The 144179-nt window shown below is 37.8% G+C and overlaps 1 long non-coding RNA gene across 2 annotated transcripts; it reads left to right on the forward strand.

The window, feature by feature from the left end:
• Positions 1–20597: 20597 nt before the first annotated feature.
• Positions 20598–94953, forward strand: LOC140524043 (uncharacterized). Of its 2 annotated transcripts, none has more exons than XR_011973548.1 (4): positions 20598–20734; positions 57440–57563; positions 59943–60102; positions 69421–70330. It is a non-coding gene; the product is annotated as an uncharacterized lncRNA (long non-coding RNA). The 2 variants fall into 2 exon arrangements; XR_011973547.1 differs by lacking the exon at positions 69421–70330 and adding an exon at positions 94774–94953 and having other exon boundaries at positions 20599–20734.
• Positions 94954–144179: the final 49226 nt, after the last annotated feature.

A 144179-nucleotide genomic window follows, 5' to 3' on the forward strand; every position in this document is an offset into this window, starting at 1 on the left:
CTGTCATGGAAACAACAAACATGAACTTGGACAGACTTTGAGAGATAGTGGAGGATAGAAGGACCTGGGGTGCTATGGCCCATGGGGTCAGGAAGAGTCAGACATGACTGAATGACTGAACAACAACAACAAAAATAGCTAAGTTGAGGACAACCCAAATTCAATATGGCTAAAACAGAACCAATTATTCTAAATCCAAAACTCACCCCTTGATTTTCTAGATGGGGAAACAGTCCCAGAAAAGGTTAAGTGACTTGCTCAAGATCACAAAAGTAATAAATAGTCTGGATTTGAACCAAGCTACTCAAAGTACTAATCTAGGGTTCTTTCTACCACACTGCACTTCCTCAACTACAATAAGGTGATAAATTATGTAGTCCAGGCTGTAGGTGCTAAAGAAGGAACCTAAGAGAGAGAAAGATCAGCAAAGCTAACCAGCAGCAAGATCTGGAGTAGCTGTCAGAGACTCCATGGAGCAAGTAGAATGTGACCTGGGCCTTGAAAGATGGGTAGAATCTGGGTGAAATGGAAGGAAGGGGGAAAAACATGCTGAAGAGGGAAAGAACAACTTGAGTGAAGGCAAAATGATGGGATTGAGCATGACCCAGTAGTGGATCATTAGTAGAGTAGAGTGGATCATTAGTAGTAGAGATCAGGCTGCCTAGAACACAGGGTGTATTGGGAAGGAGTGAAAATAATAAAGGTAAAGAAGGTGGGGAAAACCAGAGGAAAGGCATTTACTCATTTCTCTTCTTTAGGGTCAAGTTTGGTAATTATAATAATTATATAGCATTTAGTTGAATTGTTTTGTTGGCTAGGTGATCTGAGCCAGGTTACAAATCGTTTTACACGTCAAGGAATGAGTTTAGAATTGATAAAGCAGAAAAAAATGATTTATTGGAAGTATTGACACAAGAGTGGAGAAAAGAAAGAGGGCATCTCTAAAGTAGTATTTTAGGAAGCTACATAGAGGCAAAGGATGTGGTTGGAGTAGGGACAGTGAGGAGTCTGAAAGAAGAGCTAAGATCATAAATTTAGAGATAAAAGAGAGGTCATCTAACTCAATGTTTCCTTTATAACTAATGAAAATGAAGTCCAGAGATGTTAAAGTCTGGACATATTAAGTGAGGCATGCAGGTACCAGATACTAAATGGGAAAGCCAGAATCTGAAATAGTTCTTCCAACTATAGATCCAGCCTTCTATCTATTACATCACATCGTCTGATGTAGCAGTCCATGCATGAAGAAGTGAGAGCCTATGCCACGATGATGTCCCTTGTAGAAGACTCTGGAACATTGCTCTTTTATTGCCCCTACAGAGTATCTAGAACTTAGTAAATAACATAAACTTTCCGCACATACCTTAACTGAAATCAGTTTTCAGTTAATTATTGCTGACACCTTTTTAAAATATCCTTTACATTTCTTAATATAGCCTTTGTATTAAAGTCAGGCTCAGCTCTCTTCTGGAAGGGGTACCTACCCCTCATTTAGTTTGTATTCTCTGGGGTCCTGATGCTGTCTTTTTCAGGCATTGAATGTTGTGGTCTTCAAGAATGTGAGGGGTAACTAAAGCTGGGGGTCTGCAACCTTTCACTGCACTCAGTGTTATCTATTCTAAGGTGAAGTCTGAATATTGCCCATCTGATTGAAGCTTTGCAAGTTACTAATTCTTTTTTGGGGCTGAGAGACACGACCATAAACTTGTCTTTAATTAGAGCTCCAGTAAACCGCTGCTGGCCTCACTGCCCCCTCTCGCCAACAAACTCCTCCGTCCCTATTTTCAGTTAGCCAGATGGCTCTATAAGTCCATGGAGACAGAACTGCAGGATTCCTCCCTGATTACTCAGTTGTAAATTAGGATCAGACTTGACTCAGATCAGATGAGGGGTTGAATGGCTTTTCATAATTTGGCTAGGCCCATTACAGTGCCCATAGACCTCTGTGTGTCTCCTTTGTTCACCTGAGGTGGAGTCATGGGGGTGGGGGTAGGGTAGGAGAAGGAAAGTCCCCTAGGTTTTTCCCTTGGATTTCTTGGTCATTGTTCTTTCTAAGTCTTTGTTGGAGTAGTTATGGGGAGAGCTAGACTGTATGGCTTCTTCCTTCCCCACCATTCATGCTGGTTTCATCCGAATTTCACTTTGCAGCAACTCATATAAGTCTTCCGTATTCCTCTGCATTCATCGTATCCACCATTTATTACAATATAGTAACATCCTTTTACTTCCATCATACCACAACTTGTTTAGTCATTCTCTACCTTTCCATTTCTTTGCTACTTAAAGAATTGCTACTATAAATATTGTAGTGTATATGAGGCTTTATTTTTATCTTTGATCTCCTTGGGGAACATGACCATCAATGAGATTTGAGGGATCAAAAGTTATATCAATTTTAGTTTTAGTCACTTTCTTAGCATTATTCCAAATTGTTTTCCAAAAGTGTTGGACCAGTTCACAAATTCCACCAACAAGGTGTCACTGTTCTGTGACCTTGATGTAAAGCCTTCTTTATTTCTGAACACAATTTAAGGCTAAACAGAATGAATCAAATAGATTTATAGGTGCTCAACGAATATGCGCATTTTCAATGATAACAATCATATTTCTTTGACACAATGAAGGGACTTCATTGCAAAAGCTCCCATTTATATATGTAAGTACCCTCCCCCCACACTCACAAAGCAAAAAACAAAAAAAGGCCTCTTTTTTATTTGGAGGAGGTGGGAGGAACTAACCACTGGAAGGAGGAGAAAGAACAGACTTCATAAAGGAGAAGGCACTAAATTGAGAGTTGAAAGAGACTAGGGATTCTAAGAATATGAAACAAGACAGGCCGTGAGACATCAGAACCAGAAATAAAGCCAATAAGACAGAGCAATTAACCACTCTGAGTCCTGAAAGGGAAAGCTGAAGTCAGATTTCAGGATGCTAAACCAGACTAAGAACAAGGTTCATAATCCAAGTGGGTTAACCAGGGTCAACATTCAGACTACTAAGCCTGGCAGAAGGTCAGAATCAAGTGTACAAGGCAAAACTGAGAAAAGTGTCTGGCAGCAGAATTTGCACTGGGATACTGAGAACAACGCCTTAAGATATGCAGTTATTAAACTGGTCCTCACAACAGAATAAACCTCCATTCTGCTAATCCCAAGATGGGATCTATCTATCATCATCCCCAGTTTTATGTATGATTAGTTTTTAGCATAGGCAAGTAAGGGTTAGTATAAATAAATAAATAAATGAATGAATGAATAAATAAATGAATGAATAGATAGATAGATAGATAAATAAATAAATGAATGAATAAATAAATAAATGAATGAATGAATGAATAAATAAATAAATAGATAGATAGATAAATAGATAGATAAATAAATGAATGAATAAATAGATAGATAAATGAATGAATGAATGAATAAATAAATGAATGAATAGATAGATAGATAGATAAATGAATGAATGAATGAATAAATAAATGAATGAATGAATAGATAGATAGATAGATAGATAGATAGATAGATAGATAGATAGATAGATAGATAAATATATAAATGCTGTCCCAGAGCTAAAAAGTATTTTACAAGGCTGAGGATAATAGTGTATCTGGGAAACCCTCAAACTCTCAAAATTCTGAGGATGTATCCAGTGTGAAACCTTGAAAATTCAGAAAAAAAGCTGTGGCAAGGAGAAAGGAAAAGAAGGAATCAAGATTCTACCAAAATTCTACTATCAGGCATTCTACATATTTTACAAATACTATTTCATTTAGAAAAAAAAAGGATTCAGAGATTTGTCGAGTCACATGAAGGACTAGAAGGGCCAGGGCTGGAAGCATTTTTTTTCCTGTACGATATCGGCTTCACTTGAAGTTACAGCTCTTTTTGCCCAACTGACAGAATGGGAACTGTCTGAAAATGGACAGAACATTCAAAAGGTTTCAATAAATTCTAACAGATCCCAAAGTTTCTCTGTTAACCAGAATCCCCGTCATTCCAGAGAAAGAGGTGAAAAGTACCTAAGTGACTGTCAGATATCAAATACTTTTTATCATTATCTTTATTTCAAAAAGAACTATTTGGGGGCAGCTAGGTGGTGCAGTGCCTAGAGCACCAGCTGTGGAGTCAAGAGGACCTGAGTTCAAATCCAACCTCAGACACTTACTAGCTATGTGACCCAAGGCAAATCACTTCACCCTCATTGCCTCCAAAAAAAAAAAGAGAGAGAGAGAGAGACCTTCATTACCAAGTTATGAGGAATTAGATTTCAGAAAATACATCAAAAGCTATATTTGCCTTCCAAATGAAATCGTAAGGCTAGGGACTGGACTTGTGATTCTATTTATTTAGAGAGCTCCCTAATAAGGAAACTCTGTCTACAGATGTAGGTCAGCACCTTCTCAGAAATATGAAGTCTCAGACAATTGCTGACTTCCTGACTCACTATTACTGGCCCAGAGTCATGCAACTAGTATGTGTAAGAGAGTGAACTAGAATAGAGGAACCAAGAAATTATGTAATATTTTAATACTGTCAGTACAAACCACTCTGTACTTTGATTCACCAACAAAGTACCTTTTTGAGGTTACCCTTTTTTCCTCTTTTAGCTCTACATGAAAAGTTTTCAGGACAAAAGCTGCTAAAAATCACATTCTGATGTCCTAAGGATATTCAGTCTTATTGCTGAGAGTAAGAACCCAGCCAGAGCTGGGCGGACGTTTCAGTAATATTTTCTTCAATTAAGACAGAGGTGACTGTAGCCTGAAGCAGAAGCTGCTTCAGAGGAGAGAAAAGTGTGCTCCTTTGGGATGCGGCTGAGGGGTGAATTTTTGGGTCTTAGAAATCATAAAGTCACATATTTAATACCAAGGAGGATCTCAGAGGAAACTGAGGTAAACAAGATTAAGTGACTTGTCCAAGGTCACACAACTAGTAAAGTGTCTGAGGCAGGATTTGAACTCAAGAAGATAAGTCTTCTTGACTCCAGCCCTGGAACTCTATCCACTGTGCCATTTTATAGATGAGGCTAAATGAGTTGCCCAGGGTCCTATACATAGTAAATGCCAAAGCAGAAAGTCAGAGGAGTCAGTGAATCTAGGTTCAAATACCCCCTCTGCCATTTACTACTTTTATGATCTTCCAGTATGTCACTTAACATTCCAGAGCTTTAGTTTCTTCATCTATGAAATGATCGTATGAGCTGATGAACTTATCATGTTCTAATTCGAACTGATTGATGCTCTGACTCTGTTCAATGTATGGCTGAGCTATAAACACAGTGGAGAAGTTTGTGACCTTTGATTGCTTGATTTGATTGACCTTTGACCTGTGATCTTAGACCTTCGATTGATACTACTAATATACAGAGTACTAAGGAAGATCAGCTACGGATGGTCTGAAAGGCTTAAAGCTAGGAAATAACATTATCTCTAAAGTCCCTTCCAATTCTAGATCTTTGAGCTAAAGGAAATTATATGGCTGCATAAATTTTCTAATAAGCTCATATTTTTGAAGTAAACATACAAAAGTAGGAAGGGCGATACAATGGAGTAGCATGAGCCCTATAAGTATACTGTCAGAAGGCTAGAGCTCAAGATAGAGTAAACAGACCATGCCAAATGATGAGAAGGATCTAAGAACCATTGAATCAGATCATCGTGGAATCTCAGAGTAGGAATGTACCTGGTAGGTCATCATTTCCAACGTCTGTTTGACATAAGTCCCCATTACAGCGTTAAAGTAGTGGTAAGAAGCTCATCTCCTCAAAGTGTTCATTCAACTTTTATTTGCTATCTAACTTTATTTTACATATTGCTATTTAACATTTAACTTTTAATAGCTATGAATTTCCTCCTTATACTGAGACAAAATCTGGGCAAGTCACTTAATCCTGTTGGCCTCAATTTCCTCTCAAGTAAAATGAGCTGGAGAAGGAAATGGCAATCCGCTCTAGTATCTTTGCCAAGAAAACCCCAAATGGGATCACAAAGAGTTGGACATATCTGAAATGACTGAACACAACATAAAATGGGGCTTGGGGATGGACAGTGGATGAGGTAACCTCTGAGGTCCTCCCCAGTCTTGAGAGGATGTCAGTTGAGGTGAGAGTAACTTAAGAGGAATGGTAGACTCTCAAAAACAAAATTTTGAAAATATAGTCCCAAGGGATCATGGCAATGAAAACAAGAATGATGCAATATGGTGCAAAGAGTGCTAAATTTGATGACAGAAAATCTGGATTAAAATCCTTGATCTGCTATTATTATCTGTGCAACTGTCAGCAAGTCACCTCTCTGGAATCTGGTTTCCTCATTTGTAAATGGGGAAGTTGTTCCTAAGGTTCCTTCTAATTCTAGACCCTTTGAACTAAAGAAAATTATTTGACTTCATTAGTAGCTTTCCTGTAGCTCATATTTTAAAAATAGGCTTACAAAGGTGGATGAACAAATGAAAAATTGTAGCAAGAAACCCATAACAATAGTGTCAGGAGGCTAAAGCCCAGAATAAGCCAAGTGCTGTGGGAAGAAAATGCTAATGGTATGTTTGAAATAAGAAAAAAAGTCAGGTGTCAGATAGTTCAATGGCAACAGATAAAGAAATAGTTCCTAATTTACTTCCATTTTATCATTTAAGGGAAATGAAACATCATCTCCTCCATGAACTCTTCCGTGATTTCCCCTTCTAAACTTTCCCTGATTACTTTGTGTTTCTCTAGTTGAGCTTCTTCAGGAGTATAAGCTGAAGTGATAGTTTCTGTTTATTACTTATTAGCACCTTTTAGTAACCAGTTATCCTTCCTCCTTGTGCTAAAAGAAAATTTAGAAATGTTTAGTTCCTTACTCTGACTAGCATCTACTTAATTTATCAGTTAAATCACGCACTTTGTGCCAGACACTGGGCTAGGTGCTAGGGATACAAAGAATGAAATATATGTGTATGTATGTATGCATGTAAGTATGTGTGTATGTTTGTGTATATATGTATGCAACCATGTATGTATATACATATATACACATATATGCAGCATAACTATAAAATTAATAAGTTCAATTGTATAAAATACAGCTAAATAGAACGTAGTGTGGAAGGAAGGGTACTCACAGCTAGGAAGGTTTCATACAGAAGATAGTACCCAAACTGCATCTGAAAGGAAGAGGGAGACACCATGAGGTTAAGATAAGGAGTACATTCTAAAAATGGGGGACAGCCAATATGAAAGCATGGAGAGAAGAAGAAAAATTTGGCTGGATCATCAAGTGTGGAGCAGGGAGTAATATTTAATGAGGCTGGAAAGGTAGCTGAAGGCCAGGTTGTATAGGGATTTAAAACCTAAGCAGAGGAGTTTACATTTTACCCCAGAAACCTACTAAAGTTGCTTGAGTAGGTTAGTGTTCTGATTAGATCTGTGCTTAAAAACTACTCTGGCAGTGATGTGAAGATGAATTGAAAAGGGAAGGTTATGAAGCATGGTGGTCATTTAGGAGGCTGTTTCTGTAATCCAGGTGAGAAATGATAAGGTCTTGTCAGATATGAGAGATGCTGTAAAGGTAGAAATGGTAAGATTTAGCAATTGATTGGATATGTGCAATGAATGAGAGTAAGGAATTCAGGAAAAGGACAAGATTAAGAACCCGGATAAAGGGAAGGGAAGGGATGGGAAGTTTTAGAAGAAGAAGGGGTTTCAGGGAAGAAATAATGGATTCAGTATTACATGTGTTGAGTTTCAAATGTCTTTGGGTCATTCAGGTTGAAATGTCTAATAGGCAATTGATAATGTAGGACTAAAGTTAAGGAAAAAGGAAGCATCTATGTGGAGACAGAAGATATAGGCAGAAACTGGGAAGGAGAGGAACATGGTGAGTCAAAGAGGGAGAGAGAAAAGAGGGAGATACACCTGGGAGATCGCATACTACAGTTGCCATAGTTTTAAGTAGAAAATTTTGATTGTGTGGGTTTTAAAGGAGGAAAGGTTTCTGAGAGATGTAGGCAAAGGAAGTCTGGAATTGGCAATAGAGAGTAAGAAGTATTCTGATCCCCCTGGCTCCAGGACTTCAGTGACTAGGGTATTAAAGGAGGTGTAGCCAATGCTAAAGATTACCTGGGATGCAGTGCCATCAGAACAGAATCAGGACTCAGTTAATGGAGGGAAAGAGAGTGAAAAAAGTAGATCCTGGATGAAAGGGACTTTGTTTATCGTGGAACTGGAATAGGAGAAAGCAAAAGATGGAAGGAAAACAATATAAAGGATAGTGGAAGGAATAGGAAGGGTTAGTTTGGGACAAGGGTGGAGTAGGATTGAGAGAAACAAGGATGAGAGAACAGGAGGTGGAGGTTGGGAACAATATTCTCCTAAAATGCCAGTGATTTGTTGTCATAGGGAGGAGAGAAACGGGTCATGGTAGTAGGTGGTAGATGGATATTAAAGCTTATATTCTCCAAATTATACTATTGCTTCACTTGAGTGGCAGGCAGAGAGGGGATTGAGGAAGGGACCAGCTGTGACTCCCCCAAGGTATCAGAGGGTCACTGGACCTGGTCTGGTTCTGGCCTCAAGCACATATGGTCCAATCCAATTTACTTATCAGATAGAGTATAAATAATATCTTTATGATGGAGAAAATCATTCTAGGTTAGTGGTGAAATGCCATAGGATCTAAGTTTTTTTTTTCCTCTTCCTTAAAAAATAGTCTGACTGATGGGCCCAGATGGAAGCAGTATGAATGGGCTGAACACCTAATCAAACAATTCCTGTTCAGTTATAGTTGAAGTCACTTTAATAACATACCATATGGAGGGCAAGAGAGAGCTGAAATTTTTACTTTCCTTTCTTCCTCAAAGCTTCATTTTAAAGTCTCTTTCAAGGGCACAATGGGATTGACTTTCTGGATATAGAATGTCTAGAGAAGTCAAAAGAAAACTTGCTAATATTGAAGGGAAGCTTTGACAAAGCCACTTGAGGAAAAAGCATTTTGCTGAAATTCTAGTCCTCCCTTAACTTTCTGTGTCACACACACACACACACTCACACATACATACACACACACATACACACACTCACACACATATACACACTTGCACACACATACACACATATACAGACACACTCGCACACATACACACACTCACACACACATACACACACTCACACACTCACACACATATACATACACACACACTCACACACACTCACACACACGCACACATACATACATGCACACACACATACATACATGCTCACACACTCACACACACACACATACTGCCTACCTCTTCTGAGTCTATCACAACTAGAGGTTAAAAAATTAAAAACTGAATCAAATGACTCAATTTCTTTGTTTGAGGTTAACTTGGAGGAACACAATATAGAGGACTTCTCTCCCCATACTCTTTTGTCCCTTTTTGACTTTAATTTTGTTCCTATTATAAAAACCTTCATTAAAGTAGGTAGAGTGGAGGTTATTAGGGTACTGAAAATTCTCCCTGGATATTCTCACTCAATAGCAGAGACAGAAAAGGCCTCCGAATCCCACTTTCAGAACATGAATATACTGTTCACACAAACACCACCTTGTTGCAGGCCCACATCACCTCACACTTGGACTATTGAAATCACCGTCTGTTTGGTCTCCCTGCATCAAGCCTCTTCCCGCTCCAGTAAATCCCCCCTTCAGTTTCCAAAGCAATTTTCCTAAAGTATAAGTCTGACCGTGTCGGTGGTCAGATTTAATAAATTCCACTGGTTTCCTGTTATAACCTCCAGAATCAGATATAAAATCCTCTGTTTGGCATTTAAACCCCTTCACAATCAGATCCCTTCCCACCTTTTCAGTCTTCTTGTACTTTCCTGCCCTCCACATAGTCTATGATGCAACAACATCGACCCTCTTGCTGTCCCTTACACAAGAAATTCTGTCCCCAAATTCACTGATTTTTCAGTGTTTCTATACCTGTAATGTTCTCTTTCCCCATCCCCTCCTCTCAGCTTCTCTGAATTTCTTTAAAAGTCAGCTCAAATCTGACCATCTGCAGGAGGCCTTTCTGAGTCCAACCCCTTCTCCAGATCTCTAGCGGATTTCCTCTGAGATTACCTTCCATTTATACATCTTGCTTTCTAAGTATATATCTTGTTTTTACATCATCATTGGTCTAACGTCTCCCCTATTATAGTATGAACTCCTTGAGAGGAGGGATTGTGTTTTAACCCTTTTTGTATCCCCAGTGCTTAGCATAGTGACAAGGAGATAGTAAGTACTTAGTAATTTGCTGGTTGGCTGACTAGACAAAAATGGGGCCAGTTCTCATCTGTATCTCCTACCCCCTATAACATAGCCAACTTTAACCTACACACGCGCGCACACACACATCAACGCAAATAATCATTTATCCCCATTTCCCTGGACATATGAAAACTGAGATATGCTGCCTCCTCTGAAACAATGTATAAGACTCTGACCCAGAAGGAAACACACAAAACACCATGATAGCACCGGGTCACTGCCAGACACTCTGAGTGAGAGAGGAAATCAGGATGTTTCTCTCAACGTGTCAGATCCTGCCCAAGCTCCCTTACTCTATACACACTCCAAGTAAGTATCTTGCTACTAGGAAAGTTAGGCAGAGATCATCATAATCACCAGTCCAAGGAATTCCCCTGAACGTGGTTATATGTAGCAATTCCCTATGGTGGGAAGCTGCAGTTCATTTACCGGTGTGCCCCCAGCTGGGAAGCATGGGTTGTTGTTACCATCTTCTGTAGATTCATATCAGAGCCCGAGGGCCTGTCTGCTGAGGAATTCTAGTCACTTGGCCTCTGGGAAAGCTATAAGCAGGGACAGATGCTAACCTTGCCTCCTAACAGGCATACACAGCTTCCTCAGAGATGTCTCTTTGGAAAAAGGTAGGTTGCGATCTATTGTCTCCTTCTAGGAATAACCCAGGGCAGTATTTATGGAAAGATAAAGAATTCCCTCCAGACCTTCACCCTGGTATCAGGTTTAGTCCTGGGGCTCAACAGTATTTAATCCTTTCTCCTACAGACATGAATGCTATTTAAAGACTTCAGCCTTATCCCACTTGCTTAAAAAAGGAAGGTTTGAGTGCCTTGCACAAAAGGCACTAACCTATATACATGACACTTTCCTTGCCATTTGTTGCTGTTAGTCATTTTCCAGTCATGTGCAACTCTATGCGACCCTTTTTTGGAGTTTTCTTGGCAAAGGTACTAAAGTGGCTTCCTGTTTCCTTCCCCAGCTCATTTTAATTTAATATTTTTCCCAATTACATGGAAAAGCAATTTTAACATTCTTTCTTCAAATTTTAAGTTCCAAATTCTCTTCCTTCATTAATAAAGCAAGCAATTTGACATAGGTTATACATGTGTATTCATGCAAAACACATTTCCAAGTAAGTCATTCCAGCTCATTTTACAAACGAGAAATTGAGGTAAACAAGGTTAAGTGACTTGTCCAGGGTCACACAACTAGTAAGGATCTGACCCCACTGCGCCACCAAGTTGCCCTTTTCTTCACCCAGGATGTAACAAATTGAATACTGAGACAGTGGAATGAACCAAACATTTCTTTTTTAAACTAGGACCCTGTATTTAGCACCATAAGATCAGAAATTAAAAGATGGGAAGAACTTTAGAGATCCTATCTCCCCATTTTAGAGATGAAGAATCAGAGACCCAGAGAAGGTGATTTGCTCAAGGTGTCATAGGTAAAACTATGTTATGGAAATGCTTGTTTTATTTCACAAATTAATTTTTAAATAACTGACAAAATCAAGATTCAAACCCAGGTCCTATGACTCCAGATTTATATTCTCTCCACTACACCACTTGTTAGCTCAATGATGCAGAAATATTATCCATTCTGTTTTTGCTCATTCTTTTGACATGATGGAGCTCTCCATGGCTCCCTGGTTCTGCAAACTATTCCCGTCCCTTATAAGGCCCTTTTTTATTCACAGGTCAGCTGAACACTAATTCATTTGATTAGGCATATTCAGGCATTCTGTTTCATTTCTTTTCCACATAAGCAAGCGAGGTGATTACATAAAGGACTATTATAGGGTAACATGCATCTATTTAAGGACCATGATTTACTGTGGAAAGGAGAGAATACACTGCGTGCACACTCCGAGTTGGATTCTGACAGACTGTAAAGTACTTGAAAAGTACAGAGTGACCTTATGTAATTTGGCTGGACTAAGCATCTCTTTTTCTATCCTGGGGTAAAAGCTGGTTCCAATATTTCTGGTTCACAGACACTGCCCATACTTTCCCTGTGCATAAAGATATAATTGTTAGCACTTTCATTTGTTCATTTGTTTTGGGGGGTGGGGGTGGGAGTGGTATTTATTTTATTTTTAACTTACGGAATAAAACAAACAGTTCTGTAACATAGTATAATAAAAAGATGATTGCACATGAAATTGCAAATATACTATGTACAATTTGCTATTTCTTTTAAATATATAATAAAGTTATCATGTAAATATGTTTTTTTTCTTCCCTCCACGTCCTGCCCTAGAGATGGTTATCATGAGGAGGTGGGCAAGATTCATGATGCTAAATACTTGGACTGATTTTTTTTCACTTCACTGGTTATTTGATAGAATTCAGCAAATAGGTTGTTTCTTTACCTGGGAGTTCCCTAGAAATCATAGGTCTAGTCCTTATCTCTGTCTATTTATCTATCTATTTATCTACCTAACACCTAGATATAGATATGTGAACATATATATGCATATGTTCAGTCATTTTTCAGTTGGGTCCAACTCTTCATGACCCCAATTAGAGTTTCTTGATGAAAATACTAAACTGGTTTGCCAATTCCTTCTCCAGCTCTTTTAAAGATGAGGAGACTGAGGCAAACAGGGTTAAGTATCTTGCCCAGGATCACGCAGCTAGTAAGTGTCTGAAGCCACATTTGAACCAGGCACTCTACTGTGCTATATGTCTATTGTGTGCATATGTGTGATACACCCAGGGAGGGTACAAATAGACAAAGAATTCCATATTAATAATGAGGTACTCTCAGTGCTTCTGTCTGTGGATAACTGTGCTGACCTCATCAAGCCCGGAACACCACATGTCTCCTCAGTAAGATCCATGGCTATGTGAAACAGTTAAGCCCAGCTATCCACACTGAGAAAATATCCTGGATGAAAAATACTCCCTCTGCTGTTATAAGTCAGTGCCTTCTTTTTGCAACTTATTACATTGGAAAGTTTGTTAGAACATTGAGAGATCAAATGACTCACCCAGGGTCACGAAGCCACTATGTAACAGAAGTGGGACATGAATTCATGTCTTCCTGGCTCCAAAGCCAATTCTTAATCTACCATTTCATGCTGTCTGTAAATAACCATCACCTATGGTTATTATCAGCAATATTGGTAGCAATATTTAAGCCATTAAATATTAAAAGTACCAGAAGAAGGTTACCAACTTGTTGGATAGATTCTCTATGAAAGACTTACGGCAAAAAATGGATGAATATTATATCAGATGAGGATTCAGGAGGGATTGTGATGGAGAAGACAGTAGTCACACTAACGACACCAGATATGTATAGTTACAGAAAAATACATAGAAATATGCTGTTAAAATATAAGAAATAAAGATGACTTTTTTTACTGCCAGGTGCAGAAAAATAGCTAAACCATCCCTAAAGGTTTTCCCCCAATGTAAGGGGTCTGGTAATTGGAGCTTTCAAATTTTCTCAAACTCTTTTGGAAAAAAAAACAGTGACCTGTGGCTTTCTGTCCTTTTCTCTCTCTTTCAAGCGAGAAAGCCAAAGACAGTCCCTCTGGACTTCTGCATCTTTAGTTTCCTTTCTCTGGGAGACATGAATCCCCCTGAGCTACAAAAGGAAATAAAAGGAGAAAGAAATATGTTATTTGAAAGGACACCATCAGGGTACTTCTGAAAAGTAATTTTAGAATAATTTCCTCTCATAAGCACCAGGAAGTCATAAAAATGTGGCCGAGACCAGCATATGGAGGAATGGGGGGGGGGGGGGGTAGGTGAGGGAACTAAATATGCCCTTAAAACTTAGAAAATAAAGTTTAAAATAGTGATTTTTGTCAAGGATCCATCCACTGCTGTCACTTAAAGGTCCCTCACAGTATGTCCTAATTCACTTTACAACATCATGTCCAGAAGTTAAGCCAATCAAACAGATCCCTACATCCAATATCCCTGCTGCTTCTCCAGTGTTTCTAAGAACATTTTTGTTTTCATATAAAAGGTTTGGTTTTCCTCTATTATGAATAGATGGGAAAATATTTGACTTCCTAAATGAATATTTTATCTATTCTGCTATTGTCTTCTTTTTTTCATTTAGATTTAATTTTTGGAGTGAGTAAGCTTTTATTTTCCCATTGTCCCATCTCCTCCCTACCCACATTGATGAAGCAAAAAAAAAGGATGTGCATACATAGTCCAGACAAAATTAATTTTTGCATTGTTCATGTCCAAAAATATGTGCCTCATTCTAGGTCTTTAATCCACTACTTCTCTGTAAGGAGGTGGGTGGCATGTTTCATCATTAGTCCTTTGGAATCATGGTTAGTCACTGAATTGATTGGAGGTAAGAAACTCCTATTGATGTAACCTGCTGTTACAGTATGACCCATGGTAGTTTTTTGCCCATTGGACACTATTGATTAATTCAGTGAAGAAAAGGGAAAAAAAAGATGAAATGAACTGTTGTTAATCCCATAGGCCAAGTAACTGATTGATTCATTTGTATGCTTTTCAGATAGGTGTTCCCTGTCAGTCAAATAAAGGTTTGGGTAAGGTTAATACTCTTTTCATCTCTTTTTACAAATTCTAGCCATTCCTTATAGTGCTCCTAACTCTGTGGTACTAATCATTTCTTACACATGAAAAAGGTCAAATCTCATCTTCCTGTGCCATCTCTTTCTTGAAAAGTTTATGGCAATCATTGATTAGGCAATAGCAAAGCAAATTTTGGCACACGAATGTGATCAAATGTTACTACTATGGCATAGGAAACAATGAACATGAAGAATGAAGGACTACATAGGAAGTATTGTGCATGTATTCATGCAAAATGAAGTCAGAAGAAAAAGAAAACAATATACACAAGGTATATAGAAAAGAGTGGCTACAAAAGCAACCACAAATTCAAATTCTATTCTGAACATGACGAAATGGTTATTATCAAATTTGACCTCAAAGAAGAAATATAAATAACGCACCTTCCCGCTTTCTTTGTAGCACTGGGGCACCATGGATGTAGAACACTTCATATATTATGAGGCTTGAATAATATGTTGGCTAGTTTTGCTGAACTGTTTTTTGTCCAGTTTTTTTTTCTCTTTGTTATAAGGATGGCTCTCCAGGTCAGGGAGGAGGAAAGGGAAGGCAATACATTGGGAAACTATGGTGTGAAAAACAGAATAAAGGAGAGAGACTGGACCTGTTGCTTCCTTTGTATAGACAAGTCCTAGACAAGAAAACTCCCTCTACCAGTGTGGTTTGGCCTTTTCTCTAGTAAACTATATTCTTAGATAATTGCCTAAAGCACAAAGAGGTTAAGTGCCATGGCCATGCAGCCAGTATGTATCAGTGATGAGATTTGACCCCATGTCTTTCTGTCCTCAAGGCTAACTCCCCATTTTCTTTATCAATATTTTTTTAAAGATGAAACAAAAACCCTACAGAAAGTTTCTGTCCTTCCTATTCACTATCACTCTCCTCCCACCAGCAGGTCTTTTCCTTCTTTCCTCTTCAGTCTTTTCCAGGTACCAATCTTACCCATCACTATGCAAACCTGGAGATGGACACTATTTTCACCAATGACTCAACTGGAGGTGAAGAAGTTAGAGTCCCATCATCTGCTACATACAAATTAAAAGGAGTATATGGTGCTATAAGAGCAGATGAAGGCCAGAGCATTTCAATTGTATCTGGAGGAATCTGAGGAAGTTTTCATGGTGAAAGTGATATGTGAGATAGATTTTGATCAAAAGTCAATGATTGGCAGGTGATATTCAATATTCAATGCCTAAGGAAAATCATGCGTAAAACCAAGAAAAAGTCCAAAATTTTTGGACAATATCACCTTTCTATGTGGCTTTTAATGGCTATTCTATTTCTTAAAACTCTGGGGCTGCCATTAACTTATTAATATCATGAGTTAAGAAGTTTCTAATTCTATTTCCAGTATCTCAAGTACTAAAAATGTACTTTTTGTCAAATTCTTTTCTGCCAGGCCTCATATACATCCTCTGTTGGGAAATCTTATTAAGATTACTCTACCTATTCAATGAATGACATACTGTGCTAAAGTTTTGACAAAGTAAGCATTAAGACTGTCACTCATTCATTCTGCCAGTTTGAATACACACCTCTGTTTCACTGTCTGAAACTTACTTTGACAGATCAAGCCTATTGAATAATGTCAATATCTAGCCTCTTAAACTTGACAATGTATGTACAGAATGTGTCAAAATGAAACAGAAGACAGGTTTTATCTTGACCAAGGTTGTTAAAGCTGGAGTATGGGAAATTGGGCATATCTAAAATGAAGGTGTCATGCATAGACAGTATAATACAGTATTTCTCTTTTCAAACCACATGGCTACATATTCTTCCAGTTCCTTCCCGTTTCTTTGTGTTACTAAAGACTTTGTGAATTTAATTTAATTAAGCCAAACAACTCTGTGAGAGAGGGAACAGGTTTATGACTCCAGCACCCAATTACTCTATTTCTGTTCTGCAGCACTCGACAAAGAATGCCCTAAAGGCTGTCCAAAAGAGAAATACCTCCTCTTGTCAATTGTGTTAAGGTACAAAAAAATGACAAATTATTTTTTACCTGGTAGACCAAATGAAGGTAACCCCAATACACCAGTTTATATCCTATCCTTCAATCAAATACTCAAATGTTCATATGAATTTGTACTTTTATAAATTTGAGCTTTATTGGAGTTCTTTCCAATAATGCAGCCCATCAATGCCTTCCCATTTCATGTAATTCTCACCCAGGTCCTCCCCAACGTTAGTCACAGGGGCCCCATCCTATATGATAGAGACCTCCCTTCCTTTTTCCCAACATCATATGAATACCAGTGGAGTACTCTGACTGTCTACCTGTTGCCACTCTTTCACCAGGTACACAGCCCTCCTCTTTATAACAGGAAGTTCTTTAATAATAATTTTTATTTACTCTTGTTCTTCAGAGTTCCTCATTTGAGATGCTTATCCTCCACAATACAACTTTTCTTAGGGCAAACATGATGCTCATGTTGTTGCTGTTTTAATGCAGTGGTATTCCAGATCTCTCAGCTATATATCAACACCAATAAAATGTTCATATTAAAAAGATGGTCCTTTGTTAGTATAAGAAGCTTGGATTCAGTAAAAGTGCTTTGCAGTTTCCTGAAAGCAATCAAATCCATTTTTCCCCATCATTTTAGCTCTAAGTTGAGTTCACTGTTCATCTATATTGTCTGTCTTTTCTATACACACTATTGGACAGTCTGGATAAGGTACCTGTCTAGAGTGTTGAAATCTGGACAAATAGTTTTCATCTACTTGGTCTTTCCTCTGTAGATGAGGTCAAATTATTTTGAGAGTGCATAGGTCTCCTCAAGGAGGAACTATAATATATTGGAGCTTAACTCATGCAATACAATGTCAGCTGCAAAAAGAAAAGTCTATTGGTATTATCTTGGTAACCCTTTTTTAATCAACAAGGTGTGAGATTTTATTTATGCCTTGGGTATCGTCTCCTTTAGATGCCTTTGGATAATTCCCAATAACTTCCATTTTTCTTTGGTTTGTTAGCCTTCTTTCCATTTTCATCCTTGAGATGATTTTGTTTAGTTAAACATCTTTTAAAATTTTCTTTAGACTGTTATTCTTTACTACTTCTCTCTGATTTATGAGGGAAAAAACTGTCCAGAATAGTTTTTCATTAGATTTTATAGATGAATTAATAATATTCTAATCCAGTGTTACCTTTCATAGCCATCTCTCCATTTAGCAAATAAGATATTTGCTGACTAAGGTAATTCTTGGACTCTTTTGGTCTCCTTGATGTAACAATTAGTTTGATATAGTTTTTGGATGAGATTATCATAGTCATCTCTATTGTCATCTCTATTGTCCATTCCTCTACCTTTTTTAAAAAAATTCAATAGCTTGTTTAAAAACTGCAGATTTAAATCTCAGTTGCATATGGTATCTTTTTCTCATTGCTCTCACACTGAGAGTACCAATGGTCAGATTAAAGTTGACAGTCTAAATACTGTGATTCTTAACACCCTTTTCCCCCTTTTCCACCTTTTCTGTGACCATCATTGTAGAAGTAGAAGGGGGTCACATTGGACTAGAGCACATTTCCTTCCTGTTTCATGGCTTAACATGGCCAAAAATGTTTCATTCCCTGGTGGCCAACATACTGGTGATATGTCTGTTTCAGGGCCATAGTCAAAGATTTACTGTCTTGGGAGGACTTGTTAGACATTCTCTACTGGTGTAGACATCACAAAACAGGAGTCACTTCAATACCACAAAGAAATAGATAAGGGAAGATTTTCAATCATAGTTCCAAGAATCAAAACTCTTACTAGGAGTGAATATCTGGACAAGAAGAAATAATAAACAGTAATGGGAACACAAGTCAAGCATCTAGGTCATCACTGGGTATTAAAATCCAGCTGTCGCTATAGGGAAACTTGACATTTGTTTATGTGTGTTTGTAGAATATGCTTTTAAAGTATGCTTCTACATTTTGATACCTAACCAAATTGATACAATGGGGATGAGCATGAGCATGAAGAAGAAAGAGGAGGAGGAGGAAAAGAGGAAGAGGAGGAAGAGGAAGAGAAGGAAGAAGAGGAGGAGGGAGAGAAGAAGAAGAAGGAGTAGGAGAAGAAGAAGGAGAAAGTAGCTCACATTTAATCAGTACTTTAAGGTTTATAAAGCATTTTTCAAATGTCATTTCATTTGATCCTTACAACCATAGGTAGGTACTATTACATATTCCCATTTTACAGATGGAAAAACTGAAACTGACAGAGGTTAAGTGACTTACTCAGAGTCACACATCTAATAAGGGTGTGAGGAACAATATGAACTTAGATCTTGTTGAATCCAGGTCTAACACTCTCTCCACCATGCCATTCCTCCACCAAAAATGACAAAAGTAGCATATCTGTCAGTACATATGTTATAATGTGGCATAGGGAAAAGAGTTCTAGAATTAGATTCAGATCACATAGCTTTAAAATGTCAGCTCTGTCATTTTCTGCCTGGGTGACTTTGAGTAAATCACTTAACCTCACTAGGCCTCAGTTTCTTCATCTATAAAATGAGAAAGTTGAACTAGTTGACCCCTCCTTTTAGGTCCCCTCCAAATCTAAACTGTGGTCCTATGGTCCTATGAACCTGTAGCCTAAAAGCAAGAATAAATCAGGTAATGAACACATATTAACAAGTCTAGATACAAATTCTCTTCCCTTTGACCTTATTATAAAATGTCTCACATCCTTCTCCATGACTAATTGCCTCTTAAAAGTGAAAAGGCACAAAGGAGCAAACACCTAGTCAGGTCGTCCAGTCACTACAACAGGAAAGGACCTGGATATAAGTTCATCTGATAAAATCCATATAAGCAGTACTGGATTAGATCTGACACTACCAGTATTGGCATGACTTGTTCCATGAATTGACTGTGTATGTATGGGTGTGGTGGCAACATATGAAACACAACCCAAGCCAACTCCAGTTCTGTGATATACCATCACTGTCCCCAACGTAGCACAATAACCACTCAAGGAGAAGAGACCAAAAGCCATACCACTAGGTCATTGACTCCAGTCTTCCCCAATTTCTTTTCCACAAGTATATGTCTCATCCTTCATATCATCTTCTCAGGCCAAGTAATGCACTCCTCGTCACACATCCACTGTCTTTTTCTCCAGTGTTCATTCTATCACTTTTCTCTCTTCTTTTTCTTCACCAAGGTCAACTTCTTTTAGCCACAAACATCTGCCAACTTCGCTGCCAATTTCATCTACCAATGGCACTCCTTAGCATCCTACTTAACTGCAATCAATTGCTCCCCTTCTCAGATGCTCCTGCAATGGTAAGGACAGTGGAGGGAAATTTTCTCCCAAACTGTAAATAGTTCTATCATTATTTGCTTCCACCTTCCAGAGTCCCAGTATCCTGAGACAGTTTGAGTTGAGTGTGATGATGGGCTCTGTATTGTATACTTTAAGTTTGTTTTGGAATTATGTAAATAGATGTAACTATAAAATAGCACATTTTATTGCATGTTCCTCAGCTACTAAGACTCAGTGCAACTCAAACTGTCTTCATCAGGATCCAAGAGGACTTGATAGTGAAGGTGGTGGGAATGGTTTGACATGACCAGCAGATGCTGCTTTTGTCTCTCTTACAGGTGTTTCACTACTTCTATTAGATCCCACTTCATTTGTCCTGCAAATGGCAATTAGTTGGCATTTGGCAGAGACGGCTGGCCCCTTTTCCAGAGGAGTGGCTTCCCTAGATGGTGGCTGTGAGGAATAATCTGAAAGCATTCTACTACTCATTCTACTGCTTAACTGCCTCTCAGGAATTCAGTTTCTACTGGGAGGAAAGAGCAAGTATGGAGGCAAATTAATACAAAGTATTAAGGGCAGGGTAGTGACCAACCACTGACAACTGGGGAATTCAGCATTCTCAAATGGTAGGTAGGAGAGGTTAATGAAACATTTTCTTGCTCTTGAAAATAATTGCTGTTTCCATGTGGATGGGTGCTAATATTAGGTGCTACTTACTGCTTGAAAATGTATATCTTTTTCCCCTCTTAAAACATGTTTGCAGGTAGTCTGATTTTTTAAAGAATGAAAAATATCAGGGCTTTTGAGAATACTGGAAAGGCTAAGAAATAAGTTAGAAATGCTTAACTTTAACAGTTAGAGGCATAAGGTTAAATACTATATTTCAATTTAATTCAGGAAGCATTTATTCTATGCCAACAATGTGCCATGTTACTCTGGGCTCCAGAGGAAAAAAAAAGACAAAAACAAAATCAGTCCCTACACTCAGGAAGTTATTATAATATTACCTTATTTTAAATGCAAAATGGATAATTTTGATTACATTAAATTGAAAAGTTTTTGCACAAACAAACCCAATGCAACCAAGATTAGGAGGGCAGAAGAAAACTGGGAAAGAATTTTTGCAACTAGTATCTGTGATAAAAGCCTCATTTCTAAAATATATAGAGAACTGAGTCAAATTTACAAGAATTCAAGTCATTCCCCAATTGATAAATGGTCAAAGGAGATGAGCAGGAAGTTTTCAGAGGAAGAAATTAAAGCTATCTATAGTCATATGAAAAAAATGCTCTAAATCACTATTGATTAGAGAGATGCAATTCAAAACAACTCTGAGATACCACATCACACCTATCAGATTGGCTGACATGACAAAACAGGAAGATGATACATGTTGGAGAAGATGTGGGAGAGTTGGAATACTAATTCAATGTTGGTGGAGCTGTGAGCTGATCCAACCATTCTGGACTATGCCCAAAGGGCTACAAAAATGTGCAAACCCTTTGATCCAGCAATATCTCTTTTAGGACTGTATCTCAAAGAGATCATAAAAATGGGAAAAGGTCCCACATGTACAAAAATATTTATAGCAGCTCTCTTTGTGGTGGCCAACAACTGGAAATTGAGGGGATGCCCATCAATTGGGGAATGGCTGAACAAGTTGTGGTATATGAATGTAATAAAATACTATTGTGTTATAAGAAATGATGAACAGGAAGACTTCAGAGAGGCCTGGAAGGACTTATATGAATTGATGCCTAGTGAAAAGGAGCAGAACCAGGAGAACGCTGTATACAATAACAGCCACATTGTGCGAGGATTGTTTCTGATAGACTTAGCCCTTCATAGCAATGCAAGGACCTAAAACATTCCCAAAGGACTTTTGAGGCAAAATGGCATCCACATCCAAAGAAAGAACTATAGAATTGGAATGAAGCAGGCTATTTTGTCTTGTGTTATGTTTTGTTTTGGCTTTTCTCATGGTTTCTCCCATTCATTTTAATTCTCCTATGCAACATAACTAATGTGAAAATGTGTTTAATAAGAGTGTATGTGTAGAACCCATATAAGATTGTATGCTGTCTTGGGAGGGAGGTGGGAGAGAGAAGGATAAAATTTAAGAATTAAGGAAATAATTGTTGCAAACTGAAAACAAATAAATTAATTTAAAAAATAAAATTTAAAAATCTAAAAAAGTTACATTAATAAATGTATATGTGTATGCATGTACATACATACATATGCTTGTGCATGTATGCATGTATGTAGGTATGAGTAGGGGGTTAAATTTAGAACACTTCCAACGACAGTAGGCATGTGCTTGGGCCACGTTCAATGAAATGTATCTCTGACTCCTTGCTAAAGGACATTTTCAAAGTGAAGCTCCTGGTTGGTCCCTTAGTTCCTGTGATAAAGGATTATATCTAAAATTATTGGAATCTGAGCCAAGAAGAGTCACTGAGCTGGTAGGCTGTAAGAGAATCTGAGGAGAGAATTCTTCCTTTCTCTTCTTCTTCTATGGAGCATGTCAGTTGGCCTTCAGGCAATAGTTTCTCCCTTGGATTTCTAGCAAGAAGGGGCAGGGATGGATGGGATTTCTTTCCCCCTCCCCCAAGCTCAGCAGCTATGGCAGCTTTATACATGTGGTAGTAAGGACATATGCTTGCTAAGGCTCCCTGACTGCCTCCTCTGTCTTGTGTTTCATTCTCTCATCACAGTTGCCCAAAAAGCAATTCTGAGATAGGTATTCCAAGCTCTGCCAACCACTTTGTGATCTGTGTAGAAAATAAATTAAAGGAAGCAAGGGGAAAAATAGAAGGCTAATGCTGCAAAGACATCAAGAAGGATGAGAATTGAGAAAAGGGTATTAGTTGGCATTTTGGTGATTATTGGTGATTGGAAAGAGGAGTTTTGTTTGAGTGATAAGGTCAGAAGCTAGAGTGTTGAGTTTAGGACACAGTGACAAGAAAGGAAGTGGGAGGACTGCTTCTGCAAGGACTTTGGCTGAGAAAGGAAGTAGAAATGTTTCAAAATGATTAATGAAATTGATGGGGTGTCCTGAATTTTGTCATTTTTGTAGGCAGCAGGGAAGGAACAAATAGGATAGTACTGAAGATTGAACAGAAGGGGCATTATGGTGATAACAAATTTCTGAAGAAGGAAGGAGGGCATAAGATCAAGGGTAAAGGGGTTGATCTTGGTGAGAAGAGCTATCTCTTTATCAGAGACTGGAGTGCATGAGGAAATAGTTGGGGATGAGGTCAGGAGGTTAAGAAATGAAGAGAAAAAGAGGAGGAACAAAGCTCCAAAAAGAGCTTCAATTTTCTCCATAAACTATGAGGCAATGTTGTAACCTTAGAGAGTAAAGGTGCTATAGGAAGCTTAAGGACAAAAGAGACAGTTTGGTACTGTGATGAATGGGACAGAACATCAATTAAAGAGTAAGGCCTTGCTCCAATGAAGACCCAGTTGAGATTAGATGACATACATTGTAGTAGGTCCAGTCACTTCTGCCAGCTCTGTCCAGTAACAAATGAATACTGGAAGAGAATGTATAGCCAAAGCCAACCCACTATGAACTATGTATGAGAAGGGCATGACATTCAGCTGAGGAACTTAAGACCCATAGATTTTGAGTTATTTCCTCCATAATCACATTCAGGTTCTGTAACATACCAGGATTTAAATCCATGTTCTCTAACTCCTAATCCAGCACTCTTACCACTGTACTATGACTAGAAAATGCTCTGTCTCCAGGGACAATATTTGGAACTTCTTAACAATCACTGAGTCAAGTGAATTCATTTGTTTTCCACCTCCAAAAAGCTTGGGGCTATCACACAAATATAGCCTAATTGCCTCCTGTGTGCTATAGTGAAAGCTATTAAAATTCATATCATTCCAAAGGACATTAAAAATAACAAAAGAACAACACAGTTGTGGAACTCAGAGCTGGAAGAAATGTTCAAAATCAGGTATTCCAAATACCTCATTTTATACATAAGGAAACTGAAATCAAATAATTTGCACAAAGGTCACACAGAAAGAAAACAGCAAAGGCATAATTTGAACCCTTATCCTGTGACACCAAATCCAGTGGTCTTTCCACTGTAACTTTTTATTTTTTTTTTCTAATGAAGCTAAAAAAGTTCCTGAGCTGTTGTTTTAAGACAAATGGAAAATTTTCTGGCAAGTGATACAGAATCAGGCAGCAGAGAGAAAGTCCCCAACACTAACCAGGCTTTCATAGTCAGAAGCTGAAACAGTTTAAAAATTGATTCTATCTTGAATTTTATGAGCTTGGGGTGATTTTCCTTCCCTTTTTTTCCCCATGAAATCAGACCTTTCCAAAGCAGCTACTGCACATACCTTTTAAATATTCAACATCATCACTCTCCAAACTTTCAAGCCTGCAGGGCCTGTTATGAAAAAGTCAAGACAAGAGAGGAGGAAAAAAATGTCCTGGAAACAAGAGCTTTAAGGTGCAGGAAAGCTTGAAAAAGGATATAGAAGCAAAGGAAAGGGAGTTAAGAGAATAGAGAACAGAGGGCCCAGGCTGAAACTACCCTGCAAATCAGAGGGAGTAAAAAGGAAGGTATTCTCAAACCACAGACATTCAAGGTAGAGAGAGAGTAGGTACTAAAGGCAAGTGTGTTAAGGTATGGTCCATATGTGTGCTGTGTGTGCTCTGTGTGTGTGTATGTGTGTGTGTGTGTTAGAGACAGAGACAGAGGGAGAGAGAAAAAGAGAGAACAGGATAGGGCAGGACAGAAGAAAGCAGTAAAGTAGAAATAAAATAGGTATATGTCTGAAAAGCGGTACCTAGACTGAATTCTTCCAGTCAAAAATGTCATAGATTTGTTTCTTTATTTTTAATTTTGGGTTTTTTTAAATGAAACTCAAGATAATTTAAAATGTTTAGACTTTAAATTTAACCTAACCTATGCAATGCAGCTGGGGGAAAATAGTTTCGTTGCTCTCTGGTAGCTCAATGAAGTCCCAAGTGGAATACACCAGGGATCTGTGTTGGACCCTGTGCAGGTGACTTGTATAGATGACATGCCTGTCAAATTTGGAGATTACATTGAGTTAGAAGGGATAAGTAATGTGATGAATGACAACCAAAATGCAGAGAGATCTCAACAAATTAGAACATTGAGTCACATCTATTAACACAAAACCTAATTGGGATGGATATATGTATATGATTTCTTATGCTGTAGACCTGCCAAATCAACTTCATTAATTGGTCTGGCTAGAGAACAATTTGCCTGGAAAAGCCCTAGGGGCTTTTAGTAGACTGTGAGTTCAATGTGAGTCAATGGTGTGACATGACAAGCCAAAAAACTAATAAAATCTCACACATTAAAAGAAGTATGGCAAGTAAGAGTAAGAAAGTGGTCAATTTGATGTACTCTGCTTTGGCAGAAGGAGACAGGTGGCACAGTGGATAGAGCATTGGACCTGGAGTCAGAAAGACCTGCCTCAGACACTTACTAACTCTGTGACTCCAGGAAATTCACTCAACCTCTGCCTGTCTTAGTTTTCTCAGCTGTAAAATGGCTGTTGGATTAGGAGTTAGGGAACCTGGGTTCAAATCCAGGTATGTTAGAGAACCCGAATATTATTATAGAGGAAATAATTCAAAATCTATGGGTCTCAAATTCCTCAGCTGAATGTCATACCCTTCTCATACATAGTTCATGGTGGACTGACTTTGGCTATACGTTCTCTTCCACTATTCATTTGCCACTGGACAGAGCTGGTAGAAGTGACTGGACCTACTACAATGTATGTCATCTAATCTCGACTGGGTCTTCACTGGAGCAAGGCAGTCCATTTACTCTTTAATTTAATAGCATCTACCACTTAGGGTTGTTACGAGGATAAAATTAAATGATTTTTATAGAGCACTAACTTAATAAATGTTTGTTTCCTTCCTCGTTAGTAAGATCACATCTGGAATAGTGTGTTTCGTTCAGGACATCACATTTTTAGGAAGGATTGGAGAGTACCCACAGGAGGGAAAGCAAGATGGTGAAGCACTTCTATAACATTCCATAGAAGGATTGCTTAAAGGAAATGAGTTAATTCAGCCTGGAGAACAGAAGAGTTAGGGGGAAATGGCATCTGCCTTCAAATGTTTATGAAAAGCCATACATGGAAGATGAATTCTATTTACTTTGCTTGACTCCGGAGGGCAGAACTAGAAGCAATGGAGAGAAGCAGGGGTGTTCAAATAAATGTTTTACAAGCAGCCCTCCTTTTCAAAATGCATTCTGATGCTTTCTTTTAAAAAAATGCATTCATGAAGCTTTTAAGTTTAATGACCTGCATTATTAAAATTTTCTCCATCATTTTCTTAAGTTTGGACAATCCACAGAACAACGAATTCAGCCGTGATTTGTAGCATTTGCTGATTTCTGAGATGTGAATGAAAACAGAAAAAAAATTAACAATCGACTCTCCTGAGCCATTTCAGATCAGCTCCAGTTCAGTCCTAAATGGAAGTTTCACAGAGGTGAAGCTTGAAGTTAGAAAAATCTTCCTAAAAATTAGAGCCTTGGTGATACATGGAATTTTTGCACCTGAGAAAGGGAAAGGGTGATTTGGCTTCAGAAAAAGCATTTCACCCGGGATGGAGGCACCAGGAAAGAAATGTACCTTGAAACACAATGTTCCTGGGAGGCCTTCAAGGCCAGTAATAGGGTGTGGCTGCTCTGAAGGAAAGGCTTCTGAACGTTGAGGGTGGAAGTAGGTGGGGAGGAACCCCTCAGAGGCAGGCATCTAAAGTAGAGAGGAAATGTTCTTCAGCATAGACTTTTGGTGCCTCCTCAATCTTAGCATCCTGGAACAAAGTTCTATTGCTACACCCTGCTTATGGTTCTCATGAGAGCTACCTAAAAGTAGCCCAAACTACCTTAGAGGTGGAGGGTTCATTCTCACTGGGGCCTTCAAACAAAGTTTGAATCCTCATTCTTTTTCTGTTGGTTTGTTTTTTACATTTTAATTTATTGCTTATTACTAACATTCTTTTCTTTTTAAATTTTTAGTTTCAAATTCTCTCTTTTCCTCCTACCCCCTGCCATGCTCACTGAGAAGGCAAGCAGTGTGATATTAATTAAACATGTGAAATCATGCAAAACATATTTACATATTCTTTTAAAAAGCAAGAAAGAGAGTGAAAAAATGATACCTCAGTTTGCACTCAGAATTCATCAGTTCTTTCTCTGGAGATGAATAGCATTTTTTCATCATGGGTCCTTGTCTTGAAATATCTTGTTGATCAGAGAAGCCAAATCCTTCATAATTAATAATCATTACAACATTACTGTTACCATGCGTAATGTTCTTCCTACTTCTCACTTCACTTTGTATCAGTTCATATAAATCTTGTCTCTTATATAGTACATTAATACTCCATCACAATCATATATCACAACTTGTTCAGCCATTCCCCAATTGATGAGCATCCCATCAATTTCCATTTCTTTATCACCACACAAAGAGTTGCTATAAATATTTTTGTACAAGCAGGTTCCTTTTCCTTTTTTCCTTTATCTCTTTGGTACAGACCCAGTAGTGGTATTGCTGAGTCAAAGGGTCTGCACAATTTTATAGCTCTTTGGGTATAGTTCCAAATTGTTCCCCAGTACTTATGGACCTGTTCATTACTCTACCAGTAGTTCATTAGTGTAACTATTTTTCCCTCATTCTTTCCAGCATTTGTCATTTCTGATGAGGTGGTACTTCAAAGTCATTTTAATTTGCCTTTCTCTAATCAATAGTGACTTAGGGCATTTGTTCATATGACTATAGATAACTTTGATTTCTTCTTCTGAAAACTATCTATATCCTCTGACCATTTATCAGTTGGGGAATGACTCATTCTATAAATTTTATTCAGTTCTATACTCAGTATATATTTGAGAAATAAGGCCCTTATCAAAGAAACTTGCTGTAAAATTTTTTGATATTATTTCATTGTCTATGGTATCTTTTAGCATAATTTAGTTCCCCTGATTATCTCTTATAATTAAGTCAAGTTTTGCTTCAGAGATCACTATTGCTACCCTGCCTTTTTTTACTTCAGCTGAAACATATTAAGTTCTGTTCCACTCCTTTATTTTAACTCTGTGTGTATGTCTTTCTACTTCAGGTGTGTCTCTTGTAAAAAAATTAAAAAGCATACAGTTGGATTCTGGTTTCTAATCCATTCTGCTATCTGCTTCCATTTACATTCTTAGTTATGATTACTAAATGTATATTTTCCCTCCTTCCTATTTTCTTCTTTTTCTCCCTCTCTCTTTCTCTTTTTATCCTGTCTCTCCTCAAAAATCTATATTGCTTCTAACCACTACCTCCCTTAATCTGCCCACCTTTTCATCATCTCTACCTTTCTCTTACCCCCTTCCCTTCCTAGTTCTTTTTGTATGTGTTACATTTCTATATGCAATTGAATGTGTATATACATTTCCCTTCTTTTAATAAATTCTGAGGAGAGTGAGGTTCAAGCATTGCCTCCCCATTTTCCCCTCCATTGTAAAAACTCTTCTTTGTATACCTCTTTATGGGATAAAATTTTCTCATTTTATCTCTCCTTTCCTTCTTCTCTCAGTGCATCCCTCTTTCTCACCCTTTTATTTATTTATTTATTTTTTGGAGAGCATTCCAACATAATCGACTCATACCTTCTGTTCATGTAAATTCCTTTTAACTGTCTTAATAATGATAAAGTTCTTAGGATTTACATGTATCATCTTCCAATATAGGAATGCAAATAGTTTAACTTTTTAGTCCCTTGTGATTACATTTTCATGTTTTTTTTATTCTTTTCTTGAGTCTTATGTTTGAATGTCAAATTTTCTATTCAGCTCTGTTCTTTTTATCAAGAATGTTTGAAATTCCTCTATTTCATTAAATATCCATTTTTTTCTCTGATGCATTTGACTCAGTTTTGTTGAGTAGGTGATTCTTGGTTGTAACCCTAGCTCTTTGCCTTCCAGAATATCCTATTTCAAGTCTTCTAACTCCTTTAACATGGAAGTCACTAAGTCTTGTATGATCCTGATTGTGGCTCCACAGTATTTGAATTGGTTCTTTCTGGTTGCTTACTGTATTTTCTCTTTGACCTGGGATCTCTGGAATTTGGCTTTAATATTACTGGGAGTTTTCATTTGGGGATCTCTTTCAGGAGGTGATTGATGGATTCTTTCAATTCATATTTTCCTCTCTGGATCAAAGATATTAAGGTAGTTTTCCTTGATAATTTCTTGAAATATGATGTTCAGGCTCTTTCTTTGATCATGTATTTCAAGTAGTCCAATGATTCTTAAATTATCTCTCCTCAATATATTTTCTATGTCAGTTGTTTTTCTGATTATCTGAATATATTTCATATTTTCTTTTTTTCATTTTTGACTTTGTTTTATTGCTTTTTGATATCTCCTAGAGTCATTAGCTTCCAATTCCTTGATTCTAATTTTTTAAGCAATTATTTTCTTCAATGAGACTTTGTACTTCCTTTTCCAATTCTACTTTTAAAGGAATTTTTCTCTTCAGTGGATTTTTGTGCCTCTTTTACCAAGCTGGTTTTCTCTTTTCAAATTTTCTTGCATCACTCTCATTTCTTTTCCCAATTTTCCTTTACCACTCGTATCTCTTTTTATTTTTAACCCTTTCAAGAATTCTTGTTGGTTTGGGGCCCCCCTTTGAGATTTTTTTTTGTTAGCTGTTTACACATTGTTGTCTTCTTTTGAATTTATATCTTGTCCTTCTCTGTCACTGTAGCTTCTTAGAGTCAAATTCCTTTGTTGTCTGCTCATTTTCCAGTCTATTTTTTTTTTATTTTGAACTTCATGTTAAAGTTGAGCTCTGCTCCTCTGGGAGTGGGATGGCACTCTTTCAAGCTTCAGGCTTTTTCTTTGTGCTGTTTTCATAGCTACTTCTGAGGGTCTGCAAGTTTTGGCTATTTCCAAGGTAGTATGACCCTAAGAGATGCGTAGTCACTGCTCTTCTGGTCTGCACTCTGATCTTTACCCAGGAAGGATCTCTGGTTCCCTGCAGTTAAAAGCACTAGCTTTCTTCTTTATTTGGAACTGTGACTAGGGCCTCTGCTCCCTTGTGACAAACCATCAATGCTTCTCTCCTCCCTAGAACTGTGACTTAGAATTGTGTATGGAAAATTGAGTTGCAATCAGCACCAGCTGGACCAAGGGCCAGAAATGGGTCCCTTATAATCTCTTTCTGACCAGTTGTCTAATTTCCTTACCAAATATGGGCTGAGAGGGCCTAAAGCTACTGATGCTGCCCCATGTTTGGGCTTTGGACAGACCTCTTACCCTGGTGCCACAGAATTCCCCTGATAACTTAAGTTTTCTTAGACCAGCAAAAGTGTCTCACTCTGATTTTTTGTTGGCTCAGCTGCTCCATAATCTGATTTGAGGTATTATTTTGAAGTTGTTTGGATGGTAATGTTGGGAGAATTCATCTGGGTGGCTGCCCCTAATCCTCCATCTTGGTTCTTCTGGTCACTTCTTAAAAATGTTGTATAGAAGAGATGTTTGGTCAGCTACAGGATGGACTGAAAAACCAATGAGGTGCCTTCTAACTAAAAATCTATGACTCTAGCTGAGTAGTTTTATTGACAATGTTTTATTGTTATTGTTTGTTTTACATTTAACAGAAAGAAATTCATTGTGAAGTACTACTTGTAGAATTAAAGCTAGGAGGCACCCTTATTTTATAGATGAGAAAATTTAGGCCTAGAGAGGCTGAATGATTTGCCCAAGGACACACAGCCATTCAGCAATTACTGTATCTGAGTGAGATTCAAACTGTGTCCAAAAGCAGCACTTCTATGTTCAAGCTTCCCCTCAGCTTACAGGTAGGCACAAGAGAAATAGCAGGAGCTCTATAGATAAAACCTTTTGAGGAAGCAAATAAATTATGACTTTAAGAATAATGGGATAAACCCTGAATAAAGGAAAAGGTGAATGTTTTCATTTGTGCAATGAAAGAGCTTGGATGAAGAGAGGAACTGAGGGAGGAAAGATGGAACTTTCTTCCAGGGGCTCATTAATTCCTCTTGTCAGACTCCCTCCCCCTCTTCCCTAAGAGGCATTGTATTTCTGGAAAGATGGTGGTTTTTTTCCTCTTACATATGCATGGTTGCACACACTTCAAGCAAGTTTAAGACAACAACTACACACTCACACACTGAGGGGAAAACAATGTGCTTGTCTGTAGAAACTGAAGGCTGCTTCAGAATACATTCCCTGAGAGAACCGCTGTGCTTTCTCCATTTCTGTTGTCTGGGTTAATGCCAGCCCTGCCAGAAGCTGAGTTGGTGCCTGACATTCTGGAGCAAGGAGTGCCAGGGGTTTGAATTTGATGGTAATAATGCTAGTGTCAACCTTGTAAGGCACTAACACTGCACAGAAAAATGTACCAGGTACTAATGCGGGTCACAGAGTAATTTTCTCATTGCTTTTGACTAGCACAAAAATAATTTCCTTAATCCCCAGGAAGCTTCTTGGGCTCTGCATTTATAAATTACCCTCCCCACATTCCCCTTGTTCCCCCAGGGAATCTCAGATCAAGCTTTCTTATTTTATTTTTTCACTAAACAAAACAATGTTATAATTCCTTACTCTATCTCTTTTTCTCATCCCCAGCAGAAGATAGCTCTGCCTTTGATTTAGCATCCCAGTGTAGTCAGAACTGCCCTACTGAAGGCAAGGATGATCAAATGGTTGGCCCTCCAGTAGTAGAGTCAGGAAGCCTTGTGACCCTAAGCAACTCACTTAACCTCTCCAACTTTGTTGAAGTCATCTATAAAATGAAAATAATGCTAATAATTACCTAACAGAATTATTATGAGAATTACAAGACTTAATATATACAAAATATTTTCCAAATTTTTAAAACTCCAGAAATTCTAGTTGTTATCATTCTGGTAATAGAGCTATCCACCCCAGAACTATCTTGCCTCTATTTCTAAACCTTGCTTCTGAAATGCTTAGTTGAATTCTGGGGGTAAGACCAATGTGTTTTTTTCAAATGACAAAAGACAGAAAACAAGTATGTAGGATTTAATTAACAAATAAACATTACTTTAGCACCTGGTGTGTTCCCTGGGCAGCTAAGTGGTGCATTGGATAGACTTATCTTCCTGAATTCAAACCTGACCTTAGACATTTACTAGCTTTGTGACCCTGTTTGCCTCAGTTTCCTCATCCACAAAATGAGCTGGAGAAAGAAATGACGAGCTACTCTAGAATCTTTGCCAAGAAAATTCAAATGGGGTCACACTAAGTGTTGGAAATTACTTAAAAACAACTGAACAACAAAAATGTTCCCTGTTCTATGCCAGTCATTGGGTTCAAAGAAATGAAAATAAAACAATCTCTTCCCTCAAAGAGTTAATATTCTATCCATATAAATAATAAGTGGCAAAAAAAGAAAAAAAAAACAGAACAAAAGCTTCCTGAAAAAAAAAAAAAGACTACATGAAGTAGGGGAAGAGGAAAGCACATTAGGTCTTGGCAGAAGTTCATCCCAATCCTTATCTATAAGCATCACGACATCCAAATATGAATTGATATTAACAAGCATAATATAAAATTTTAAATTTGGAAAACTGATCAGATGACAAAGTATTCTTCACTTTGAAAAATAGTAAGATTTCTTTATAATTACAAAACTCCTTAATTGTTATAAAATAATATTTGATTAACAATTCAGTTTATACACCCTTTTAATAAGTATATTTATTGTACACCTTAAAACAAACACAACCTGTACTGAACCAGATCAGTCTATTTCCCTTCACTAAGGAACAAAGGATAACCAATAAGAAAGTTATGAAAAATATTCACATTGGATTTAGAACTGGAGTAAAACCTTTACTTTTCTCATGATTTTTCCCACTACTGCTTTATCCCCTTAGATTCTTTTGTCCACTTATACTCTCCTTACTTTTTCAATATCATTCAGACGATAGGTAAGTTGTGTTGGAAAATAAAACAAGATACTCACCATATTAATGTGCTTATTTAATTCTAAGCTCATGAAAATAAACATTTAACTTCTTAGTCTTTCATTACTGTAAGAAGGTACTTGACTTCCTGCTATTTGGTGTGATTCTACATTGAATACCCAGCTCATTTCTGGCTATTGTGAAGAAATGATACTAATTTGTCTCATACCTAAAGTTCCAGTTACTTTCTTTGAAGCTCAAGCTCACTTTTGTAGGATATGTTATTTATGGGTGCCAATCTCCTTTGCTTTTCAGAATATCATATTCCAATATTTCATTTGATTTTTTTTGTAACAGTATAGTACTCCTAAGCTACTCTTATTGGTTCTCCTTGGAATATGAGGTTCTCTTTTTTCTTTATGCCTCCAAAAATTTGTACTTTTATTTTAAAGTTCTTAAACATGATTATAATGTTTCTTGGTGATTTAAACTTGCAGTTTCCATGGACGTTCTGTGGATTTTCTCAGTCTTTGTTTTGTTGTATGCTTCCAATATTTAGCAACTTATCTGAATGATTTCTTGGAGTGTGGTTCTCTAATTTTCTTTTTTATGGCATTTTTCTGGAAGGCCTATAATCCTTCAATTATTTCTTCATATCCTACTTTCAAGTGTAGTACTCTTGTTAAATAGATTTCTTATATATTCTCTTAATCTTCTTTAACATTTTTATTCCTTTATTTTTCCTTCTGCCTCTACATTTTTGCATTCCATTTCTATTTTCGTTTTAAGAGAATCCATTGTTATTGATAATGTCTTGCTGGGCTTTTTTTCCCCTAACTTTTCTTGTCTCTGTTTAGGATCATTAATTTTCTTTTTGGAGAACTCTAATTTTATATCCTTATGTCTGACATTTTGACTTAATTCTCTGAACCATTCTGGATATTCTTGGAGTCACTTTATTGTTGTTTCAAGGGGACTTTGCTGACTTTGTTGTACTATCTTCACCCATCTCAGACTTTGCCACTAAGTTAGATGTCTTCTTCAAATGCTTATTTATTTTTCCCTCTCAATCCCCATTTGTCTATATCGATCAATTGCTTTTCCAATTTTTCTTTGGTGCCCAGCCAAAATATGAACTTGCCACCAATCCTTTCCTTCCAAAATGCTGAGCACCGTTTTAAATACCATCTACCTCCTGCCAGATTCCCAGCTCATGCTGCCTCATCTCTTGTCTTTCGGACCCCCAGGGAATGATGGTAACCAGTTGGAACACTATTACAAGAAAAGTCTGAGTAGTCACTAAAATTGGAGCCACATCCTAACTTTAACAGTTCTACTCTCAAGCATTCTTAGAAAACTGAAGGAAGGAATGTTCCTAGAAGCCTCTGCAGTGGAGTCACTTTTCTATATTTCTCGCACTCTTTCTACTAACTGCTTGGTTCCTCCCTTGCCATGTTAGTTAATTTCATTCGTCATTTTGTTTCTGTTCTCCTCACTCTTCCAGTTGCTTGTCCCCCAGACTTCAGACTCATCCAAAGCCACCCCTCATGTCTTCTTTTCAGGCCTCAGAGTTGGTTTGATTCATGAACCACAAGTCATCCTGGTAATTTGACTCTCTCTGAGAAGCTGCAAAGGGATTGATTCCAAAAGTCCAGTGCTTAAAATTACAAGAACATCTAAGGACCCCAGAGATCCCTAGCCCAGATACAATGGGATCCAGAGATAAGAGGTCCTAGCAATATGGACCTCCATCTACCTTAGAAGAAGTGATTCTACGGTGGAGCCAAGATGGCGGAGTGAAAGCAACGACTCACCTAAGCTCCTGGACAAACTCCTCTGGATATCTCTTAAAGGAGAATCTGACCAGACTTTGGAGGTGTAGAATCCAGTGGGTGACAGACTTTGACAGATTCAGAGCCCAGGTTGGACTGGAAGGTCCACGGGAAGGATCTGATCCGCGGGGGTAAGGCCCCAGCGCACAGCGCAGCGCGGTCAGCACAGCAGGGCGGAAGGGACCTGAGAAGCCCGAGAGTGGCAGGTGAAACCAGCAGAGCAGGAGACAAGCCAAACCAAGCCAGTGAGAGCCGCTGAGCGCCAGATATCAGCGCAGCAGCCCTTGAAACCTTCAGCCTGAAGACTAAACTTCGGTAAGTCACCTACTTGAACTTCCGGGAGCCAGGACGGTGGAATGATCAGTAAATGCTCTCTCCTCCCCCCTGATGACCATGAAAGAACCATAAAATACTTCCCCAGATAAATCCTGGATCAGCGGGAACAGCAGAAGGGGGCAAATAGTCTCGTAACACCAGAGGCTAGAAAAATAGCAAAGGGAGATTCTTCCTACTGTGGCGGAGGCAATCTGGAAGGACAGACGACCCAGGGCAGAGAAAATTCGCACTGAGACCCAGGCAAGCCTCAGAGCCGGGAGACAAGCCCCAGGAGGGGCGGGAACACACATTAGCTTCTAGGCACGCCCCAGCCCTCCAGGGGAAAAGGGAAGACAATAGGGAAGCTGGGATCACCATCCCCTGACCTTGCCTTTGCCTCAGGTCAGCTGAGGAGATCTCCTGAGACCAGACCACCCCTCCCACACACCTAACAAGCTAACCCCAGGGTTGATCTGGGAAACAAAAAAAAAAGCCTGCTTTTAGCCTAGACACACATCAGCTCAACTTAAAGACCTGTACCTTCTGACTGAAAGAACCAGAAGCTACAACACTCAGCCAACATCATGAATCAGAAAAAGCAGACGAAAAGTGAAAAAACCATAGAATCTTTCTATGGGGATACGGACCAAAACACAAACACCAAAGAGGTCAGAGCTGAGACTGTACTTCCATCTGAAACCTCAGATGGGACTATGAATTTCTCGCAAGCACAACTAGATTACCTGGAACATCTGAAGAAGGAAATAAAAGAAAAACTGGCCAATGATTTTAAAATTATAAAAAAAGAATTCACTGATGAGAACATCACTCTGAAAAGGAAAATTGAACAAATGGAAAAGGAACTTCAAAAATTAACTGGAGAGAATAATTCCCTAAAAGGAAGAGTTAATCAAACGGAAAAGGAAACCCAAAACCTAATTGGGAAAATTGATCAGATGGAAAAGGAAACCCAAAACCTAACTGGGAAAATTGGTCGAATGGAAAAGAAGTACAAAAATTAAATGGAGAAAATAGCTCCTTAAAGGGAAAAATTGGTCAGATGGAAAAGGAGATGCAAAAGCTAACTGAAGAAAACAATACGATGAAGATTAGAATTGGGCAAGTAGAAACTAATGACTCAATGAGGCAACAAGAATCAGTCAAACAAAATCTAAAGAATGAAAAGATAGAAGAAAATCTAAAATATTTAATTGGAAAAACAACTGACCTGGAAAATAGATCCAAGAGAGAAAATTTAAGAATTATTGGCCTGCCAGAAACCCATGATGAAGAAAAGAGTCTGGACGATATCTTCCAGGAAATCATCAAGGAAAACTGTCCAGAAGTACTAGACTCAGAGGGCAAAATGGTCATCAAAAGAATCCACCGTTCCCCTTCCAAAAGGGATCCCAAACTCAAAACCCCAAGAAATATCGTTGCCAAATTCCAGAGCTATCAAGTGAAGGAGAAAATACTACAAGCAGCCAGAAAGAAACAATTCAAATATCAAGGACACACAGTCAGGATCACACAGGATCTTGCAGCTTCTACATTAAAAGATCGAAAGAACTGGAACCCAATATTCCGTAAGGCAAAGGAGTTGGGACTTCAACCAAGGATCAACTACCCAGCAAAGTTCAGCATAACATTTCAGGCAAGGAGAAAGTCATTCAACGAAATAAGGGATTTCCAGAGCTTCCTGACCAAAACACCAGAACTCAATAGACAATTTGATCTTCAAATGCAGGTCTCCAGAGAATCATAAAAAGGTAAACAGAGGGGAAAAAACAAAAACAAAAACTTGCCACTCAATTAGGGCAAACTGTTTACCTCCCTATAAGGGAAGATGATACCTGTTAATCTTGAGAACTGTGCAGCTATTGTGATAAAAGGGATATATGTAGAGGGAACGGGCATAAAGTAAATGATGTCATGTCAAAAATATGATTTAAGTATGAGAAGGGATTGTAATAGGAGGTGTGAAAAGGGGGAAGCAGAAAATGGCAAATTATATCACAGGAAGAAGTACAAAACTATAGTAGAGGGAAGGAGGGGAGGGAGATGAGCATTGTTTGAGAGGTACTCTCATCTGATTTGTTCAAAGGAGGGAACAATAATCTTAAGTAGATAATCCTAACTAGCTCTATAGGTAGTAGGAGGGGAAGGGGGAAGAAAGGGGAGGGTGGCTAAAAGGGAGGAAAGAAGCAATAAGAGTAAAGGGGAGTAAAAGGGAGGGGGGCTAAAAGAAGGAGGGGAAGGCTGCAGGAGGAGGGGGAGAAAAGTGAATACTATTGAGGAGGGGAAGGGAGACAGGAGAGCTAAAAGCACAAATGGTGGGAAAGAGGTTGGAGGGAAATACACAGATTGTAATCATAACTGTGAATGTGAATGGAATGAACTCTCCCATAAAACGGAGACGGATAGCAGAATGGATTAAAAGCCATAATCCAACAATATGCTGCTTACAAGAAACACATTTGAAACGGGGGGATACACATAGGATAAAGGTCAAAGGATGGAGCAGAATATATTGTGCTTCAGCTCATGTAAGAAAGGCAGGAGTAGCAATCCTAATCTCAGACAAAGCAAAAGCAGAAATAGATCTAATCAAAAGGGATAAGGATGGAAACTATATCCTACTAAAAGGCACCATAGACAATGAAGCAATATCATTACTAAACATGTATGCTCCAAGTGGTATAGCATCCAGATTCTTAGAGGAGAGGTTGGGGGAGTTGAAGGAAGAAATTGATAGCAAAACTATACTAGTGGGGGACCTCAACCTCCCCCTCTCTGAACTAGATAAATCCAACCTTAAAATAAACAAGAAAGAGGTTAAGGAGGTAAATAAAACTCTGGATAAGGTAGATATGATAGATCTTTGGAGAAAATTAAATGGGAATAGAAAGGAATATACCTTTTTCTCAGCGGTACATGGAACATTTACAAAAATTGACCATGTACTAGGACATAAAAATCTCACAATCCAGTGCAGAAAGGTAGAGATAATCAATGCATCCTTTTCAGATCATAATGCATTAAAAATTACATGTAATAAAAGGCCATGGAAAGAGAAACCAAAAATCAATTGGAAACTAAATAATCTAATTCTAAAGAAGGATTGGGTTAAAGAAGAAATCATAGAAACAATCAACAACTTCATTCAAGAGAATGACAATAGTGAGACAACGTACCAAAACTTATGGGACACTGCAAAAGCAGTTATTAGGGGAAGTTTTATATCTCTGAATGCTTACATAAATAAAATAGAGAAAGAGGAGATCAATGACTTAGGCTTGCAGTTGAAAAAGCTAGAAAAAGAACAAATTGAAAACCCCCAAGTAAATACCAAATTAGAAATACTGAAAACCAAAGGAGAGATTAATAAAATTGAAATAAAGAAAACTATTGAATTAATAAATAAAACCAATAGTTGGTTTTATGAAAAAACTAATAAAACTGATAAACCTTTGGTTAATCTGATCAAAAAAAAGAAAGAAGAAAACCAAATTACTAACATTAAAAATGAAAGGGGTGAACTCACCTCCAATGAGGAGGAAATTAAAACAATAATTAGAAACTACTTTGCCCAACTTTATGCCCACAAATTCGATAATCTAAACGAGATGGATGAATATTTTAAAAAATACAAATTGCCCAGATTAACAGAAGAGGAAGTTGAATACTTAAACAACCCCATCTCAGAAAAAGAAATTGAACAAGCCATCAATGAACTCCCTAGGAAAAAATCTCCAGGGCCAGATGGATTCACAAGTGAATTCTATCAAACATTTAAAGAACAGTTAATTCCAATACTACATACACTATTCTTGAAAATTGGGGAAGAAGGAGTCCTCCCAAATTCTTTCTATGATACAAATATGGTTTTGATACCCAAACCAGGAAGAGACAAAACAGAGAAAGAAAATTATAGACCAATTTCCCTAATGAATATAGATGCAAAAATTTTAATAAAGATTTTAGCAAAACGAATACAGCATCTTATCACGAGATTAATACATTATGATCAGGTAGGATTCACACCAGGACTACAGGGCTGGTTCAATATTAGGAAAACTATTAGCATTATCGACCACATCAACAACAAAGCTAACAAAAACCACATGATTATCTCAATAGATGCAGAAAAAGCTTTTGACAAAATACAACATCCATTCCTACTAAAAACATTGGAGAACGTAGGAATAAAGGGAACTTTCCATAAAATAATAAGCAGTATCTATCTAAAACCTTCAGCAAGCATTATATGCAATGGGGATAAGCTAGATGCATTCCCAATAAGATCAGGGGTGAAACAAGGTTGTCCATTATCACCACTATTATTCAATATGGTACTAGAAATGTTAGCTGTAGCAATTAGACAAGATAAAGATATTCAAGGAATTAGAATAGCCAAAGAAGAAACTAAGTTATCACTCTTTGCAGATGATATGATGATTTACCTAGAGAATCCCAGAGATTCAAGTAAAAAATTACTTGAATTAATAAACAACTTTGGCAAAGTTGCAGGGTACAAAATAAACCCACACAAATCCTCTGCATTCCTATATATTAGCAACAAAGTTCAACAGCAAGAGATAGAAAGAGAAATCCCATTTAAAGTTAGGGTAGACAGTATAAAATACTTAGGAGTCTACCTGCCAAAACAAACCCAGGGACTATATGAACACAATTACAAGACACTTTTTGCACAAATAAACTCAGATTTAAGTAAGTGGAAAAACATTAGTTGCTCATGGGTAGGCCGTGCTAATATAATAAAAATGACAATTCTACCCAAATTAATATACTTATTTAGTGCCATACCAATTAAACTATCAGACAATTACTTTCTAGAGCTGGATAAAATAATATCAAAATTCATTTGGAAAAACAAAAGGTCCAGAATATCAAAGGGACTAATGAAAAGAAATGCATGGGAAGGTGGCCTAGCGCTACCAGACCTTAAACTGTACTATAAAGCAGCAATTATCAAAACCACTTGGTATTGGCTAAGAAACAGAGAGGTAGACAAGTGGAATAGACTTGGCACTCAAGATGCAGTAGGCAAGGAATATAGCAACCTTCTGTTTGATAAACCCAAGGACCCCAGCTTCTGGGATAAGAACTCATTGTTTGACAAAAATTGCTGGGAAAACTGGATAACAGTGTGGCGGAAATTAGGCATAGACCCATACCTGACACCGTACACAAGAATAAAGTCCAAATGGGTACATGATTTAGGTATAAAGATTGATACCATGAATAAACTGGAGAAGCAAGGAATAGTGTATTTATCAGATCTATGGAGAAGGGAAGAATTCTTTACTAAAGGAGAGATAGAATGCATTATGAAATGCAAAATGGATAACTTTGAGTATATTAAACTGAGAAGTTTTTGCACAACCAAACCCAATGCAACCAAAATCCGGAGGGATGTAGTAAATTGGGAAAAAATTTTTACAGCTAAGCTCGGGGATAAAGGCCTCATTTCTAGAATATATAGAGAACTGACCCAAATGTATAATCATACAAGTCATTCCCCAATTGATAAATGGTCAAAGGATATGAACAGGCAATTTTCAGAGGAAGAAATTAAAGCTATCTATAATCATATGAAAAAATGCTCTAAATCACTATTGGTTAGAGAGATGCAAATCAAAACAACTCTGAGGTACCACATCACACCTATAAGATTGGCAAACATGACAGAACAAGAAAATGATAAATGCTGGAGAGGATGTGGGAGAGTTGGAACACTAATTCATTGTTGGTGGAGCTGTGAGCGCATCCAACCATTCTGGAGAGCAATTTGGAACTATGCCCAAAGGGCTACAAAAATGTGCATACCCTTTGACCCAGCAATATCGCTACTAGGACTATATCCCCAAGAGATCATAAAAATGGGAAAGGGTCCCACATGTACAAAAATATTTATAGCAGCACTCTATGTAGTTGCCAAAAACTGGAAGTCAAGGGGATGTCCATCAATTGGGGAATGGCTGAATAAATTATGGTATATGAATGTAATGGAGTACTATTGTGCCATAAGAAATGATGAACAAGAAGACTTCAGGGAGGCCTGGAAGGACTTATATGACCTGATGCTGAGTGAAAGGAGCAGAACCAGGAGAACTTTATGCACAGCAACAACCACAGTGTGTGAGAGTTTTTTCTGGTAGACTTAGATTTTTGTAATAACACAAGAACTTCTGAAAAAAAAAAAAAAATCCCAATGGTGGACCTCAAGGCAAAATGCCTTCCACACTCAGAGAGAGAAATATGGAAGTCACTCACATAATGTAGCAGATCATGTTTGTGTATGTGTACCTGTTTGTGTATCATGTTCTGATTTGTTATACGGATTCTTTCATTTATCTTAGTCTGACTACATAGCATGACTATAGTGAAAATATACTCAATAGGAAAGTATATGTAGAATCTATACAGAATTGTATGCAGTCGTGGGGAGGGAGGGAGGTAGTGGGGGGTGGGTGGGGAGGGATAAAATCGCAATTGTATGGCAGTGATTGTTAAACATTAAAAAAATAAAAAAATTAATAAAAAAAAAAAAAAAAGAATTATTGGCCTGCCAGAAACCCATGATGAAGAAAAGAGTCTGGACGATATCTTCCAGGAAATCATCAAGGAAAACTGTCCAGAAGTACTAGACTCAGAGGGCAAAATGGTCATCAAAAGAATCCACCGTTCCCCTTCCAAAAGGGATCCCAAACTCAAAACCCCAAGAAATATCGTTGCCAAATTCCAGAGCTATCAAGTGAAGGAGAAAATACTACAAGCAGCCAGAAAGAAACAATTCAAATATCAAGGACACACAGTCAGGATCACACAGGATCTTGCAGCTTCTACATTAAAAGATCGAAAGAACTGGAACCCAATATTCCGTAAGGCAAAGGAGTTGGGACTTCAACCAAGGATCAACTACCCAGCAAAGTTCAGCATAACATTTCAGGCAAGGAGAAAGTCATTCAACGAAATAAGGGATTTCCAGAGCTTCCTGACCAAAACACCAGAACTCAATAGACAATTTGATCTTCAAATGCAGGTCTCCAGAGAATCATAAAAAGGTAAACAGAGGGGAAAAAACAAAAACAAAAACTTGCCACTCAATTAGGGCAAACTGTTTACCTCCCTATAAGGGAAGATGATACCTGTTAATCTTGAGAACTGTGCAGCTATTGTGATAAAAGGGATATATGTAGAGGGAACGGGCATAAAGTAAATGATGTCATGTCAAAAATATGATTTAAGTATGAGAAGGGATTGTAATAGGAGGTGTGAAAAGGGGGAAGCAGAAAATGGCAAATTATATCACAGGAAGAAGTACAAAACTATAGTAGAGGGAAGGAGGGGAGGGAGATGAGCATTGTTTGAGAGGTACTCTCATCTGATTTGTTCAAAGGAGGGAACAATAATCTTAAGTAGATAATCCTAACTAGCTCTATAGGTAGTAGGAGGGGAAGGGGGAAGAAAGGGGAGGGTGGCTAAAAGGGAGGAAAGAAGCAATAAGAGTAAAGGGGAGTAAAAGGGAGGGGGGCTAAAAGAAGGAGGGGAAGGCTGCAGGAGGAGGGGGAGAAAAGTGAATACTATTGAGGAGGGGAAGGGAGACAGGAGAGCTAAAAGCACAAATGGTGGGAAAGAGGTTGGAGGGAAATACACAGATTGTAATCATAACTGTGAATGTGAATGGAATGAACTCTCCCATAAAACGGAGACGGATAGCAGAATGGATTAAAAGCCATAATCCAACAATATGCTGCTTACAAGAAACACATTTGAAACGGGGGGATACACATAGGATAAAGGTCAAAGGATGGAGCAGAATATATTGTGCTTCAGCTCATGTAAGAAAGGCAGGAGTAGCAATCCTAATCTCAGACAAAGCAAAAGCAGAAATAGATCTAATCAAAAGGGATAAGGATGGAAACTATATCCTGCTAAAAGGCACCATAGACAATGAAGCAATATCATTACTAAACATGTATGCTCCAAGTGGTATAGCATCCAGATTCTTAGAGGAGAGGTTGGGGGAGTTGAAGGAAGAAATTGATAGCAAAACTATACTAGTGGGGGACCTCAACCTCCCCCTCTCTGAACTCGATAAATCCAACCTCAAAATAAACAAGAAAGAGGTTAAGGAGGTAAATAAAACTCTGGATAAGGTAGATATGATAGATCTTTGGAGAAAATTAAATGGGAATAGAAAGGAATATACCTTTTTCTCAGCGGTACATGGAACATTTACAAAAATTGACCATGTACTAGGATATAAAAATCTGACAATCCAGTGCAGAAAGGTAGAGATAATCAATGCATCCTTTTCAGATCATAATGCATTAAAAATTACATGTAATAAAAGGCCATGGAAAGAGAAACCAAAAATCAATTGGAAACTAAATAATCTAATTCTAAAGAAGGGTTGGGTTAAAGAAGAAATCATAGAAACAATCAACAATTTCATTCAAGAGAATGACAATAGTGAGACAACATACCAAAACTTATGGGATACTGCAAAAGCAGTTATTAGGGGAAGTTTTATATCTTTGAATGCTTACATAAATAAAATAGAGAAAGAGGAGATCAATGACTTAGGCTTGCAGTTGAAAAAGCTAGAAAAAGAACAAATTGAAAACCCCCAAGTAAATACCAAATTAGAAATACTGAAAACCAAAGGAGAGATTAATAAAATTGAAATTAAGAAAACTACTGAATTAATAAATAAAACCAATAGTTGGTTTTATGAAAAAACTAATAAAATTGATAAACCTTTGGTCAATCTGATTAAAAAAAAGAAAGAAGAAAACCAAATTACTAACATTAAAAATGAAAGGGGTGAACTCACCTCCAATGAGGAGGAAATTAAAAAAATAATTAGAAACTACTTTGCCCAACTTTATGCCCACAAATTCGATAATCTAAACGAGATAGATGAATATTTTAAAAAATACAAATTGCCCAGATGAACAGAAGAGGAAGTTGAATACTTAAACAACCCCATCTCAGAAAAAGAAATTGAACAAGCCATCAATGAACTCCCTAGGAAAAAATCTCCAGGGCCAGATGGATTCACAAGTGGATTCTATCAAACATTTAAAGAACAGTTAATTCCAATACTACATACACTATTTTTGAAAATTGGGGAAGAAGGAGCCCTCCCAAATTCTTTCTATGATACAAATATGGTTTTGATACCCAAACCAGGAAGAGACAAAACAGAGAAAGAAAATTATAGACCAATTTCCCTAATGAATATAGATGCAAAAATTTTAAATAAGATTCTAGCAAAACGAATACAGCATCTTATCCTGAGATTAATACATTATGATCAGGTAGGATTCATACCAGGACTACAGGGCTGGTTCAATATTAGGAAAACTATTAGCATTATCGATCACATCAACAACACAGCTAACAAAAACCACATGATTATCTCAATAGATGCAGAAAAAGCTTTTGACAAAATACAACACCCATTCCTACTAAAAACACTGGAGAACGTAGGAATAAAGGGAACTTTCCATAAAATAATAAGCAGTATCTATCTAAAACCTTCAGCAAGCATTATATGCAATGGGGATAAGCTAGATGCATTCCCAATAAGATCAGGGGTGAAACAAGGTTGTCCATTATCACCACTATTATTTAATATGGTACTAGAAATGTTGGCTGTAGCAATTAGACAAGATAAAAATATTCAAGGAGTAAGAATAGCCAAAGAAGAAACTAAGTTATCACTCTTTGCAGATGATATGATGATTTACCTAGAGAATCCCAGAGATTCAAGTAAAAAATTACTTGAATTAATAAACAACTTTGGCAAAGTTGCAGGTTACAAAATAAACCCACACAAATCTTCTGCATTCCTATATATTAGCAACAAAGTCCAACAGCAAGAGATAGAAAGAGAAATCCCATTTAAAGCTAGGGTAGACAGTATAAAATACTTAGGAGTCTACCTGCCAAAACAAACCCAGGGATTATATGAACACAATTACAAGACACTTTTTGCACAAATAAAGTCAGATTTAAGTAAGTGGAAAAACATTAGTTGCTCATGGGTAGGCCGTGCTAATATAATAAAAATGACAATTCTACCTAAATTAATATACTTATTTAGTGCCATACCAATTAAACTATCAGACAATTACTTTCTAGAGCTGGATAAAATAATATAAAATTCATTTGGAAAAACAAAAGGTCCAGAATATCAAAGGGACTAATGAAAAGAAATGCTTGGGAAGGTGGCCTAGTGCTACCAGACCTCAAACTGTACTATAAAGCAGCAATTATCAAAACCACTTGGTATTGGCTAAGAAACAGAGAGGTAGACAAGTGGAATAGACTTGGCACTCAAGATGCAGTAGGCAAGGAATATAGCAACCTTCTGTTTGATAAACCCAAGGACCCCAGCTTCTGGGATAAGAACTCATTGTTTGACAAAAATTGCTGGGAAAACTGGATAACAGTGTGGCGGAAATTAGGCATAGACCCATACCTGACACCGTAACACATGAATAAAGTCCAAATGGGTACATGATTTAGGTATAAAGATTGATACCATGAATAAACTGGAGAAGCAAGGAATAGTGTATTTATCAGATCTATGGAGAAGGGAAGAATTCTTTACTAAAGGAGAGATAGAAAGCATTATGAAATGCAAAATGGATAACTTTGATTACATTAAACTGAGAAGTTTTTGCACAACCAAACCCAATGCAACCAAAATCCAGAGGGATATAGTAAATTGGGAAAGAATTTTTACAGCTAAGCTCGGGGATAAAGGCCTCATTTCTAGAATATATAGAGAACTGACTCAAATGTATAATCATACAAGTCATTCCCCAATTGATAAATGGTCAAAAGATATGAACAGGCAATTTTCAGAGGAAGAAATTAAAGATATCTATAGTCATATGAAAAAATGCTCTAAATCACTATTGATTAGAGAGATGCAAATCAAAACAACTCTGAGGTACCACATCACACCTATAAGATTGGCAAACATGACAGAACAAGAAAATGATAAATGCTGGAGAGGATGTGGGAGAGTTGGAACACTAATTCATTGTTGGTGGAGCTGCGAGCGCATCCAACCATTCTGGAGAGCAATTTGGAACTATGCCCAAAGGGCTACAAAAATGTGCATACCCTTTGACCCAGCAATATCGCTACTAGGACTATATCCCCAAGAGATCATAAAAATGGGAAAGGGTCCCACATGTACAAAAATATTTATAGCAGCACTCTATGTAGTTGCCAAAAACTGGAAGTCAAGGGGATGTCCATCAATTGGGGAATGGCTGAATAAATTATGGTATATGAATGTAATGGAGTACTATTGTGCCATAAGAAATGATGAACAAGAAGACTTCAGAGAGGCCTGGAAGGACTTATATGACCTGATGCTGAGTGAAAGGAGCAGAACCAGGAGAACTTTGTGCACAGCAACGACCACAGTGTGCAAGAGTTTTTTCTGGTATACTTGGAATTTTGTAATAACGCAAAAACTTCTTATAAAAAAAAAAAATCCCAAAGGTGGTTCTCAAGGCAAAATGCCTTCCACACTCAGAGAAAGAAATATGGAAGTCACTCACAAAATGTAGCAGATCATGTTTGTGTATGTGTATGTGTTTGTGTATCATGTTCTGATTTGTTATACAATTTCTTTCATTTATTTTAGTCTGACTACATAGCATGACTATAGTGAAAATATACTCAATAGGAAAGTATATGTAGAATCTATACAGAATTGTATGCAGTCATGGGGAGGGAGGGGGGTAGTGGGGGATAGGTGTGGGGGGGATAAAATCTCAATTGTATGGCAGTGATTGTTAAACATTAAAAAAAAAGAAAAAAAAAAGAAGTGATTCTACATGCCCCCTCCCAAAAACCTTTAAAGTGGAAAAGTTGGGTACCTAAAATTTCGGCAACCACCAAGGCCTCAGCATCACCCAGAACCAGGGCAAAAGCTGTGGAAACTAGAAGACATCCTCATTAATGGTAGCACCTAATGTAATGAGTTAGTGAGTTAAGCTTTTCTGTAAGAATTATATCATGTTGGGTTCTTTCATTTTTTTCTTGTGGTTGCTGAGTTTCTGAATCTTGGCACTCTTGAGTTATATTATTTGGTGTTATGGTGAGAGCTAGAAGGGAGATGTGTCCCTTGCAAACCTCTCACTCACTTTCTCACCTTCATGTTCATGTATTATGTGGATTGAAAAGGCAGCATCAAAATATTATGGTTTTCAAAATACCATAATGATAGCATCTTGAATCCTTCTCTTCTTTGCTCTGTGACTCTGTCTTTGTCTTTCTTTTAATCTCCTTAATGTACTATAATTATGTCTCCAGTATGGGTCAATTATCTCAGAACAGGGAAACAAATTACCATCATTATCCCAGATTATTCTTCCCTTTTCTTTGATCCTATTTTGTTAGGCTATCCAAAAACGTGGTTTTCATCTCAGCCCTTCTCTCCACTGTTTGCCTTGTTGGTTGAGCAGAGATGCAGAAGAAAATTATTCACCTGTCATTTGCAGAATTATTCCTTCCTTTCCTTCCATTCCCCAGCCTGGTTTGGCATTAAGCCCATTACCTCCGTATGTTCAAATGATCTTATTACCAACTCGCTCTCAGCCAACACCTGCTTTCTAGTTGGGGTGCCCCTTTAATCTTTTTTTTTTCCCACTGAACTAAATTTGCTAAATTCAAATTAGCACATAAAGCCATTCAATTGGCATTAGTGTCTAAAGGAGCTACTGCATCCTGGTGTCAATAACTCTGAGATTAATGAGTCCCCAAAGTCTAGGAGAGGGAGAATTAAAAAGGTGGGCCCTCTGGAGGGCTATACCATGACCTCCTCTGCTTTTAGTAGAAATAAAGAAATTAACACTTCCATTATATATCTCTTTATGCATAATTGAGGGGTGAGAAGGAAGGGAACATCAAAGAAATAACTTTAAAGGAGTGGAAACACTCAAAACTTCAGGGCTAGACTCCCCTCAGCTCAATGAGGCATGTGTGTGTGTTTCATTTTTCATTGGGGTGGGGTAGGGTAGGCATAATTGCTAAAAAAACACTACCAAGAGCCAGGAAGATATGAGTTCAAGCCCTATCTCTTATATGATCTGGTTGTTTGACCCAGGAAAAGTCACTTAACTTTTCTCAATCTTAGACTCCTCATCATGTTAAAATGGGGATAATAATAGGCAAGTTGATACACATTTATTGAGTGCTTTATATGCACCAGGAACTATTTGAATAATATTTGCCATACAGGGTTGTTGTTGGGATCAAATGAGATTGAATATAATGTACAAATGAGCATATATGTAAATGTATGTACTTAATATGTATGTACATACACATATGGGTAAATAATCTCTTATAGACATGTGTACATATACATACATATAAAGTATTTTGCAAGCCTGAAAGCACTATATAAATACTGGCAATCACATCTAAAGTGCTTTGCAAGTTGTAAAGTGTTATTTAAATGTGAGCTTATAATTTTCGGTTTGCAAAACTAAATGTTATCTCATTTGATCCCCACAAGAGTCAATGAGGTTGGTTATTATTGTTATGTTATTACTATTGAAAATATAGTATGCTTTTCCATAATGTCCAAAGGAGAATTCATTTATCTTTCCCCAAACCTTCCTCTTCTCCTACCTTCCATATTACTGTAGAGGGTAACACCATCTTCCCAGCCCCACAGGCTTGAAACCTACAAGTTATCCTTGACCAGTCACTATCTCTCCCCACCCCCATCTCCTATCTGTTGTCAAGGTCTGTTGATTTTACCTCTACAACTTCTCTCCAATATACCCCTTTCTCTGACACTGCTACCACTCTAATGCAGGTCATCATCACCTCTGGATTAGATAATTCCAATAGCCTGCTGCTGGATCTGCCTGACTCAAGCCACTCCCCATCACCCCGTCCAGTCCATCCTCTAGTCTGCCACCAAAGTGATTTTCCCAAAGTGCAGATATGACCATGTCACTCCCCTACTCAATAAATTCCAGTGACTTCCTGTCACCTCCAAGATCAAATACTAAATGCTCTCTTTATCATTCAAAGCCCCTCATAAATAAGCCCCCTCCTAACCTATCATTTTTGTACACTTTCCTCCTCAACATATTCTTTGATCCAATGACACTGGTTTCCTGCCCATTCCCTCTCTCAGTTCCAGGAATTTTCTCTGGCTGTCCTCCATACCTGGAATGATATTTCTCTTTCATTCAACTACTGACCTCCCTAGCTTCCTTTAAGTCACAACTAAAATCCCATATTCTACAAGAATTCTTTTCCAACCCCTCAATTTCAGTACCTTCCCTGTGTCGATTATTTTCTAGTTATTCTGTACATAGATTGTTTTGAATATATTTGTTTGCACACTGACTTTCCCATTAGGTTGTAAACAAATTGAGGGTAGGAACTATTTATTGACTCTTTTTGCATACCCAGGACTTAGCATAGTTCCTGGCTCATAGCAGGCACTGAATAAATAAGTGTTGCTTGTTTGATGAGAAACTTCAAGCTGAGAAAGGTTAAGTTATTTGACCAGGGTGACACAGCTAGTAAGTACATGAGGTAAAATTCAAAATAATGTCTTCCTGACTCCAAGCCCAAAGCTCTAGCCACCATACCACCTAACTACTCCTTTTCCTCCCATTCTTTCTCCTTCCCCTCTAATCCTCTTTCTCCAATTCTTCATTGCAAGAAAGAATAGTAATTGAATTACTTAATATTAATTGACTGACCCTGGGATGGAAATAATACTATATCCCTTGCCTACATGTTTACATAGGATAGCAAGGACTGAATGACAAAATCTGTCAATACTTCCTACCACTTTTATGACACTATCAGGCACTCGAAGTACTTTCATCACATCAGATCCAGTGGGAAGGTGACAAGTCTGAAACTATGAATTTTCATTCCTCAGGGTAATTGCTACAAACCAAGCCCAGATCACACAGCATGAAGCACATTTATGGTTGGGACTGCGGGGATTAAAAGGGGTGTATGTTACCCAATGGAGAGAAAAAAAGACAGTGCTATAATGAAATAAGGTCACTCCTAGGGGAGCAGAGAAAGTGAAGAAAGATACTCATCGCAGCCCATCATTTGGTAGAATTCTACTTTAGCAAATTATTGTAAACATCTTCTAAATTAGATACCCAGGGACAAAGCCCTATTTGTTCCACCTCAGTTATGATTCTGGTAGGTAGTACTGTATGCAAAGCCCATTGTAAAACATAAAGGACTACATAAATTCCAGGTAATATGTTTCTCTCAAATGTTCAAATGAATTTGGGATTTCATTGATATGGAAGTATGCTTCAGTGATACAAATGTTAATAACTCATCTGTATCTACCTATCCTATGTGACCCTTGTCAATGTCCTCCAAAAATTTTACTACAAAAGGTCAACCTGACATACCACAGGCTTTTCTTGCTTTATCCTGACAATATGAGGGTACCCTGGAGCATTCATTATTCCATTATTCTTAGGTGAAACTTTGCCCCCTCCAGTGTTGCAGACTTCCCACAGATACTTGCAATCTACCTGGCTCATGTGTGGAATTCTATAAAAGAATATTCTTAATGCAAACTATGTTGAGAAACAGCCTCTAATCACATTTAGATGATTCCCCATCTGTTCAGATGTGCTGTACAATAGAGAAACAGGGACCAAGTTTTAACAACAGTAATTTCCTCAAAATTATGTTGGCCACATCATCGTATAAGTAAATTGAAATCTTCACATCACAATGCCCTTCTTTTCAAAAGGCTTTGACCACCCTGGTGATTACTCTCTCTCCAATTTTCATTGACTCCGTTCTATAATAGTAAGGTAGGGAAAGTAAGAAGAACTAGTATGTATATAGCTGTTTAAGGTTAGCAAAACACTTTACTTGCATTAACTCACTTGAAATACAACAGTGCTCAAATGTAGAAAATACATATATTAATGCCCCCTCTTTATAAGTGAACAAACTAGGTCTCAGAAAAATTAAGATACTTGCCCATAGGCACACTGTTTCTAAGTGTCAGAGAGATAGATGTTTGATATGGCTATTTGGAAGAGAAAAATTTATTTTCATTGTAAAATTTTCAAATGTTGGGGGCAGAGCCAAGATGGCAGAGTAGAAAGACGCACATACTTTAGCTCTTCCCCCACAGCCCATAAAATATCTGCAAAAAATGTCTCTCAACAAACTCTAGAGCAGCAGAAGCTACAGAACGACAGAATGAAAGAGATTTCCAGCCAACGGTAACCTGGAAGGCCCACAGGAAAGATCTATCCCACAGGATGCTGAGCAGAGCAGAGTCCAGCCCTGGCCATGCAGCACCAGGAGAAACAGGACCAGAACAGGCCTCTGGGACAGAATCTCCAACAGGGAGGGTCTCAGATGCCTCAACCCACAAAAGCAAAAGAAAACTTCAAAGGTCAGTGAGAAGGCTTTCCCAACTGGGCAAGAAGGGAGCAGGGTCCCCCCCAGGACTGGCCCCAGGCAGCAGCAGCAGTAGTGGTGGCAGTAGCAATGGTGGCAGCTACAGCATCAATCTGTAAAGCACTCCGCCTAAAGCCCCTGGGGAAATTGAGCAGCTGATCTGAACCTTAGCCCTGAGGATGATCCTGGGGTGAGGAGGAGCACTAGGACCCTCCTCTTGACAAAGGATTCAGAAGTCAAGGAACTGGCTGGGAAAATGCCCCAAAAGGGGGAAAAAATAAGACCACAGAAGGTTACTTTCTTGGTGAACAGGTATTTCCTTCCATCCTTTTGGATAAGGAAGAACAATGCATACTGTCAGAGGAAGTCAAGTCTTCTACATCCAGTACCTCCAAAATGAATATGCAATGGGTTCAGGCCATGGAAGAGCTTGAAAAGCAAGTCAACAGCTTGCTAAAGGAGACCCAAAAAATGCTTAAGAAAATAACACCTTTCAAAATAGACTAACTCAATTGGAAAAAGAGGTCCAAAACGCCAATGAGGAGAAGAAGGTTTTAAAAACAGAATTAGCCAATTGGAAAAGGAGGTTCAAAAGCTCACTGAAGAAAAAAGTTCTTTAAAAATGAGAGTAGAGCTAAGGAAAGCTAATGACTTTATGAGAAACCAAGAAATAACAAAACAAAATCAAAAGAATGAAAAAATAGGAGATAATGTAAAATATCTCATTGGAAAAACAACTGACCTGGACAATAGACCCAGGAGAGATAATTTAAAAATTATGGGACTACCTGAAAGCTATGATCAAAAAAAAGAGCCTAGACATTATCTTTCATGAAATTATCAAGGAAAACTGTCCTGATATTCTAGAACCAGAAGGCAAAATAAATATTAAAAGAATCCACCAATCACTTCCTGAAAGAGACCCAAAAAGAGAAACTTCTAGGAATATTGTGGCCAAATTTCAGAGTTTCCAGATCAACGAGAAAATATTGCAAGTAGCTAGAAAGAAACAATTTGAGTATTGTGGAAAGACAATCAGGATAACACAGGATCTGGCAGCTTCTACATCAAGGGATTGAAGGGCTTGGAATAAGATATTCCAGAAGTCAAAGGAACTGGGATTAAAACCAAGAATCACCTATCCAGCAAAACTGAGTATAATACTTCAAGGGAAAAAATGGTCATTCAATGATATAGAGGACTTTCAAGCATTTTTGATGAAAAGACCAGAACTGAAGAGAAAATTTGACTTTCAAACACAAGAATCAAGAGAAGCATGAAAAGGTAAACAAGAAAGAGAAATATCATAAAGGACTTCCTAAAGGTGAACTATTTACATTCCTACATGGAAAGAAAATATTTGTAACTCTTGAGACTTTTCTCAGTATTTGGGTAGGTGGAGGGATTATACACACACACACACATACACACACACACATACACACACACACATAGACAGAGAGCACAGGTTGAGTTGAATCAGAAGGGATGATATCTATAAAAAAATAAAATTAAAGGGTGAGAGAGGAGTATATTGAGAGGAGAAAGGGAGAAATGGAATTGGGCAAATTATCACTCATAAAAGAGATAAGAAAAATCTTTTTCAATGGAGGAGAAAAGGGAGGAGGTGAGGGGAAAAGTGAAGCTTACTCTATATATGACAAGGAGGGAATAACATGCTCACTAAATTTGGTATGAAAATCTATCTTACACTACAGGAAATTAGGGGAGAAAAGGACAAGTGGGGTGAGGGGAATGATAGAAGGGAAGGCAAATGGGAGAAGGGAGTAACTAGAAGAAAACACTTTTGGGAAGGGACAAGGTCAAATGAAAGAATAGAATAAAGGGGTTAGGGTAGAATGGAGGGAAATATAGCTAGTCTTACACAACATGACTATTATGGAAGTCTTTTGCAAAACGACACACATATAGACTGTATTGAATTGCTTGCCTTCTCAGTGGGGATGGATGAGGAGGGAGGAAGTGAGAGAAGTTGGAATTCAAAGTATTAGAAATGAATATTGAGAATTGTTATTGCATATAACTGGGAAATAAGAAATACAAGGAATGGGGTATAGAAATTTATCTTGCCCTACAAGAAAAGAGAGAAGATGGGGATAAGGGAAGGGAGGGGTGTGATAGAAGAGAGGATACATTGAGGGAAGAGGTAATCAGAATGCAAGGTGTTATGGGGTAGGGGGAGGGGAGACAAGGGGAGAAAAATTGGAACTCAAAATTTTGTGGAAATGAATGTCATAATCTAAAAAGAAAGGAAGAAAGAAAGAAAGAAAAAGAAAAGAAAAAATTCTCAAATGTTTTAGAATGGGGGTAGCAGAATGGGCCAATAAAAAGAAATTATTTGTTTTCACATAATGGACTAAAATGAATTCCACCTTTTTAGTAATGGCACCTAAATTAACTGGGTATTTTCATGGACAGAGTGTTGAATTTGGAAGGTCAGAAAGACCTGAGTTCAAATTTTGCCTTAGATACTCACTATTTGTATGACTCTGGCCAAGCTAACCTCTCTTAGCCTCAATTTCTTTATTTGTAAAATGGAGATCATAATAGCACTTACTTCCCAGACTTGTTGTAGGAATAAATGAGTTAACAACTGGCAGTCTTTAAAGTTCCATGTAAATGCAAACTATCATTGCTATCGTTATTTGAATTTTCTAGGTCAGAAAATAAAAATTGAAGTTAAAAAACTTAGGATCCAAAAAAGAAAATCAGCAGCTTATCTGTCTTAGGGAATCTAAATATTCATGTTGAGATATGGCACAGGTGAGGTTGTTATGCTGGACGTTGTTATGTTTGGACCAGTTGTGGCTCATACTATCTTAAAATCACCACTCTAGATCGTGATGAGTTCAGCATAATAAGTAAGGTTATAGTTTGGCCAGGAAATTTGGTTTCATAACCATAAAATTTAGGTGACTGGATAAGGACAAAGAAGATTTTTGACAATTTCAGGGAGTATAAAATGGTAGCAGGGAACTTACCATATCATGAAATAATTGGCTCCATTTTGGATCAGCTGTTAGGAATTTTTTCCTTACATTAAATTAATGTTTTCTTTTAATTTTGAACCATTGGTTCCCTAAATCTCTTAAAAGGTATAGAAATATATGCCATTTTTAAAAGAGTACTAGAAATGGTTTTTGGATGACCTGGGTTCAAATCCTGCCTCTGTTGTCACAGTTGTTTTCCAGTCATTTCAGTCATGTCCAACTCCTCATGACCTCATTTGGGGTTTTCTTGGCAAAGCTACTAGAGTGATTTGCCATTTCCTTCTCCAGTTCATATTACAGATGGAGAAACTGAGGCAAACAGGGTTAAGTGACTTGCCCAGGCTCACACAGGTAGTAAGTGTCTGAGGCTAGAGTTGAACTCATAAAGATAAGTCTTCCTGATCCCAGGCTCAGCACTCTATCTACTGTGCCACATAAATGCCCCTGTCATTGCCTAACCTTGAGGGAATCATTTAACCATTTAGGTCTCAGCTTTCTCCTCTATAAAATGAGGGAATTAGAATAGATGAACTCAAAGATCCTGTCCAGTTTCATACCTTTGATTTTTCTTATTTCATTGGACAGCTCTCTAAATATTTGAATCTTTCCCAAACTTAACATTCTCTTCTCCAACTGATACCGTGTTATTCACCAAAAGTTCCCAGGAAAGCATCCATGGAAGCATTTTTAAGAGTAAGAAGTAGCCTTTAGAAGTCATCATCAGTTTGAAAAGAATATACTCTAAAGGAAAAAATATTGAGTTTAGACTGAGTTCAGAGCTCAGTTTGGCCACTTACTATACAGATGGACTCAGACAAATTATTATAAGTTACTAATCTCTCTTGACCTAGCTCCCTTATTTTTACAATGAAGGGACTGGACTAGATCATGGATAGACAAACTCTCCCTCAAGGACCAAATCTGGCCCATAGCTTGGCCACGTGAGCTCCGTGTAAAAACCATTCTTACTTGCTCCCTATGAAAAAAATAGATAACAGAATTTGGCCCTCTGATCATAGTTTGCTGACCCATGGACCAGATGATCTTTAAGTTCTTTCCTAGCTTTAAATTCTATTTTATTCTGCTTCCAGGTGACTTTCCCCCTATGTCTGTATTGTAGTTCCCCTGTGTTGTGTATTTCCAGGGAAGTCTTGTGTGCTGAGCTATGCTGCAACCTTCATGAGGTTTTGCACACAACACAGTAAAATACTGAGAAATGATCACTCTGCAATACTTGATTAAAATCTTCCGAATCCTTAATATCCTGGAATGCTGGTACCACAGGCCATGGCAACCTGGAAGTGAAACTCTTAACATGAAGCTTGCAGAGACAAGTAGATGGAATTGAATAGAAGAGAATAAGTATTTGTAAGTGTCTACTATATACCAGGATCTGTGTTAAGCATTTTACAAATATTTTCACATTTAATTAGGTGTTTAAAGCCATCAACACTTATCCAATACCAATCTTCATGTATATTATAAAATGTACCATAACATTATATGGAAAGCATCTTAATAATAACTTGTACAATATCAACAAAGTGCAAGTCTTTGAGCCAGCTATATAAAAAGTATCAGTTCCTTACCAAAAAAGAAGGAAGAGGATTGATAAAAATTCTGAGGGCATAAAAGAAACAGGACTAAAAACTGAAGGCACATTTATGGAACAAATAGATATCACTTAGCTGAGAAATAGTAATGACTGGTAAGAGGCAAAATTATTAGATTTGTCAAATATAACCAAAAGCAGTTTATCTCAGGATGCTGTCCATGATACAGCTAAGATCCAAGAGTTGAATCAAAAAACTCTCCATGGACAACATCCATGTGAACTCAGCCAACAGTAAGTCTATGGAGACATATCAAACAAATGGCTGGCACGCAGTATAGCCATCCAGAATTAGTTCATCATGACCAGAAATTAGAGAAGCATCCTTAAAGAGTCCAGATTTTGTATCAATGCAGATTATGCAAAGAAGCATAGCAGAAACAGCGCAGCACATCACTGAATTATCATCTCCTAAATACCTCAACAAGACGTGAGTAGAATGATACATTTGAAGTTATGCTGTGTTTCATGGACTGAGAGAAAAATCTTCAAACTATAATTATAGACTACAAAATAACTGAGAACTCAACCATTAAACTGTATTGGGACTAAAACATTATCATAGACCAAACTGTTGCCCACCGTTTTCTGGACATAACACTGATCTATTAAAACATCTTAAACGATGTTTTAAATAGATATTGTGATACCAAACAGTAATAAGCACCACAGTGCGTGGTTTAAAAGGCTATCAGAATTCACCTGGTAAACATCCCTCCTTGTTAATTACCTCCTCCAAAGCCTCTTTACCAACCACTTCACCACCCATACCAAAAGTCATGTTCCAGAGGAACTTCTGCCCTGAGACGCAACTAACCCTGACCCTAACCCTCACTGGTTACTCCCTCTCCTAAAACACTATTTCAGAAAAGCCCTAAACAAACTCCTCTTCATTCCCTCTCTTTGGAAATCTGTTCTACCACCTCCTTGATAACCACCTCTTCTCTGAACCTTTCACATACATATTCTCTCCCATTAGAACATAAGCTCCATAAGGACGATGACTGTCTTTTTGTATTAATATCTCTATTACTTGGCACAGTCTTGACACATAATAACTGCTTAGCAAATGCTTTCTTTATTCATTCTTTCAGAGGAGGAGGAAGAAATCAAAATCAAGTGGAGTCTAGATGAGATACATATCACCCTAACTGCTTTTAAAGTTGTTCTGAATATGCTGTTAGTGAATACAGAAGATGAGCTAGCTACAGAAGACAGGTATTGCATACATTCAATAGAATATACAATGTAAAATAATATCAATATAGGGATTCATCCCAGGACTTTTTGTATTTTAAGTTCATTGAAAAAGATGAAGAGTAGTTTTATCAAAACAATAGTAATACCAAAAATAAAAACAACTCACATTCCTTCATACTCAGATTTGTTCAGCTCTTTTCAATTTATGAGGTACTTTCCTCACAACATGCCTTTCAGGTAAGTAGTGCAAATATTATTATCCCTATATTTTAGATCAGGCCAAGAAATAAAATGAATTGTCTAAAGTCACAAAACTAGCAAATGCTTGGATTGGGCTTGTAACCCACATCTCCTAACTAACTCTAATATCCTGACATAGTATGAATGGCATGTACTTGATAGACAACTGACTATAGAACAATGTTATCTGGTCCACAAAAGGAAACTGAGGTCAAATGAATGAGTTTCTAGCTCTATATTGGAAGCAGTGTAATGTAGTGGAAAGAAAATATTGAATTTTTAGAGGACTTAGGTTCCAGTGTTGGTGTTATTAGATACTATTAGATATTATATGATTAAGGCCTAGTCATTTTACCTCTAATGGCCTCAGTTTCCTCATCTGTAAAACATGAGGTTGAAATCCATGTCCTATAAGGTTATTTGATCACCTTGTAGCAGCCTCTCTGGTACTACTTCCCCAACTTCTACTCATACTTGCAGGCAGAGTTCATAGAGCGTCAAGAGACTAATATTCTGATGGAACTTTGTATATTCTGAATTAACAGGGCCAATACCTGGACTTATAAACTCCAGAGTACTTGTTTACCTAAACACAAAGAGACAGTGGTAGCCATGTACTTACAACCATCATTGCCTGGGGGTAGAGCCACTGAGCAAGCTACTCTTCCCCTTATCTAGTTCAGTCTAGCCTCTTTGTAGCCAAAATGGGTAGGATGAACCTGCACTCTCAATTCTGACTCATCAGTTCTTCTGGATTTGCAGCCAATTAGAAGACTTTTCATTATTACACACACAGCACAACGCGTTCTCATTCATGTCCAGAAGCTAGCTCCCATGTGGTTAGAGAATATCTGTATATGATCTAAAGGCTGAAACCAGACAGAAATTATATGTGAATGCATCAAGGACTAGTCTATAAAGCCAGTTTGCCCTTGATATCCTATGATCCTAGCTGACCATGAAAAAATTAGAACATTTCAGTCTTTGCTCTGCTAATGCAACCTGGAAATCAATAGGTCAGACTTGGGGCTTGAATACTCAATGGATGAATGCTCTGCACAAACCCTGAGCAACCTCCTGCTTATCAGAAACACATCCATCAAATCATCTTCTCTTTAGTTTAAAGTAAAAATTGATGGTATCTTGGCTCTTGGTATAATCATGCTAATTTATTGGGAAATATATAAGTGACTCTGGAAAGAAGAGATGATCCAATTATAGGTTTAAATGAGTTTATGGCACCTTGTTTTTGTCACTCTGATTCATGAACTATTTTCATTCCCAAGCAATCAGAAGAAATGTATGTGTGTTTGAGGCTTATTAATGTAGCTTAAAAATCCCCTGAGGTAGAACTCCCTGAAAAACACTGAAACTGATAAACCCCAAACTGAAGTTTGAAACATTAGCACCTGAATTATGAAGATTTTAATAAGTAACAAAAAAGTGAATCACTAGGGAGAAGAGAGTTCAGGGAATGGGTGCTTCCATGTGGAGACTTCCTCTAATATATCACTGGCTCAATTTTATTAGACTCTGTCAGGATAATAAGTTAGTACTATCTGATGGTTGTACAGTGATATGTGGTATAGTTTGTGAGCTGACATTGACAGGTTGGGTTTCTGAAGATCATCTACTCCTTCCTTCTGAAAGTCCACTGAACTTTGGGTCAAATACAGAAGGTTTGGATTTTTGTATTCCATTGTAGTGGAGTGCCCACCATCACTTTTATAGGCATAGTAAATAAGTTTATGGCTTTTCTCCTGCCCCTAATGGGCAGATAGCATTAAGCTATTCATAATTTAGCATCCTGATTTGTTGGCTCAGTCAGAGGACCACAACCTGAACAGGTTTTTTAAAATTCTGTTTTCTCATCTTTCCAGAGAGAGATGAAATTAATAGAGAAGAGAGTGTCAGGGGATGACAGATAGAGAAAGGGAGAAGAGAGTGCCCTGTGGCATTTTAACCTCTCTGATCTCTGGGTATAGAAAGAACTAGAGGTTTTATACCTTGATAATTCAGCACCTTTCTCTGAGTGGTAAAGGTTCTTTTTAAACCTCCCTCAAACAGAAACAAGAGAGGTGAATGAGCACAATCTTCATGAAGGTGAAGAATGGTAAATAAGTTGCCTTCATTTGTGTGTTCATGTGTGTGTTTCAGATGAAGGACCCAGAGAAATTAAGTTATTGTGGGATTTGCCATAGAACTGGCAAACCATCTAGCACTCTAGCCTAAAGAAAGGAGAGTTTGTGGAAAAGAATTAAGATCCCAAACTTATGAGGATAAGACATGGGTCAGCAGTACTTGGCAGTGTTGCAAGGTAGGTTTGACATCTCTGCTCTAAGACTATACGTTGCTGAACTGCGTTGGTAAACAGAGTTTCTTCCCCTGAGAATTCCCTGTACCAATGAAATGAAAAGTTCAGTCCTTATCTCTACTGTAGAGATATAATTGATAGGATTTGAACATTAGATTGTACAATGATCTGTCCATTTAACAAACATTTAAGTTCCTGGTACATGACAATTGTCTTGCTGTACTAAACATAGAGGCTACAAGGACACACATGAAACAATCTCAACTTTAAAAGAATTTACATTCCACTGTGATGATGATGGGGAGGAGGAGGGAGTAAGAAGGATACAAAATATTCATAGATAAGCAAAAAATAAAAACAACAATCCCAACCAAATGGAAATAGAAATTGTAATGCTCAAGCTTGACCCTGAAGGAGAGATTTAATAATGTGCCTCCTTCTCATTGCAGAAGTAGGGAAGGAGGAATTCATGGATGTGGAACAATATATACAGTTAGACTTGGTTGATTTTTTAGTTTTATTGAACCATACTCCCCCACAAACACACATACACACACACACACATACACACACATACACACTCCTTTCTATTTTATTATTTCTTATGGATGATGGCCCCTCTGGAAGGGAAGAAAAGTATATTGGGAAATGAGGGTAACCTAAAAATAAAATATAATTAAGTTCTGATGATAGACAACATGAACGCAGTAGACAGATCTCTAACAAACCTCTAGCTAGACCAACAAAAAAGTCAGATCCTACCAAGGCACTTTAGAAAGCTTAATGAAAGACTAGCTTCATGTTATGATGGACACCAACTTTTTTACTATAAACAACATCAATTGATTGTCTTCTATGTTTATCTTTACTAAGAGAAGTGGAAAGTCAGGGACAGCCATTAAAGGATATTTTCTAAGTATCTCAAAAATTTGCATTTATCCAGCAAGGCACTAGTTTTTATGCTACAAACTAGCTTTCCAGAAACTCACAAGATTGCTTTCTCTACTACCATTTATGGCCAGAATAAAATGTACTAAGAAAGGTGATGTGTTTTCACAATCAGGACCCCCACCTATGGGAATTCAGTTAATGGTAGTGATGCTGAGATGTCAAACATAATATTAGACATTAATTAATTCATTTATTCATTCACTCAAATATTTAACACATATTTATTAAGTTTTTATTGGATGCATCACTACATGCTAAGAACCAAGGCAGTAATAAAGAATGGAATGACATGGGTCCTGCCTTTTAAAATGCTTTTAATATTTTTGTTGTTATTATTATTGTTATAATTAATAATAAATCACATTTATATATGAGGTGTCCTAAAAGTCTTAGTGCAGTTTTAAGCTATTAAAGCAGAAAATTGCACTGAGACATTTGGGACATATATAGAGCTTAAAGGTTTTTCAAAGCACTTTACATACATTATCTCATTTGATCTTCACAACAACCTTAAGAAGGAGGTTTTATTTTATCCCCATTTCACCAAGGAAGTGAGTTTCAGAAGGGCTAGGGTTTGTATTATATGAGATAATAATGTAATACCATGTATTCCAGTGAGTTAGTACTGTGGTCTAATGTGGCAGGCTGAAATGCATAGGTTTGTAGTAATTTTGTCCTTAGAAGTATATTTATGAAACAGGAAATTTTCTTGATTTCCCTCCTCCCCCAGTTAGGGAAAGAAAACTCTGTAACGATAGATTGGGGAGGGATTGGGATCCCAGTCCTGCACTAGGAAAAGTCATTCTTTCCGGTGTGACTCCCAGAGCTTCTCCTAACCCTCAAACTACAAACAAAGGAACTCAGGGACATGCAAAGGACAGGGTCAACCAAATGTGTTTATAAGGAATAAGGCTAGACCACTCAGGTGCAGCCTTTTACAGAATGAATAGATCTTCTCAGAAGCAGGCACCAGGCATATCTTGCTAAGGAGAGTCAGGGCAAAAATTAAGGATCACCATTAGCTTTGATCTCTTCAATCTCCTCCAGGCATGGGATTGAAAAGGGCGGCAACAGAGAGCCCTGCTGCCGCTTCTGTTCAAAGTACTGTCCAAAGTACACATGGAGGAGTAGAGAGGAAAGGAGAGAGAGCCTCTCCACCCCTCCTTCTCCCAATATTTTCTCTCAACATTTTTTAAAACTATTATTCTAATGGAAGATTCTGTCCTCCAATCTCAAGATCCTGATAACTTCTTTTTTCCCAGGGTAGAAGAAACACCACTCCTAGTGAATAGAGTACAGGGCCTGGAGGCAGGTAGACTCCAGGTAGACTCATTTTACTGGGTTCAAATCCAGCCGTAGACATTTACTAGCTGTGTGACCTTGGGCAAGTCACTTAATCCTGTTTGCTTCAGTTTCCTCATTTGTAAAATGAGCTAGAGAAAGAAATGGCAAGCAATGGCAAACCACTCGAGTATCTTTGCCAAGAAAACCTCAAATGGGATCACAAAGAATCAGACAAGACTGAAATCATTCAACAGCAACAAAAGTCTTGAGTAACTTGAAGTTCCCTCAAGTAAGTCAGCCCAAATCCAGCCACAAGGAAGTCACAATAGGATCATAGATTAAAATCTGGAAGAGACGTTGGAGGCCATTGAATCCAACTCCTTTATTTTTACCAGCTGAGACCCAGAGACCCTGGTGGATGGACTTGCTGAGGGTCACAATTTTAGCAAGTGCCTGAAGCAGGACTTAAACCTAATTCTTCCTGACTTCAGAACACTGTCCACTATATTCTACTGACTGTATATGAGCCAATGAAATAGATATATTAAGGTCCAAATGTAGAAACCAAAAACTATGTAGAGAAATAGTCCAATCCATATGCAACATAGCAGTAGGAACCTCAGTGTTGGGGAAGTCTGAGTCTAGCTTCTGGCAGTCCTACTACAAAATCAAAGAATAAGACACAAAAGGGGATCTGGCCAACATGAGCCCATCCGCTGGAAATGAGTTTATGCCAGAGTTCAGACTGAGGCAACAATCTGTCAATCAATAATAAGTTTTGCTTTCTATTGGATCTGTTTTCCTTGGCTTTCTTGACTGACAGTTTTAACTCACTTTAACACTCTGCAATTTGATTTATTCAGTTCTTGACCAACTCTATATTAGGCCCACATTTTGCTACCCAACTTCACCTCCTTCTACCCTTACTAGTATGATGCCCTATTCCCTCCAGGTCTCTAGATTTTTACCCCTGGACTTCTACATAGGCAAGAATTTATTTCCAGTCCTAGTTCCTGGTGGCCAGCTCCCTCCCCCAAATAGCAGGGCTACTCTTGGTTAATCACTGATGACTGTCCAGTCATTGTTACCTGTCTGACTATTATTGAATGTTGTCTGAATTATTAAGGATTAAGAAATAATGAAATGATTTTAAATATATTCATTGAATAGGAAAACTAGAAGTTCAAATATGATTAAAGTAATTAACCCAAAAGAAAAAAAATCTTTAATATCAATGAATGAAAAGTGATAAAATTAGTATTTTAAAACTTTTACTGCTTTAGCTTTATGTCAATATTTTATTAATATAACTGACTCTGAACTCAATAAAAAGTATTTTAGTGTTACTTTCTTTTCATTTGGTCAGTAATCAAAGAATGTATTGATTGCATGTCTGTCTAAATACACATCCCTTGTAAGGGATGGTTTCTGCTGAGCTGACACTGCAGTACCGTACTTTCAATTCAGTTTCATCTCAGTTCCATGTTTCTTCGACCATGGTCTCTATAGGGAGGAAAATGGTTTTAGCTCAATAAAAAAGTTTTAAATTATTAATGGCATTGTATTTTAAGTCCTGATTCAGGCTTAAAAAAAAGCTTTCATGTAAGTTGGTCCCAACTGCCTATTTACAGATAAGGGCCTGACCAAATTAAAAATGAGCAATTTTTTTTTTTTTAATATAAGCCTTAACAGGAATATACAACAAATTACAATAATCAAACAGAAAAAAGAGAAAAGGGTAAAGGAAACTTGAGAAATAAAGAAAGTAGGGGGCAGAAATGAACAACACCAAAAAAAGGGAAATTAAGTTAGGACTAGAAATGTGAAATTTAATAGTAATAATGACTTTGATAAATCATAGACAGATTTGTAAAAATATAAGACATGCCCCAATTGATAAATGGTCAAACGACATAAACAGGCAGTTTTCAGACAAAGTAATCAAAGTTATCTAGAGCTATATTAAAAAATGTTCCAAATTGATTAGAGAAAGGCAAATTAAAACAACTCTGAGGTACTGCCTCAGGTACTGCCTCACACCTAATCAGATTGGTTAATATGACAGAAAAGGAAAATAAATTGATTGAAGTCAGACGGAAAGACCCAGCAGCTCTTCCAGTGCAATGGCAAACCACATGAAAATGCACCCCTTTTAAAGTCATTTCTATAGATAAAGCCACGTTATATACTCCTTTCTGTCTCTCTGACTAGCCTGGCTCATCATCAATAGGTGCTGTCTTTTATATCCAACAATTTTTTGAGTTGACATTCCATCAATGCCTATAGGTTTTGCTGTGAGCAATGGTATATATTTCTAAGATATTTAGACAAAGTCAGCAGCATAGTCTGTAGCTGCATCCCTATAAAAAGAATGAAGTCAGTTGAGTCTTTTAATCTTTTGTAATGAGGGAATATTTTATTTTCTCCCACACACTTGCACTTCTCCCCAACCTGGTGGGTGTAGTCATAGAACATAATAATCAGTGATGACATATTATGGTAACAAAGAGTTAATACACAGTCATCCCTTTACAAAATGAGAAGAGCTTTCTCTGATGGAATTTTCTGATGGATTTTAGCCACTGCAGGATTAAAATCACACCCCTGGGGCCTTTAAATAATTAAGCCCTGTAGAAGTTATCGGGTAGTTGGAGATGATGAAATTTAACCAAGAGCTTAGGAACCAGGGAAGAATCCAACTCTTAAGGTAGAAGAGGTGATTTTTAATTCAGAAATGGGAAGCTAAGACTCCAGCAGCTAGTTAGTCTCTCTGTTCTTCACACTAGCAGAGAGCTGATATTGCATATGACTGAATGAATGGATGGATGGATGAATCAGTGGATGGATGGATGGATGGATGGATGGATGGATGGATGGATGGATGGATGGATGGATGGCACTTATTTAGTACTTACTATGTGCTGTTAGGTGATAGGGATAAAACAAAGTAAGATAAACCCTGCCCTTAAGGAGCTTATATTCTAGCAACACACACATTGGGGAGGGGTAGCCAGGAAAAAGAGTTTTGACCTGGGAAATCATGGGGATGATCCATAGATCAACTAGTCAATATGCCTTTTTTTTTCTAGAAACAATGGTAGCATTAATTTGATTACAGTGCTCAGAGGAGAATTTAAAAGTAGTGGAAGGAGAAAAGGTACCCATAGTAGCAGGGCAGATGGCAAGATGGCTAAAGTAGATGACCCATTTATTCACCAAACGAGACAGCTCAACACCAGTATAGGAGTTCCAATTCTGAATATATTAACTGCTGCAGGAACTATGAAAGAAATGATTCATTGAAGACCTTGACTCAAATTCTAACCAATATTAGTTTATTATGATTTTATAAGGAGTAAAGATTGTTAGTAATTATTTAATATATTCTTCTAGTGATCTAGTAATATCTAGTCAATCACCTAATAATAAGAATAAGTAATGCATTAATCCATACTTTGTATAAGTTACACAGGAATATAGATTTTAATAGGTGGGCTCTATAATGTATTGTTCATTACTTGGTTACTAGCTATGGCACTCACTTATGCAACCACAAGAATGCTTTCTTTTTTTTTTTTTATTAAATTTATTTATTTAACTTTTAACATTCATTTTCACAAAATTTTGGGTTACAAATTTTCTCCCCTTTTATCCCCTCTCCCCCAAACACCAAGCATTCTAATTGCCCCTATGACCAATCTGCTCTCTCTTTTATCATCCCTCTCTGCCCTTGTCTCTGTCTTCTCTTTTGTCCTGTAGGGTCAGATAGCTTTCTATACCCCTTTACCTATATTTCTTGTTTCCTAGTGGCAAGAACATTACTCGACAGTTGATCCTAACACTTTGAGTTCCAACTTCTTTACCTCTCGCCCTCTCCACCCCTTCCCTTTGGAAGGCAAGCAATTCAATATAGGCCAAATCTGTGTAGTTTTGCAAATGACTTCCATAATAGTTGTGTTGTATAAGACTAACTATATTTCCCTCCATCCTATCCTGTCCCCCATTACTTCTATTCTCTTTTGATCCTATCCCTCCCCATGAGTGTCGACCTCAAATTGCACCCTCCTCCCCATGCCCTCCCTTCTATCATCCCCCCCACCCTGCTTATCCCCTTATCCCCCACTTTCCTGTATTGTAAGATAGGTTTTCATACCAAAATGAGTGTGCATTTTATTCTTTCCTTTAGTGGAATGTGATGAGAGCAGACTTCATGTTTTTCTCTCACCTCCCCTCTTTATCCCTCCACTAATGAGTCTTTTGCTTGCCTCTTTTATGAGAGATAATTTGCCCCATTCAATTTCTCCCTTTCTCCTCCCAATATATTTCTCTCTCACTGCTTGATTTCACTTTTTTTAAGATATGATCCCATCCTCTTCAATTCACTCTGTGCACTTTGTCTCTATGTGTGTGTGCGTGTGTGCATGTGTGTGTGTGTAATCCCACCCAGTACCCAGATACTGAAATGTTTCAAGAGTTACAAATATTGTCTTTCCATGTAGGAATGTAAACAGTTCAACTTTAATAAGTCCCTTATGACTTCTCTTTGCTGTTCATCTTTTCATGGTTCTCTTCATTCTTGTGTTTGAAAGTCAAATTTTCTTTTCAGCTCTGGTCTTTTCATCAAGAATGCTTGAAAATCCTCTATTTCATTGAAAGACCAATTTTTCCCCTGAAGTATTATACTCAGTTTTGCTGGGTAGGTGATTCTTGGTTTTAGTCCTAGTTCCTTTGACTTCTGGAATATCCTATTCCATGCCCTTTGATCCGTTAATGTAGAGGCTGCTAGATCTTGTGTTATCCTGATTGTATTTCCACAATACTTGAATTGTTTCTTTCTAGCTGCTTGCAATATTTTCTCCTTGACCTGGGAACTCTGGAATTTGGCCACAGTGTTCCTAGGAGTTTCTCTTTTTGGATCTCTTTCAGGCGGTGTTCTGTGGATTCCTTGAATATTTATTTTGCCCTCTGGTTCTAGAATCTCAGGGCAGTTTTCCTTGATAATTTCATGAAAGATGATGTCTAGGCTCTTTTTTTGATCATGGCTTTCAGGTAGTCCCATAATTTTTAAATTGTCTCTCCTGGATCTATTTTCCAGGTCAGTTGTTTTTCCAATGAGATATTTCACATTATCTTCCATTTTTCCATTCTTTTGGTTTTGTTTTGTGATTTCTTGCTTTCTCATAAAGTCATTAGCCTCCATCTGTGCCATTCTAATTTTGAAAGAACTAGTTTCTTCAGTGAGCTTTTGAATCTCCTTTTCCATCTGGCTAATTCTGCTTTTGAAAGCATTCTTCTCCTCATTGGCTTCTTGAACCTCTTTTGCCAATTGAGTTAGGCTAGTTTTCAAGGTGTTATTTTCTTCAACATTTTTTTGGGTCTCCTGTAGCAGGGTGCTGACCTGCTGTTCATGCTTTGACTTCATGTCTCTCATTTCTCTTCCCAGCTTTTCCTCCACCTCTCTAACTTGATTTTCAAAATTCTTTTTGAGCTCTTCCATGGCCTGAGCCCATTGAGTGGGCTGAGATATAGAAGCCTTGACTTCTGTGTCTTTGCCTGATGGTAAGCATTGTTCTTCCTCATCAGAAAGGAAGGGAGGAGATATCTGTTCACCAAGAAAGTAACCTTCTATAGTCTTATTTCTTTTCCCTTTTCTGGGCATTTTCCCAGCCAGTGACTTGACCTCTGAATATTCTCCTCACACCCACCTCGCCTCCTGGTCCTCCCAGCCAGTGTTTGGGGTCTGAGATTCAAATGCTGCTTCCAGCCTTAGGGCTTTGGGCGGGGGCAGGGCTGCTATTCAGTGTGAGATTAAGTTCAGGTGGTCAGGTTGGGACAGGGCCGCCTCTCAGGCTCAGTTCCCTCAGGGGGTTTATGCACAGACCTTCCACAATGGATCCAGGCTCCTGCCTGCTTGGGGAACCCTGGTCTGCCACTGCTTCTCAGCTTCTGCCTCCCGAGGGGGCCTGAGTTATGGGGGCACCCCACTCCCCTCTCGACCCGCCAAAGAGACTCTCTCACCGACCCCCGTCACCTGTGGGTGGAGGGACCCGCGCGGCCGCTGGAGATCCCGTCCCTGAAGCCTGCTCGGATCTGTTCCTCTCAGTGCCGCGGCCGCGGCAGGTCTGGGCTGGGCTCCGCGTCTGCAGCGCGACGGACCTTTTGCAAGAGGTTTGCAGGTCCCTCTGGAACAGAAATCTCCTTCGCTCCACTGTTCTATGGCCTCACTGCTCCAGAATTCGCCATGAGTTACTTTATACAGATGTTGTATGGGTTGTGGGTTCGGAGCTATGTGTATTTGCGTCTTTCTACTCCGCCATCTTGGCTCCACCCCCAACCACAAGAATGCTGACAAAGATATCTCTATCCTGTTTTGCTCAAATTCCATGACCAAACCAAGAGTGGGTGCTGGCATGGTAGGGAAATCCCCCCCACCTTATATGTTCTTAGAGCATATGTATAGCTTGTAACATCTCCTTCTGCCTACCCTAAGGGGGAAACCATTCATCTGATGACCACCTATTCAGTGGAGATATTCCTTGCCTCACCCAACTCATGATCTTGCTGACAGATCATTTTTGCTTATTGTAACTTACGTGTCATATGTCAACCAATAGAATCTTGTATTTTACTATGCCTTTTTTGCATATTTTGGTATCAAACTATATAAATATAAGGTCCCAGATGAAGGAGACATGTCAGATTATTAGGAAGATCTGAGATCTACTTCATTAAAGGGGACCAAGGACCCTTTAATAAAGTACCATTGGATCAGAGCTCTGTCTCAGTCTCTTTTACTGTAGATTAGGACAATTTTAATCCCCACAGCTAGGGGCACTGTTCTGAAGATCTGATTTGGTTAATACTGTACAAGGTGAAATAAGACAGCCACAGGGCAGATGACGCAATAGCTCACATAGATGGATAGCTAGGATATCAAACATGATCTGGTCTGAAGCCAACTAGTAGGTTAGGTGAATTTGTACCCACTCCCTATGACATTCTTCTTTTTTTCTTAGAAAGGATTATTTCAGAGGGGCATTCTTGAGCTCAAGGCTTACTATTCCTCCCCTCTTTCTTTTCCTACAGAAGCTACCACTGAAGAAATATGTAGCTGGGTAGAAAGTTTTGATGCAATGAGAACGGAAAATGTTTCAGCATTGGCTTAGTAGAAGAGTCCTCTGAAAAGGAAGATCATTTAGTAGAACCCTCATCACTGAGTTCTTTGATTACCAAATGATACGAGTATAAAACAATTGTCAGGTGAAATGCAGAAGCAGAGAGCTGCAAGGATATTTTGAGAAGATTAGAGAGATTAAGCAGCAAGTAATTCATTATCTGACTCCTGACATCAACAATAATCAATGCCAAAGAAAATATCTCCCACAGGATCTCTGATCAATTGAAAGTTCACCTTTGGTAGCTGACTTACAAGGATGGTAGAATATACTTTGAGAACTTTAAGACATACTCACAAGGTCTCTAATTCAATTAAAGACTCCATGGGCATCCCAAACAACTTCCCTCTGATGAATTATGGCAAATCACCATTCTCCTAGATTGTGAATTCCTGGAGGGCAGGGAAAGTCTTTTGCCTTTTTCTTCCATTCCCAGTGCTTAGCACAGTGCCTGGTGCAAAATAGACAATTAACCAAGCTTTGTGCCTGACTTATTGACTTTCTGATCTATTCTCCACACAGATACCAGAGTGATATTCCTAAAGCACAGGTCATTCTAGAAGATAGGAATTGTTTTGGTTTTGCCTTTGTGTATTCTCAAGGCCTGGTACATAGTAATCACTTTAATACCAAATGTTTGGTGAAAAAGTGAAGCAACGTTAAGGTAAGGGAAACAGTAAAAAGGGGTTCCCTGTGCTCCCTGACCATCTGATGCTTGAGTATCTCCCTGGCCTTTTAACCCCTCTCTGAAGGAGATATAATCCTAGTTCATCTGACATCTCTCAAAACCTACATCATCCCTATACAACCCTGATTTTGCCCTGGAGGAGATGAAGGTGGGTGTAGAGTGCTTAGCACAGTGCCTGGCACACTGTTAACACTTAATAAATATTGATCATATTATATTGTATCACATAGTAACATGGTTAATGCTACCCACCAAAGTCAACATGGCACAGTGTTGCATTTGTAGTCAGGAAAGACCCAGATTCAAATCTTACCTCTATGATTACTCACTATGTGAACATGGGTAAGTCCATTAAAGACTCTGAGCCCCAGACTTCTCTACAGGACTCTTAAGTTATCAGTACATTGTGATGTGTTTGAGGGAAGAACTTCTTCCATGAATGAGAAAGAGTGTGATGTGGAGATGTGATTCATCTGTAAGAATGAAGAGGCTGGATTAGATGAGTTCTAAAGAGCCTTTTGTCTCTAAATCTATGACCTATGACCTGAGGCTTAAGTCCTGAGGTTTGCCATGGACTGTGACTTTGGTCAAATACACTGTACTTAGCTGGGTCTCAATTTCCTCATCTCTAAGATAAGGGGTTGAACTATATGACCTCTAAGCCCTCTTCTAGCTCTAACAGGGTATTCTGTGATGGGTGGGGGGTGGGGATAATGAAAGATTCTGACAAAGGAATATGCTAAAATATGAGAGGATAAGACTAGAATTCTAAATTGGTTGCAAGAGAGACACAGGAGAGAAAGGAGAGAGAAGTAAGGAGAAAAAGATAGAGAAGGAGAAAGGAAAAGAGAGGGGAGAGAGAAAAAGAGAGGGAAGGATAGAGAGAAGAAAGAGAAGAGAGAGAAGGAAAGAGGACAGAGAGAGAGAGAGAGAGAGTTCAGGATCTCTTGTCAAGCCCAGAAAAAGGGAAGAATAAACCCCTATCATTTCAGTAATAACATCCAAAATACTTCTCCATGCTAACTTCATGTTTGGTGAGTAAATGTCTGTGTTAGGAATGAGGACAGAGTATAGAGACTGAGCTGAAGTGATTAGAGAAAAGTTTACAAAAAGATAAAAAGAAACTCCCAAATCTAGAGTGCTAAAGATTTTACAAACACACACACACACACACACACACACACACACACACACACACACACACACAGTTAAAGAGGCAACATTCGAAGAGAACAAGCTGGTGAGTTACTGTGGTGATAGCAGCCTCATGTGCTTCTCTTGAAAAACAACTCAGCATTGAACAGGAGTGCACTGAAATCACCCAAGCTGAAAGGGATTCTTCTGTGGGTGTGGTGAGCAGTTTCCTGGTTACTAGGAAAGCCTATGAGCATAGATTTAAAAGTGGAAAGGACCTTAATTCAATCCTATCATTTTACAAAGAAGAAAATTAAGCCCAGAGAGGTTAGTTAAATAGCTTAACATGGGTCATGAATAATTAAAAAAACAAATAGAATTAAAGCCCAGTACCTCAGATTTCAAGAGGCAACTAGATGGCTCAGTGAATAGATTGCTGAGCCTGGATTCAGGAAGATCTGAGTTCAAATCCAGCCTTGGGCATTCGGTAGTTGTGTGACTTTGGGCAACTGACTTAACTTCTGGTTGCCTTAATCCACTGGAGGAGGAAATAGTAAAATACTCCACTATCTTTGACAAGAAGAGCCCACACAGAGTCCAGAAGAGTCAGACATGACTGAACAACAACCCGCTGAATTCAAACTCAGCACTTGCCAAAAAAAAAAATAAAAATTCTATGAATTCTCTTTAAAAAAAAAAAAATGTTGTGAACCCCTAGGGTAATTTAATATACTACTTGATGGGGTGCTGGAGAGCATGTGCTTGGGCCCCAATTCTAAAATCACATTTCTTTCTAAAAATCACATTTCTCCCTAGCCTCAAAATACTATCCCAGGCAGTTTCTCCCCAGCCAAAGGACACAGCCTGCCCTGGCAACAACCATTATCTCCTTTCCTGCTACAGCAGCCAGCTGCACCTATAGAATTTATTAGTCTGAACCAGCTGTGTACTGACTGAACAGTCTATGCACTGGGTCATAACAACATTTGCTATTCACTGACCAATCGTATGTATCCTAGACTAAGACATACATATACTCCCTTACATTTATCTTGTCTGACAAGACATTGATGAGGACAACCTGGTATGTCTGAGCCAGCCCTGACCGTTAATTGACTTAGTGACATTTCAGGCCTAAAACCACACCTTCAGGTAGCCCCACCTTGGGCTATTTCCCAGTGAACTCCAAGTAAAATACCAAAAGTGCATGTTCCTTTGAGGACTAACCACTCCCTAATCCCACCCCAAAACAGCTTGTTAGCCTGTTTGGTACATGCTTTACTATGGAATATCCTATATAAACCTATATTTACCTATACTCCTCTAAGGTTGTAAGATTTTAGAACTGGAGCCCAAGCACATGCACCCAAGCACCCCATCACTACTCACAATATTCTGTAATTATTTCCTGGACAAAGTACCATTAAACAATTTTTAGCATAAACCTCTTGGACCATCATCTCAAGGGGTCATGAGCTTTTAAATGAGAGTCAATGCACTATCATGATGCTTCCTTGGACCTTTTATTCATTTTAGCATCATAGAATTTCAGACCTGTAAGGAAATTTAGATCATCTATTCCCTAGGTTTTATGGATGGAAACGATCTTAGAAGTAACCTAATCCAATGCTCTCATTTTATAGATGAAGAAAATAAAGATCAGAAAGGTTAAGGTAATAAGGATTTAGGTCCTTTGGCTCCAAATCTAGCACTCTCTCCAGTATATCATGGTTTGTTTTTTTTTTTTTTTGAATGATATCCCAGCATGCTGTCCAGTAGTCTACACTATCCCTTTATGCTAAAATTAGGGACTGGACCAGTGATTTTCAGGGAACTCCATACTGAGGAAACTCCTACCAATATTGGTCGGTACCTTTTCTGCAAATTGCATAACAGACTGAGAGGTTATAACACACAATGTCATGTACAAGAGATGAAACTGGAACCCTGCTTTTCCTGGTTCACTCTCTGTTCCGTACTCCACACTGCCTCACCTTTCACGGTAAATCTTTATTTTCCCCTAATGACTAAATAGAGAAAAGGGTGATTGGATGGTCAACTGCAGGTAAGAGTCATTCCCTCCCAACAAAGACAACGTAGGTAACACGGAGTCTGTGTTGAATCCAGGAAAGCAGCATAACTCTGGGACAACAATCTGATGACCGTGCTGAGCAGCCATTCATGATGTCCTCCCTTGTGACATTACTCTTATCATTCATCAAAGAGATTCACATAATAGCATCCACCCAACCTCAGTGGATAGAATTACCAGCCTCCCCTGCTCCAGTTCAGCCCTTTTAATTTGGTGCTTTTCACTATTTTATGTAAACAAATGGCAGAGGTCAAGCTAAGACCTGGGGTTAGAGACAAGTCTAGAGAAGTGGGTGTTCAGGTAGAACAGATGGGCCATTAAGGGACTGCGGAGTTCCTTGCCTGATAACATTAATCAGCTTCTGATGCTTTCAGCTGAGCAGCAATGAATTAAGCTGTTCGCTAGAGAATTCAGCTTGACTCAGGAAAGCAAGCCCCTTCCCTTTATTAGATTCTTTCACTCCCCTGTCCCCACTTCCACTCCCACTCCCATCATCACTTGGACAGGATAGAGAAAAAGGTCCCAGAACTGCCAATCCAGCAGAAAATTTCAGTTGGTTTCAAACACGGAGCCAGCTGAGCTGTTAAAACAACACCTTGGATTTGGAGGGAGATCACAGGGAAGCCAGGCTCTTTGTAATTTCTTTATTTTATCATGTCTGGCATCAGGCCTGGAGCAAAGGGCACTATCATCCTAAAAAGGAGGTGGGGGGGAAGCAGCAGGATAAAGAGCTTGCTTTTCTTCTAAGCACTGACACCCCATTCTCCTTTCCACCCTCCCTCCCCCATCTTCCTACAAGCACATACAAAACTGTTTGATTTTTGCTTCTCAGAATATCATAGTTGAGAAAAGTAAATGTAGGGTTGGTCCACTTAAATATTTGAAGAATGAACTCATCAGTTCCTTCCATATGTAGCATTTCTTTTTTCAATATTCTCTAAAGGGGGATGTTTTAATTTTTCTTTCTGTCTTATCAAAGGAAACTGTTCCTCAGTTTCTTCATCTGTGAAATGGACTCACTGGCCCCATAAAGGTTCTTTCATTTCTAAGTCTATGGTCCAGTGAATAAATATCCTTTTAAATACAGCTATCTCCCCCATCCCACCTCTATTTTTCATCTCAGCAGATTTGAGTAGTAGGACAACTGGGGAAGATCGTCAATCAATGTTGTGTTTGTTTTCTATATCCCTATTTATTTAGATGTCATCTCCCCTACTAGAACATAAGTGCCATGAGGGCAGGGCTATTTCTTATTTTTCCTTGTATCTACAGCACTTAGTAGAGTGCCTGGCATATAGTAAGTACTTAATAAGTGTTTGTTTATTGATTACTATTCCTTAAGTGCCCACCAGTTGTTCAAGTTAAATCTCCACCTAATGTGAAATAGTTTTATTTATAATATTTAAAAAGATATTAAATTTTATAGTACAGAAAACCCCTTTTGATCTCACTAATATATCTTTTAGTGGGAGCAGTGGTTTTGAACATGCTTCATTATTTTCTGAAATTTTCAGTTTAATGCTTTGTGATACAATGACCTGAAGGTCTCATTCAAAGTTCAGTTTATTTTAATAGTTGGTTTTAATGACTGCAATAGCTGAAAAAGATATATCACTAAGATTTGCAGATCCAAATTGAAGAAATATATCATTGGTTTCATTTAATATAGATCATGATGCTCACTTTTTAATCCCATCTAACATGCAGTGTTTTCACAGAAATTTGTTCAGCAAAATTCCATCTTTCTTGATGAAAGTGCCAGAAGACAGAGATTCCAGACACAGAGGGTAACTGTTTCAGAGGAAGAAAAGTGAGCAAAGGCAGAACAAATGACACTACGTCCAAGCAGTCATAGTTCCCTGGTGGCGGGCAGCCTTCTTCATTGGCTTCCATGCTGTTCAGTGGATTTGGGAAGGAAGGGTCCTGTGAGCAGGCATTCAAATCTGACAGAGTTCTTTGTGTTTCCCAATATTTCCAAATGCTAGTGACTTCCTTCCCTCCCTACTATGAATGTAAGAGGCAGCTAGGTGAGGCAGTGGATGGAGCACCAGTACAGGAGTCATGAGGACCTAAGTTCAAATCTCACCTCAGACACTTGACACTCACTAGCTGTGTGACCTTGGGCAAGTCACTTAACCCCAATTGCTTCATCTCCAGTCATCCTGATAAATATCTGGTCGTTGGTTTCAGATAGCTCTGGAGGAGAAGTGAGGCTGGTGACCTGCACACCCCTCACTCACTCAAAACAAAGTCAAATGCAAGTCATGTCATCATTTCTCTGATGGCATGGTCTTCTTCAGCAGAGAAGGACAAACTCACACTATGAATGTAAACTTTGTGTTCATTTTGCATTCTGTATTAAATTATATGACCTCTAATTTGTAAGGGATTAGTGGGAAGTACATGTAATAGAGGGGGTGATGTTTGCAGGATGGTGGGAAGGATTTGCCCAAATAATTGGAGAAACATTCATTGCTCCTTGGTAGGCCAAGCCAACATATTAAAAATGAAGATGCTACCTAAAGTTGATGTTTATTCAGTGCCATAACTATCAATGTACCAAAGAATTACTTTACAGAGATAGAAAAACAGCATCAAACTTTGTCTAGAGGAACAAAATATCAAGATTCTTAAGGAAAATAACAAAAACAATTAGAAAGGAAATGGGCCTAAGACTACTAGATCTCAAACTATACTAGAAAGCAGTAATTACTAAATGATTTGTTACAATTTAAGAAATAGGTCAATCAATGGTGCAGATATTTGATAAACTCAAAGACCCTAGCTCCACGTATTGGACTTCCAGACCTGTCGAACTCACAAGATCGTCTCCAAGATTGGACACTGCTACCTTGAGAACAATGCTTGATCACCAACTTAGAAAAAGAAACACAATGTAGAGAAGGCAACAGAGGCAAAGGTGTAAGCTTGTCTATTTTGATTCATGTTTCTTGGGAAAGAGGGAGAATAACCATATCCCCACACTCCTTACAAGGAGTTCAGATACACTATTTGCCACATGGGAGAGTAAAATCAAAAGAGCAAACCATAACCTTTTTCTTCTTTTAAATGACCCACCATCCTATCCCATCTCACCACCCTGTAACTGTCATGGGATGGAGGAGGATCAAGGGACAGCTCAAAGATCCCCATGTCATGCCAAGACTTTAGCTCGTTTTGGTACTGGGACATCACATGACTGGAAGTAGTCAAGGAGTTTGTCATCTTCCAACACCCAAAATGTTGAGTCACTCATGAGGTCGGTCAGAAGTAGTCAGGATATATCTGTAACCTTTCTAGATAATCCATGCGATACAGTTGTCATCATGTTAACAATAAAAATATAAGAAGAAACACAAATATTTAAAAAAAATTAAAGTGTGTGCCAGAAGTGTTGGAGTAAGAGTTCTCTAACCAAAATGCAATCATAAGAATGGAAGGAAAGGGGAAAAATTAAAGCACTGAAAATGTGAAGATGAAGGATGGCTAGTAAGAATTCTCAATAATTTCTGATGTCAAATTTCCAGCATATTGGTTACATAGGGTTCTTGCTAATGGGATACATTACTCCAGTGGTGAGGACTTTTTCAATAGAGCTATGGAATTTCATGACAATCTCAGTGAAATATGACAAAGGAGAAAGAAAGAAAGACTAGATATAATACATGTTGGATTGTTTTACAATTTAATTATTTGAGCTGCTATTAATGAGAAGGAAGATGATGAAAACTGAAGGTAATTTCAAGTTCCACTTGTCTGTGTTGAATACCTATCAGAAGAAATAATTCCACTGAAAAGAAACGCCAACATGAAATTGAAAGAAAAAAGACAAAAAAGACATAAAAACAGATTAAAGAAGAGACACTGAAAACCTCAGAAGGAAAAGTATTTTTAAAAAAGAAATAAGTGACCAACAAATATTTGGTAATCAGATATGGCTCCATAAATAGAAATTGATCAATTAGAGGATGATAAAATCTTTAAGAGAACGCTAAAATAAAAATGGCTTCCATTTCTATAACTCAACAATTTATAAATCATTTTTATCACTACAATCTTATAAAGTAGGTAGTGAATATATTATTATTTTTCCCATTTTATGGATGAGGAAACTGAGGCCTACAGAAATGAAGCCATTTGCCCATCCACACAGCTCATAAATAGCTGAACCAAAATCCAATTCCATGTCTTTGACTACATTCAGTATTCTTTCCCCTCTCCTAGACTGGGATAATTAAAATAAAACAGAGGTGTTATGGGGATCATTTTACATACCAAGCTGCCACTGACAGTTAATATAAAGTTTAAGTGAACAAGAGATGACATCTGCCCCCAGAGAAGTCTTTGAGTGAGTCACAGAAAAATTGGGCCAAGATTATTAGAAAGAATAGGTAAGCCGTACCCACAAAGGAAGATTTTTGTGGTGCCTCATCAAAAGAAAAGAGGAAAGGGAAAGGAAAACGAATTATGATCTTGGTTTTAAAGATTTTGATTCAGCAGAAATGCTAAAGTTTATGAGTATGAAAGAGATAAGACAATAACTCCTAACAAGAGGCAGCCTAGAGCAGTAGAAAGAAAAATTGATTTGGAGTCAGATGACTTATATTCAAGTCTTATTCCTCCTTTGGTAGGGTGGATGAGGGTGAAGGGAAAGAAGGTGGGAACAAATATTTATTAATTTTTTGCTGTTTGTTTTGGTTTTTTGCCGGGCACTGTGCTAAGCCTTTTACAAATATTCTCTCAGTTGATCCTCAGAACCACCATGGAAGGTGGATGCTATTATTATCCCCTTTTCATAGTTGAGGAAACTAAAGCAGACAAGTTTAAGTGACTTACCCAGGGTTATATAACTAGTATTTGTGGCCGAATTTGAACTAAAGTTTTCCTAACTCAAAGTCCAGTGTTCTATCCACTGAGCACCAGCTGCCTCTGAGAAAGTCATATTCCCTCCCTAGGGCAGCTAGGTGGTGCAGTGGACAGAGCACCAGTGCAGGAGTCAGGAGGACCTGAGCTCAAATCTCACTTCAGACACTCACTAGCTGTGTGACCTTGGGAAGTCACTTGACCCCAATTGCCTCATCCTGGGTCATCTCCAGTCATCCTGATGAATATCTGGTCACTGGATTCAGACAGCTCTGGGGGAGAAGTGAGGCTGGTGACCTGCACAGCCCTCCCTCACTCAAAACAAAGTCAAGTGCAAGTCATGTCATCATTTCTCTGATGGCATGGTCTTCTTCAGCAAAAAGGATGAACACACATACATTCCCTCCCTAATCTTCAGCCACCTGTAAAACAAGTGACGTTTAATCCTTTCCAGTTCTATATCCTATATTCCTGTAAGAAGCATGAAGTAGAAAAGGAAGTTGAGGTGGGAAAAGAATAAGATTAATAATATTTATAGAGTATTTGAGAGGTTTATAAAGAATTTCATATGTTATCTTCTTTAACTCAACAACTCTCTGAGGTAGTATAATCATTGCCTCTAGGAGCAGTTAGGTGATATAGTAGACAGTCTAGAGATCCTGAATTCAAATCCAGCCTCAGACACTTACTACCTGTATGACCCTGGGCAAGTCACTCAACCCTGTTTGCCTCAGTCCCTCATCTATAAAATGAACTGGAGAAGGAAATGGCAAACAACTTCATTATCTTTGCCATGAAAACTCCAAATGGAATCATGAAAAGTCAAACACAACTGATTGACTAAACAAAATTATTGACTAAAAATTGACTGAACAAAATTATTACTAAAACAAAATCCCATTTTACAGATGAGGAAACTGAGACTGGAAGAGGTTAAATGCCTTGCCCAAAGCCATGCCATCAGTGCTTGAAGCCATATTCAAACTCAGTCTTTCTGACTCCAAGTCCAAGCCTCCACCCACTGCGTCACCTAGATGTAGGAAAGAAAGAGAAAGCATGAAAATGGAGCTCTGTCTATAAGAAATTATTATGTGGCTAATGGGATGATAATGGAAATGTGGGTTTTGCGTGGTGTAGAAAGAGCATTATGTATATGTATGTTTTTGTAAGAAAAGCAAGTCTATGATGTTTTAATGCCTTCAGGTCTTCAATAGGGAAAAGATAATTATCTGTTCTCTGCATTTTAGATTTCAGCTGCCTAGAGGCAGGGGACTAGACCAAATGATATTTTGAAATCCCTTCCAGCTCTGTGATTTTTATTATTCTTGTGAGATATTGTCAGCTTTAGTGTTATCAGACATTCAGTTCCCGCGTGCAAACCCTTTATCAAGGAAAAAGAAAAGGAGGGCAGGAAGGTCACCTGCCACAAATATCCTTAGCTAATGAAAGCCTTTGTTAACTATATTTAGGATTCAGGCATCAAGGAAAAAAGATTTTTTTTCTCACCTTCCTTGTAACCATTTGGGAGCTATCCAAGACTTGGTCTATACAGTGAGATTACAGAGTTATCTATATGATATAGGATATTCCAAGAAGTCCTCAAGTTCACCGCAGATATCCCTTACTAATCTGCACCACACCTTCATTTCCCACCATTTTAGCATTTATCTCCAAAGGAGTCACTTTTAAACGTACATACCAAGTTAAGGTACTACATTATCCATTAAAGCTTAATCTTCACTGCTATATTATTGTTAGCTTAATTTAAAAAGAAGAGAGTTAGGCCTCAAGTTAAAGTTCAACCAAAAGAAAATGGAGAGGGGAAGATAGAGACTATGGTCATGGGGTCCATCCTGGGAAAGGCCAGCATACAAACTGATACCCTAACTAGGGCATCCTCAGCATCTAAAGGGCAGTGGGAAGGCATAGGGAAACAGGGACACGCACTGATTCTCCAACTAACTAGTTTGTAGCTTTGAGGAAAATATTTTTCCTTACTAGTTTTTTTACTCATCTATTATTCTGAGTTGGGACTGATTCAAACCTATCCCCTAGTGTAGGTTTAACATTAGAACAAAATGAGATACCCACCAGTCATTCAAAAATTGACAAATTACTTAAACATATCAGGAAAAGGCTAACACAGAAAGGCATAGAGAAGTCCTTGAATTGATTTAGCTGAGCTAAGTTCCCACTGAAATCCACCAGCTAACTTATGGCTGATTTGTATGCAGGAAAAGAGGAAGTAGCATTACCAGCCTGAGTCTTTGGTTCTCTAAGGCAACCAAATCTAGAGGAATTTCTCAATGCCTTTTCAGGAAAAACTAGCCTAACTTGCATGGGGGTGGAGGTTAGGATATTACTTTTATCATGCTGGTCAAATGAGGTTAGATGATTTCTCACATCTCTCCTAACTTGAAAGTTCTATAGTTCCATACAATCATAAACAGTAATAATTGGTCTCTCCAGTCCTATCAATGTGCTGCTTTTATTTGTTTCCTAGCAGCAGGATTGAAAGTGTATTGTATTTAATAAGATAGAAATAAAATTAGAAATACCCTTAAGTGTCCCCTTTGCTTACCAGGAAAGTAAATAAATGCATTGAAAAAGAAACAATTATCATTTCTGCTGCTTGTTAACTAATTGTCTTTAAAAGCCCCTGCATTCTTTTCTACTAGAGGATGCCTTTACTGTTTGCTTCTCTCCAAAAATAATTAGGACAGTGGGGAGCCACTTGTCTGTGGCTCCTCTTCTGTTACAATAAGTTTATACTCAATTAAAGATTTTTTTTCTGCATATGGCACTTCTAATATGTCTCAGCATGGAGATTTTTCACCTCTAATTTTAACCAAGATGAAGAATGGCAGTGATTTGAATATTCCCGCGATCTATGTTTGCCTTTTTTATCTTACAGGTAATTTGCTGAAACTTATTTCTTATAATTCTTTGGGGGGCAATGAAGCATTCCTCAGGTTCTGCCTTGCATTTCTGGGGCTCCACTGTCCTCTAGTGGCACTTAATTTTGAAGCATCAGTTCAAGTAACTACTGAGCTTCCAACTTTATCCATATAAAAGGCTGGAGGTCTGCACCTATTCAGAGATGCCAGTGGATGGTGCTGCCAAAACCACCTCAGATGAAGACCAGTCCAAAGACAGCACCTTTAAGCCTTTTCTGTTCTGTTAATTTTGGTTAATAGATTCACAATTGCCTGATGATAAGGAGGTTTACTGGGATTACAAACTGCTTAGAACTTGAGGAATGATTACTGTTCATTGGGAATGAAACAGAATGGGTTCCATACTTTTTCAGTTCTTAGTAAATATAAAAACTAGAGAATTTACTTGTGGAAAAGATCTTCAGGTTTATCTCATTCAGTGATTCTTAACTTGGGATCAATAGGTCTATGGATAGATTTCAGAGGATCCATGAATTTAGATGGGAAAAAATTATATCTTTATTTTCACTAACCTTTAGTGTCCTTTTTCATCTTATCCATTTAAAAAAAAAGCTTTATTCTGAGAAGGGTCCATAGGGTTTGCCAGACTGCCAAAATGATCTATGACACAAAGGCTTAGTTTAAGTTCATGATTTTACTAATGAAGCAATAGTCCAAAGTGAAGAACTTATGGGTGCAAGTCTATACATGGAGGAGAATCAGGATTTAAACCTAGGCTTCGAACTCCAAATCTCACAGGCTTTCCACAAAACTGCTCCACGATAGTGAGTGAGACATCTGTTGGTGAGGAAGCTGATAGATAAAGGGGAGCATATAGTTTAATTGTGAGGATGTTTGGGTTGTCTAAAAGACTATATAACAGAAGATACATCAGTTGAAATGTCCCAGCCAAGCACTGACTGCCATCTTCTCCACCTATCAAAAACAACCTGAGGAAAAAAATCATCTGTGGGGAGCTAGGACATCAGCTACAAAGATAATTCACCACATTCTCTTAAGTACACATCCAGGGGACAAAAGGATTGGGAATATAACAAGGTTATTTATTCTCCTGCAGTGTCACTGGGAAGTAAACCTACAGAATTATTCACTCCTTATAGAACCTGTCAATTTCTGCATGTGTATTAAATGAAGGCCTGAGAAAGTCATTGTCCACTAAAGGTTTTTTCCATTGCACTAGAGAATCCTTTAAGAAAAATTAAATCTTTAACTCCAACAAGATCTGACAATTTATGCCTTTCTTTTCCAATGGCAATGTTTATGGGATCAAAATAGGATTGTGTATGTGTGTGTGTGTGTGTGTGTGTGTGTGTGTATGTGTGTGCACTACAAGAGTAGATATCCAAGCATGCAAGACACAAAGTCAGGGGAGTTTGGGATCTTACAATAATTGTTGTTGCTCATTCTTTGTTTGAAGAAGACCAACGACAATAAACAGAAGCTTAAGGGAGGGAAAAGGAGGCAGGAATGGTGGTAGACTAAGAAGGTAAATGGAAACAGAGAATCGGGCACAAGTGAACAAGCATAGGCCCAGATCATGAACCGGGGTCCTTAATCACCATGGACAAGCTAAGAGTCCACTTCCTAGAAGCAGTCTCCTTCTTCCCACCATTTCTAAATCATCCCGCTGACATCCATGTCCCCTGTGCTACCAACCAGTTTCCCAGTCCCACTCTATCATCTTTCCTAAATGAGAATGTAGGCCCTTTAAGCAGAGACCATCTTGCTTGTTTATATTTATTTGTATTTGTATCCTCAGCACTTAGCACAATGCCTAGCACACAAGTACTTGATGAATGCTTTCTCTATCAGAGCAGAATGAGTCAAAATTGACTTTGGAGTGAGCCACTTGATCGATGGATTGATGAATTATCATATTTCTTCTTATTTAAACAGTATTAGAATTATGTTTAAAGTATTTTTGTTCAGAAGAAGGCTAAGAAATTGCTCTCAAATTAAAGGATAGGACATGAAGGAATGGAATAAGAAAGATATATCTTTCTTAGGAAAGGCATATCTTTCTTAGCACTTCTTTGCACTATTGATGCATATTGAGCACATGGTCAACTAATATCCCCAAGGTCATTCCCACATGACTTTTTGTCACATCAAGTCTTCTCCGTACTGTACTTGTAAAAAAATTCCCAACTTAAATGGAAGATTTTCTAATCATTTCTTTTATCTACTATAAATTTCACATCCTTAAGTGTCAGTTCATCATTCCAGATTTTCTTCTATGGATATTTAAAAAAACCCATCATCCAAAGCAGTGATAAAAATGTTGAATGGGATTGGTCAAGAACAAGGACTGTGACATACCACTGGAGATTACTGTTGAAAGTTGTGTTGACTCAGCATCTCATTATTAGAAATCTTCCCTATCAATCAGATCAGTATTGGGGGAGGTTCTGGTGGGGAAAGACACACCAAGTCCATAGTGTTTTGTATCACCTGTCCTTTGTCAAGTACGTGCAAATTACGTTGTTCTAGCTACCTTGGGGAGGAACTGAGATTCAAGGGCCCAGCCTCTTTTGCTGAAGTGGATCTACCTGGATTGTCTTAAAGTTACCTATAAAACTGTCCCCATCTTGAAGTGACTGCTGATGTTCAGAGAATTACAGAAAGACTTAAATGAACCTAACCAATGTGAAGCAAGCAGAATCAGCGAAACAATATATATAATGTCTACTTTCTTGGTAGAAATGGGTGACTATGGGTGTGAACTATTGCATATATTATCAGCTGTGAATTCAGTAAGGGTCTGATTTCCCTGAAATTGAGGTGATGAAATCCCAGAAGAGGCAGGTAATCAAGCTAACAAGATTTTAATATCTTAAAGGAATTATAAAGAGAAACTATGTCATAGTCTCCTTTACAAGCAAAGATGAAATTAGTGGGCAGTTAGCTGGTCAAATATCTTCCAGACCTTTGGTAGACTGCAAAAAGAAAGAAAACAGGCCCAAAAAAACCCCCAAAAAAATAAAGTAAAAAAAAAAAGCATGCTTTGATTTGCATTCAGACTCCAGCAGTTCTTTCTCTGGAGATGGATAGCCATTTTTTCTTATAAGTCCTTCACAATTATCTTGTATCATTTTATTGCTGAGAATAGCTAAGTCATTCACAGTTGGCCATTATATAATATTGCTATTACTGTGTACACTGTTTTTCTGGTTCTGCTCATTTCACTTTACATATGAATCTTTCCAGGTTTTTCTGAAAGCACTTCACTCATCATTTTTCATAGTACAACAGTATTATATCACAATCATACATCACAATTTTTTCAGTGATTCCCCAATTGATGGACATCTAAAATACAATTTTTAAAGAAAACAATCTATAGTTTGATATTACAAAATGATAATGAACAAACTTGGCCTGAAAGTGGAGTTGTAAGAGGACAACACTTATTTCAACACTTTTTCCCAGCCCCAACCTGCTCCTATGAAGCACACAGGGTCCCTGGATATGGAATACTACATATAGCATCAGATTTTAAAAATACATATTGATCAGTTTTTCTGAAATAATTTTTCTTTTCTTCCTTTAAAAAAATTTTGTTACAAGAGGCAGCATTATGGAAGCCATAGGGAGATATATGGAGAAATCTAGACACTATAAAATTAAAATTATCAATAAACAATCTCTTTTTTGATATATGGTTCTCCCATGAATCAGAAACCCAGGCCAAGTAGTTACACTCTTCCCAAAAATAACCCAGAGAAGCTTATAAAATATTACCTTCATGATGATTAGGTAGACATGTGTAGTTCCTGTAACCCAGGAAATCTATGGACTATAGCTAAATTGGATGATTGTAGGAAAGACTGGAAATCATCAGCATATTCTGACCAAAGGACGATTTGGGGCTATGAAGATTTCCTGGAAATGGCAGTCCTTCTCTTCAACTACACTGAGAGCTGAAATCATTCTAGAGTTGAGAAATATGCAAAAACTTTTTTGGAGAGGTGGTCCAAGGACCAGAGAGTGAGTTGCTGCTTCAACCGACAAGAAAGATTGCAGCCTAAATTTTACATGAAAGCAAAAAGATAAAGGGGTGTTCTACAGCCAGCCTCTTCTACCACTTCCATACATAAGTATCTTTAATAATAATGACACAGCTTCCAAGTCAAGTGGCTTCAACCATGATGGTGATTGGAGATTGAGGATATTAGCTCCTCCCTTGCCTGGGTGGTTCAGCTAGGTCTAGAGTTAGGAAGACCTGCATTAAAATCTAGCCTCAGATGCTTACTAACCGAGTGATCCTGAACAAGTCACTGAACCTCACTCTGCCTCAGTTTCCTCAATTATAAAATGAGGACTGCCAAGCCTAGAGGCCTGTATTGGGCTACCCGAGTCTTTCTTACCTGTCCAGGTCTTTGGCTGGCCACGCCGGATGCACATATGAGAGAAAGGACGTTCCAGAGTCAAACAGGGGTTGAGCTTTATTACAGGGTTTCGGTTACAAGTGCAGGGGATCTTCTTTCTTAGGACGAAGAGGGGGAGATTTCCTAAGAAGGCTAAGCTTAAGGGATTGGAAGTAGAAGTACAAGCGGGGAGAGAGGGGGAGGGGAGAGAGGAAAGAAAAGAAGCGGAGCCCTACTTTTCTCTTTGGCTCCACACGTGCTAAGAGAGCTTTTAGGCTTCCTCAATCCTACTTAATCTTCAGCCACACAGTTTGCATCTCAATACCGTGCTGTTAGGTAACTAGGTGTGCTCCAATCCGGGACGACCTCGAGGGCAGGGAGACTCCATCCATCAGGTATCTCCGGGGGAGAGGCGGAAATACCCGAGCTAGCCGAGCTAGCTCGGTCTGACCTTCTGGAACCCCCGCTGTTCATGGAGGGCCTCGTAAGACTCTAAGATTTAGAAGTCCCACTTTTACCTGCCCGAGACTGTCCACACGGAATTGAGCTTCCAGTCCCAACATATCCCCTTCTTTGTTATGCGCGGAGCGCACCTGGCTCTAGAGCAAACAGTGGCTGGAGGCTGAGTGGATTAAGGAAGGCCTTTAGCATATGAGTACCTTACAACAAGACTTCATTTACACAGAAATCTGCAGCTAGCACAACTGACAAAGGGAGGCATCAAATAAAACAAAGATGAAACTAAATGGCTGAGTTACAACAGGGGAAGTGCAATCAACTAAAATCCCAAAGCATATTTTAAGAGAAGCAGCTGGTGTAGGCGCCTTACACGTCACCACTCCCTTAATCTTGCAAATGGATCTATACAGGTGGAAAATTGGTCACCTCCTCCCCACCCAAGTGTCCTGGGTTTATGATATCAAAGTCCTCATTCAGCTGGCGAAGAAAGGATGCCTAGATGGGAAGCTGTCAGCAGCAGTGTCTGCGGTTGTGATGAGGGCTGCTTCCTCTCTGGGCAAGGTTAAAGCTGTCAGCAGCAGGCTCAGGTGGTGTATGATCCTTCTCCGGGGTCTCTGGGCTCTCCGGGGTCTCCGCCTCCTGCGTCTCCGACCTCGGTTCCCACCTACGGATCCTTCTAATGGGAATCCACGCATCACCTTTTCCTGTGGAGACACAAACATACCCTCGACCCCCTATTAGTATCTTAAAATGTCTCATAGCTGTAGTATGTGCGCTCCTTGAGACAGCTGTATCAAGCTCTGATTGTATTAGGCCTCTTGATCTTAGCTCTGATTGTATTAGGCGACCTTTTCCCCTTCTTTGTTTAGCGAGGATCGCCTTTAAGGTAAAGATGATAAGAATGCATAGTGGCTCTTTACTTAGGTATAGCTGCTGCCAGGTGCTTACAAATGCTTCATTAACATCTGTAAGGAACCTGACTTTCCCAGATTTTTTCTTTTTAACAAACACAGGAGCATTCCAGGGTGCTAATTGCTCCTTAACCAATAGTTGTAGTGCCTGGAGTTTTTCTGGAGTCAAAGACCAAATCGGGGTGTCTGACTTCCAATTCAAGGGTGGGGACTCCAGTACAACAGCAATGGCCCTTACTAAAAATTTGATAGCTTCATCCCGAGGCGGCTCATAATGTCCCTGCCCCAGATGTTAAAACTAAGTCCTGGAATCACCAACGGCCATACGGTCCCTTGGCGATCCTCTGCCTCCCACTTTACTGGGTGCATTGTCTCTAAGGTATTTTGGCACCCTCCTATTCCCCACACTGGTCTCTGGCTTTCTTTGAGCTTCCAGTGCCTTAAGGGAAGGGCAATAGCTATGGGAAGCTGATCCTGGCCCCTCCCTGTACTTATTTCTTTCTGCCCAGGGGTAAGGCAGGCTCTAGCTAAGCTCTTCCAGTCATTAGGAGTCAGAACGAACTGACCGCTGAGAGTTTCAAGCATGGCTATAACAAAGGGTGAATTAGGGCCATGCTTGGTACAAGCCTCTTTAAGAGTCGCCACTCTCTTCCACTCTATAGGTATGTGGCTCCTCCGAACCCCACCGGGGACACTGGGGTCCGCTATTTCTAACACAGGAAATGTCCCTACATCTTCTCCATTCTCTATAGCCTTTCTTATTCCTTTTTCCAAACTGGACTGTGGCCCTGAACTGTCTGACCAATGGAGCAGGTTATAAGGAGGCGCGGAGGGAAGGCACGGCGTATTCTCCCCTGCCTCGCCTTTCCCATCCTCTAGATGGAGCTCCGAACCTATTTTTTCTCTACACTCCTTAACTTTCTGCTCGCCAGGGTTCTGCTCGCCAAGGTCCTCCCCTCCCCTCTCTCCGCTTCCACTCTTATTCCAATCCCGCCCTGGCCTCTCCGGCCCTTCCTTACAAAATTCTCGGAGGTCGTTTAACTCTATTGTGACCCCCGCCTCCCTGCCTTCCCTGTGAAGTGTCTCAGCCCAAACCTCCTGTTCCTCTGGCTTTATTACTGGCAATTGATTCCTCATCCCTGCCCTTTTCCCAGGGGTTTGGGAAGCTTCTCTCCACTTTCTCTCCTTCCGAATCTAGGATTCAGGACTCGCTTCTTTCACAGCCCCTTCCGGGTGTACCCCAAAAGCACCCAGGATTATCTACGCTCCCAGTCCCTGTTCGGGCGCCAACTGCCAAGCCTAGAGGCCTGTATTGGGCTACCCGAGTCTTTCTTACCTGTCCAGGTCTTCGGCTGGCCACGCCGGATGCACATATGAGAGAAAGGACGTTCCAGAGTCAAACAGGGGTTGAGCTTTATTACAGGGTTTCGGTTACAAGTGCAGGGGATCTTCTTTCTTAGGACGAAGAGGGGGAGATTTCCTAAGAAGGCTAAGCTTAAGGGATTGGAAGTAGAAGTACAAGCGGGGAGAGAGGGGGAGGGGAGAGAGGAAAGAAAAGAAGCGGAGCCCTACTTTTCTCTTTGGCTCCACACGTGCTAAGAGAGCTTTTAGGCTTCCTCAATCCTACTTAATCTTCAGCCACACAGTTTGCATCTCAATACCGTGCTGTTAGGTAACTAGGTGTGCTCCAATCCGGGACGACCTCGAGGGCAGGGAGACTCCACCCATGAGGTATCTCCGGGGGAGAGGCGGAAATACCCGAGCTAGCCGAGCTAGCTCGGTCTGACCTTCTCGAACCCCCGCTGTTCATGGAGGGCCTCGTAAGACTCTAAGATTTAGAAGTCCCACTTTTACCTGCCCGAGACTGTCCACACGGAATTGAGCTTCCAGTCCCAACAGAGGACAATAATAGCACCTATCTCCCAGGGTTTTTGTGAGGATCTTATTGGATAATATTTGTAAAGAACTTTATATAGTAAATACTTCTCTCCCCCCTTCCTTCCTTGACATCACTAAGAAAAGCATGGAAGAAAGGATAACATGGTTATTACTGTCATCATTATTGTTATGATGTTTTCCCTGAGGGATGAGATTCTGAGGAGAGGAGTGTAGCCAGATGATGATAGATAACCAGGGGGTAATACAGAATTTTAGTGGCTGTTTTGTTTGCTAAAAACAACAACGGTGACCATTCTTTTCTCTCCTTTCCTTTCCGTTTTTCCTTCCAGGAGAGCATGAAGCCTTTCCAAAACTTATCCCTGTTTCTCTAAAGTAAAGTTGGCATTTCTGTCTAACTAGTCTATAAGTCTTAAGATAAAACTGTGATTAACCCAATGCATTAGTGGTCTGTACACATTTCTTTTGTTCAAGAGAAGCTAAAAGGGACATTATCTATGGTCACCTCCAAAAAGAGAGAAAACAATATTTCCCTTCTAATTTGCTGGGATCACCAGGTTGGGGATCAAGATAAACCAAAGAGATTTTAATTGATACATATTACTATAGCTTTCCCCCATCCACCAAGTAGTGTGAGTGCCATTTTCAGTTGTGCCCAACTCTTCATGGCCCCATTTGGGGTTCTCTTGGCAAAGACACTGGAATGGTTTCCCATTTACTTTGTCAGCTCATTTCACGTATCAGGAAACTGAGGCAAACAAAGTTAAATAGCTTGCCCAAGGTCATAGCTAGTAAGTGTCTGAGGCCAGATTTGAACTCAGGAAGATGAGTCTTGCTGATTCTAGGACTGACTATCCACTATGCCACCTAGTTTCCCAACCTGCAAAGTAGGATAAATATTAAATGCACTCACACCATTCTGGACACATATAAGTCAGAGATGTTCTGGTGTCTCAGGCAATATCTGTACTATTAAAAGTTATAGTTACATAAAATATGATCATAGGTTCAAATCCAATAGAAAAATGTGATCTTACTCTTGAGCAGCTAAATAGAAGTTGGTGACCAGGGAACAGTCTTACCTGTGGGTTTCTGAAGAAAAGAACTGGGAAAGAGAACTGGGAAAGCTTTGGGAAGATGGGACCAGGAAGTATGAAGTGCTCCTCCTCTTTAGCCAAATAGATCCATATCACCACCACCATAACATACTTATTGTCATTTTAATGGTCTCATTTTCTCTACATACAAAACACTAGGAATTTTTAGTTTGTTCAACCAAGAACCTAGATCCACAGTCTTCTTTCAGTCCTATCTTTTATCCTTCTGTTTATTTCTAAAACAAAAAACATTTTATATATTCTCTATATTTCTATATCTTTATATGTATATATATCATATTATACATATATATACTGTTTCTATATATATACATATATATACTGTTTCTATATAAAAATTTAGGCAAGAGGGAGAGTGATGCATACAATGTTAAGTGGGATAACATGAGATCATGTGTGTCATTTGATTTTGCTTATTTTTTTCTTTGTTATATGATTGAGTTCAATGCTGGGGGTATAGGGGATTTGGTGGAAATAGTGGTAGAATTTCTATTGGGAAATGAGTTCAAGGTAAAAAAAGAGGACATCAAAAAAGTTTTCTTTTTTTCTGTCTTTTGGTTGACTATTTTAATTTTAATTTATTTACTTATTTTTAGTTTTCAAAATTCATTTCCACAAGATTTTGAGTTCCAAATTTTCTACCCATCTCTCCCCTCTACCCACCCCAAGACAGCATACATTCTGATTACCCCTTCCCCCAATCTTCTCTCCCTTCTATCATACCCCTCCCTTCTCTTATCCTCATCCCTTCTATTCTCTTGGAGGACAAGATAGATTTTATATCCCATTACCTATATGTCTTATATCCCAGTTGCATCTAAAAACAATTTTTAGCATTCATTTTTAAAACTTTGAGTTCCAACTTCCCTCCCTTCCTCCCTCCCCACACATCCCCACTGAGAAGGCAAGCAATCCAATATATGTTATACATGTGTAGTTCTGCAAAAAACATCCATAAAAGTTATGTTGTGGAATACTATATTTCCCTCCATCCTATTCTGCCCCCCATTTATTCTATTCTCTCTTTTGACCCTATTCCTCCTAAAAAGTACTAATTTCTAATTACCCACTCCTTCCATTTGCCCTCCCTTCTATCATCCCCTCACCCCACTCTTCTCCCCTTCTCCCCTACTTCCCTGTAATGTAAGATAGAGCTTCATAGCAAATTGAGTATGCATGTTATTCCCTCCTTAAGCCAAATGTGATGAGAGTAAGATTCACTTTTTCCCTCTCACCTCCCCTCTCTTCCCTTCCATTGAACAAGCTTTTTCTTGCCTCTTTTATGCGAGAGATAATTTGCCCCATTCTATTTCTCCCTTTCTCCTTCCAATATGTTCCTCTCTCACTCCTTAATTTTATTTTTTTAGATATCATCCCTTCCTGTTCAACTCACCTGTGCCCTCTGTCTATATGTATATAATTTCTCCAACTACCCTAATACTGAGAAAAGTCTCAAGAGTTATAAATCTTATCTTTCCATGTAGGAATGTAAACAGTTCAACTTTATTAAGTACCTTATGATTTATCTTTCCTGTTTAACTTTTCATGCTACTCTTGATTCTTGTGTTTAAAAGTCAATTTTTCTGTTCAACTCTGGTCTTTTCATCAAGAATGCTTGAGAGTCCTCTATTTCATTGAATCACCATTTTCCCCTGAAGTACTGTACTCAGTTTTTCTGGGTATTTCTTGGTTTTAATCCTAGTTCCTTTGACTTCTGGAATATCATATGCCACGTCCTGCGATCCTTTAATGTAGAAGCTACTAAATCTTGTGTTATCCTGATTGTATTTCCACAATACTCAAATTGTTTCTTTCTGGCTGATTGCACTATTTTCTCCTTGACCTGGGAGCTCTGGAATTTGACTACAATATTCCTACATGTTTTCCTTTTGGGCTCTCTTTCAGGAGGCAATTGATGCATTCTTTCAATATTTATTTTACCCTCTGGTTCTAGAATATCATGGCAGTTTTCCTTGATAATTTCTTGAAAAGATGATGTCTAAGCTCTTTTTTTGATCATGGCTTTCAGGTATTCTCCTAATTTTGCAACTGTCTCTCCTGGATCTATATTCCAGGTCAGTTGTTTTTTCAATGAGATATTTCACATTGTCTGCTATTTTTTTATTCCTTTGGTTTTGTTTTATAATTACTTAATTTTGCATAAAGTCATTAGCTTCTATCTGTTCCATCCTAATCTTAAAAGAATAATTTTCTTCAGTGAACTCTTGGACCTCCTCTTCCATCCAGCCAATTCTTTTTATGGCATTCTTCTCTTCATTAGCTTTTTGTATCTCTTTTGTCACTTTGGTTAGTCTATTTTTTACAATGTTATTTTCTTCAGCATTTTTTGGAAGTCTGCTTTAGCAAGCAGTTGACTTGTTTTTCATAATTTTCTTGCATCACTCTCATTTCTCTTCCTAATTTTTAGCTCTGCTTCTCTTACTTGATTTTAAAAAAATCCTTTTTGAGCTCTTCCATGGCCTGAGACTAATTCATCTTTTTCTTGGAGGCTTTGGATGGAGGAGCTTTGATTTTGTTGTCTTCTGTTTGCATGTTTTGGTCTTCCTTCTCACCAAAGTAAGATTCTACAATCTGATTCTTTTTCTGGTTTTTTTACTCACTTCCCCAGCCATTTACTTGACTTTTGAGCTCTTTGTCAAGGTAGATCTCTGCTTCCAGTAGGGATGGGGGGGTGTACTGTGAGCCGCCCAATTCCCCCACAATCTGTGGGCCTAGAGCTCCAGAAACAGTTTCTGTCTCTGTCCCTGATGCTGCTGTGACTACTTCAGGTTCCTCTGTTCCCTTCCCTCTCTGCTGCTCTGGGGTTGGGGCCTATCACTCTACTCTCCCACACCAGTCCCACAAGCTTTTTCTACTGACTTTTCAATTTGTCCTCAGTGTTTTGGGATCATTAAGTCTCAAAACTGCCATAGGTGTAAGAGATTCAGTCTCCCCAAGGCCTGCTCAGGTCCTGTCTGCCAGCACAGCCCACACTGGACTGCATCTTGCCCCTTGCGGTGGTGTGATAGACACTTCCTGGTGACCTTCCATCATTCTGTGGGTTCTGAAGCTCCAGAATTTGTTTAGAGCCATTTTTTACAGGTATTTGGCTGGGCTTGGGGGCAGTGCTCTAGAAATTTGCGTGCTGTTACTCTACTATCTTGGCTCTGCTCCCCAATAAAATTTACTTTCCAAAAAATAATAAGAAACAAAAAAAAACCATTATTTGTTATTTTGAGGTATCCCATATTATTTGCATCTTGTTTTTATTAACTCTAGAAACAACCTCTGTATGCTTCCATTCTCCTTTCCTTAAAATGAAAAGGATAGTTTCTTTCTTACTCCCATACAGGAATGTAGAAGGGGTATAATAGAGCAGTGTTAAAGTCAAAAATGATCTTAGATACCATCTAGTCCAATTTTTACACATGAGTAAACTGAGATTCAGAGAAGCTAAATGACTTGCCCCAAATCACACAGTTTTTTTGGAGATAAATTACAATTCAAATCTCCTAAAACACATTTGAGTGTAATCTATTGAGCAAAATGAAGTTCATACATATAGATTGGTTTCAAATGTTTAAAAAACTTCATAAACTCAAAGTCTTTTAAAAACAGGTCAAACCTTTTTTGTGTTTCTGATATTTTCTGAAGCAATATAAAGATTACAAAATTTTGAAGAAGCATTCTGTGTCTAAGATAGTAAAACAGCACAAAATAATCTAGAAATAATGTCTTCCACAATTTTTATCTTTGCATTGATTAAATATTATGGTTATCTGAGAGAAAAAGGTTTCAGTGTCATATGCAAAACCATCACACACTCAAAAAGTATAGCTTAAAATTTTTCTCAGGTTTCCAAATAGGTAGACTTCCTCCATTTGAATGCTGATTTTAATTCCTTCATGCCTCCCAACAGAACAAAAGCTCCTTGAGGGGTAATTCCTGTTTGTTTGGTTTTTTTTAATATTTGGCAAGATGTCTGACACATTAAATTCAATTCTACAAACATTTGTTATCCTTCCAATATATACTAAATGCTGAGAATACAAAGGAAAAAATGTGGTCCCTTTTCTTAGGAATCATGCATTCTATTACAGGGAAATAAAATGTGTATAGTTTGGTCAATACAAGTATGGATTGAATTGACCTGAAGAAGCCACCTGTAGGTAACTAGGCAGGTACCTTCCCTAGACGCTTCCAAGGACTCCAGGGACATGGTGACACATCATTTGAATATCTTAATGTTAGATACAAAATAATTTCAAAGTATACATAAATAACAGAAAGTAATTTCAAAAAGTAAAGATCACTAGCAACTGGAGGATCATGATAGAATTGCCTCATTTAGGAACAGGTGATATACACTTTTAATAAGTAGAATTTTAATTTAACTTAAGTGAACCTTTCAGTCAGATTTCACAAAATCAGAGCCATCAGTCTACACTTGTTTTTTCTTCTAATTCTGGGGCTCCCAAGTAGAAATGTAGAATAGATTGAGTCAATAGTCATTAACAATAACACTCATAATGTTATTCATGCTTTTAGTTCACAAACCAAGCACTTCATATTGAAAAACTGGCAAATGAGAGGATCAAAGTCTTAATTAATATATATCCTCAATATGAACATTGTTATTAATCTGTGGGATTCATCATCAGCTTTTTCTTTTACAAACTTTCCATAATGGGAATTTTCCACAGGTTACTTAGAACTCCCTGATTTTGTTGAAATATTGACAAGGGAAATAAATGACTTGTATTTGTTTTTCTCCTCTAGGGTTGTTCACCTGTAAAGGCTTCAGTTTTAAGGAAATTCAAGGAGATATTTGGTTTTAACTTCCTTGCTTCTCCATTCCTAATAAAAATCTTACAAGAAAAGATACAGAGTGAGATGTAAATTGGAGGCGTCAAATACCTTTCCTATAAGATCAGCAGCCATCTTCCCCTTAGAATTACAAAGGAGGACATTCATTGTGGCTCAGGTCTGGACAGTGACAGAAGTCAAAACTTCCTAAGTCTGAGATATAAAATATTTCAACAAGCTTTGCTGAATTTGTAAATTAATTTCTCAAACCCAAAATGGGGTTGCGGAAAGATTAAGCCAAATGCTACTGGTCTGTTTATGCTCAACTCAGCAATATGATATTTAGAAGATACTATTTGGAGCCAAATTAAGCCAATTTAAAAAAAATTGAGACACCATTTTCCATACTACTAGGGGTTTATTTTCTTTATAACAATAAGGCAAGAAATCTTTCCTCTTAATAAATCATATCAGATCTCTCTCAATACTTTAAAGATGGAAACACAGCTGGAAACAGCTACATTATTCACTCAGTTTTACAGTCCATTCTATCCTTGCACTACCCTTTACCTAACCCAGCCCCATGAAAACATCATTTCCTAAAATAAGGACTCCAGTATCTTCTTTGACCACATATGGGGAACCTGCCAGGTGTGTCCACGGGGGACTCCACTGAGAGTTACCACATATTGTATCGTTTTTACCGTAGGGATCCACCAGAGTTTTGGTGTGCTTAACAAAATCTCCTTGAAAATGTGTGTTCCCTTCTTATTTCTCGATCAAGGACTCTCTGTACCTATAGACTTAGCATCAGTTGACCAGTAAGATAGCAAAGTAGCCACTTCTTCCAAACCATGTCAATTTTCCAACCCTCCAAAAGGAGGAATTATGAATCAGATGTAAAGTAATTGCACCTAAATGCACAGAAGAAAGTAAATAGAACCATGACAAGGTAAAATCCTGAGGAATTAATAGTGGACAACTTAATCCTTAAAGTGCTCAGTTATCACCCCTACCCCCAAGATCCTTCTCACTAGCTCTTAGCAGAAGGATAGGCTGGTTGTCAGACTTATGTCTAGAGTTTGGTTAGGAATCACTGTTATTGCAGAGACTTTGCTGGAATACTGTTTCAAGAGAAGGTAGACAATGATTCACTCAAACCCATAGAGTTTATAGTTGAAAGAACAGGCAAAGGCAAGAGGAGCTGATAGCATCTTGCCTTTTAATTAGGGCCTAGCATTAAACTGCAGAGACTTTACCCAGAATAACTCACCAACCAATTGCCACCATCACCAAAAAAAAAAAAAAAAAAATAGCTTCTAATTCAGCACAGCCAAAAAGGGAGGAAAGCAGAGGGTAAAGAATTGGAGAAATTAGAGGTAGGAGGGGGAGTGGGAAGAAGAAAGCATAGGGGCTGTGCTAGGCTTAAAAGAAGGAGAACTAGGACCAGCTAGGCATAAGTAACCTTTAGGGTAATCAGGATGGGGAGTTATGCCTACAAACTCTAGGTCCTCTAGCACAAGGGGGCTGCAGCCTTGGCAGGGAGGGGATGAAATCACTAACAGAGGGAGAGGGGTCAAAAAGTGTATGACAAGGGAATATTTTTTTAAAGGTTGAAACAACAAAAATTTCAAGAGAAAAACTTTAATAAAAACCCAGGACACAAGGAGATAAATCAATAGAGAGATTCCTAAAAAAACAGAAAGAATGAGTAGTAAGTCCTCAAAGAGAATATCAAATTTCTTCAATAAATGTAAGACAAAAGAGCATGAACCAATGCCTGATGAAATAGAAAATGTTGTGGATTCACAAGAGAGCATAAAATAATAAAGTATAGAATATTTCAAAAAAAAGTGAAATTCACTGAAGAAAGAAATTAAAATGAATGTGTATCAGAACTTAGCTTTCAATTCAGAATTTTAAAAAATTTATTAGCAGGAAAATGGCAGAGAAAAGGTAGGAACTTGCCTGAGGTCCCTCAAATTCCCCTTCAAACAGCTTTACAATAATGCTTGAAAATGAATGTTGAAGTGACAGATGTCACAAAAGGATTAAGTGAAACAATTTTCCAGTCAATGACAAATTAGAAGGTCAGCAGAAAAGGTCTGTCACATTGTTGTAGGAGTAGAGCACAACTTCAACAAAGTGGCAATCCTTGAGGACAACTGAATCAGCACCAGTGGTTTCTGCAGTTCTCAGCCCAAAGAGAGTAAAGGGGACAGACCACTGGTCAAAAGGAGATTATGGGGTCTATTGCTAACAGTGGGTGTATTGCATTGCACATACTCAGATCTGGATTGCAATTATGAGTCCCAGTCTCAGGGCAAGGAGGAAAGACAGCACATCAGAGCATGCAACCACAGGTGAAATGAGTAGAAGCAGGAGAACATTATTCACAAAAACAGCAATAGTGTACAATGATCAATTGTGACTGACTTAGCTCCTCTCAGCAATACAATGATCCAAGACAGTTCCAAAGGACTCATGAGTAAAAATGCTAATCCACCTCCGGATAAAGAACTGATCCAGTCTGAATGCAGATCAAAGCATCTCTTTTAAACTTATTTATTTTTCTTGTTTGTTGTTTTGGACTTGTGTTTTCTTTCATGACATGACTAATATGAAGACATGTTTTGTATGACTGCACATGTATAACCTATATCAAATTGCTTGCCTTCTCAATGAGAGGAAAGAAGAAGAAAGAAGGGAAAGAATTTGGAACTCAAAATTTTAAAAAAATGAATGTTAAAAATTGTTTTACATGAAATTGGGATAAAAAGAAAATGCTTGAAATACTAAAAAATTAACTAGCTGATTAGAAAAAATTGAATCCACCTGTCTAAAAAAGTAGAAGAGAGATTAACTGAATTGTATTTTTTTTTTCAAAAATCTAAATAAAGGAAAACCTGGCAGAAGAGAAGCAAAAGGAAACTATCAAAAGGATAAAAGTCAAAGCAATAGACCTTGAAGAAAAATATGCTCAAACAACTTAAGGATCATAGGTCTCCCTATAGATATAAGAAAGTAGGAACGTGGTCCGATACCTGCTCAAGTCTTCTACATGATTTTTTTTTTTCTCATAAAAGCTCCATCTGTGATTTTTTTCCTTTTACTTTTTTGGACTTTCCCCTCTTTGAGACAGAATTAGAAGAGGTCTCCAGGTATGCCTCCTCCAACCTGGAATTCTTTTAAATATTGGGTTAGGTCATCTTTCCAACTTCTTTGTAATCACCATTTCTATTTTCTGACAGCACAATACTGAGATGGTAGAGTGCAAGTATATTCCCACTAGTTCAACAATGAGTATAAAATGTCTGCAGATCTGTTTCATTTCAATGTTATCCTCCTCTGAGTACCAATATAAATGTTCTCAGAATGATTTTGTTTACCTCAGTGTCAAGTAAGGCTCTCTGTAGACTTATTTTCTCTTGAACCTGTTTTTGAGCTTTTGTGAAACAATTATGTTTGTATTCTTTTGCCATCTCCTCTCAATTTGAAAAATTGTCTTGCACTCTGCACCATCGATTGCTAGCTCTTCCTACTTGGAAAGGAGATTATATTGGTTTCTGGGCTCTTTTAAATCCCTAATTAATAGCTACATTGCACAAATTAAATTCCTCTAGGAAATGACTAGGTCAAATAAAATCAACTCTATATGAATGCTTATTAAGTGTCCACTTTAAAATGTAATAAATATTTAATAATGAAATGACTAAATCAACTAAAATCAACTCAACATGAATGCTTATTGTCTACTTTAAGATGTAATAATTATTTAATAATGGATATATAATATATATATTTTAATATACTCAACTTGTTCAGTCATATTTCAGTCATGTCACACTCCTTGTGACCCCATTTACAGTTTTCTTGGCAAAGATGCTGGAGTAGTTTGCCATTTCCTTCTCCAGATCATTTTACAGATGAAGAAACTGAGGCAAATAGGGTGAAGTGAATTGCCTAGAGTCACACAGCTAGTAAGTGTCTTTACAAATATTAGCTAGATTTGAATTGAAATGAAGCTAGATTTGAATTCAGGAAGAAAAATCTTCCTGATTCCAGACCTGGAATTCTATCCATTGTACCACCCAGCTGCCCCTATTCATCAAGCACTTATTTAATAAAAAGTGTTTAAGTCACTGTGATATACAATGGGGATGTAACAACAAAAAGGAAAATCATTACCTTCAAGTAGCTTACATTCTTACCAGAAGTATATCTTGTTTATAGGTAAGTAATGCAAGTAATAGTAAGTAATACTAATTAAGTAATGAAATTTGAGACTAAATAATCTTTAGTGTCAAAAAGATGAAGGTTCAGGAATCAAAAAAGGATTTATATGAGGGGTTCTCACCTGAGTTGAGTCTTAAAGGGGATAAAATGTTTATTGAGTTGAATTTAGTTGATTTCAATGTCTATGTCATTACCTTTGTCTTTTTCCTATGGTACAATGGGAAAAGCAATAGATTTAGAGTTAGGGGACTTAGGTTCCCATCCTGAATCTCCTATTTTCTACATTTGTAACATTGGGCATGTAACCTCTCAGGCCCTCAGTTTCTTCTACAACATGACAGCATAGAAATGGATGGCCTCGAAGGTCACTTCCAGCTATAAATATGTGGTCATTTTTCAACATCAACAGATGATTCATTTGTTAATTAATTTTCTTTTTTCAGTCAAGAAAAATCTGCCTTCTCTCCCTCCCACTTTCCTCTTCCTACTGTAAAAGAAAGAAAAACAAAAAGTCTTTTACAAATATGCATAGTCAGGCAAAGTCAAGTCCCTCTTTGGTCATTTCTAAAACACAATCTGTGCTCTGAGTCCATCACCTCTCTGTTAGGAGTGGGGTAGCATGTTTCAGCATGAATACTCTGGAATCATGGTTGCTTGTTCCATTGACCAGAGTTCCTAAGTTTTCAAAGTTGTTTGCTATACAGTATTGCTGCTGTTCTATAAACTGTTCTCTTAGTCTTGCTCTCTTCACTCTGTGTGTTAAAGTCTTCTAGTTTTCTCTGAAACTCTCCCCTTCATCATCCCTTACAGCCCAAGAGGATTCCATCACATTCATAGAACATACTTTGCTCAACCACTCCCCAATTGATGGATACTCCCCTCAGTTTCCAGGTCTTTGAAACAAGAAAAAGAGCTGCAACAAATGCTTTTGTACATACTAGTTCTTTCCTCTTTCTTTGATCTCTTTAGGGTACAGACATAGCAGAACTATCACCGGATCAAAGGGTATGCACAGCTTAGTAGCTTTAGGAGCATAGTTCCAGTTGCTTTCCAGAATGGCTGAACTAGCTTATAACTCCACCAACAGGTACATTGATGTACCTATTTTCCCACAGCTCTTCTAGCTTTTGTCATTTTTTCATTTTTTTCACTTTTACTAATCTGATGATTATGAGGTAGGACTTCAGAGTCTCTTTGGTTTGCATTAGTGATTTAAAGCATTTTTTTCACTTGGCTACAGATAGCTTGAATTTCTTCTGAATTCTGCTTGATCAACAGTTTATTTAAACAAATACAACTGGAGTTGCTAAGATTGAAAATAGTATTTTCTTATCTTATCCCTTTTCTAAATATTATTTTTATGTTTACCTTTGCTCTGACTAGTCAATGGTCTGAGTGAACATAGGCAAGATAATGTTAAAAAGACTGCTTTATCTATACAAATCCTCTGCTTTCTGTTAAGATTTGGTCAATTGTATTTTTTAAAATGATATTGGTCAATGGTTACAACATCCAGTTCTATAATAGTTTAATAACAATGGTAATAGTTAACAGTTACATAGAGACTACTATGTGCCTGGTCCTGTGCTAAGTGCTTTACAAATATTATCTCATTTAATCACTACAACAACTCTGAGAGACAGGAGTTATTATTACCCCCATTTTACTGATGAAAAAAATTGAGGCAAACAGAAGTTAAATGACTTGCCTAGAAGATAAGTGACTTGCTAGTAAGTGACTGGGGCTGGATTCAAACTGAGGTCTTCTTGACTCCAGACCTAGCACTTTATCTACTACATCACCTAGACACCCAAAATTATTTATATAGTGCCTGGCAATACTTTACAAATATTCTCATATTTGATCCTTGCAACAACCTGTCAAGTTAGGTGCTATTATTATCACTATTGTTATTAACACAGCTATTATCAATATACGAGCATGTCATGAGGGGTTGAACGTATGATGGAAATAAGAGCCTGAGAATGTAACCTATGGCATCTCAGTTATTGTAAATAGTAAAAATAGCTCCCACGAGAAAATATACATGTGACCATGGGTCATCTTTTGGCACTAAGCCTCCCTTATTCTGCTTCTATATAATATCTAGCCTGGCCTAAGTGTGGTGTGGAGATCTACCACTGTCCTAAGACCATCCAGAACTGGCCTTGTGAGGAAACGCCTCTAATAAGCCTATATATTACTGTGCTGACATGGACTGATCTTTTCTTTGGTATTTCAGAACCTTCTCATTATGTTGGAACCATCCTTCTAGATGGTCTGCTCCCTTACAAGTTTGGACTAGAATCAAGAGTTCTTAACTCAAGGTCCATGAACTTTGTTTTTGTGAATATTTTGATAACTTTGTAAATATAGTTGGTTTCCTTTGTAATCCTATATATTTTATGCATTTAAAAAATTGTTATGTGAAAGAGTCCCTAGGTTTCCCCAGTTTTCCAAAGGGATCCGTGACAAAACAAAAGGTTAAGAGCTCCAGGCCTAGGTGATTTCCAAGGTCTCTCCTTCAGAATCTATAATCCTATGTATTAAGAACAAGTAACAGAGAAAAAACACCTCTTCCTACTTCTTTGCAGAGGTGAAGGACTAGGGTATGGAATACTACATATCATATCAGAGACTTTTGATATACTGTTTGGTTTTTCTTAACTCTTTCCTCTTTTTTTCTTTCTTTGTTATAAAGAATACTACTCTAGGAAAGGAAAGAGGATGGGATATTCTGATGAATGTAAGGGACAAATAACCAAAGGGATAGAGACTGGACCTGTGGTTTCATTAGTATAGGGAACTCCTAGGTGAGAAAACTCCTTCTACCAATGCAGATCAATTGCCTAGTATGCTGAGAGGTTAATTGACTTACTCAGGGTCAAATAATCAGTATATTTCAGAGAAGTGGTGGAATTCAACTCAAGACCAGCTCTCCATTTGCTAATCCACACTGACCAAAACCCAAAATACCAATTAAAGAATTTTAATGAAACTATTAAAGAGAATAAAGTTCTACTTTCTGCAAGAAACCCTCTCCAATCTCTCTTAATGTTAATGCTTTCACTTGTGACCATCTCTAACTTATCATGTATATATCTTGCTTATACACATGTCATGTATGTGTTTTCTTCCCCATGAGATTGTGAATTTCTTGAAGACCATAATTGTCACATACCTTTCTTTGCATGCTCAGAGTATAATATAGTGCTTGGCACATAGTAAGCACTTAAATTTTTTTTTGATTGATTGAGTCTGTGACTATTTCATATGTATATATACATATATGTACATATATACACATATGTATGTACATATATATGTATATACACACACAAATATACATACATATAGCCAGAGAAAACTCATATTTTTAGTGATTCACTCATAGAAAACACCCATCCAACAGAATGCTTGGACTCATTGACAGTAGTTAACAAGTACTTAGCATCTATCCTGAGGCACTTTGCTCTTTCATGCCTGGTATATTTTCTTATCAGCAATGAAAGTTCAGGGAATCCACTACTGTTTGAGGTGTTCACTTCATTTGATTCCATTTGATTAAGTTAAGTTTAATGCAATAAACACTTTTTAAGCATCTATCCTTTGCAAAGCACCATGTTAGGAATGGAAGGTACAAAGATGACTGAGATGGACTATCCCTGAATTCTAGGAACTTGCCATTTAGTTGGTGGGGGGAGGAGAGATAAGACATGTATCCAAATAAAAATGATAATGAATATGATAAAAACTCTTTATCACTTTGGGTACTAGGGGGTAAGTCTTGTATTGTTTATTTGGCAGCCGTTTTTGTAGTTTATTAAAGGTTACAATGTAGGAGGATTTGGAAGAGGGAGAAGAAGGTTATAGGTAAATTGCTTCCCACTGCCATCGTAGAAGTCAGTAAATCCTGGCACTGCTAGTACTGACAGCTGCAGCAGCCAGCAACATAATTTCCCTCATGGCAGCTGCCAATGTTAGTCACAACAATGGCAGCAGCACAAGCAGAGCAGCAGTCATTTTAAAAGAGGACCCCAGAAGGTTTGAAAAAAGTAGTCAAAGAAAAATGCTTGGGATGGGAGCAATGTACCAGGGCCCTACCCTGGGCTGGCAAAGCCTGTGCTTCTGTTTTTTGTTGTTTCATTTTTCCTTAGCAGGTATTATAACTATACTTGAGTCTTAATTGGCTCAAAGCACTAAAGGCTTACATCACTGATGTTGCTGGTGGCCTAGGTAGGAAAAAAAGGCCAGAGTACTAAAGAGTCATCTGGATCCTCTCTCAGGCCTCTGACTGGCTGATCATCACAGGCAACAAAGAGGTCAAGAAGCTGCCCTTAACTGAATCAGTGCTGTGTCCTGGCTGAATATCCTTTCCCTGCTATGGCTAAGTAAGTCTCCTTTTGTTAACTGTCAGATGTTCTATGAGTGTTTTATTTTGTTCTAATCTCAAATTTGAACTACTGCATTGAGGCTATAGCCACACAGAGCAAGTGATATGAAGAGAAAATGTGTGTGTGTGTGTGTGTGTGTGTGTGTGTATGTATGTATGTATGTATGTATGTATGTATGTACTAGGGTTGCGGAGAAAGAGAAGAAATGCAAAAGGGAAAAAAAAATATTTGGATATGCACAGGCATCAAAATAGACCTAGAGATGACTGGATTTTCTTTAACAAAACATTATCATAAAAGCTTTCTCCGTAGTAATATGTGATGGACAAATTTCCTTTAATTTTTTTTCTCAAGATAGGTTTCTTCTATTTCAGCAAATCTAGAAATGCAATGGGCCACTTACATTCTGATCAGCACATTTGACCTGCTCCATTTCTGACCTGGTCCAGTTTGCCCATCTTTAAACATCCTGGTGGCCTCCCTTTCCCTTACTAATGGCTTACCATATTGTTACTGAACTGAGTGCTAATACTTAATTGGTTTTAGGCCACTGCAACTCAGAATTCCCAAATTTCAGGTATCCATCAGTCTCAACCTCCCCTGTATCAGGGACAACAGGCATCTACCTCCATGTCCAGTTCCTTTACTCTTTAAGAATGTCATGGGGAAATTAATCACACCCGCCATGGGAAAAAGAAAAACATTCTAAGATTATAGGATCATGAGGCTAGAGGCTAGAAAAACTTTCAGTCAATTAGAGCCATCTAAAAATCAAATGAATTGACTTAATAATTAGTGGATTTTTCCTTACTTTAAGCAATAGGTAGATGGCCATTTATTAAGTTCACTGTAGAGATGATTTTGATTCAAGTATATCAGTTTCATTCTAATTATGAAGTTCCAATATTCTGGGGATGGTGGGAATTAATTTTAGAAGTCACACATTTGAATACAAATACAACATGAACCAGAAATGCTTGTCAACTTCTGTAAAGTTACAGCTCTATCTTATTTATCATTTGTATCACACCATTTCCCTTTTCTAAGGTGCTCTCCTCCTCCCATCACCACCATTTGTATTTATGGAAATTCTTCCTTCCAAGCACTAGCTCCATTATCTCCAGAAAGTTTCTCAATGAATCTAGCCCTCATTGATTATCTTCTCATCTAAATTCCTTTATTTTTTATTGTCTCTTTTCCCCCCCCTCACTCAAGTCACAGTACAAAAGAGTGAAATATCTTGAAATCCTACACAATGGGCTATTCTTTCCTTCAAAGTCTCGGGATAGCAACTCTCAGTTTGCAGTTATTAGGAATTGGAGAGAATAAGAGAAAGGTCTGAAGGACTAGGATGTAGGGGAAAATAGGAAGGAAGATATAAACATATATGTATGTATGTGTGTATACTTACACAATATATAAAACATGTTTATACATATATTTGTATTAATATATATGTATACAAATAAATAAATGTTTGAAGAAATAAAGTCCTTTGTTGTTTTTTTAAATTAACAAGTATTTGTTGAATATCAGCACCTGAGCACAAATAAATGATTAAGAAAGATCAGTAGAAGACAATGTATTCTACATTTCAACTTACACATGAGGTTAGGTTGCATAATCATCACATAAGGTGAAAACTATATAGCCAAAATTACTCCTTCAAATCCCTTAAATTATCATTAAGTACTATAGTACAGTATCTTTAAACAGCTGCTATTGGAAGGTGCCAGGGTCACTTTAAAAGATGGCAATCTGTATCAGAGAGCAGATGGATCTAAGATGGTTGTTATGGAAAAAATATGAATGTAAAGTTTATTTTTCATATCACCCAACTAATCAACTGATCAGAGGAAAAAAGACAACCACCATTTATTCTCAAATAAAAAGAAATAAAAATAGGTAAAGATTTAGCAGGCAGTAGGGAAAAATTCTCTCATAAAGGCTTCACACACACATTTGATTCTATTAAAAGGTGATCAAATCCCCGTACAACTTTCGTATTTCACAAGAAACACATAGCAGGCCACTTCTAGAATGACCAGAGCTGTTCAGAAGGTAACTAACACTGTCCCTCCTTGTTAGTTTCACCAGTCTAAGCAGAATGAATAGATTATTTGTGAGTATAATGAAGAAGAGATATCAAAACTGTACTCAATCCAGTAAAATGGATAAAAGGTACATGGCTGCTGAGAATGATGGCAGGAATAACAAATGCATGTCTTCCATCTCACAAATACTCTAAGGCAGTGGTGTCAAACATGAATAGAAATGAGGGCCACTAAACAGCATTAAAGGAGTCCTACTTTAACAAAGAGTTAATAGACAAGAAACAGGCTGGGGAAATAAGCAAACAACAGAAATAAATTCTGACCATAGAAAGTTAACTATGGCGACAAGGAAGATCAAAGTGCACATTCAGAAAAAGATAACAAAGCCAAAGCTCTTACATCCAAAGACTCCAAGAAAAATATGAATCGATCCCAGGCCATGGAAGAGCTCAAAAAGGATTTTGAAAATCAAGTAAGAAAGATAAAGAAAAATTGGGAAATGAAAGTAATGCAAGAAAATCAATATCTTGGTAAAGGAGACACACATGCAAAATACTGAAGAAAATAACAAATTAAAAATAGACTATGCCAAATGATAAGAGAAGTACAAAAAGCCAATGAGTAGAAGAATGCTTTAAAAAGCAAAATTGATTAAATGGAAAAAGAGGCACAAAAATTCACTAAAGAACAAAACTCCTTAAAAAGTAGGGTTGACCAAATGGAAAAGGAGTGTACAAAGGTTCAGTGGAAAAAAATTCCTTTAAAATTAGAATTGAGCAAATGAAAGCTAAAGACTTTATCAGAAATGAAGAAACAATAAAACAAAACAAAAAGAATTTAAAAAGTAGAAAACAATGTGAAATATCTCATTAGAAAAACAACTGACCTAGAAAATAGATCCAGGTGAGATAATTTTAAATTATTGAACTGCCTGACAGCCATGATGAAAAAGGAGTTTAGACATCATCTTTCAAGAAATTATCAAGGAAAACTGCCCTGATATTCTAGAACCAGAGGATAAAGTAGAAATTGAAAGAATCCACTGATTTATCACCTGAAAGAGGCCCCAAAATAAAAACTACCAGGAATTTATAATAGCCAAATTACAGAGCTTCCAGGTCAAGGAGAAAATATTGCAAGAAGCCAGAAAGAAACAATTCAAGTATTGTAGAGCCACGTTTAAGATAATACAAGATTTAGCAGCTTCTATTTTAATGATCAGAGAGCTTGGAATATGATATTCCAGAGTGCAAAGGAGTTAGAATTACAACAAGAATCACCTACCAAGAAAAATTGAGTATAATTCTTCAGGGAGAAAAATGAATATTCAATGAAATGGAGGACTTTCAAGTATTCTTGATGAAAAGATCAGAGTTGAATAGGAAATCTGACATTCAAATACAAGACTCAAGAGAAGCATAAAAAGGAAAACAGAAAAGGGAAATCATAGGGGACTTAATAAGGCTGTACTATTTACAGCCTTACATGGGAAGATGATACTTGTAACTCATGAGAATTTTCTCATTATTGAGGCACTCAGAAGAAGTATATATAGAGGGCACAGGTATGAATTGAATATGAAGGGATAATGTCTAAAAAAATAAAATTGAGGTATGAGAGAGGAATGTAGAGGGAGAAAGGGAAAAGAAGAGGTAGGATGGGGTAAATTATCACATAAAAGAAGTAAGAAAAACATTTTATGCTGGAGGTGAAGGGGAGAGGTAAGGGGGAGTGAATGAACCTTACTCTCATCATAACTGGCTCAAAGATGGAATAACATACACATTCAATTGAGTATACAAATCTATCTTACTCTAGAGGAAAGTAGGAGGGGAATGGCCATAAAAGAAGTGGGGGTGGTGATAGAAGGGAAGGCATTGGGGGAGGGGGTAATCAGAAGCAAAACACTTTTGAGGAGGGACAGGGTGAAAGGAGAGAGAGAACAGAGTAAATGGGGAGATGGGGAATAGGATGAAGGGAAGTATAGTTAGCAATCATAACCTTGTAAAAAATTTTGAAGCAAGTTTCTCTGATAAAAGCCTCTTTTCTCAAAGATATAGAGAACTGAGTAAAATTTAGAAAAGTAAGAGACATTCCTCAATTGATAAATGATCAAAAGATATGAACAGTTTTCAGATGAAATAATCGAAGCTATCTATAGCCACATGAAAAAATGTTCTGATTCACTATTGACTGGAGAAATGCAAATGAAAACAATTCTGAGGTACCACCTTATACCTATTAGACTGGCTAATAGGACACAAAAGGAAAATGACAAATTTTAGAGGATATGTGGGGGAAATGGGATATTAATCATTGCTGGTGGAGTTGTGAACTAATTTAACCATTCTGTGGAGTAATTTGGAACTATGCCTAAAGGGCTATAAAACGATGAATAACTTTCAACCTAGCAATATCACTACTAGATCTGTATCCCAAAAGGGATAAAAAACAAAAAGGAAAGGGACCCATATGTACAAAAATATTTATAACAGCTCTTTTCTGGTGGCAAAGAACTGGAAAACCTGGGAATTCCCATCAATTGGAAAATGGCTGAACAAACTGTGGTATGTGACTATGGTGGAATACTAGTGTGCTTTAAGAAATGATGAGCAGCATGATCTCAGAAAAACCTAGAAAGACTTACATGAGCTGATGCAAAGTGAAATTTTGTACAAAGTAACATTAATATTTTAAGATGATCAGCTATGAATGACTTAGGTATTCTCAGTTACATGATGATGCTATCCATCCCCAGAGAAAAAACTGATGGTATCTGACTACAGATTGAAGCATACTTTTTTCTTTTTTTACTTTCTTTTTCTTGACTTTTTTTTTGGTCTATGTTTTCTTTCACAACATGGCTAATATGGAAACATTTTGCAGGACTACACATGAATAACCTATATCAAATTGTTTGCCTTCTCAATGAGGGATGAGAGGAGGGAGTATGGGAGAGAGTTTAGATCTCAAAGTTTTAAAAATGAATTATTAAAATTTGTTTGCATATAACTGGGGAGAAATAAAAGACTAAATAAATTCAAAGAAGGAGGAGGAGGAAGAGGAAAAGGAGAAGAAAGAGAACAAGAAGAAGTCTGAGTTGCCTTTGTCTTAAAGGAAGAAAAGGAATCTGTTCAGCACAGGAGAGTAGGGAATACATTCCAGGAAGGGAAGATAGAACAAATGCATCATGGAGAAAGATAGAGGAACAGAGAGAAGGTTAGTTTGGCTAACTTGCAAAGTGTGGGAGAGAGAGTAATATCCAGTAAAGCTGGAAAGAAAAGGTGAAGCCAGTTTTAGGACTTTAAAAGCCAAATTGAGTTTCTATTTGATCTTAGAGGCAATGGAAAGACATTGGATTTTATTGGGTATGGGATTGGCATGGTCAAATGTGCACCTAAGGAAATTTATTTTGACAATGTATGTAGGATAGAGTGGAATATTGAGATGAATCTGAGAGAGCAATTAGAAGCAAAACACTCTTCCTGTTTTAGAGTTTTACTAAACGTGTGTTTTTTTAATTTTACATTGTTTAGTTTTGTTAGTTGAGTTCTATTGTGCAACGATGGGAAATGTCTTCTAAAGCAACAATCTCACTGCCTGGAAGGTCTTAGGCAACACCAAGAGCTTACTCTTGTAAGTAATGATGGCCATAATCAAATTGATTCAGAAAGTAGTCTCATGTTCATGTCCTAACACCATCTTCTGTCATTCCCAACCATGGATTATAGTCATGGACTTAGCCAATGGAGCACATGTTCTTGTGACGAATGAAGATTAGATTCAAGTCAGCTATGAAATTAAATAATTTTTAAACTTTGGACAAGCACACAGAGAAAAAAAGTCATTGATATATGTGGTTGAAAATTACCTATGACATTTAACACTTATCAGTTGTGTACCAGGCAAGACTTATACACCACAATAAACATAGCTAGCATAGAGCAATTCTTATCTAATTACCTTTAATCATTGTTTACCAAATGCTATTATTTAATCAGTATGTTACTTTGTTTACACATAAAGACCTTTAATTGGCACTTAATTACTATTCACTTCTTTTTTCTTTGCAATGAACTAATTAAATGTTTTACTAAGTAAAAACAATTCTGAGCAAATGAGCTAATTAGTGCCCAATTATTGGTTAGGAAAGATTACTTCAAATGACTTACAAATGGCTACCTTTTTTTATACTGACTACTGAGAATTTTAATTGCTAACCTTAAGTAATTGCATACAATTTATTTCTCAGGGTATACACGTAAAGTTAACACAAGTAACTTTCATCATTGCTTAGAGAAGAATGATTTTTACCAGGCACAGAGTAATCAAGTCTTCTTTCCACTTAGGGCCATAAGCCCTTATTAAGAGACAGAGCGTGGGTAAGAGAAGAGAAAAGTCAGGGGAAAGGAGGCACCAGAAATGACATCGAGCATTGTGTTTAGCTGTTTTTCAGTTGTGTCCAATTCTTTGTGACCCCATCTGGGGTTTTCTGGGCAGAGATATTGAAATGGTTGCCATTTCCTTTACCAGGCCTGGGACTCTATTCACAGCGCCACCTAGCTGCATTGTACGACCATACAATCAGTTTAGGATAGTAGATAGGGTCAGAAGAAAGACAGGAAATTAGCTAAATTAAATCTTCCAAGGGGTATTAAAAATCTGAAGCCAGGGGAAGAGATGTGAGAGCTGAATAATGATAGCTGACATTTACATAGCTTTAAAGGTTGCTAAACAAACCCCAACTGAGTGTCTGGACAATCTTCAGAAAAGTAATAGAGATGGTATGATAAACAAAGCAGCTTAGTTAAAGTAGTGGATTGAACTGGCCTCAGAGACTCAAAGGCTCCATTCAAGTCTTACCTTTGACACAAACTTGCTGTGTCTCTAGGCAAATCATTTAACCTCTCAGGGCATGCATGTGTTTATCCTTTGTTGCCAAAAAAGACCATGTTATCAGAGAAATAATGACATAACTTGACTTTGTTTTGAGTGAGGGAGGGCTGTGCAGGTCACCAGCCTCACTTCTCCTCCAGAGCCATATGAATCCAGTGACCAGATATTCATCAAGACAACTGGATGATCCAGGATGAGGCAATTGGGGTTAAGTGACATGCCCAAGGTCACACAGCTAGTGAATGTCAAGTGTCTGAAGTGAGATTTGAACTCAGGTCTTCCTGACTCCTACACTGGTGCTCTATCCACTGCACCACCTCGCTGCCCCTAACCTCTCAGTACTCAAAAAGAAACTCCCTAATACTTTAAGTTGTCTATGTTGCAACAGGGAATTTACTATACCAGTGAAATTAGTGGTTCATTCCTGATTCCTAATTTATAAATAAGTAGACCAATCAGTCCTCAAGAGGTGAAGTTTATAAGCATTAGAAGCAGAATTTGAAGTAGGTCTTCCTAATTTGACAGCCACCACCTGAACCACTCTGTTAAGAGTCAAACAAATTTTGTCTTGGAATTTCAGCACAGGAAGCCTACTTGAACCAAAGAGTTCAGATTCTCAGGACAGGATAATCTCTTTTTCTTTCTTTGTTCCCCATCAGCCCCTTGAGAGCATTTTTCTCTCTACATTGCTTCTGAATTTTAATACTTATAGACCTATAAGGGGAGAATCAAATTAATTTATTTTTATTGATATCTTTTGATTTTACACTGCCTATTCATCCTTATTTACTGGAGGTCAGGGGTCTTCTTTATTCATATCAGCCCTACCTTTGATGGTCACAGTGAGATAGAGATCAAGTGATTTAAATTCCCAAATGTGGCATATTACAAAGTCTGCTTCCCATTTTTATAACATCGTCAGCTACTATATTTCACTAAGAGAGGATGGAATAAATTTATTCTTAATCTCTTTCATTTCTTTGAATTAATTCATGCACTTTTAAAATATGTATCTTAAATTACCAACAATTTGGAGTCCTGCCGTTCCATGAAATGTGCTGATAATGAGTTATTCAATTTCCCTGTTTCAGGGGAGAGACTAATTCATCAAGACCAGCTGAGCCCATTTAGTGTCCCTCTAAAGGTACAGGTGAATATAATTTGAGAGCAATCGCATGGTTAATACATGGGACTAAATTTGTTGGCAAAATTTCTTTGATCTTCATTATAAATTATTTCTAGTGATGTCATCAAGGTCAAATTTAATAGAGTCCTTGTGAGTTTATTTCTTCATAAAAATTAAGGAGGTCACATACCTGTTGATATATAGTTCCGATCTGATCCAACAAGTATTCATTAAGCTCCTACTATGTGAAAAGCTTTGTGCTACAACAATGACCAGATAGAAAACAGTTCCTGCTCTCAAAGAGCCTGAAATCTACTACAAAGACAGAACATTTAAAGAGAAATGTGCAGGGCTGATCATTTAAGGAGGAAAGAGAGAGCATTAGGGGAAGAAGCAAAAACTTTCCGAAGGACATGGCACATAATAAGCTAAGCCTAGAAGGCAGCTAAGGATTCTAAAAGAGAATTGCATTAAAAAGATCAGAGAAGTTCAAAGTTTAGGACACTGGAAGTAGGTTATTTTGGCTGAAATGGAAAGTGTGTAAAAAGGAATAATATGAAATAAGCCTGGACTTTAAATGTGGAACTTTCCTGAGCAGGAGAATAGCATGGTCAGACTTGCATTTTATGAAGTTTCTTTTGGAAGCTGCATGAAGAACGTATCAGGACAGGTAGGTGGTGCAGCAGATAAGAGTTCAGGGTCTATAGTCAGGAAGATCTGAGTGCAAATCCAGCTTTAGACACTATGTGACCCTGGGCAAGTCACTTAATCTTTCTTGCTCAGTTTTCTCATTTGTAAAATGACTGGAGAAGGAAATAGAAAACCACTCTAGTAACTTTGCCAAGAAAACATCAAATGGGGTCACAAAGGGTCAGACACAACTGAAAAACTCAATAACAACAAAAAATGGATCAAAAAGGGTGAGATGTCAGCCTTCAGCTCAAAGCCACAAAGACCTAATTGTGATGTGTAGTTGCTTAAGCAAGATTCCCATTGCTATGTAAGTATACTCTTCAAAATTCTCTTTGCAGACTGGGAAAATCAGAATCTCCAGGATTATCAGGTTAGAATGGATTCTAAGAAATTATCTCACTTATAGATGAAGAGAAGTGAAATGCTATGAAAAATTCTAGACAGGTTCAAATAATTCATTAATTTCTCTGAGTCTTGGCTTCTTCATCTATAAAACATGGATAATAATTACACTACCTAAGTTACGGGACTGTTAGGAGGAAAAGACTTTTTAAATGGCAATTAAATTTCAGATGACCTTTCTTTGCTACTAGTTTGCTACTAGTACTCAAAGTGAGTCTAACCCTAAACCAGAGGTGTCAAACATGCCTCCTCAACCCATGTAGCCCACAGCATTCCTATACCAAATTAAATGTCCAGCATGCTGACTGGTAAGGTGAGAGGAAGGGGAGCAGAAGCAGATCTGCTTTCCGCACAAACCCAGGCAGGAGCTGGGAGTAGCTGGCTCCTGCTGGAGGAGAAACCCAGGAGCTCAGAGTTCAGCCCTGGGGCAAGATTGGGACTGCATAGCAAGGCACTGAGTGTGCATTTTTACAGCATTCTCCTGGGACAGTTTGGGATCCAGGGGGTGAAGTTGCCTATGATGGGTGGAGGAAAGTGCCAGTACCCCCAAGGGCCCCATCCTGATGGCTTTGTTGTCCAGCCACCCTTCAGGACTTGGAATTGGGGCTTATTAGAGCCTACCCTGAGAGTTCAGGATAGGGAGGACATGCCCCAAGAGGACTTTGTTTGGACATTTCTGTTTGGGGTTGAGGAAGGAGGAGCTGGTTGCTGTCTCCTTAAAGAATGATGTTATGTTATGTTATACCTTTGTGTTTATTTAAAGCCATTTGGCCACCTGGTAATAAGTTGTTATATTATGTATTCTGCAAATATGAACTATGTTGTATTTACTAAAGAAATGTTAATGCCTATTCAGATATAAATTGCCCATGTAACCTGTTTAAATCACCTGGATTTGGGATTGCAAAGTATAATGCCCATGTGTTCCAGGATCCATGGCCACCTAGATTTGTAAGGCCAAGGATCCTGTAAGGGTGGAGTGTAATGGCAATCAAATTAGAATCTTTTGCTGTTTTTGTTTTACTAAAAGTACCTCTGATTGAATAATGTGATTAAAGAAGATCTTTCCTACCCCTTGATGCACCCACCCATTGTGGGAAGCTTGATTAGGGGAGCTGTTTTGTAGGAGGGTCCCAAGTACCTTTTGTTTTTTTCTATTGGGGCACTGGGTCAAAGGGTTATGATCTCTGGCTCTAAAAAAAGGTATAAATACACTGAGTTGAGGTTTTACTTTGTTGCTTAGTTTTGTAAAAGTGTTGGTTTGGCCAGAAGAGGACTCTGGGAAGCCACTAAGGAGACCCCTGGCTTTGAGAATCCAGATGTCATGCTTCTCTCTCTGGTAATTATGGTCAGACAGTTGGAACTATCTGTTGAATTCAGGCAGAGGAAGCCATGTCTGTTGACTTTTAATTTCTCAGTATTTTCTTGGATGTTCAGGGTGTGGACTCCTCTGAACTAGGTGAATGATATAAGTGTCTGGTTAAAGGGTTCATACATGTCCTTGATTAAAGTGATTGTTAACTCAAAAAAAAAAAAAAGAAAGAAAGAAAGAAAAATATGACTCAAAGTGGCTCATAGGTTCATGTGGCCATAGACTTAGAACTGCGATGGCCCATAGAAATGCAGTCCAGTCCTCTCAACCAATCAGTCAACAAATAGCTAATAAACCCTATTACATGATAGGTGCTATACTAAATGTAGGATATATCAAGACTAAAATGAAATAGTTCCTGTCACAGAACCTATATTCCATTAAAGAAGAAAGCATGTATATGGAAAAAGTGATACCAAACAGATATGAAAAATTTGCAAGATAAGGAAAGCATCAAAAATGACTTCATTTTGATCCAAGAAAGAGGAAAAAGGATCCATAAGAAAAAAAGCTTCTTGTGGCTATAAATAGGAATGATAAGAAGCAAAAAACTGGAAACTGAGGGGATGCCCATCAAGTAGGAAACAGCTGATTATATCATGGAATATTATTGTGCTGAAAGAAATGATGAAAAGAGATTATCCCAAAATCCAAAATAATCGGAGACAAGTTTTGATATTTATTACTAAGATTGCAACCTCTTTTTCATTAACTAATTACTTAGCTCTCAGAACCATTAGGCTACCAACTCTCATTTCTTTAAAAACTTGGAATCAGTCTTTCAGTAAATATTAGTAAGCCTACTATGTATTAGGCACCAGGATAAGTGCTGGTGATACGAACAAAACAAAACAAAAATTGGCAAAAGACATTCTCTGCTCCCAAAGAGCTGACAATTTAACAAGAGAGACAACAAGCAAACAGATATGTACAAACAATCTATATAAAAGATAAAGAGAAAAAAATTAAGAGAGTGAGGGCACTAGAATTAAGAGAAATTAGGAAGGACTTTCAGTAGATGGGACTTTGGAACTTAAAAGGAAGTCAAGGAAGCTAATTAAGTAGAGAGAGAACATTCCAGGCCTGGGGGTAGATCAGTCAGAGAAAATGCCCGGATCAGAGAGGTGGAGTATCTAGCCTGTAGAACAGCTAAGAGACCAGTATCACTACTGAATTGAAGAGTAGATGGAAGGAATAAGGTGTAAGAAAACTGGAAAGGTGGAAATGGACTAGGTTAATGAAGAGTTTTGAATGCCAAAGAGAGGATTTTGGATTTAATCCTGGACACAATTGGGAGAAACTCCCAAATGGAAGAGAGTGACATGGTCAGATTTGTGCTTTAAGAAAATCAGTTTAATGGCTGAATGGAGGGTGGACTGTAGTGGAGGGATACAAGGGGCAGCAGATTAACCAGCAGATTATTGCAATAATCTAGGCATAAGGATGAAGAATGTAACCAAGTAGGGTCAATATCAGAAGACAGAAGGGATCATATTCAAGAAAAGTTGCAAAGGTGAGATCAACAGGTCTTGACAACAAATTAGATATGAGGGGTGAGAAATAGTGAGGAGTCAAGAGTGACACCAAGTCACAAACCTGATGGACTAGGATAATGATACAGTAATAGGGAAGGAAGGAAGTGGAGAGGACTTTGGGGAAAAGAGAATGAGTTTGGTTTAAACATGTTGTGTACAAGATGTCTACTGGACATGTTAACTTGAGAAACATCTTTTCCCTGAAGTGATAGCTCATTTCTATAGAAATCAAAACCCCTAATCTCCTAAGCTAAGAAAAAACCCAAGTTGCTGGCTATGGGATATATTAACAGTATAATTAATAATACAATAGACTTTTTTTAAAAATAATGGGTCAGCTGTGAGAAAGACCACAGCCAGAGTTATTTCTAACAATCACTTTAACTACTGACTTCTCAATTCTGAAAATGCAGTCTCACTATTCATTTCTCTCAAAATAGCACCCAAGTCTTTCAAGAATTATCTGTACAAAGCTTCTTTGAAGGATGGGAGTTAAAACTGTCCTCTTGGAAATGTTTTCTTCATTTTATTTCCCTCTGTCTTTTCACATTTTCTCTCAAGTCATGATAAGAATATGGTCTCTTCACAGATGATAGTTCAAATGGCAGCTAAACTGTCACTATTCAAAATTCTATAACATCCTGAAGGCATAATAACAGTATCTATATGTCTCTGTGGGAGAGACCATTGAAAGTGGAATCACATAAGTATATACAAATAAGTATAAAATAAATACCTAGCAGTTTTGGGGAGGGAAGATAAGTGATCAGGAAATAGACCGCCCATGTCATACTTGAGCATTTTCATGCAAGTGTTTTTTATGAATTACTTTAAGCTAGATGTGTAATTTCATTAGTGTGGGCATCTTCTAGTATGGAAACTACCTGTGTTGATATATACTGGTAACTGCTCCATAATTTATAGTCTTATAATAAGGGTTCTTAACCATTTCTGTGTCCCCTTGGACCTCTTTGGGTGAAGTCCATGGACCCCTGTTCAGAATGGTTTTAAAGTCATAAAATAAAATACATAAAATTATAAAGGAAATCACTTGTGATGAAATATAGTTATCTGTGTCTGTTAATCAATTAATTGATCAAGAGATCAATAACAAGTTCTCAAATCCCATATTAAGAATCCTTGGGAAATTCAGGGATCAAATGGTTTATCCATAGTCAAACAATCACCATGTGTCAGACATAGGACTTAAACCTATGTTTCTAGCCCATGTTGGGCAGCTAAGTGGTAAAATGGATCAAGTATCAGGCTTGGAGTCAGGAAGGATTATTTTCCTGAATTCAAATGTGGCTTCAGACACTTAGTAGCTCTGTGACCTTGAACTAGTCACTTAACCCTGTTTGCCTCAGTTTCCTCTTCTGTAAAGTGAGCTGAAGAAGGAAAAGACAAACTGCTCCAGTAACTTTGCCAAGAAAACCCCAAATGGGGTCACAAAGAGTCAGACATAACTGAAAAAACAACTGAACAACAATAACTAGCTATTATGCTATATTGTCTTTCTGGTTTCTGTGCCTTTAAAAATTCACAATCCATTCACCACTTTATTTTATGTGGGCAAAAAGAGTTTGCTAATATACACATGTGTTGTCATTTATTAAATTACCACCTTAATGAAGGTAATAAATCACTCTCCAGCTGTGTCTTGGCAACATTATCAACTAGCTAAAATGAGACCTAACTGCTCCTTACTTTTTAGGCTTCTTTGAAAATGAACTGAATTTTCCTTTCTTCTCCACAGAATCAAAGATACTAGAGGCAGAAAGTTACTGGCAAATCAGTTTGTCTATCCTTTGAAATTTACCACCATGTCCTGACTGAATAGCTGCAGGTCCTTTTTACTCCCTGTAAGGGAATTTTGATGATTACCCCTACCTGAATTTTGGAAGAACCAAACCCATTTCTACATTTGATCTTTAAACTCAAAAAGCATCTCTCTATCAGCCTAAAGATATTTTGTATTTTCAAATTATTTGTTATATTGCATCTCATTAACATAATTCTGGTAGTAATAATTTTTTAAATTGGGGAGGGGACATCTTAATATGTACTTCCCAGAAATATCAAGTAAGAATTCCTAGGAAAGAGAATAGACTTCTTCCTCCCACTTCTTGCCAGAAATAAAGCTAACAGTGACCTTAGGAGATTCACAATTAAAACTCAGTCTCATTATGACTAACTCATTCTCCTTAAATATAGCAGTTAAAATTAATATTCTTACAAATTCCTCATAAATCAAATACAAAAGGAAGGAAGTGACTATTCCTGTCTCTGGTCCTCAGTTCCTTAATTTACACAATGAACAAGTAGGACTAGATGTCCTCTAATGTCTCTTTTAACTCTGACATTCTAAGACTTTTCTCAGAGCACTTCCTCAGAGCTCTAACCATTTTCTACAGTCATACTACTTTAGTAGAGTTTCATGGAGAGAGGATTCCTATTGATGTTCATGTGTTGGGGGTGGAGGTAGGGGGGGCTGGACCAGACCTATGATTTCATTGGTAGGGGGAATTTGCAGTGAAGAAATTCCCTCTACCTATGCAGGTCAATGTCTATTTTGAAACTTCTGGTCTTAAGAGATTTCCTGAGGCTCTGACTTGTCCAGGATCAGATAGCCTATATGTATGAGAAGTAGGACTTGAAACCAGTCTTCCTGACTCCTAGACTGACTCTCTTCCCACTCATCCCAAATGGTTCTCATGTTATATAAGGAAGCTTCTTCTGGGATTTCCTATCTTAAACTTGTAAGGTAAGTATTGAGAGCAGAGCTGCTATAGTCATGTGCTGGCCCAGGAAAATAGCTTCCCTCTCCTTACCCTCAGGTAAAGCCAGGCAACAGTTTCTGAAGATGTTGCAGAGTTCAATGTGATATTTGTTTGTTTTGTCTTTTTACACCTAGTGCTAGTACAGTAGCTTGCATAGAGTATATAATTAATATTTTCTTGTTGAATTAAAACCAATAGGACAGATTCACCACATAAAGCTAAAACCTTTATCTCCACTTCAGCTCTGTCTTCTGAAATCAAGGGGAAAAAGGCTTGTCCCTATGAATATGCCGGCACAGTTCTGAATCTCAAAATATAACAGACTCTCCACATGAAAGACAGAACCAAAACATTTATTCAGACTCCAGAAAGTCAAATCCCAACACCAGAAAGCCAAATCCATCATAGCAACAAAGAAATCCATCATAGTAACCAAGAAGTCTATACACATTATCAGACTTCCCACAAACAGGCTCCCCTAAGTAAAATGCCCTTCTCTCACTCACAGCCACCTACTTTCTCTGTCCTTCCCAGCTCTGACTACTCTGACCAACTTCCTCTCAGCTCTGCTCCAGCTCTTCCTGTTTCTGTTTCACTCTTCCTGCTCCACTTCTTCCTATTCCACCTGTTCAGCAAGTCCCTCCCACCACAGGCTTCATGTGACTCAAATTCATGTGACTTAGGCTTCCATGTTACTTAAATAGGTCACATAGGTCTATAAATGGATAGGAAAGATCTTCCCATTCATTAAAATACACTAATTCCATTAAAAATACATTAGCAATGTAAGCCCCAATGACAGAAGATACAGAAAGGAAAGTTCTTACCACTGAAATCCTCGGTACTATCATATGCTTCTTATATTATTTTATCAATGGAAATGACATTAAAGTTATGTAGTACAGTGGATAGAGTGGCAGGCCTGGAGTCAGGAAGACTTATCTTCCAGAGTTCAAATCTGGTCTCCGACTCTTATTGGCTGTGTGATGCTGGTCAAGTCACTTTAACCCTGTTTGTCTCAGTTCCCTCATCTATAAAATGAGCTGGAGAAGAAAATGGCAAATTCTCCAGTACTTTGCCAAGAAAACCCCAAATGGGGTCATGAAGTGTTGGACACTGCTGGAATAAATTACCACCTAATTTTGCCACAACACACCAAAGACCACTGGGCCTTTCCATCTGACTTGCAACTAAAACTCTGCGTGTGTATGTGTGCACATACATACATTCATACACACATATATGTGTGTTACTATATTTACATATGTATGTATATATACATATGAAATCTATATTGTTTACCTCATTAGAATTAGGTCCTTGAAAGCAAGTCCTGTCTAAATGATAAAAGCAAGCATTTACATAATATTTTAAGGTTTTGCAAAATACTTTATTTGATCCTCGCTGACCACTTCACAAAGGGCTGCTCTTCCTGGCCATTGTTTTCCACTGGGGATAAGCTGAAGCTATCACAGAATCTTAGAATTAGAAGTGGCCTCACAGAGCACAATGTCTAACCCAGACCTGACCAAGAATTCCTTCTGTAACATTGTCAACAAATAGTCATCTAGCTTATTCACAAAGACCTTCAGTAAGAAGAAAATCATTGCTTCCCATACCAATTTTGGATTAGCTTTAATTTTCCAATAGAATTTAATCTTCCTGAAGGCAGAGACTGATGTTTTGTTTGTTTTGTCTTTTTACATCTAGTGTTAGTACACTAGCTTGCATAGAGTATGTAATTAATATTTTCTTGTCAAATTAAAACCAATAGGACAGATTTTCATCACATAAAGCCAAAACCTTTCTCTCCATTTCAGCTCATCTTCTGAAATCAAGTAGAAAAAGGCTTGTCCCTCTAACATGATAGTCCTTCATATCCTTAAATACAACTGTCATAGCCCCTTGTTTTCTCCAAAAGCTAAACACCTCAGTCTCTGCAACTATAATAATAAGATGAAATAATATAAGCAAAGTATTGTAAACCTTAAAAGCCATCTAAATACTAGCTGTAATACTTATTCTAATAATAATAATTATTATTGTCATTATTACAGCTAGTATTTAGACAGTTCTTTAAGGTTTACAATGGACTTTGCTTATATTATCTCATTTAACCTTTACATAGCATATTTTCCAGTTTTCCCACCCTCCTGATAACCCTCTTCTTGGAACTTGCTAACTGCAAAGAATTCAAGTTAGGAAATGATAAAAGATACCTGCATTATTCCAGTTTGCATTGTCATAAAGCACAATGATCATACTCGCCTCTAATCACACTACTGGGTTTATTGATAGCATTCAAACCACAAATCAGTATTGCAACATTCTAAAAAAAGAAAAAAAAAGATAGGAGAAAACATTTACTTCCGCATCACCACCACCTTTGGGCCTCAATTTTGGTCTAGATCTAGAAAATGAATCCACATATGTAACTGAAATCAAGGAAATTGATTTAATTCATGCTAGAGGACAAACCCAAATGGCATGAAGGGGATTAAGTCTGTGTAGGTTTTATGTTGGAGTAGGTAAAGAGAGCTACAGTTTTATACAAATTCATGGCCCTAGGTATAGCAGGCCTCTGGTGCTTTAGAATGCACCAATCCTGAATAGATCAAGATAAAAATAAACATAGAGGTCAGTAGAATTCCTTTGCCTTTGGTACCAAGGGCTACACTCACAGATTCATCAGTCATCCAGCTGTTTCTTTTCTCTAGAGAAAGAGTTCAGTCTAATGGGCCTTTATCAACCTCACATTAAAACTGTATTAAACAAAGTTTGATCTTTATTAATGATTCAGAAAATACTATAGGAGTTTGAAGGACCTCAGGGTCATTATTAACATCCAATCCAACAGAACAGGAGGTCACAGTGAAGATGAAAAATAAATTTAGGAATCATAAAGCAGAGGGAAAGATAGAATGATAAAAGATTGTGATCAAATAAGGGGATTATTAATGCACAGTTACATTGATTTGTAAAATAAGAGCTTTGGACAAGAAATTCTAACTTCCCTTTCTCCTTCAGTAATCAGTGTTCTGTTTATTTATCTTATCACCTCCAGGATCAAATTCAAAATCTGTTCAGCTTTTAGAACACTTCACATCCTTGCCTCTTCTTACCTTTCCAGCCTTCTTCCATTTTATTGCCCTCTATATTCTCTAAGGGGCAGCTAGGTGGCACAGTGGATAGCGCACCCACCTGGAGTCAGAAAGATTCATCTTCCTGAGTTCTAATTTGGCCTCAGACATTTATTAGTTGTATGACCCTGGGCAAGTCACTTAACCCTGTTTGCCTTAGTTTCCTCATCTGTAAAACGAACTGGAGAAGGAAATGCCAAACCACTCCACTATTTTTGCCAAGAAAACCCCAAAAGGGGTCACAAAGAATCAGACACAACTGAAGCAACTGACCAACAACATACTCTAGGATCCAGCAACATTGAACAACTTACAGTTGTTCAAACAGTAGACTTTATCTCCTGACTTTTTCTTTTCTCTTGCCATCCCTCATGGCTTCAATGCTCACCTTCCTCATCTCAACCTCCTGGGTTTCCTTAGCTTCAGAGTCAAGGCTCAGCTCAAATCCCTCTTTCTGTCAACCTCTTCTGCTCTATTACTGGTGCCTTGCTTCTGAGATTACCCTCTATTTACACTGTATACCTAGTATTTCACATGTGGTCTCTTCAATTAGAATGTGAGCTGTGTAAGGACCAGGACCATGCTTTTGCCTTTCTTTGTTTCAGAAATGCTTAGCATATCATAAACATTTTATAAATGTTTATTTTCTGACTATGCAGACATAGAAGATATAAGAGATTGGGGTGAATCTGTACTTATCCTTCAACATAACTCAGAGAATAAATTTCCTAAATAAATACCTGTAATAACACTATGGGGCAGGTAGGTGATACAGTGTTGGACCTGGAGTCAGGAAGACTTGGGTTCATATCCTCTCTCAGACCCTTACTGGCTGTGTGACTCTGGGCAAGTCACTTGGTCTGTTTGCCTTAGGTAAAATGAGGATCATAACAGCTCAGAGAACCATGCCTCAGTTTGCCTTTTTGTTAAATTTCAATCATGACAGTAAAGTTGAAGTAGCTGTACTAGATGACTTCTGAGGTCCTTTCTAGCTTCAAATTTATAATTCTGTAATCCTTGTTGTGCAGATGAAAAAAATAAAATAAAAGAGGCTCTTAGATGCTCTCATTTGTCTGAGGTCACACAGTCAGTAAATCGCAGAACAGGATGCAATCTCAGGTTTTCTGACTATGCTCACAATGCATTTCCTGTGACACTGTTCTGTCTCGGTAGTTATTTGACTCTTGCATAATAGTGGAGCTAGGTTGATTTAGGGTTGAATTCTTGCTTTTAAGTCTGAGAGCCATGGGTATGATATTTTATGGAATCAAAGGAAGCAGACTGGCATTTGTTCCCCTTTCTGATGGCAAATGGTACCCTGGAAGTTCAATTAAGCATATGATTTGAGTTTGTCTTTTTCTTTTTTTTTATGTCAACAAGAAATTCACAAATATGTCATGCTTTTGCTTAGATTTACATGATCTGTCTTTTTTTTTTTTCTGAGAACAGGATTGTCTTTTACATAAAAAAAACTGAAATTGCATTTTTTCCATTGCATTGCAATTAGAATTACATTCAAATGATGTGTAAGAGGAAATTCAAAGTGATTTTAAAATACCTCATTAAGATATTCCCTACAGGAAAGGAAAGAAGGAAGAAAGGAAGGAAGGAAAGAAGGAAGGAAGGAAGGAAAGAAGGAAGGAAAGAAGGAAGAAAGGAAGGAAGGAAGGAAGGAAGGAAGGAAGGAAGGAAGGAAGGAAGGAAGGAAGGAAGGAAGGAAGGAAGGAAGGAGGAGGGAGGGAAGAACCTTCTGGAGTACAAATTTGCTGCTGTGTCTCTCAGGGTCAGGACAAAATTGAGATGGGATAGAGGAGGACCTGAAAGGCACATCTGGATATATGCTTTTATTATTGGTTACTCTTTATATAAAAATGAGGGGGGCTCACTGAATGTGAACTATATTTCCTAACTATTACCCTACAAGGTATACTTCTACATGATATCTGTATGTTGTATGCAAGGGAAAATTATCAAACAAAGTTCTATGTGAATCTGGGAGAAAAGCTGTTGCCAAATAAGGTATCAGAGAAGGCTTCCTCAGCAAAAGGGGGAATTAGAACAGATTTCTAGGAATGAGTTGAAATTTAGCACACCACCAGGAAGAGGAGGGTATTCTAAGAATAAGGGACAAAGTGAGCCAAATTACAGAGGTGGAAGGGTACAGAGCATGCTCAGCAAGAAAGAATTAGCCCAGTACTTAGTGTATTGTTGGCTGTGGTTAGGCAGAATATCATATTTTCAAGTACAACAATGAGTTTACTATATCCTGTCTTACTTCAAGTAAGTGTCCTTCTGTACTGGTTCTCTATTTCATCATGAGCATTTTTCTCTGCATTGTTTTCTGCATTCTTCTGATTATTTTATAACTTCATTATGAACTTTTCACAAAAACATATAGCTCACTTGTAGTTCCAAATAACTTTTTGTCAGAGGTTGAAATGAATATCTTTTTTATACAGATTCTCCTAATCTTTCTAACTAGCTCCAGCAAAGCAAAAAAAAAAAAAAAGGTGGTGCCATGTTATATGTGTAAGTAGTAGGTATTCCACATTGTCATGGTCCCTCATTGCCATCCACTGGTGATCAATCATAAACATTTATTAGGCACCTACTATATGCCAGGCACTGTGCTAAGCACTGGGGATAAAAAGAAAAAGAGGCAAAAGATACTCCCTACTCTCAAGGAGTTTACAATCTAACAGTGAGGCCCTTCTGTTCTGAAATAGAATGTCTCTTTGTATAAAAAAGAAATATCTTAAATAAGACACTTGAACCATCTGTGTCTTTACCTCCACCCCCTGAATTTGACATTTAAAGGGGAAAGCAGATAAAGATCTAATATTCATACAGAAAAAGAGGTGGTTGAGTAATGTCCGACTCTTTGTTACTCCATTTGGGGTTTTGTTAGCAAAGATACTGAAGTGGTTTTGCCTTTTCCCTCTCCAGCTCACATTACAGATGATGAAAATGATCCAAACAGGGTTAAGTGACTTGCCCAGGGTCACATAGCTAGTAAGTATCTAAGGCTGGATTTGAACTCAGGTCTTCCTGACTCCAGGCCTGCTTTTCTGTTCCCTCTGCCAGCTAGCTACCCAAAAGAGATGAAGCTAGGACCAGAGCTACAAAAGTTCAGTCAGGGGAAGCCTGAGCATCTGGAGTTGGCGGAGGTGGGGAAAAAGGCAGGAGGAAATGAAGAGGGAAGAGAATTCCCCAAAGAGAATTTATGCATCCCCAGGAGAAGAGAAAGCCACAGTGTCAGCACTCAGAGGCAGAAGGAGAACAGCAAGAATTTCCAGGTCAGGTTGGAAGCTGTAGCAGTTAAAGAGCAGATGCTGTGCTGTGTGAGATCAAGGAAATCCTGAAAAGAACCTCTTTAACACAGAATAGGAGCTTCTAGAGAACACCGAGCTGCTAGACCAGGCTTCCTGGATGAAAGTGGAATTTCAAGAAAACTTACAAATTCCTGAATAAACAGAGGCATCCTAGGACAAAGTAAGGAACAGAACCAGGGGGCAGTAAGGGAGCAAGTAAACCCAGGCATCACCTTCCACTGACACTGAACTGTGCAGATTGCAAAGTCATCTCTAGGTGGAAAGGAATCAATGCTAGTGACCCCAAATGATGTCCCCCTTGGAGGGGGTTTGTAAATATCTCTACTAGACTGGGACTTAGGGATGGTTTAGATTGGGGGTGGGGGAAAAGCAGGGGCTCATTGGAGGCCTGGGTTCCTTCACTCCCTAGCAACCCTGAGGTCTTTCTCCTTGCAGGGAGGCCTACAGAGATTTCTGAACTTATTTGGTCTACCACTCCCTTTTCAAAAAAAAAAAAAATAGCAACTTCAAAAGACCCACAATGGAAAATGATGTCCACATCCAGAGAAAGAACTTTGGAGTCTGAATGCAAATAGAAGCATACTATTCACTAGCCTTTTCTTTTGTTTTGTTTTGTTGCTTCCTTCTCATGATTCCTCCCATTAGTTCTAATTCTTTTTTACATCATGACTAATGTGAAAATGGGTTTAATATGAATGCATAAGCAGTGCCTGTATCATATTGCATACTGTCTTGGGGAGGGGAAAAAATTTGAAAATCAAAATCTTATGGAAGTGAATGTTGAAAGCTAAAAATAAATAAATTAATTTAAAAAAGATTACTTAGTGCTGCTCCTGGAAATCTACTTTCTTTAATCCTCTAATTTTTAAAAAATTTGCATCATTTCAAAAAAATACCCAATCTTTTGGACAATTCCAGGGCCCCCCAGGGGATGGTAGTGGATTACATAGTTCTCTGGAAGACTGGGAGTTAATTTAGAAGAAATTAAATTTTTTAATGTTTATGTGCTGAGATTCAAGTTCTTTTCTATAGAGTAAAACAAAACTTTTCCTATATTTCAAATATTGTTAGGCTGAGTACTAGCACAGGAACTAAATCCTTTCCCCACCCTCCACCCCACCTTTTCTATAGAGACCTAAAAATTAGCAAAATTCTATTGTTGCCAGGGAAGACTTTGGGTGGGTGCATGAGACCAAAGAGAGATCTCTGTCTGATGTTCCCAAGACTACATCCTGTCCATATGGACCCAGACCTATGGTACACTAAACACTTGTGGGGTGAATGAAAGAAGTGAATGCCTCTTAATGGTAATAAAGATTTTGTAAGAAATAAGAATTGGAGCATTCTATTTGGAAGAAATTGCTAGGGGGAAAAAAGAGTTAACTGTGACCTGGCAAAAAATCACAGTCCCAGGGAAATGTCAATGGGAGATAAGAATTATTTCTCTTTGTGAAATAAATGCAATGAATACTGATCATTCCTAGGTATTATGGGATAGAGAGGGGAGTAAATTTTTTCTCCTCTCTGGCCAAGTTCTGCATGCATATAGTTGACCTTCTTCACCTTTCCAAAACACTTATTTTTTTTCCCTCTCAAAACATGGTGAGGCAAGCATTTTTATGGGGGTATGGGGTGGAGATATTATTTCCATCAACTGAATATTAAGTATGCTGTGCAGGTCACTTCAAGGACAGGATTAACCACTAGCAAATTTCACTAAATGTCTTGTCTGCAAAGACTTTTTTTAATATGCCTACTTTTAAGATAAATTCTCACAAAAAATATATAGCTCACTTACAGATCCAAAGAGCTCTTTCTCAGAGGCTGAAATTAATATCCTTTTTAATACAGATTCTCCTAAGCTTTCTAACTAGATCTAGCAAAGCCAAAAAAAAAGATTATTCCGTGATATATATGTGCCACAACTTAATCATTTTTTGTAATTATATAGAGTGTGAGTATTAAATTAATTGGGATTTATTACTAAATAAATATAAAATATTATGTTAAATAATACTTAATGTTACTGTAAAGAGAAAGGTCCCACTGCCCTCCATCACTTGATAGAGTCATAGTATGTGTTAACGGACAATGATGTTTTAATGTTAATAAGATGTTAACATTCTGTTATCCCTTTATGATATGGGAGCATGACCACTAACAGCAGAAAAGAGATCTTGCTATGGACTTAAGACAGTGCTTAACTTCAAGAATTAACTTTCAAATAGGACAGCAGGAGGAGAGAAAGGACTCTGAGACCTAGCATTACCAAAAAAATAAGTCCCCTTGGCCATATATATTCACCACATGTGTGCCTCACTACTATTGTACTCTACATCTGTGCCAATTCTTCTCACAGACACTACATACATTTTGTTGAAAAGTATTTCCCAGATTTCTGGAGGGTAACATTTTGTAGCTACCATTCTTATTATATACCATTTTGATAAATACCTTTGCTAAGAACTAACTGTGTCTACTAGACGACTATTAATGGGAAGCCTACTGGTGGGGGCAAAGGTTAGAGCTACTATTAACTCTAAGCTAATTATAAGCTCTAAGCAGTACAAGACTTAGAAAAATCATCTCCTTCAGAAGATCCAGTATGTAAACCCAAGGAGCCATGTATACCAGAGGGGTTCTATATTACCCATACTATGTGTCACTAAAGTTTAGTTTTTGTTTTGTTTTTTCATGACTAGTTTATAAGAAAATATTGTGTGCCAGATACATATTAAGTACTTAATAAATGTTTGTTGAATGTTTATAAGAAAAAATAATGACTAGAGTACCAATTAAGGAAGGAACACTAACCAAGGGCTGCAGAGCTACCATCCTCCCTTATTTGTGGGACTTTTTCCTTCTTTGTATATACTGGTTGCGGAATCTTCCCCATAAACATGACCCTTGCTTCATTCTCTACTTCTTGGCCATCTGATCAGAAGAGAGTAACCTAGAGGTTTTAACTCTTTCTTCTGCCCTGGGGTTATGCTTTGCTAATTAGGGAATTCCTTACTTGGCCAGATATTCAGGCCCCATCCTTGTTTTACTTCACTCCCTACTTTTTGCATATAACAACCCTGTCCTCTCTGCAGTCCTGGAACCATGATCAAATCAATTCTGTCATTATTCCTGTGTGAGATGTGCCAGTGTAATTCCTTATAGTCACATTAGGTAGAGTTAGGCAGTACAGTGGATAGAGTACTGGACCTAAAGTCAGGAAGACCTGGGTTCAAATCCAACCTCACATACTTACTAGCTAGATAAGTCACTGAACCTTTCTCTGACTCAATTTCAACATATGTAAAATGGGAATAATAATAGTACCTACCTCTCTGGGTTGTTGTGATGATCAATGAGAGAATACTTGTAAATCACTTAGCACAATGCCTGAAACTTAGTAGGTACTTAATAAATACTTGTTCCCTCCCTTCCTTCCTTTCCCCCTGTAAAGCTCTGTGATGCCCACTCTCCTAAAAATGTTTTCTTCTTTTATTAGAATATAAATGCCTTCAGGGCAAGGATTCTCTGCTTTTGTCTTTTTATCCCTGAGCTTAACTCTGGGGTCAAACATAACAAAACTAATCTCTCTTCCATATCCTAGTCCTTCAAGTACTTGAAGACAGCTGTCATGTCTCCCTATAGGCCTTCTCTTTTCCAGACAAAATATCATGAATTCTTTCAATTAATTCTTATATGATATGGTCTAAAGGCCTTTCACCATCCCAGTGGAGCACCTCTGCAGACTTTTTAGCTAATCAATGTCTTTCTTAAATTGTACCACCCAGAACTGAAAACAAACAAACAAACAAACCAATCAACCTCCAGGGAGATAAGAGAACTTCTGTACTCTCCTTTGATCAGATCTCCTATTCAATATTGTGTTCAGTTCTTTCCATGTATACCAGAGGGGGTTCTATATTACCAATACCATGTGTCACTGAAGTTTAGTTTTCATTTTTTTAATGACGAGTTTGTAAGAAATATTTTAAGAATAACATTGATAAACCACAGAATATCCAGTTGGTGAATGACCTCTACAATATACCAGATGAAGGAAGAGATCACCCTGTAGAGGTTTTCAATCAAACACTGGATAACCACTCTTTAGTTATCTTGTAGAGGAGTTCCTTATTAAAGTATAAATTGGGCTATATGGCCTCTGAGATCCATTCAAGCTCTTGATTCCAACTCAGCAGTATCTTCTAGCACAAATTTTCTTACATTTATATTCATGGTATTATGGTAACTCCTTTTCTCTAATGAATTACTGGAAGCTAATGTATGCTTTGGCAGATTTTACCATTCTGGAAAGACTTCAAGGACAGGCCCAGCTCCAGACTGAAGCTCTTTAGTTTGAAAACTAGTCTAAGCAAGTTCAAAGAGGTTCATCATTAGAGAGTTGACTAGGAAGTAATAAATGTTTTTAGCCACAGTCACTCACTAAACTATCTTCTAAGTCCTTAGAGGGGTGTGTTTTGCTTGTAAAGAGGGAATGCTCACAATGATGAGATTACAAGGTTTTGAAATAAGCTAATTTTTTCATCAAATATCATTTGAGAGACTGGCATCACAATCTAAGCAATAGTATTGTTCTTTTCAGAATAGGGTGCAGTGAACAAAATGATATATTCTCTATATGGATATGCTATACTTTTAAGGAAACCTAATGTATAAAATTGAATTTACATAACAATTAAGGTGCTATTGTTTCTATTACAAAAGATTTCTTCAACTCATAAAATAATTCACGTCTGGGTGCATTTTTCTTTCTTTTACTTGACCCATGATTTCAGTGGGATAGAGGACTTCCCAGCAAGGAGATTCTATCTGTTAACATAGACCCAACAAATGTTCTGCAAATTACAGGCTTAAAGAATTGCCTGACGAATTGAAAAGTGACATAACTTGCTTAAGATCACAGAGGCTACATATGTCGGAGATAGGACTTGACCCCAAGTCTTCCTGAAATGAGGCTGTCTATTTACTATGTCATGTACCTTTTAGGGTATTTGAAATATGGTATAGTTCATACACAAATATGCACATTGTTTGGAGATTGTTTTGTATTTTATAGGCAACAATTCCTAAACTTTCTTTGTTCATGACAAGGCATGTTTTGATATGAGGAACAGCAGCATATTGAAAGTCGAGCTTAGTAACAAAGAAAGTTTATCAGGCATTTGGGTCCCCAGACATGAAACAGAAACAGAGAGGAAACTCAACATCATGGGGAAAGTCTTAGACTTAAGAGTCAGAAGACTTGGGTTTAAGTTTCGGCTCAGATACCAACTAATTGTGTAACCTTAGGTAAGTCATTTAACCTTCTAAGGCTCAATTTCTTCATCTGTAAGTGGGAATAATAACTACCCAGCTCCCAAGGATGTTGTGAGGAAAGTACTTTTTAAACCTAAAGACACTATAGAAATGTAAGTTACTGTTATTTTTATAGAATAGTCTATCAAATATAAAGTAGATGTAAGGAGAATTTTATCTAAATTACAGAAAAGTAAAACAGCGGAATTTCAAACTATCACAAACTTAACCGTTTCCAATCCTATCCAATATCCTTCAATCCAACAACAAGAAAAACCAACAATAATCCAAATAATAGCTGATATTTATATTGTGTTTTAAGATTTGTAAAGTATTTCACTTGTGTTACCTCATTTGATCCTCACAATAACTATTTGAGGTGTGGTCCACAGTATTATTATCTCCATTTTATAGACAAGAAGACTGAGATTCAGTCCATCCTCCAATGTCCCTATCCCACCTTTCCACTATTCCTATCTTTCCATTGTGCCCTCCAAATCCCTGCTTAATTATCACCAAGTTTCCTTTAGTATCTGACATATGACCTCTCCCCTCCCTGCAGAAATTACTTTGTCTATATTTTGCATTGCTTAAATGTGGACACATATCCCTTCAAAAGAATGTAAACTCCACTAACACAGGCAATTTTATTTCTTCTAGAATACCGATTGTCATGTTTCTTGTTGTTCAGTCATTTCAATCATGTGTCTTCATGACTCCATTTGGGGTTTTCTTAGTAAAATACTGGAGTGGTTTGCCATTTCCTTCTCCCCTCCTACTTAATAGATGAGAAAACTGAGACAAATTGGGTTAAGTGACTTGACCACGGTCACACAGTTAGTAAGTGTCTGAGGGTAGATTTGAACTCAGGTCTTCCTGATTCTAAGCCTGGCATTCTATACACTGTGCCACATAGCTGCCCACCTGACCCATAATAAATGCTTCATAAATGTTTGTCTGGTTGAGTTAAATTGAAAGAGACAAAGTGAATTGCATGTGGCCACAGGACTAGCAAGTGTCAGAAGAAGGATTTGAATTTAGGTTTTTTTTTCCTAACTGATTGCAATTTTCTTTCTACTACATTTCCTGTTTTACACACACATTCATATATTGGCCCTGAAAGTAATTGGGTTTTAATCAGGCACATTTTCTTGAGAGGCAAAGATTTGATTCACAAGTAATCTGCCCTTTGTGCCACAGAGAAGGGGTATAAAGGAGAAGAGTTATGACTATGAGCTTGGCTGGCATTTGTAAATTAACAAGAGACTATTCTTAGAGACTCAACTTTGAACAAAATCCCTCAGTCCCTGAGTGGTAAAAATGTTTAATTAAATCTATATTTTTGGCACTCTAATTTTTAAAATTTTCATGATTGTCCATTTAAAAACAAATCATATATTTAATCCTACTTTGGCAAAAAACAAATGTGTGTGTGTGTGTGTGTGTGTGTGTGTGTGTGTGTGTGTGTGAGAGAGAGAGAGAGAGAGAGAGAGATTGTTGATATTAGCATCCAACTTGCACTTGGGTGCTCTGAGGTCTGAAAATGACTTCTCTATAAATTAGGCAGCCATATATTTTATCTGCAATTTGACTGACATGTGGTATTTGGGGAAATGGCTTCATTATTTCCTCCCCTGCATTCTCCCTTCCTTCCCTCATCCTCCCTCCTGCCCCCAATAGCCCACAGCTCACCAACTGACAAGCAGCACAGGCCTCAGTGTTTTGTTTTCTCTCAGTCCACTGATGCCTTTTCAGATTATTCAGATTATTCACCAAGGACCAACACAAGTTTGGTTTTTGGTTTGGTTGTGTTAAAATAGGAAGCCCCATAGAAAGAAAAAATAGTCACATCAGTGCACTGTTGGTAGTGAAGCTGAAAATTGTTCTGACCATCCTTGAAAGCAATTGAAAATTACACTAAGAAACTGACTAAAATGTTTATACTCCTTGATCTCACTGCTAAGCATGTATACCAAGGAAGTAAAAGATGAGCCCCCCCCGAAAAAATATATGGTCCCTTATACACACACCAACATATTCATAACAGCACTTTGGGGGTGAGGTAGCAAAGACCTGGAAACAAAGCTGATGCCAACAGTTTCGGGGACTATTAAATAAATGATAATATAGGAATATAATGGAATTTTACTGTACCATAAAGAAAAGCAAAATTGAAAGATTCAGGGAAATATAAGAAGACTTATATGAATTGATCTAGAGTGAAGTAAGCAGAAAAGGAAAACTAATATGTTCATATTAGTTAATTATATGTAATATAATTAATATATTATTTAATATGTAATAGATATAATTCTATGTATAATAATGTAACATATAATTACATATGATATAATTAATAATATAATAATAATGACTACAAAATGCAAATGTAAAGAAACAAAGCAACACTGAATGCTGTGTAATTCTAATGAATAAGCTTGTCCTGCAGAAGAAATGAGAAAAAAACCATCTCCTTCCTTTCTTTACAGATGTGAAAAACTATGAGTATAGGTTGTAGCATATCCTGTTAGATTTAGTTGATATGTTGGTTAGTTTGACTAAACTGTATTATCCTCTTCATCTTTTATTTTTTTTATTATGAAGGATTTTTAAAAGTTTATTATACTGGGGAGGAAAGCAGTTGGAGAGGGAGTATATTTGGAAATATAAGTGAGGTAAGGCAGGGCCAGGATGGCAGAGATGAGGAAGCACTATCTATGGCTTAGCTCTGCCAACATTCCCCTCCATATAACTTTAAAATAATGCCTCAAATTGAATTCTGGAGTAGAACCAAAAAAAAAAAAAAAAAAGGTTGGAGTGAGACATATTTCCAATCCAGGACAACTAGGATGTTAGAAGGAGAAGTCTATGACACTAGTATGAGGGCTAGTCTAGACCACATGTGGCAGAAGCACCAGATATGGGTCTTGGAGGCAGTAACAATAGCAGCAGGTGCCTCAGGAGTTTTCAAGTCAGAGAAAGCAATGAGAGATTGTAGGAGATTCCTGTTCCAGCACTGGGCATGTTGTTTGGCAACTCCATTGACTATACATATTTCCAGGTCACAGTTCCAGGGCAGAGAAATGCTCTTTCAGTCACAGGGGAGCAGAGGTCCTGAGGAGCAATATCACTTGTGGTTGCAAGGGTAAGGGATCAGGTGCCCTTCTTGGGTAAGGACCAGAGCACACACCAGGAGGGCAGTGACCACACCTCTCCCTAGATCATACCACTTTGGAAGCACTGAAAATTTCCAAACCAAAAATAGTTCTGTAAACAACTGTGTGAAAAAGCCTGAAGCTTCAGTGTCCCTTGTCCCAATTCCTACCCTTACCCTGAAAATAGAGCCCAACTTTGACAAAAATTCGAAGTCAAGAAATAGGCAGTATAAGCAAAGAAACAACAAAAAAGGAGCTAACCATATAAACCTACTATGGTGTCAGGGAAGATTAGGATACAAACTCTGAAGAAGTCAATGAAGTCACAATAGCTATAAGCAAAACTTCAAAGAGAAAAAAATGTTAGTTGAACAAAAGTCCAATAAGAATTCCTGGAAGAGTTGAAAAGAATATTAAAGTCAAATTAGTAGTAGAGGAAAAATTGGGAAACAAAATGTGATTGAGTCTAGAAAATAAGGAAAGAAAGCTTGGTAATAAGAGGCACAAAAAATACTAAAGAAAGTAACATCTTAAAAACAGAATTGGCAAAATGCTAAAAGAGATAATAAATGTCACCAATGAAAATAAGTCCTTAAAAAGAAGAATTAGTCAAACAGGGAAAGAGTACAAAAAGTCTCTGAGGAAAATTATTCCTTAAAAATTAGAACTGGGCTAGTGGAAGGTAATGACTCCATAAGACGTCAAGAAACAATGAAACAGAGTAAAAAAATGGGAAAAAAAATAAAAGAAATGTGAAATATCAGAAAAAAACAACTGACCTAGAAAATAGATCAAGGAGTGATAATTTAAAAATTATTGGACTACCTGAAGCTATCATCAAAGACATTACATTTCAAGAAATTGTAAAAGAAAATTATTCTAATATCCTAGAAGCAGAGGGCAAAATAGAAATAAAAATAATTATTGGTTACTTCTTGAAAGAGATTCAAAAAATGAAAACTCCCAGGAATATTACGTATAAATTCCAGAGCTTCCAGGTCAATGAGAAAATATTGCAAGCAGCCAGAAACAATTCAGATATCCTGGAGCTATAGTCAGGATCACACAAGATTTAGCAACTTCCATATTAAAGGAACAGAGGACTTAGAATGTGATATTCCCGAAGGAACAACCTATTCAAAAAAAACTAAGTATGATCCTTCAGCAGAAAAAAAACATAGATATTCAATGAAATAAAGAACTTTCAAGCATTCCTGATGAAAAGAACAGAATTGAATAGAAAATTTGACTTTCAAATACAAAACTAAAGAGAAGCATAAAAAAAAAGGAAAGAGAAATCATAAGGGAATCGATAAGGTTAAATTGTTTACTTTCCTATATGGGAAAATGACACATAACTTTTAAGATCTTTATCAGTATTAGGGTAGTCAGAAGGACATAATCAGAGGGCATGGAAGTGAGTTTATTATGTTGGCATTATCATGGAAACCAAAAGGATAGACAAGAAAGGGATATAGAAGGAGAAAAAGAATGGGGAAATTTATCTCACCCAAACAAAGGCATACAAGGAAGAGCTTTTATAGAGGAAGGAGAAATGGGAAGGCAGATAATGCTTGAATCTCACTCCCATCTGAATTGGTTCAAAAAGAGAAGAAAATAAATAACATTCAATTGGGCAAAGATATCTATCTTATCCATCAGGGAAGTAGTAGGGGAAGGCAATAAAAGAAAGGTGGGGGAGGGCAAGTGATAAAAGGAAGCACAGATTAAAGAAGGAAGTGGTTAAAAACAAAACAGGTTTGTGAGGAGGGTCAAGGGAAAAAGAAAGAGAAAATGAAGAAAATAGGATAGAGAGAAATAAACAGTTAGCAGGATGAACTCATTCATAAAACAGAAGTGTATAACAGAATGGATTAAGACACTAAAAGCCAACAATATATTGTTTACAAGAAACACACTTGAGACCAGTTCATATTATGTAAGTACAGTGTCAATGCTGCCCTCTTCTGTATTCATATTTTGGTCTTCTCTGTCTCTATAGTGAGATTCTATATTCTTTGCTTTTCTGATTTGATTCTTGCTCATGGTGATTGCCTTTTTCCTGGCTTTTAGAGTGGATTACTGCTTCTGGGGCACAAGGGGCTCTGTGTTGCAAACTTGTGTTGAAAACTGGAAGTTTTGTGTGTTGTGTTCTTTCAGCTAGAAGCTAGAATGCTGCAGCTTACCTGGTGCTGAGCTGACTGGTGTGGGCCAAGACTGAGGCCAGGTAAAGTCTTTCTGATTTTCATCGGGGTTACCCTGAGGCTCACTGTGTGAGATGTGGGGAAGGGGTGGTCCGGCTATTGGAGTTCTTCTCCTCCCCCGAGCTAGAGCACAGGCAGGCTGGTGAACCCTCATCTGTGCTTGTGCCTGCCCAATTCCCCTGGCTGTTCCAAGGCATGCCTGGAGTCCTGGTGTTGGTGCTTATGGGATCCACCTCCCTGGGGCTCAGGATCTCCTCCTGGTTTGTTGAGGTGGGGCTGTCTGGGACACCTGCAGTCCTGCACTGGTCCCCTTCAGTCACAGCAAGAGAGACTCTTCTCCTTGATCTCCCCAGCCTCCTGAGCTAAGAGACTGCTGTGCCCCTTCTGCTGATCTGCCTATTCTAGAATTTTTCCTGGGGAAATAGTCTTTGGGTTTTTGAGGTCAACAAGGGGAGGGGGAGAGCACATACAGTTTACTCCAACATTTTGGCTCCCAGAAATTCAAGTAGGTGACTTTCAAACATTGAATCTGTGGACTGATAGTCTCAGGAGTGGCTGCTGCTGTTGCCTGAGGCCCTGACCTTTTCTCTCACTCAGTTCCACTGTACTCCCATCCTGGGTTGATATGCTTGAGAATCAGCACTGCATCTTCAGTTTCAGTCCACCCTGGGAGTTCCTGCTCCACTCTGCTATGGCGGAGTCACCACTGGTGCAACCTATACACTCTGTGGTCCCCCAGTCCTGTATAACAGATCCTTCCCGTTGACCATCCAGGATGACCTGCACTAGAAATCTGCCACACTGTTTCCTAGTGGATTCCGCCACTCTAAAATTTCTTCAGAATCTCTTTTTAGAGGTATCTGAAGGAATCTGCGGTAGGGCTCAGGTGAGCCCATGCTCTCACTCTGCCATCTTGACTCCACCAAGAAAGACACTTGAAAGAGAAAGAAACACACAAAGTTAAAATAAGATGATCCATTATAGTTCAGCTTAAGAAAAAAAAAGAGAGGGAAACCCATCATGATCTCAGATAAAACAAAAGGGAAAATGGACATAATTAAAAAGATAAGTGAAGAAACTACATCTTGCTAAAAGGCCTTATAGACAATGAAGTAATATTAGTACTAAACATATATGCACCAAATTTCTTAAAGGAAAAGTTAATGATTTATAGTAGGAAATAGAAAGTAAAGCTATAAGTAGTGGGCCACAACTCTCCCCTTTCAGAGCTAAATAAATCTAACCATAAAATAAATAAGAAAGAAATTCAGAAGATGAATAGTGTTTTACAAAAGTTAGATATGATAGACTGTTAGAGAAAATTGAATGAAAATAGGAAGTAGTGTGCTTTTTTTCTCAGCTGGACATAGCACCTTCACAAAATTGACCATGTATTAGGTAATAAAAATGTCACAAACAAATTCAGAAAAACGGAAATGTAAAATGCATCTTTTTTCAGACCATAATGCAATAAAAAATACATTAAATAAAGGGCCATGGAAGCATAGATCAAAAATTTATTGGAAATAAATAATCCCAAATAATATATATATATAATATAATATATATAATATACTCTAAAAAATAATCCCAAAGAATGAGTAGGCCAAAGCACAAATCACAGAAGTAATATAGTTTAGGGTTGCTGGGAACCCCAAAATGTCAGGGTACAGCTTAGCACCTGCCTGGAAAGAATTCATGCACTCAAACTATCTTGCAGTCAAAGTGGCAAGGTTTATTGTAATGCCACTAGTGCAGTGGGATTCTTAGGGAATCAGCAACTTGATGTGGGTGAGACTGATGCATATATATAAAAGGGACAATGAAAGGATATAAATGGAATTAAGGAGTGGTCTGTATATGCAAGTAGTCTGGGGTAAAACAAGAGCTACATTGAAAGAAATTTTAAATGAATGTTAAAATAAATATTTTCCAAGTTGTATGGTACAAGTAGAATTAAAAATTATCAATAGAAAGTCTCTTATATTTCACTGTCATTTCCCAATTATTATGGCTATGTGACTTTTAAATGCTATTTCTTTCCCTTTCTCAGATTCCAACTATATACTTGCCTGAAGAATTCCCTAAAATAGAGATTCTTAACCTTTTTTTGTCATGGACTTCTTTGGTAGTCTTTGTGTCTTTTGAACTCCTTCTCAAAATAATGTTTTTAGATGCAAAAAAAAATAAATAAAATGCAAAACAAATTTGGATGATTACAAAGAAAACCAATTCCATTCTATTCTAGTCACAATTTTTTTAAAAAAAAACATCAAGTTCATGAATCCTAAGTTGAGATCTTTCATACCAAAGAAAAATCAACCCCTAATTTGGTCTGCACAGGGGACTTACAAAACCTTAGCTCTGAAGTAAAGACCTTTACCTATTTCTTCAGTTTTAATTTTAAATGATACATCTGTTTACTTGATTTACGTTCTGTAATTCTGTCTTTCCTAAGAACCACGACTTCTACTCAGGCATCCAAGAAGAGCTTGGGAATACACAGTATCACTGTAATATTCCCCAGAAAGATATGTCAATGATGAAATTTAAAACAACATTTTCCATGACAATAACAGTGCTTCCTCTTCATTCTTCATCTCAGTTGGGATGTACCCATCCCCTCTGATAACATGCTCTCAAAGGATTCCTAAATCAAGTTTTGACTATGTGACTCCTACAAACCAAACACATAGGCAAGAAAAACATGAAGGAACTAGAGTGCTATTTTTAAAAAATGATGGACAGACAGAAGCAATATAAAATGTAGTTGTATACATTGAAGTGGGAGCTCCAATTACCAACAAATCTTCTAAACCATCAGTTGTGATCTTGAACGGTTCCCCAAGATTTCCTTTTGCAACAGTTGGCATTGTATGCTCTGACTACGTTGCCACTTACTAGCTGTGTGATCACAGGCAGGTCACTTAACCTATTTTTACTTCAATTTCCTTTTCTGAAACATAGGGAAAATAATATTTGCAATGTCTATCTCAAAAGGTCATAACTTTTTGTTGTTCAGTCATTTCAGTCACATCTGAGACTTTTGAAGTTTTCTTGCCAAAGAAGCTGGGATAGTTTGTCATTTCCTTCTCTAGCTCATTTTCATAGATGAAGAACTGAGGCAAATAAAGTGACTTGGTCAGGGTCATACAACCTGTATGTATCTGAGGCCAGATTTGAACTCATGAAGATGAGTCTTCCTGATTCCAAGCCAAGTGCTCTATCTACTGTGCCACCTAGTTACCCAGTAAATCATTTTGTAAATGGCAAAACACTAAATAATTGTGCATTATCATTAGTATCCCCATTTGGGACCTGTTCATGTGTCAACTCTCAATTATTTATAATACTGAAAAAGAACTACAGTGTAGTAATCCAAAACAGAAAAAATATTCAAATTTTGTTTCTTGTTAGTTTTAGAATGTATTGTAGACAGGTAAAAACAGGAGAGAACTTAAATAGGAAAAAAAGTCTTTGATAACACTTCTGACAAAAGTCTGATATCTAAACTGTATGAGGAGCTGATACAAATATATAAGACCAAGTTTAAAACTTAAATGGTTAAAGAATATGAACAAATTTCAAAGGAAAAACTGCCAACTATAAATGACCGTTTAAAAAGCTTCATATCACTAAATAATAAGTTAAATGGAAATTTAAAACAATTCTGAAGCTTCCCCTCACACTGAGCAAATTGGCAAAGATAATGAAAGATGGGAAGTAGTCATATATTTTTAGTGGAGAAACTATTATCAATTCCACTATTTTAGAAAATAATTTTAAATCATTTGAGAAAACTAACTAAATTGTTCGTATCTTTTGTCCCAGTGATCCCTCTGTTAGGCATATTCTCATAGAGGTTAAAGACAGAAAGATCTATCTATATTACAATATTTTAGTAGAAATTTTTGTGGTAGCAAAGAACTGGGGGAGAGGGCAGGGTATCAACTGAATGGGAATTAGCCGAACTAATTGTGCTATACTTGAGCTTTGAGGAATTCAGAGAATGAGAAGACTGATATGAACCAATACAAAGTAAAATAAGCAGAATCAGAAGAATAATACAATGACGACAATAATATAAGTGAAAAGAACATTATGATCATAGATTAAAATCTGGAAGTGACCTGAGAGGCTATCTAATTCAAATCCCTCATTTTAACAATTAAGATGTCTCCAGATTTGTCCAAGGTCATACAAGTTATCAGTGGCAGAGCTAGGATTTGAATCCATTTCCTTTGATTCCAAATCCAACACTCCACTGTCCCATAGAATTGTGAGTAATTAATTATAATAACCAGCCTTTGTCTTGAAAACCAAGATCATGTAACGTATCTTCCTCATCTGAGTAGGGAGGTGGTAGATTATGGAGGCACAATATCAGTTACTCTGATGGACATGGCCACTGCACCTGCTGATTTTGCTTCTGTTTGTTTTGGGTTTGGGGTTTTGGTTCTTAAAAGGGAGATTTGGAGTAGGGAACACTATCTCTGGAAAATACTATAATATAAAAACAATAGGCATCCAAAACTTATTTTTAAAAAATGCATTAGATGAGAGGAAAAGGTAATGAACAAATTGGTCTTGAATTTATGTCCTTAATTATATCTTCTTTTTTTGCTAATATTTAAATGAGTTTGCTTATTCTGACAACGTTAGAGGGTGGTCCTCATACAAATACATGCTTAGTGGCCAAGAGAAGTCAGCCTCAGGTTACAAGTTTGCCTCAACTGATCCACAAAGTGGATAATTGCTCCACAGATAATCAAGAATTGTCTACAACTCAGCAAGAACACAAGGTGATACCTTGCACAGCAGTTGTCCATATGGAGGAGGAATGGAGGTTTTGTGTGCCAAATGCAGATCCAATTAAAATTTGGAAAGGTTGCTCCATTATCACATTTGCAACCATAATTAAATTTGCTAACTCTGAAGAGCTGCCAAGCTTGTCTTTTTTTTCCTCTTCTTTTTGGAAGGTGGGACATCTGTTAGCCTTAGTATGGACACAGAATGTGGTTGAAGAACACAAATAGCCAAACTTTTAAAAAATCTGTATTGTGGTATACAGTGTTGTGTAGGCACTCAAAATGTTCGTTTTTTCCACGCCTCTTGTTGTTCAGTTGGGATTGTTTTATTACAAATGATCCTTTCCCCCATAGTCATACCTCATTCACAACTGGAATTGCCATGGGACTTCAGTTTCACTCTAGCTAGTCTATGATTAGGAGTGAGAAACTACAAGGAGAAATCCTGTTATTGCACTGAGCTCATAGTTCTTCTCAATGATTTATCAATGTCAGAATTATATAAGTCAACTGATTTATTCAGCCACCATGTAAAAAGATAGTAAAGGACCTCCAATACTAAATGGTGACATTCAAGTCAACACAGCATTTGAAATATACGTATTCAAGACAGAAGAACTATACAATCAACAGCGTATTACTTGTGCTAGATCAGAATTTCTTAACAGAGAGACTGTGAACTTGTGGGCTTTTAAAAAAATATTTTGATAACTATATTTCAATATAATTGGTTTTCTCTGTAGTCCTATGCATTTTATGCATTTAAAAACATTATTCATAACATTCCATTGGTTTCACCAGCCTGCCAAAGGGGTCCATGACATAATTCAAATCAACAAGCATTTACTAAGTACCTACTATGTTCCAGGCACTGGTCTAAGCACTGCACATGCACACACTCACAAACACACACACACACACACACACACACACACACACACAGAGGCACATACACAATGGCTAAGAATTCATGTACAAATGATCTCTAAGTTCCATTCTAGCTCTGATAGTCTATAATTCTATGACATATTCTAAGAACCTAAAGAGGATTAAAAGTCTAAAGATCAAGAATAAAAACTATTTATGTAGCTAATAGAAATTGGAAGGAGCTAGAAACCTAAAAATATGGGCAAAAAAAAGGAATATTCTGGTGAGAATTGCTATAATGACTAGGAAAAGACAATTGGAAGAGTTTTGACTAATTAAAATTGCTCTAACACTGAAACAAAGAATATGGATGTAATTAAATCAGTTTTAGTCTCAATTCTGCCACTAATTTTCTTTTTGACTTGGGCAATTCCTCTCTCAATCAATCCACAAGCATTAAGTCTTATGTGCCAGGCATTGGAAATTAAAACACAAAAATGATTTCCACCCTCAAAGAGAGGAGATAATATATGAGAATATAGATATATATACACATATATACATATATATAGGTTTGTATCTATATGTGTGTATAGAAAGACAAAAAGAGAAAGAAAGAAAGAGAGAAAGGAAGAAAGAAAGAGAGAATGAAAGGAAGAGAGAAAGAAAGAAAGAAAAAGAGAAAGAGAAAAAAAGAAAGGAACTGTGCAGCCCAACTAGCCAATTGCAGTGAGGCAGCTCCAACTACTACTCACAGAGGTTGTTGTTTGTCCTGTTTTCTAGTAGAGGACCATGACATCAGGGAGGTGATGCCATGACACGCAAGAGAATTGGATTTAAGTGAGGGAGGGCTGTGCAAAGTTACCAGTCTCACTTTCTTTGGAGCCACCTGGGTCCAGTGGTCAGATATAGATCAGGATGACTAGAGATGGTCCTGGAAACAGTGGGAGACTTTTTTTTTTTTAAGCTAAGGTCTTTAACAAGTCAGTTTGACTGAGGCAACACCCATTCAGTGCTCAAGACTAGATAAGAGATGAGCAGAGAATGACCTACCTACACATACACAAAAAATTCAATATGGGTGGGGAAGACCCTCAAGAGTTTCTGGTCAAAACAGAAACAATTGATATCTACCTTCACTGAGAACCAGTCCAGACTCAAGTTAAAACCCTGAGGGCCTTCCCCTCCCAGACTGACATTTTTTTTTTGTCTAGGTAAAAGAGGTTATTCTCTGTCTCATCTCTTACCTAGCCTTTATCACTAAATGAGCATTGATTCAGTCAAACCGAGACCTATTAATGACCTTAGCTTAAAAAGACCAAGGTTTCCCACTGTGTCTAGTGTCATCTCCAGTTGTCCTAATCTATATCTTGCCACTGGACTCAGATAGCTCCAGAGGAAAAAGTGAGTCTGACGACTTTGCACAGCCCTTCCTCACTTAAATCCAATTCACTTGCAAGTCATGCCATCACCTCCCTGATGTCATGGCCCTCTTCAAGAATGAAGGACAAAAAATAACAATGTATACATATATACACACATATATATATATATCTATGTATATATGTGACATACAAAAAACTTATAGTGAAATTGCATCATGGGAGGTGACTTTACTTGTTTAAGATATCACAAAAGACTTCATGTAGAAAGAGCCACTTAAGCTGAATTTCAAAGGAAACTAAGTAATTTAGGATGTGAAGACTGAGTATGAAGTATATTCCAGGCACAGGAAACCGCCAGTAAAAAAGAGCACAGAAATAAGAAATAAAGTTATTACTGTTTCGCAAAAACAGTAAGAAGACGAGGTTGTCTGGAAGCCAGGAGTAAGTGAAGGGAAGTAATGTATAATAAAGCTGGAGAGGTGGAATGGAGCCAGGCTATAAAGGCCTTTAAATGTCAAACAGGAATTTATATTTGATCTTAGAGTCTAGAGAGAACCACTGGACTTTGTTAAGTAGGAACGTGACATGGTCAGACCTACACTGTGGGAAAAACACTTCAACAGTCCTGTGTGAAGGATGGATTGAAAGGAGATCTGTGGCAAGGAGACTAATTAGAAGATGGGTCTGTTACCTTTTCTGTGCCTTAGTCTCCTTATCTATAGAATGAGAAATTTGGATGAGATGATCATTACTATCCCTCCCAGCTTTAAAGTTCCATGATCTATTATTGATCATGGGTTTTCTCATGAAAAATCACCTCAGCTCTCACTAGCCATGATGCTTCAGCTGTGTTTGAATGACTTTTTTCCTCCTTGATGGCTACTCATGCTTACTAAAATTCCTCCATATATATTTGCTTAGGAGATTGTCTTAAAACTACAAAGGTTCTTGTATGAAAATAAATCTGCCCAGGAAAGCAAACACTATATACATGACAGGAATACAAGTCTCAGGGCACCAGTCTGGTACTAAACATGAGAGGTAGTGAAGAACTACTAGCCAAAGAAGACCTCAGAAAATAAGTCTGAATCACAGTGCAAAGCAGGAATTATTAATGAGGTGTAGCCCTGGAATAGAAAGGTAGCTTGAAATTTAAGGGCAGCAGTCCTTTCTTCAATACTTTTATCCACTTTCTTCCCCTTTTACTTCCAAAATAGAGTGAATGAAGATGGGGAACAAAAAATTTCTTCCTTTTCCTATACTTCAGACCCAAAAAATGATGTCTTAGAGGAGAAGCAAACTGTGATCAGCCTTTATTAGTACTGTAGATCGCCAAGCCATTCTGGGCAAAGATCATAGGGGCTGGCAATTTTTACCAATCCTTGTCCTTTACCCATTCTTTAGGTTTGCCCTGGGTTCACTGATCTGGGGTTGCCTGTCTTCTCAACAAAGGAAACTAGAATCCCAGTGTTTCACTTCCACACCCACCTCAGATTCCTAAAAGATAATTTTTTAGATCTAGGTGAAGGGGTCTAACCCAGCAGGGAATACAGGAAGTAGAAAGGAACCCAGAGTACAAACGAGAATCAGGTGTTTATTCCCATGCAGAAAGGGAAAACTGAGCAACAAAAGTCATGTGATCATGACTATCCGTTGAAAAGTGAATAGGTAAATCCCATTAGAA

This window comes from Notamacropus eugenii, chromosome 2, assembly GCF_028372415.1.
Source record: "Notamacropus eugenii isolate mMacEug1 chromosome 2, mMacEug1.pri_v2, whole genome shotgun sequence".
NCBI lineage: Eukaryota > Metazoa > Chordata > Mammalia > Diprotodontia > Macropodidae > Notamacropus > Notamacropus eugenii.